We start from the raw sequence: 144179 nt of genomic DNA, 5'->3' as shown, positions 1-144179 counted from the left end.
CGCTACCATATTTGCACAGATTCTGATACGCACTTTTGTTATTGGTCGTTTTGTTTTAGCCTGATCGATTTTGGGAAAGGGAAGATGTAAAAATTGTTTATTTTTACAAACTTTTGAGGAAAATTTTGTGTTATTTTGTAAAGTTAGAAGATCAAAGTGACGGTTATGAATGAGGTTAATAACTTTGCATCGAAAGTTATATGTCGGGCATTGTGAAAAATCTAAACATTTTGCTTTGGACCTCGGAATATCCCTCGGGGCTGCGCCCCTCGGGATATTCCTCGGTTCCAAAGGCAAAATGTTTAGATTTTTCACAATGCCCTCCAAATAACCGAGGCGCAGTTATTAACCTCTAATTAGTGTTATTTTACCTGCGCCTGTGTGACCAACATATCAGAGATTAGTGTTATTTTACCTGCGCCTGGGTGACCAACATATCAGAGATTAGTGTTATTTTACCTGCGCCTGGGTGACCAACATATCAGAGATTAGTGTTGTTTTACCTGCGCCTGGGTGACCAATTAACATATCAGAGATTAGTGTTATTTTACCTGCGCCTGGGTGACCAACATATCAGAGATTAGTGTTATTTTACCTGCGCCTGGGTGACCAACATATCAGAGATTAGTGTTATTTTACCTGCGCCTGGGTGACCAACATATCAGAGATTAGTGTTATTTTACCTGCGCCTGGGTGACCAACATATCAGAGATTAGTGTTATTTTACCTGCGCCTGGGTGACCAACATATCAGAGATTAGTGTTATTTTACCTGCGCCTGGGTGACCAACATATCAGAGATTAGTGTTATTTTACCTGCGCCTGGGTGACCAACATATCAGAGATTAGTGTTGTTTTACCTGCGCCTGGGTGACCAACATATCAGAGATTAGTGTTGTTTTACTTGCGCCTGGGTGACCAACATATCAGAGATTAGTGTTGTTTTACCTGCGCCTGGGTGACCAACACATCACAGATTAGTGTTATTTTACCTGCCTCTAGGATCTAGAAGGTGACCATTGACATTATTAGAGATTAGTGATGTTTTACCTGAGCCTGGGGCCCAACATATCAGAGATTATAGTGTTGTTTTACCTGAGCCTGGGCGACCAACATATTAGAGATTACAGTGTTGTTTTAGAAATTTACAATGATCGTACTTCTCCAATCATTGTAGATATTCCTAACGAAGTCTCGAAAAAAGTGAACCTGTGAGACTCGTTAACCATAATATCTTCCGTTCACCGAACGAACCGATAAACACGAAAAATTATTTTACACCAAACACAAAAAAATATTTTAAACTTCACCGCAAAACGAACAAAGATTTCTTACTTCACCTTAACACGGAAAAACAAGAGCGGTAACCGCACCATAGCTGAACCATGCCCGATTGGAGCAACTCTAAATTTGACCTCACCTTTGACCTCAGATGCCGCGGATTGTTTTCCCCAGTTACAGCCCCATCAGAGGAACATTAAATTTGACCTGACCTTTGACCTTACATGACCTTGGCGGTTTCGTACTACCCAAGTATCAGGGATCATTTTCTCCAAGTTACAGCCCAATCGGAGCAACTTTAAATTTGACCTGACCTTTGACTTCAGATGACCTTTGCCGTTTCATACTCCCCAAGTGCCGGGGATTGTTTTCCCAGAGTTACAGCCCCATCGGAGCAGCTTTAACATTTGACCTTTGACCTTGGATGACCTCAGATGCTGTTTCATGATCCCCTTATGATCAAGGATTATTTGTACCAAGTTTTAGCTCAATCGGACATATTTCAAAATGTTGGTTATATAGCATATTTACCTTGAAGCTAAGCTTATTGTGTGTATGTATGTATTGATTTTCATAAATGCATCATGGGAAGGAATAACATTTGACCACCAAACCCCCACCGCACAAGTATTCACCATTATTGCGCAATCAGCCGCAACTATATAGCATTTATCACATACCCTTAGTGTGTATTTTCATAAATGCATCACGGGACGCCGTAATTTCCTGTGATCTAAATACTAACCACAAAATGGGCTATACACCAATCCGACTTCGCCATTACTGCGGTGTCCCCGATGTAAAACTGCGGTGTCCCGAGGTCGGGGGTTCCACCTTCCACCCATTATTTATTGCGTGCTACACAGAATTGTATCCAGGAATTGTACACAACAGTGATATTCAATACACGATCATAAGTATTGAATTACGAATTAAATCTCCCGCTCTGGTACATCTGTGTTACCGTCAATAGAGGGCCAAATACAGTAAACGCTTCTCGGATTGGTGTATACACCAATCCGAGAAGCGTTTACTGTATTTGGCCCTCTATTGACGGCAACACAGATGTACCAGAGCGGGAGATTTAATTCGTAATTCAATACTCATGATTGTGTATTGAATAGCACTGTTGTGTACAATTCCCGGGTACAATTCTGTATAGCACACAATAAATAATGGATAGAACCCCCGACCTCGGGACACCGCAGTTTTACATCGGGGACACCGCAGTAATGGCGAAGTCGGATAGGTGTATAGTGGGCGATCTTAGATACGTCCAGTTTGGTCCATACTGTGGTTAAGATACTGTTTTAATAATACTTTGGGAATTTTCACAATATTTACTTCACTTTCTTGGAAACAATATTATGCTTGTTATCAAAATAGCAGACAAGCTGCCTCCCGGCACAGGCAGTAATTGTTATATCTAAAAGGAAGTTGGCAAACCCGTGATAGAAGCCCAATTGGGCGCCTTCTGATGATTTTAAAGATAAAACGGACCACAACTTTAAAACTATTATGAGTAGAACCCCCTGTGTTTTTGTATTATATTCTTTACTTCTTTCTCTTTCATTTTACACCACTTGGGGGTTCATACAGTAATTGTTACCGTAAAATGGGGTAACTTTGGGCACTTTTCAGAGTTTTTAAACCACTGCTTCCAAACAAAAGCAATTGTATTTCGAATTATCTCTTTTCTATGACATTAGGGTTCCCTTCTACACATTGAAGTTGAAAAAGATTTTTTAATAATTTTGTAAGGGTGCCCTAGGGGTTAAAATAGCCTGACCAAAGTTACCCCGCATTTGGGGTAACTTTGGCCAGAGTATATTACATTCCATGAAGAAAAAAAAATCAAAAAATTGATCTTCGCTGTATATGGACAGGTGTTGTTTTTTGTGACATTTGGGCTCTTACAAAATTAATCAAGCATACATCCTTGCTCACAAATATCGATTTTTATTTTTCTGAAAAAATGTAAAAAATGCTCATTTTGGACAAAATCCTGATTTTTCAGAAATTTCGAGGATATTGGACATGAGCGATTATTATTTCTTTCAAACATATTTCTTAACAAATTGACACCAAATATGACTAAAAACAATATTGCTGTACGAAAATATGACCATTTAAAAAAATATATTTGACCGACCAAAGTTACCCCGCTGACCGAAGTTACCCCATTTTACGGTACCTTGCGTTTGCTTTATAATCGTTCACCCAAACTGAAACTATAATACCAGCTCATTGCTCACCTGCACAGGTAAAACAGACATACCGTACCGTATGTGTGTGTGGATTTAACCAGAGAAGATCTGATGTAACATAGTTGAGCTGTTTTCAATGAGTGTTATCTTGGTTTACTAGCTTTTAATGGGGTTTAAGTCCTGCAAAGGTCGTGGTGAATTCTACTGTAGACATAACTGCACCATGGGATGTCGAAAAACTGACTGGCCGTATCTGAGTGACGAAAATACCAGAGGTATCGGAGGATGTCGAAAAAGACTTAACGCGGCTGTGTACTCAAGACGTTGTTTCTTTCGCAAAATTGAGCTTTTTTGATATTTGTTACTTTGTTATGTTTTTTATAAATACAAGGAAAGAAAATCCGGATTTATAAACTCCAACTGCGCTATTTTATGGATTTTATTTCACTATTTCATTCGTGTTTGCAATTTTAAAAGAGAGAAAACCTTTGTTGTATCAGCGGGGTGACACGCGCGCAACAACGCATCGCGCTGCGTATCGCGCAATTTGTTAACGCACAGATACGCTACGCATACGCGACGCTTATCTGCATGCGTGGCGCATCCTTTGGAAACACTAATTTCAAGTGGTCAAATGGCTCCGTTTTAGCTGATAAAATGTGGGTTTTTCAAGTTCTTTTCCTCGATTTGAATATCAAGTTATGAATGGATTTCGCTCAAACTTCTCAACGGGCTGTGGATTTACCCGATGTTCACATAATATAAGGTAGAAAAACGAAAACTGCCACATTCTCCTGTGAGATTCGATGAAAGGGCAAAATGTGACCACTTTAAACTTTAACGGCCATTATTTCAATGTTCATTTTCTCGGTAAAATGACGATTTAGGTACACGATAACTCAATAAATAGTCTATAAATACAGCATCTATAGGTAAGCAAATATGATCATCGTAAAAAGCATGATCGACTCAAGAAACGGTTTTCTCATTTTTATATTTTGGTCTATTTCCGATTTTAGGCATCATTTTGTGCAAATAGGCGTTTGTGAATTTTAAAAGTTCAATTTGATGCCTTATATGGTCAATATCTCAAAAACTAAGTCCAAGATCCAAAAAAGAAAAAAACCGTTTTTGGAATGAAGCCTCAAGATTGAGCTAAAAACAAAATAAAATATTTTGGAAAGAGTGTTTTTTGTTATGATGTACCTAACAAATATTGCCAAAAACTCACTTTTTGTGATTTTCTTCATAATTGTTGTTTTTACCCCAAATCTGTATTTATATTAAGATTTATTGATGTCTTGCCTTTATAAAAATGTATACTTTTATATGTCTTGCGCGAATAATTACAAAGTTATTGCACTTTTACTACATGCATGTCTGAGAGTACACAGCCACCTTAAAGTAGGCCTATCGGAAAATGTCGAAAAAGTCTATATAATACTACTAGTATTACATTATAAAATTACCAAAAAGTTCAAAAGTGGATTTAAACACCACATGTGTGAAAAAATGAACCCAACCCCGCGCCCGGCCCCCAGCACACTGCCAATTTCAGTTTTGTCGCTTTTGGCAACCTATACTTTTAGCAATACCGTACTGACAGCTCGTCACCCATCAACAAGATTGTATTTTTACGGAGCTATGCCTGGCATGCATTGTCATTGTCGGGCCAAGAAAGCGTTGTAATACCAGACGAAAACAAAATTGCTACATAAAAGTCAATTAATTTACACATTAAGATCGGTAAGTTTCTTCATGTTTCCAATTAGCGCCCTGTGCAAAATCAATGTGAAGTTGTCTGGAGTATTAATTGCATGCATGCAATGCATGCCATCATCATCATGACTTAGTACAAGGAACTTATACGATGTCCTCATTAGTCGGGATTATGCACTTTCAGTTTCTCACGCGTTTGAACGGGAATTGGATTGCGTACTTTTTCGATGTCTAGTGAGCAAATTTCTTCAATATTTTGAGAAAATGATGTCAAATTTTCTATTCTATATTGTTTGATAATAATGTCTTTTGCCAATAGTATGTTTAAAGTTGTAATTTTGTGTTTTTGATCGCAAAGATCGGATATTTTCGTCCCGATTCGAATTCTGAACCCTTCGCAAGGGTGCCGATTTCGCAGAACTTTGACGATAATTTTGCCTTTTGGACACTAAAATGCATTCGATCCTTAATTTTGTTTCAACCGAGTCTTAAATTAGCAAGCACAATAAGGTTGGTACCACTTTTATATACATTGATAACATTTTAAAGATTTTTTTCAAGTTTCTAACCAAGAATCGTTAATGTGTATTTCCCATTGACATCCAAAATGGGAAATACGAGTCTGATGGACATAGGAACGGCGTCCATGAGACTCAGCGAGTCTAGTCCTCATTCACAAACTGATACTATCTGTCCATCGTATAAGCCTCTTACCGTACGATAATGTGGTGAAGGAATATTACACAGTCAAGAATAGGCTCCATCATTTTTTGGTTCTGAACCCTCCCAGTCTCCCAAAACATCAAAACATCAAAATCATTGTACATTTACTTACTTAAGACTGTCCTTTTCATATTGCTCAGACAAAGTAGGGCCAAGCTAAATAGAAATGGTCAAATTTTGGCAAAATATCTCTGTGTAATCCTATGTAAGTCGATTGGTCGAATTATGGAAATTGACCTCAATCAATGACGTCATGGACGTAGATGACCTGAATTCAGAAATATTCGGTTTTTGTAAGTACAAAATATAATATAAAATGTTTTACAATAATTAAAACAAATATAAAAAATATTAGTATTGTATAAATTAATTATTTAGTATTTTTAATGATCAACATTATGACAATATTAAGAAAATTAATAATAATTACATCAATTTTTCCGATATATGTCAGAGGTCAAAGTGTCCCAAAACTGCTCTCAAAAACCGGAAGTTAGAATGGCGATTGGTCTAGTGCCGTAGAGTCATATGGGCACGTATTTTTCACTGAAATTTCTCCGTAAGGCTAATGAAAGTTGATCCCCAGTTTCCCGTTACATAGTTTTTCATGACTGGGTAGGTGACTGTTTCATTATTCATTATTCATTATTTTCAAACTTTCGTTATCGGTGCAAAGTTAATTACGGAATGCTATGTTTTGAGGCCCAAATAAAATAATAAAGTATAGTTAGTAATGACCATGCTTCACTTCAAAACAAATTTTAATTAAGCACATCTTCTTTGGAATCTTCAAATTAACCTATAGGTTGTGCAACATATGAAAGCACCAGAAGTCCATGATAGTCTTTGGAGAACCACTTTTCCATATAAATACACGGTGTCTGTGTGTTCTATTGCACACTACTTTTTACAAACCAAACTTACTCTCCACTAGCACATCTTTGGAAGCAATATTTATACGGAAATTAGTTTGTCTACTTGCACAAACTGGAGGTTGCTGGTAAAAATCATCACAGGGTGCACGTGTTAATAATAAAACAACCATGCAAGAAATTGACAAATAAATCATTTTATTTATAAGTTTATTTTATTAAATACATAAATATTTGTAAGAAAAGCAGAATAAATTTGACTTCAAATTTTGTTTATTTTATTTATTTTGATGTTGTCTATATATAGCGCGCTACATAGTGCACGGTAGAAATGCTTTCATATTTGTTCATACGCTGGTTCCCGCGAACTTGGCTGCCTCTCTTTGTGTTCGGTCTATCCATTTAGTGGTAGGAGAAACTTAGATGCAGGGAATTCCTAGTCTCCAGTAAATGCGCCCTACGATATCGCCATTTTACCAATGTAGTTTAACCCAGCGCTTGTAAAGACTATTCGGGCCGGTCAGGGTCGGCGTAAAAGTGCTTAAAATACGTGTCGGACGTGAAAGATGACATTAAAACTATCCTTTTTTCTTAAAAACTTGAAAATGTGAAATAATGAAATAATGGAAAATAATGAAATATTTGATCGGCATTTTTTTCTGACCGGAGTCGGGTAACGGGAAACTGGGAGTCAACTTTCATTAGCCTAATGAGAATTTGTTTTATTTTGTGAAGTAGCAGGATATATTAATGACTTTCTCTGGAACACCTGTGGACTGTATGTGAGTATGTAAAAAACATCAACCGCCTAGAAATACGCTATGTCAGTAAACTTATTGGCGAGCGGTCCGAATTTTGAGCCATACAAGTTTACGTGGTGAACTAATCATGACTGATTCATTCATTGACTGCAGCAACAATTTGTAGAAGGCAAAATCAAATTTGTTATCAAATCACATCATTTTATATATCAAATTAAAGTCCTTGAGTAAAGAAAGCCGTAACTGAAACCGTTGTGTCATAGCACTTTCCGTAGCAAAGTTACATCTTGTCAAAGGTCGACTTTCATCACAAATATTCAGCCGAAATTTGATGCATCAATTGCAAAGCAAAACAGCATAGCCAATTAGCCATAGTCTCATGAAAGAGCAGCTTTTCTATGTGGAACTGCTATTAAAATCCCTCTAAAATTCCATGTGCGCGTCTCTCATCACAAAAATAAACTATTTGAGTCGATCGAAGTATAGACAACATATTGATGCAGGTTTCCTTGACCTATAGATCTTTTAATTTTCTATGTAAAATTTGTATTGTGTTTTTGGACCATTTAGCTGACTAGCAAATTAATGTGTTAACCAAGGTTTGCCTGTTATACCTACAAATTAAATTTTAAATTTTAAATTGTATAGCAACTACTATACTAAACATTGAACTACTAGAAATTTAAATAGAATAAACACAGTTTTCAACAGAGTACTTGATCCAAACACGATCATCATATATATTTCAAACTAGACTACAACATGACCGTACGGCCTGGCTTTAAATTTGCATGCACCGCTCGTATGCTTCAAGGTCACATGAAATTTTCAGTATTGAAAAAAAAAGCATTATTTCTATTTACAAAACAAGACTTGATCTGAAACAAAAGTTTCAAGTTCTGGATGAACAAGCTCAAGCTGCTTGCGAAAGCTTTGTATATATTGTTTAGGTGATTGCTGATTGTTTCTTTTACCGATTAGGGTCTGCCTCCAAAGTTGTAACTCTGTGTTAAATTTGTGATCGCAAAGATTAAGACATTTTTATCCCTTGAATTCTGCAATTACTCTATGTCAACTTACAAATTCTGCTGTTTTTCATTCCATAGATGTTTGAAAACAACAAGAGTGAATCAACAGTTGAAAAGAAAAGAAAATGGATGCCGAGGAACCAGACATTAAGAATACAGACTATCAGCAAGAAGAGGAGGTTGATAAAGACAGCTTACACTTACATGTACAACCTGGAAGGGAGCTGGTGCAAAAGGAAGAGGCTTCAGAAACCAGTGTTATAAACCAAATGCAAAACTCTCAAATGCTAGGTATAACTCTACCACAGTGCAATCAAGAGGCTTTCATTTTTTGCTTAGATGACTCAATATATGAATGTAAAAATCATGCAAATGTATCCGATAAACCTCTTAAACTGAAAATCTATTCAATGTCCAAAAGTGATGAAACTGATGTATTGGTAGTAATGAACGAAAGATTCTCAGGGACGATTCCTATGGAGTGTACACTATCAGAACCTGAAACAGACACTACTGCAGAGCCGGGTGGAAGTAGCGGAATAAAGTATCCACCAAAGTATCCAGATACTTCCACTCCATCAACTACTTCTGATGAGAAAAAGCAAACATCAAAGGGCAGACATCTCTGTGAACATTGTGGTAAAAATTTCACTAGAAAATTGTCCGTATCACGCCATATCAAAAATGTACACTCTGGGAGCCAGAAACAATATAAATGCCATGTGTGTGATAAAGTGTACAAAGACTACAGCAATTTTCAACAGCATGTAAATGGTAAACACAAAGGTATCTTCAAGTACACTTGTGCAAACTGCGGCAAAGGCTATAATCGATTGATGCAATTCAAAGTCCACATGTCCACACACACAGGCAAGATGCTATTCAAATGTGAAATTTGCTCCGAGGAATTCCTGTGGAAGCATTATCTGACTGTACACATGAGGAAACACAGAGGGGAATTCCCATTTCAATGTGATCAATGCGAGAAAAAGTTTCACAGTAGTTCCAGACTTGTCAATCATAAGCGGACTCATGTGGAGTTCAAAGAACTGATAAAGAAGAAGCAGTGTGTTTTTTGCAATAAAAAGTTTGAAACTAAAAGAGATCTTGATAATCATGAGAGAGTACACACGGGTGCTAAAGCATTCTCTTGTAACCTATGCGAGAGAGCGTACACATCAAAGTCAGCTTTGAAGGAACATTTGAAGACACATGGCGAGAGGGACATTGCTTGTCCAGTATGCGAGAAGACTTTCCACAAGATGTTTGTTTTTAAAGAGCATATGAAAATTCACACACAGGAAATGCCTTTTATGTGTCAGTTTTGTGCCAAAAGATATCGGTATGGTTCAAACTTTAGAGCCCATGAAAAGAACTGCGCCAGGAGACATAATGAAAAAGTGTAAATCGTTATACAGAAGAGTTTAGATGCATATAGCATTATGCGGAGGCTCCCTATTTAATGTTAGCTTTGGGTATTCAATTATTTACTTTATTTTCCACCCGACTTACCTGTGTGAAAAATCAATAAAATAATTAAATTTCCAAAGCCAACATTAAATAGGGTGCCTCAGCCTATGAAGTGGTCTACATCTTTCTTGATTTTAGATACATAATAATTAATATAGGCAAATATAATTAAGTGTCAAATATTTATAAAAAAATATATGCTATTTTTGATCCTAGTTTCAAAAGTATATATTGGAATGTTTTAAAGTATGGTGTCAATTTAAAGCTAGCAGATGTTGGTGGCCTTAAGGGATCAGATAGCAACGTTTGCAGTTTTTTGCACAGTATTTTTTGTGGAACATGAGAACACATCAGACACATCAAATTGCATTCTGAATACGAGGAATGTCCTTCTGTGATAATCAAATAATTTTGACTTTTGAAATTCGCGATATAATACAAATTTATGGCAAATTATTAAAAATTGATATTTTTGACATTTCAAACAGTCCTTGAAGTAAACTTTCTAAATCTAATGATATGTATTTTTAAAAAGTGTATGTACATGTAGCTGGGAGGAAAAGCCATCCATTCGAAAATCTTGACCTTTGTATTGAAGATATACATTTTTTCCCCAAAAGACCTAAAAATTGTAGGTCTTTTCAGGGAAAAAATGTTTATCTTCTTCATGTACAAAAGGTCAAAATTTTCAAATGATGGACAGCTTTTTCATGCAGCTATACATAATACATATCATTAGATTTCCAAAGTTTATTTTGAGGATTGTTAAATATCAAAAATATATTCAGAATGGACTTTGGTGTATCTAATACGTGCTCTCAGGTCCCACAAAAATACTGTGCAAATTGTTTTTTAAAACAATTAATATTGTTATCTGATTCCTAACACAAAAAGTTTCAGGCAGTATCAAAATGATTATTACCCATGTGCATTTTCTGGTGATTATAAACAAGACTGCCATGATCAGAATGCAACTTGAGAGCCACCTAAATTGTAGATTAATATTATAAGGCCAAAAAAAAAAAAAAAAAAAGGTTTGTCTCAAAGCTCACGAGAAATTTTTAAAAACAAATGCGAAATGCAATTTTTTTTTTTTTTTTTATTCCCGACTTTTTTTCATGGTATTTTGAGAAAAAGTCTGATTTTGTCGATTTTTCTGAAAAACTAAAAAAAATTTTTGAAATAAAAAAATTTCCGCATTCTGGTTATTTCTTCAAAAGAGCGAAACGCTTTATATGGAAGAAGCAGGCTTTTTAATACACATAAAAACTGGTTTGTATAACAATCAGGGTTGTATTGTCGCCAGTGTTGGGATTAAGGAAAAATACATGGTTGTCCCATGGACAACCAGATTACAATTTCTGGTCTAAGTTTTTGGTTGTCCGTAGGCCTTACAAAGGTGAGTTTTGGCTACAGATTTATGGTTGTCCGGCGGACAACCGAATCAGTATTTTTGGTTGTCGGCGACTTTTTTGAACGCTGATTGTCGCTATGTTGGGTGGCATTGAGTAGTGGACCCCTGGAGGGCATCATGTATGTGCTATGGGTATGTATGTGCGGGCGGTCAAGGATCCCCTTTTCAGGCTCTCCGGCAGTTCCTTAAGACTCGCATTTGGATCATGCTCCAGTTCTTTGAGCCTCAAACTCAGACAATTGTAGCTCTTTAGCCATAATTTTTTAGCTTCAAAGCTACAGGTCTATGATTTGGCCCAATTTTAGTTCACAAGACTCATTAAAAATGTTGAAATGTCAGTTCATCAAGCCCTTATTTTGCCCCAAATCAGTTCTTAGTGCCCAAAGTTATGTGCACCACGCCGCACACCCCTACCAAAATTTTAGTTGAGGTCGCCCCCCCCACCCGTGTGGAGCCCACCACTCACTTTTTGAGCCCACCACTGAATGAAATATCTATAGGCCTATTATATTATGAAATTAAATATTTTAGGCCTAAAGACTATAATATATACATGTAACATGATGAGAAAATGAAGAAATTTATATGCAGATCTAGGTACAAAATAGTTGTCACATTATATAGAGCAAGGGTAAAATTGAACATCATAGTCCCTTGACTGACTTGTCACATAATGTAAGTTACCAATCAAATGAAATGCTTTTTAGCAGGGACTGTCTTTTTGGAATTTGCAGGAGAGCATTAAATAGCTCCTTCAAGGAGAGCTGTTTACCGCATTTACAATAGAATATAAGGAGAGAATGGTCAAATAAGGAGAGCTAAAATCACTCTCCTATTTTAGATTTAAGGAGAGCAGTAGAGAGTGATTGCTCTCACTCTCATCAAAAGGCAGTCTCTGTTTTAGCACATAGGCAAAAAAAACAAGGGATGTATTATTAATAATCCAGGATTAATAGCGAACAAGTGCTACTTAAAGTAAAGCTTTATAACTGCAGATTGTGTGAATTTGTACCAACTATGATCATTACTTTACATTGAGACCATGCATGTAGATGGAATATTTGTCATGTCACTAAATGTAGAATAATAAAACAAGCATTAAAACAATAAACTGACAAATTGGCTTGGTGTGGTTAGTACATGTAGTAGGCCATGTTGTGTTTATAAAGGAAACAGTGGAAGGTCGTAAGTGATACATAAAACTAGTAGGGGCATAGCCGTAGATCCGGGGCGGGGGGCGGGGGTGGGGGATTTATCCCCCCAATATTTTGCCGGGGGTATGGTCCATACAATCCCCCCCCCCCCCATGTTGACGCCTGGTAATGGGTTTCTGACCAAATTAACCCCATATTTGCCCATTTTAGCCCCAGAAGTGCAAATTTTTGTGCACATTTATTCTACTTTGACACCATATTTCATCAGTTTAGCTTCAAAATAGTAATAAACTTACTCAGTCGCTAAGGTGCTGGATTGACTATACTTGAAGAATTTGTTTACAACTCCATCCCCCCAATGTCAAAAAGAAATCTACGACACTGAGTAGGGGCACTCCCATTTGTGATGCATATATGTAGGATCCCCACTTTTTCAGCATTGCTGTCACCCAAAGACCCCGTTTAGTTATTCGAAACATGCTCTGCTGGGGAGAAGGGGGGGATTTTGATAGTCCCAAGTCCGTGTGGAGCACTTCATTTGTAGGCCTGCCTACGGTCTTTATCTGCGACTGTAACCTTCAACATGGGGTCTTTTTGTGTGAGAAATAGGGGTCTTTCAGGGGAAATGCTAAACGGGTTCTTTCAGGGGCATATTCTAAAGGGCAGATAAACAGGACTGATTTCCACGGTCATTGAAGAAAAATTGCCTTCAGTTATTGTTTGATTTTTTTAGGGGGTATCACGAAGTTGAGGGATCTGGGGGTAAAGGGGTCCACATTTGGGGCCGAGAAAACAAAAATGCGACTAAACCGTGGGTGCTGGAACTCAGTAAAAGGGGGGGGTCATGAATTGTTTTTTCAAAGGGGCTGCGTCACTGGGGATCAAATTATCAGGGTGCACCAACCTGTTTATGTGCACTACATGTTTATAGTTGCCTGTTTGCCCCGGGGTTTGCCCAGAAGCTCCCAGAGACCCCTTATTTTTCATATGAGCTCATATAAAATCTAATTGATTCAGCGTTCGAACCTATCTGAGGCTCTAGATATCATTTCCGATGTGGTGGCGATATTTTGAAGACGGGCTGTATTTAGTAACATTTCCGGTTTTTGACGATCAATTGCCCGAATTTTCTCTAAATTCCGCTTAAAATTGCACCTTTCTTCAACATAAGTTCAGCCTCATATTGTAAACATTGAATACAGGTAAGCCCAAAGAACATTTTGAGCAATAAATATGCCGTTAAGATGCATGCTTTGTAGCATAAAGTAGACCGAATAATCAACAGCTTAGTTAGGCATGTTCACAAAATTTTCAAGTAGGATATTTCACATTGAAATTACTTTGTTTAAAAAGGTGATTATTTAACTTAAAAAATGAGGGGTCAACCATGCCTGTAGGTCAAAAATTAGCGAAGTTATGGGCAAATGTCTGTTTTTAAAAAACTGCACTTTTCTGCGCCCATCATTGACAATGCCTTACACTGACTTACTGTACAAAAAAGCATGTAATGCACCATTTTTTACCACGATGATCCATTTTACACAAAGGCGATTTTATTTTATGAAATCTAACTTTCACTGCATGCTGACTTCTGTATCAAGGATAAAGTACCAGCACTTTTTAGACTACGTCGTCAAGTTTCTGGTGTCCAAATTTCAAATTTTTGTATTTCCCTATGGGGATTACACAGTTAAGCCATTGACTGTGAGCTACTGTGGACACAACTTTTTGGATTGAATGTCGCCCTCTATAATAAGCAATGTGGACATGTCTAGCTTAGTGAGTCCTAGCCCTAGAACTCTGGCCATAGTATCCGTTTTTACTTCCACTAGGGCCAGAGGCACTTACATTGAAAAATTTGTTGGAGATGCTTGAACGATCCAGTACAAAAAATCAATGCTTGATCGAACCAATACAAATGTGTGTCAGGTCACTAATTAACATGATAAAACCCACTTGAGAACACACAATCGCCAGTCATTTCTAAAGACGCATTTATACTCAATCGCTTTTGCAGAAATCTGAATCGCACGCATGATCAGTGTTCTAAATCGCCGTCGATTTGCCTGCTGAGCATGCGATAAATCGCTGTTTTCAAAAGCGACACGTAGGCCTATATTGACACCCTCTGTCGGGTCAAGGATTCAGTCTGATGATGAGCAACCCATGGGTATAAACACAGCTTTACACAATGACTAATTTACATAGGCACAAAAGACCGTGTTCATGTACGTTACTCAGCCAAACATGGCAGAGTAGGTCCCGGATGACGGTACATGTTCCTATCTCCTCAACGTTATACCTTTCCAACAAGGAAAGAGATACGAAAAGCGAACGTCTAGTGAGTCCAGAGAAACTCAGAAAGGCCGTCCGGTTCATCACAGGGAATTACCGCAGAAGATCAAGTGTCACTGCTTTGAGAGCCGACTTGGGTTTTCCAACACTACAGCAACGAAGGTTGGCATCAAGACTGACTCTGTTTTACAAGATCCATAACCAGGAAGTCTCTGTCCAAATACCATGTCACTACATACCACAAGACACACCCTCCATCAAAACCAGAAGGACCGGTTCTTACATTATGCAGACTGTGGCATACTGGCAGACTGTGGCAGACTGGATTGTTGCATGTTCATGAAATACTTTCCATCATTATAAAACTGTAATTTTTACAACAGTTGCTGTGTAAACAGGTACATCCCAATGTCATACTTAATAATTGTATGTATTCAATTCAATTCAATTATTTAACAAAATACCCCTATTGTATTGAGCAATATATTTGGGTTGACCCTCATGCTAGGAATTCATCCTCTTGTGTTCCTAGTATTATAATGGATAATAGTGTCACTAGGATCCACAACATGCTCATCTATCAGGGGCACAGTTCTTTAACCCCAATACATTTGTACATTCATTGAATGACCTTTCAAAATATGGGGATAAAAACTCATACTCTGCAACTTCAGGTCAAATTTTGCACTATGATTGTTTAATTCAGGTTATTGGGCTATGCCATTGGGATGCGGTCATTGTGGTCCATAGTGTGTGGTGGCCTAGATTTATGATAAATAGGATGGAAAGTGGTTGTCAAATCTTAATAGCGTTAGTGACCCTATCACCCTACAGACTTTTTATTCGATGTAAAATATTTGATGTAACATATCTACTGTATTTTTTAAATCTATTCCCATTCTATTTTCAGTATTTAAATGTTTAGGGGCTGTGCAATAATTATGAGCCCCCAGTGTGTGTGTGTGTGTGTGGGGGGGGGGTAAATTTTGAAACGGCTCGCCAAAAAATTGCTTGCCCCCCACTCGGCCCGCCAAAAATTCTTTGCCTCCCCTCCCTTGCACATCCCAATTTACAAACCTAAAATGGTCTTGATAAATGTTGCGAGCAGGAAAATTTGGATATTAAAACGTTTCAGTACCGTGCGTTTTCCTTTAAGTCTTTTAGCACGTTTTATTCAAAAGGCGCCCCATGAATGTGTGTGCAAAAATCGCTTTCCCCCTCTCGGATTGCCAAAATTGCTTCCCCCCCCTTCGCTCGCCAAAAATTTCCCCCTGAATTTTACCCTCACCCAGGGCTCATAATTATTGCACAGCCCCTTAAGTTCTAACGAATGTTTGATGACATAAAAACGATAATATATTTTTACCAGATATTATACATAGGCCTAACATATATCGATTTTACTCAGACATTTGTTGTAGCTTGTTGTCTCGCTTTCCTTCACACCAATTTTTATGAACCTGCAACAATCTGTGGCAATTTGAGCCTGTATGACCCTGACATGACCTTGATAATTTTTGTCCACCATTTATAGGGGTAGTTCTAACCTGACATTACTACCACTAGTATACCAAATGGTATATTTTGATACTAGTCTCATATTCTAACCCAGTCTGCCCCAGTCTGCCAGTCTGCCTCAGTCTGCCAGTCTGCCCCAGTCTGCCAGTCTGCATAATGTAAGAACCGCCAGAAGGACGCATGAGGAGCAGTACAAGATCATCAGAGCAAGAACAGAAGTATACAAGAACAGCTACTTCCCAGCAACCATACCAGTATGGAACAAACTTCCTGCTTCTATAGTGACTTCAACATCAAGCCAAACGTTCAAAACCAAGATCCAGCAGCTGGTTTCCAGTGATCAATCTGAGCTGTACATGGGCTCAGTTGTTCCAGCAGCTGCGTCACTCAACTAGTCCTGCACCAAGTCTTCACTGTATATAATTTTGCACCCTTCGTCGTGAGTTTTGTGATTTATATCATCGTCATCGGTGGTGGGAGTGATTTTGTGATTTTGTCTGTTTTGCACCGGATGTGAAGTTGCACCACTGGGCGTGATACCATGTATGTTCTACCCAGAATTTACGTAGAGGAAGTAGAAGTCCCAATCCATGAATACAAAATTCACTTACAAACATTTTGCATTGGCTGCTTTATAGGGACTGAACCGGTTTAAGGAAATTCAGCTGGTAAGCCGGGAGGGTGAAAGTGCATAGGAACAATCATGACAATGCCGGGAACTACATCACGCTATTGTTCGACCTAGGGCTAGGCTACATCATTTTTAACGCATGCGTGTTCGTCAATACAGCTTTAGTCTTCTCCACCTTCGCAACACGGTCATGGACGTAGTCGTAGTACGAGGAACCCATACCGTACTTAACTTAGCTCTGCTAGTACGGTATGGGAGGATCTGTATGCAGAAAGCTAACGCAATGTAATTTCAATTAGAGCAATTACGAAAACATACAAGGCTCCAGAAGCTTAAATATGTGCATGTTTAAGTTTGTCATAATATTAATTACACGGGTTGCTGTACTTCTTACCATACCTAAACGTTCATGTTTGAAATTGTAATTAATACTCCATTATGAATCCAGAAAAAAAAAAGTTTTCCTGAGCACACAATTCCAATGCAACTTCAACTTTTAGTGCCGTAAATATGAAATATCACATGACCAGGTGTCACGTGGTACATGTCAGCGCTACGTCATTGGCTCTGCTCTGTGGCAAAGCGATGACGCCACAGCGGGGGGGGGTTGTAGTGTTCTTGGACCTTTTTTTTGCAATTTCGGTACGGTACCACCGAAAATACCAGGCCTAAGTGTTACTAAATGATAAATTGGATTACACAGTTAAAGCCTCAAATTCTAATTTTTTTATTCTTTATTCAAAATGTTGAAATGATATAGTAATAACTGCCGGGAAGAGTTGCTGTCCATTTTAAGTTGAAATAACAAGGTAAGTGAAAGAAACCCCACTGGTTATTTTGGCCATTTAACATGCAGTTCTATGGGAGGACATATTATCATAATTTTTTATGGTAATTCTGCCCAGCCGAATTCATTTACCTCTACCAAAAGTAATCGCAAAAGTAGGCGGTTGCGAAATCAGGCGAGATTAGTGGTTCGAGAACTGCCTTGTCTCACCATGCAGCTAGTTTGCTTCCACTCGCTCTCACTCCTCTCTCAAAAGGTTGTCCATGAAAACAAGATTTGTGATTGCTAGGACAATTCGGAGAAGGCACATGCAAAAAATTTGATTTTTTTTTGCATATTTCCAGTGCCCATCCAGAAGCATGATCGAAGTACATGTATTGCAAAAGAATAAGTACCGGTACCGTAAGTTATTATTAAGTATAGGGTATTGCAGGTAATTACACAAAATGATTTAGTACCATACTTAGTGAAAATTTCAAAGTAATATCAGCGTTTAAACCATTGGTTGCTTTTGCCAAGATTTGGCTGTTCCATCTCACTACCTCGGACACAAAGGGGACACATTACCATATTGCACTCAATATCAATGAGGGAAATCACAAAACATGCCATAAAATAAATATACCTCTTGAGTGAGTCTTGATGAAAAAATTCAGATTTTAAAAATTCTTTTTAAAAGAGACAAATTAGTATTATCTGTGCTGAGAATATTGACTTGAAACTTTCTCTTTTGAAACTTTGAAACCCTCGGAGGGTGTCCCCTTTGACATATGTGAGAAGTGGGTAAGTGCAATAGATGGAACAACCCGACCGAGAGAATTGCAGATATCACTATCAGAACCGGGTCCCCCTTCTCTTTTCAAGTAGCTCTGACTTTTAACATGCACAGGGTTTGACTCTTCCTGTACACAGGAACAACGACTTTACCTGGCTTCCGTACCACGGTCAGGATTTAGATTTTGTGCCAGTTTGTGAGAATCAAAAACCATCTGAGTCGCTTCACTTACTGCATGATTCAATGAAAGAAATTGATTCTCGCAACAAATGTTATGAGAATCATTACAAGAATCGATTTGAATCTAGTCTTTGATTCTGAGGCTCTGCACGGGACATCGCACACAACACTACTTATCTTCTAAATCTAAGCAGTGTATGGGGGTGAGAAGAAATTCTACAATTTTATTATGTTAAGGGATCTAAAATGAGCGTTTATATGCGTTTCGACAGTATTTTTTGTGGGACATGAGAGCACCTCAGACCTATCGAATTGCATTCTGAATCTGAAGCATGTCTTTCTGATATCAAATATTTTCATTTTTGAAAATCACAATATAATACAAATTTTATGACAAATTATAAAATTTGATATTTTCAATTTTTGATATATAACAGTCCTCGAAGTAAATTATATAAATCTAATGACATATTCTTAAAGTGTATGTAGCAGGGAGGAAAAGCCGACGGTCAATTGAAAATTTTGACCTTTCATATTGAATATATGGATTTTTCCCCCCAAAAGACCTATTTTTTTTGGTGTTTTGGGAAAAAAATCCATATCTTCAATACTGAAAGGTCAAAATTTTCAATTGATCGTCGGCTTTTCATCCCACCTACATACACTTTAAGTATAAATCATCAGATTTATAAAGTTTACTTCAAGTACTGTTAAATACCAAAAATATCAATTTTTAATCATTTGCCATAAAATGTGTATTACATTGCGAATTTAAAAAATCAAAATTATTTGATATCAGAAAGACATTCTTCAGTATTCAGAATGCAATTCGATATGTCTGATGTGCTCTAATGTCCCACAATAAATACTGTCCAAACGCTCATACCCCAGCCCTTAAGTAACTGAACACAATTGCAGGATTTCCAACCTTTAATACAGGAACATTTTGAGAGAGGAAGAGAATTCTCACCTAAGGCAAGCCCAAGGCTCGAACCCACGCCGAATATATTCTCCTTGGTGACAGCACAACACCTAAACTGATCGGTCATCTCACACCACCCTTGTAACCAAATGTTGCAACGAAGGTCTTAGCCAGCTATATACGGATCATATGTGATAGCTCTAAAACAGATGATTTTAAGGGTATATGAACTTGGGACTAACTCATGACATGTAAAGGCCAAATCAGGACATATTTGAACCCAGTGACCCATCCATGGGTATAGACAAGTTCTTTTATAATTGAGTGTCAAATTTTGGTATAGATTGGACAGGTGGTTTCTGATTTCTGGCTAAGACTCTGGTTGCAACCATACGTACATAAAATGCCATGTTATTTTCTCTTGCGCGTATGCTCAGCCGACAATAAATCAATTTTTATTTAATGCTGGTTTCATACTTTCTGCCGCTTGCCAGTTTTACTGTACCCGGTACCGGCACAGTAGACCAATGTACAAAGTTAATATCTTGCTTATTTTGTACTGTTTTTATATTGTCCACTTTTGTTTGACATTTTACAGTGAAGATGGCTCGAAAGAAAGCTTCACCAAAAAGATCACCAGTGAAGCGGACTCCGCCTGTGAAAAAATCACCAAGAGTGAAAAAGCCGTCTCTAGCAATGAAGAAATCTTCACCTGATGAACAGGAATCGCCAGCGAAGAGCGTCACTCGCATATCCAGCACACCTAAGCAATACAGTACAACTGTCAACATAAAGTGCAAAGTGTGCGCGGATATAGTGGTTATGTACGATTTTATTGAGCACATTCTCTGCCACACAGATATACGTCCCTACAAATGCGGATATTGCGGAACGAGATTGAAGAAGAAAGTGGACTTCACAAAGCATGTGAACCAGCATAAAGGTATTGTATTTGAAGCAGATACAGTGTGTAATATAAACACATTGATCCGAAAAAAGAAGTTGGCTCCTTCTTGTTTGAGTGATCACAAGCAGACCTGGAATTAAGCCGTATCATATGTGACATGATCTGGTCCATGGGGGCCAAAGGAGGCATTTTTCAAAATTGAGTTACTATAATTATTACCTTGCACAAGAGTCATTCCATATCAACTCACCTAATTTTCAGAAAAGGTTGGCTGGTCACCCTCTCAGATTTTCTTTAAAATCACTTATATCATAGACCTATGGGTCAAATGAACACATTTCAAACGGTAGGTCTCAACTCCTTGTCGTTTCTGAGTTATGGCTCGTTGAATATTTGATGTTTTTTGACGCAATTTGCCCACTTCCCATTGAAATACACACAAAATTGTCCAAAATACCAACCCAAATTTTATTATGTGGGAAATGAGCCACCATGATCAAACTCTCACATATCCAAAATACTTCTATGATGTTCCTCTGTACCAGAAATCAAAGTGGTGTCAAGCCATCTTCATGGTTAAATGACTGTTTGGAGATCGCATTGAAATACACAGTTAGGTTCTAATTCCCAGAATGCAAAGTTCATCAATTTACTGTGTATTTCAATGAGAGATTCAAACACTAATTTAACCATGAAGATGGCTTGACACCACTAAGATTTTTGGTACAGAGGAACATCATGCAAGTATTTTGAATTTGTGTGAGTTTGGTTATGGTGGATTATTTCCCACAAGGTCAAATGGGGTCACGAACGGGGAGTCTTTTGGCTGATGAGTCATCTTTGAGCCCCTGGGAAATTTTTATTAAGCCAATGAGTGGTCTACCCTGCTATAGGGGGTCACACCTGAACCTATATTGCCTACTAAAGGCAAAATAGATGATGTCTGACATCTAGGATGAAGAGGAGGGGGTCAAAACAGGAATTTGTCATGTGCGCCAGCGAACATGCATTTTTATGTCTATATCAGCAAATGGGGGTGAGATACATTGTTTATGAGTCCAGAATCTGGTTATTTAGGTCAAAGACACCCTAGATTCCAATTTGTAGCCCTGTAGCTTACCCCTAGAGGAAGATATGAATGTCTAAACTCGGAAGAAAATTAATGTCACGACACGCGTGCCCAAAAAGGGGGGTCTGACCCAATTTTCAATAGGCCGGTTCTCGGAAACGACAAGGAGTAGAGACCTACCGTTTGAAATGTGTTCATTTGGCACATAGGGCTATGATATAAGTGATTTTAAACAAAATCTGAGAGGGTGACCAGCCAACCCATTAGGTGATTTGAGATGGACTGACCCACAAACATTAGGCTTCCATTTTCTGAAAACACCAAAAGTCTAGCATACTTGGTTCTGAAGTTATGAAGGTTTGTGATGTCTATTTTCTTATGTATTTTATCGTTTTTTATTCCTTATTTTTGCTTTTATCTCAATTTCAAATTTGCCGCCTTTGGCCCCCATTATGGACCAGATTGTGTCACATATTGTATTTTGCACCTCAAATATTGCAACCCACTTTAAAATGGGGTGCAAAATTGCAATAGCTTTTTCACCCATTCTGCTGCCACATCAAGCCGCAACTAGCTCAATGTGGAATTTTGCACCTGAAGAAAAATTCTTAATTCCAGGACTGATCACACTTATTTTTAAAGCAGTAAAATCCAGACTAACTTTGTTAGCTGCAACAAGATCCAATATAGTTTACCAAGAAATTGTAGTGGTCGAGAAATTAATGATTGAATGACATTTGTTGCAGTTCAAAAGGTTGCAGCGTATTTTCTGGTTAAAGGACATGTTTCTATGTGTAAGGACTTTACCCAATGCATCTCAAATTAAAGAGACCGATTCAAGTAAGGATTACAATGTAGAAAAACCTAGAATTTGTTTAAATTGTGTTTCTCTTTTGCAACTTGCATACTTATACATGGCACAAATATCTGTTCACTTTTAAAAAACAAAAGCAATATCTTGAAGATACTAAACATTATAATACCAAATAAAGTAATTAATTGATGGAGAATTTAGTACTGTGTATTTTGACACTTCATATGACTTAATTTCCCCACCTCATACCAATTTAAATAAAAAAGAGAGCATTTCAAAAGTGACAACATTTTCATAGACTTTTCTCTCGAAATATACCAATTATAGCACAGTGAGTGACTGTTGATCTGCCACAGTGTAATGCATTATTTGGTAAGTTAGGCATAGTGTCTTTAATGTTACTTTTGTTTCAAGTGTATGGATATTTTCTGTATTCACTGAAATATAATTTTATAATCCAAATACATTTTATTCGACTTTTCTTACATATCAGCCTATGTAAATAAAGTCAAGGTTTCAGAGGAGATGGGAGTGATGAGGACACCCAAGCAACTTATCAAAGATCTCACCAAAGTAGCCACCATTGTTACGCCCAAGAAACCAGCTAGTGCCCCGGACGTCGGTGGAACAAGTAAAGAGGATAATACCGAAACCAATGAGGATTCTTCATCTGAGGTGATGGAAGAAAACGATCCCACTGCATCCAAGAGTACTGGAAAGGAGGAGGATGAGGACGGTGAGGAAGAGGAGGAGGATGGTGGTACCACCAGTCCATCACATGAAGATTCTAACGAAAGCCAAGCATCATCTCAAAACCAAGCTGGACCTATCAAGTGCTCCATGTGCGACAAAACTTTTAAGGAACCAAGCAAGTTTGTGGTGCATGAGTTGATCTGTGAGAAACTGAAGCAAGAGAAGGTGTTAAGCTTGAAGAAATTTGTTTGTTCTTATGAAGGCTGCGGCAAGAAGTATCAGTACGGTCGTCAGTTGGATGATCATGTCCGTACTCATACAGGTGAGAAGATCAGTTATCTGTCCTCTGAAATAATAAAAATGCGGTATCTGCTGGGAGTAAAACCCTGGAAAGCGAGTCCCGCTCAATGATACCCTGGAACAAAACCGTCTGCTTGATACCCGAAGGGCATTATTTATGTAATACCGTATTTTCTTGAATAGTCGCCTACCCAACGCCCCACCAGTTTTTTCAACCAAGATGTTTCCATAATGCTTACATGCTTTCTTGTTTAGTAAGCTCACCAAGGTGCACACATGGTTGCTAATGGCGCCAGCATATACATGTATGCTAAAAGCTGGTGGTAAACCCGAAGTCGCTGTTCCTAAGTTCATAGTTCGTCATTTCAGCATGAGTTTTAAGCTCACCTATTGATTTTAACAGGAATTATCATTCTAAAAATGACCTAATAAATGCCCCCCTTTGGAAAATGCAATGCCCATGGGGGCGACTATTCAAGGAATTACGGTAATATATTTACAAGCCCTGCCCTGGCCCAGTTTGCATGAAAATTTTCCCTGCAAAGTTCAATGGCCCTATGGTGAGTCCTTGGTCCTTGTGGTCCTAGCAGCCACAAAATCCAATTACCAGTACCCAAAAGTATTGAATTAAATTGCTCCAAATTTTTATGTATTTGTCCCGTATCTCAATTACATCAAATTGTCCATTTATACTCGATTTGTAGGGTAGAACTGTTCTACATGTTCTACTAGAACATGTAGCACAAGTGCAAGTTGATGATGATAATAATATTGCCTATGTTTTCCCTGGTTTGATCTGTTTAACGTACTGCACCGCCAAACGGTCAACAATTATATAAGCCGATTTTATCACAATATGTGACATGATCAAGAGAAATGAGTCGGATGTCGCTGATATTGATTTTGAGATATTAGCAACGAAAGTGTTAAATTCTTTTGTTTTATATTGTTTTCAGTGATTCATAAATTGACATAATTTACAAAAGAAAAAGTAGTATCAACATGGGGTTTTCAGTTTCTGAAAGCTCTAAATGTCCTTTTTAAAAACATGTGTAAAACTCATTTTTGCCCAGGTTCAACATGTGACTCATTCCCCTTGATCATGTCACATACATGTTTATTGCATAAAAATATGTAAAATAACCAGCTCTGAAAGTGTGAATTGCTATCTTCAGATGCTATACTAGCATCCTACCATGCCAAATTTGACAGCGTTGTCATGCCATTAGAAAAAAACTGTCAAGTAATAAAAGTATTATCTTTAATTTGATGTCCCAACTTGTCTCTCACTTTGTTATTGGGCTATTCCAGTTGAAATCCTACACCCCTATGGAAGACATGAACTTAATCTCCCACACAGGGGGTGTAGATTTCAAATGGAGTCACCCATTCAGGTAATCCCATTTGAAAAAAATCCACACTCCCTGTGTGGAAGATTATGGTCATGTCTTCCATAGAATTAGAAGGTGTATGAATTTCAACTGGAATATGCCTATTTGTCTATATCAGTCGCACATCCTATGCTTATTCCATCGGCTTCAGCAAATTGCTGTATTTCGGAGGTCGCCGGTTCAAATCCAGCCAGATGCGCTGTTTTATGTTTGGTTTGTTTTATGTGTGCTGGGTGCTCTGGGTAACGATTTAAATTTGTTCATGTTACATATCTGTTGCCATCACAGGAGAGAAACCATTCCAATGTGAGGAGTGTTCCAAAGCCTTCCACACCAAGAGCAGCATGAAGTCGCACATGGAGAGACACAATTCTGCCAAGAGATACCAGTGTACAACATGTAACAAGGTGGTCAAGAAGAGTCATATGCGCTTCCATCAGATGGAGCACGAGGGCAAACAACCTGGATATAGATGTGAATATTGCGGTGCACATTTCAGACTGAAAACAGTGTATACCAGACATCTTAGAGTTCACACAGGTAGGATTTCATTGAAAAAAATTAAAATGTTGGACCATAGAACTAGAAGGAACCAGGACTCCATCGCCATCTGGATACAGGCATGGAGCAAAAATTGGGGATGTTCGGTTTCGATCAGAATGCGCTCGAGTTAATCTTTGTCTTGTAAGAGCGACATATATGATGGGCGCATTTGAAAGATGCATTTGATGCGACCTGCACACGATATTTAGAGGCTTCAGATGAGATGAGAATTGTTTTTGTTTGTCTCCGCGCATCTTCTGTAAGGACCCGAATGTCCCCAATTTTCTACCCATACCGGACAGCGCCATTGTAATAATAATAATAATAATGGAGGGTTCTTATTAGGCGCACAATCTTCAAAAGAACTCGAGGCACACAAACAATAAAGACAAACAAGTTACTTCTGTGAATCCGGAAAAGCATGAAGAAAAGATGAGTTTTAAGTTGCTTCTTGAACTGAGTAAGCGAATGTGTGTTAGTGGTATAGGAAGTTCGAGTTCTCCTTCTGTAATTCTGTGCTTTGGACTCGTGACAGGACAATTATCAAAGCACATGCATTGGGGGAACTGCAGTTGTAAAACATGCATATTGATGTGGCAAGTCAGCTGATAATATTTATATGAATCTAACTTTTATTGGCATTTTTACGATAGTCTCTTGGCCAGACTCCCCTGAATAAACACATTGTGGTGGTTTTGGCACTCTTCCCGTGCAACAAGTCTGGTTTTACCATCCCATGACAGTGCCCATTGTAGACACCTGGTGAAGAAATAAAAGAGTTAAAGGCACATACGCAAGCAACCTTCCATATAAAGTCAGAGCCCAAACAGCTTGAGCTAAAGTACCCTGTAAATACTTGTTAATTCATGTTTCATGTTCTTTATTACAGGAGAGAGGCCATTTTCATGCAAGCACTGCGGCAAGACATTTGCCGATCTGAGCGGTGTGAGCAGCCATGAGAGAATACACACTGGTGAGAGACCATATCAGTGTCAGGTATGCAGCAGAACATTCATGAGAAGTAACCACCTCAAAGATCACATGTCCACTCATAGCAAGGAGCTCAAATTTGTGTAAGTTTTAATTTAACATACATTATAGCAGACTGCTTTAGAGAAGTAGTTTACGAGGGCTGAGCTTTCGGAACTCTAGAGAGTGCCATCTTCAAAGCTCCAAAAGCTCAGCCCTCTGAAAAGGACTTTTCTAGGGAAGATTAAACTTTACTCATGTTTACCGACCTGTAGTACCAAGTAAATTCAAATAGTAGACTGCCTTGCAGTCCCTTTTTGATAAACAATTCACCCCATCCAGCTATGCCTTTCCATGAAACCTAACACATCCCCAGTGACTGCTCTGCCCAGAGGAAAAAAAAAGGACTCTGCTTGCTTTTGATTATGATGTTACCACAGAGGAGTAAGATAAAACAGAAAGTACCACCAGTCAAAGTCCCCATGTATTGTATGCTAACAGTTCTCGATATTCATGAGGGCCGATTGTTCGATCGCGTGCCGTGTCAAACAATCACGCCAGCGCTGCGTGCCTTCAGCGTTAGAGCGCTATGCGTGCTTTCGTGATTACGCAGACCATGAAAATACGCTGTAATTGCGTAGCAGTCTTGCCTGTCGCATTTCATGGAACAGTCGGGCCTCATTATCGGATGAGGGGGAGACTTTGACTGGTGGTACGCGCTCTGTAGTCCTCTGTGGATGTTACCTACTGTAACTTAACACTTGGGCTCAACCTCACCATTCATCTCTAATCTGAGATGAATGTTTAGCCTAACTCTCTCTGCTTTTTGGAGGAGGTTAAGGAAAGAAAGAATGTAGGAAAAGGAAGATGAAGAGAATAGTTGTTTTCTCATGCATGCTCAGTTTTGAACCACAGCCCCACCAGGTGCTTCAACAGAAGACCAGTGACAACACGGCACAAGGGTTTATCTTGCTGGCCAACCTTTTCGTGCTTATACACCAATCCGACTAGGCCATTACTGCGGTGTCCCCGACCCTGCCTGGACGTAAAACTGCGGTGTCCCAAGGTTGGGGGTTCCATCATTTACTTGTTAGTGTGCTACACAGAATTGTACACTACAGTGATTTTCAATACACGATCATGAATTGATTGAACAAATTGAATCTCCCGCACTGGTACAAGTGTGATTCCGTCAATAGAGGGCCAAATACAGTAAATGCTTCTCAGATTGGTGTATATGTGTTTGCATGGTAACGCAAACAGATGGTGCGGGATATTTGGGCTTAAAGAGTGGTAAGGGTTAAGTAAGTAAATTTACATCAACATGAGTTTGGAACCTTTTGGCATAATCAGGCGGCGAGTGGCATGATAGAGCCGGCAACTTGTTAAACCGCCCGGCCGTATGGCATTTTCCATATACTCGGTTAGTTTTTGTGGGGTTCATTATCGAACCCCAACGGTTTTAGCTTGTATTTATGTTATTTATTAACATAGGCCTATTTGTTTTGGATATTTCAAGCGTTTTAAAATTTTAAAATAATCCCATTCAATTCACACCGTTGACGATGAAAATTTACTGAATTTAGAGAATGCACGGTGACCACCACCTGGCAAAATGACCCATTTTCATGCAGAATGCCCCCCCCCCCCCATTTCAAGATGGATTGTCACTACTCAACATGAGTGGTAAATCTGTACCATTAACAAGTAAGCAAGCATGAATATTTATCATATTTGTGACTTATTTTGAATAATGCATTACCAATACCCAATGTACATGCAGCCCATATGGGGAGACCGGTAACACTGAAGATTGCAATCATGGGGTACAGTCAACTAAGTTTCAAAACATAAGCATGCATAGCAGATGCGTTTTTAATAAGGTATCATCATTGGCAGAGGGAGTGCATAAACTGCTCAAATAAAGAAAGTCCGCAGTCATGTATCCTGTCCTACACCAAAACCTGATCTTGTTATGACAATTTGATTAATATGGTCGTGTGCAGAATCTTGTTATCTCCAATTTGCTACCAAATTTGCTACCAAACACTCAGAAGCAAATCAAAACTATGCACACGGTCAAAATTGTTTAGCGGGGTAATGTGGTCAAGCTTACTTGCCCATGATGGGCCCTGTCGACTATCCCAAGTGCGCGCTTTATTCAATTGTTAATTTAAAACGCATGGATTGCTACAGTCTTTACTGCTGAATACTAGCAAGGGCACAATGCGATCGATATGACCTAGCGGTTGTTTCGGGCTATGTCAATGGCCGCGCTCTGCCATTCACCTCTACAGATCCGCGTGGTCTGTTTTTAATTTGCAACTTTTGAAAATGCACCAAATTTCATATACTGGTATCAATCTCTCTGAATTTAGAGTGTTTGGTAGCAAATTTGGTATCAAAATGGAGCTAACAAGATTCTGCACACGACCTTATCAATTAAATTGTCATAACAAGATCAGGTTACATGACTGCGGACTTTCTTAATATGAGCAGTTTAGTTCATTGTATTATCCAAAGTAAATAGTAGTCTCATTTTGACGCGTTTTGGCGCTGCCGCTTGGATAGGTATTTTTTTGCTTCTCGATTTAGTTTTATTCTGATCTCTGTAAGTCTTGTCCATGTACGTCTGCTTTAAGCATATCAAATTGCGAGCGGCCCTGCTGCTCATGGTTTAGAAAAGCAGGGATATGATACACCAGAAAAAATTCCTGATCCCAATTTTCATACTGCTCTCAACAAATACAAATTCTTAATCTGTTATAGGCCTCCTTGGTGATTTTTCTCCCATTTCACTAAGAGAAACGATAAAAGTTCTATAATTCCAGGGTTCAGACTCCTTAATTGACAGTAGTTGATATTTAGAGGGTGTACAAAATTCAAATGGAGCTGCCTAATGTGTTCATTCTATTTGAAATTCATACTCCCCCTGTGGAAGATATTTCCAAAATTGTCCACAGGGGTATAGTGTGGCTTTTAAATGAAATAACCCACTCCAGGGTTAAGACCATAATTGACAGTTATTTCAAACATATTTCATTCTTTACAGATGTAGTGAGTGTGGTGGAAAATTCAAGCACCGAAAGTCGCTGCAGAAACATATGCAAAAGCATAGAGAAAACGCAGAATTCCGTGGTAAACGAAGCAAGTACGACATAGGGGAAAGTATTTTAAAATCGTCTGACGATGATGATAATGATGACACAAGCAACTATGCATTCGATCCTCCCGATCATGACACCGAAGTTACGGTTGCAACATCGGCTATATCAATCAAGACAACAGACCCAAATGCCGAATACGAAGGCTTTGCTCAACCTCAGCAAATTCAACTTTTCAGACTAAAAGATATAAAAATCACGAAAGATGTAAGCGGGAAACCACAGCGCGTAGTCTCCTCAAAACCACGACCATATGTCTGTAAAGTATGTCGCGCGGATTTCACAGAGAATCGCTATTTAAGGCAACACATGAGGATTCACACAGACGAGAAGCCCTTCAGCTGCGAGTTTTGTCCGGAAAAATTTAGGACCTTCAACATGTATAAATGTCATCGCATGGATCATACAGGAGATCGCCCCTTTAAATGTAAACACTGCACGTGGAGTTTTAAGCAGCGATCAGCGCTAATCCATCACGAAAGAAAGCACTCAGGCTTTCGACCCTATAAATGTGAATACTGTGGTAAAGCCCACCGAGATCCACACATTTGCGTAGTCACTATGTCACTCATTCAAGCTCCGTGCCATTTATATGCAAGGAGTGCGGCCAGAAATTTAAGTATGCAAAGACTATGAAGCGTCATTTAAAGTTGAAGCATAACATACACCTGGTTCCTTCTAAAAATGTGATTAAGAAAAAGCCAGAACTTATACCTCCTAACGAGGTGCTTCGAAATGAATCACTTCAAAGTGGGTCACCTCATAATCAGCCACCTCAAAATCAGCCACCCCATGATCAGCCACTTAGTAAAGATCCGCAGCCACCTCATAGTCAGCCACTTCATAATCAGCCACCACCACCTCATAATCAGCCACTTCATAACCAGCCTCTGTCACATCATAATCAGCCGCTTCATAATCAGCCTCCGCCAGCTCATAATCAGCCACTTCATAATCAGCCACAGCAAAGTCATTTACTGCATAATCGGATTCCCCAAAGTCAGCCGCTCTATCATCGGCCACCTCAAAAGCAGATACTTAGAACTGAGTCTGGGTCAAGAATCATAGAACAGTTGTAGAACGATATTCTATGAAATTTTCAATCAGTAATTTTGACTTGCTCCCAATAAATGAGCGTAAAGTTGGGAGTTTTGAGACGTTTCAACTGTTGAGTTGATGATCTTTGCAGGCCTGAAGACGCCTGTATTGGCAGTGGCATGTCCTAACATGTGAATGGTGACAGAATTTTTGTCGCATTTTGTTGGGAATGAAAGTAAGATTTCTGATGCTAAATTATGAGTATGAGCCAATGGAGTCTATATAAATGTAAAATTAATTGGTCAGCACAAAAAGTTGTTAAATGTTGGTAAATTTGGTGATTTTCTTAGAAACTAAGCTGATTTTAGTTATGAAATGCGATATATATATTTGAAGGACTGTCTAATCATTATTTGGGGCTTGACGTGCAGCAGAATATGTGAATCAATATTTTGCATGTCATTTTAAAAGTGAGGTGCAATAGGCATTTTTTCCGGTGCAAAATGCAATGTGATAGGGTAATTTCATGTATCTGGATTGCAGGATGTAAAATGAGTATATGTGACGTGTCATGTCAAAAAGAGACACTTTTGGGCAGGATTGTAAATGGAGAAATAGCCAAAAATCTGACCGGGGGTGATTTTTTTCACAATTTGGGTTTGTTGCAAATTTGTGATGATATTAATGTTAAAAATATTGTCTGATAGTTTCAGACCGGAATATAACTGGCATCTTGTATTTTTTGAGACATTTTTTCAAGGTAATTCCTACTCTCAACATTGTGAATAATATTTTTAAAGGCCGATATCTCAATTTCCAATTTTATAAAACCATAACTTACTAACTCAATATCTTCGCTTAGGAATGTCCAATTTGATTGGGGAAAATGGCGTTGTGGAGCACAATATCTCTATTTAATGTACATTGTATGTAAAAACCTCAAAATTGATAACCTGCCTAAAAGTGTTTCCTTTTGACATGGTAGTATAATCTCACGCCTAGGTAGTTAATCTCACGCAAAAAGCTGGAAAATGAGTAAAATCTCACGCATCGTCATGAATAATTTGTTGCTCCTACCCCCCCCCCTGCTTTTCACATTCTCAAGCGTCAATAATCATGGTACAAAATGAACATTTGAGTCGGCAAATCCCGGTACGCCTCTGTCTCACGCCAAGCAATTCCAAAAAGTTGACAGCCCTGCTCTCAATCATCTTGGAAATGTAAACAAGAGATTGAAGGTACTAAAAAACTTTGTTTGATGGGAAAAAGTGAGAGAGGGGATGAGGCTGTTAATCTATTTATACATCTTTAAACATTGATAAACTATAATTAAATTAAATTTAGTCAACCAGGATGTAAACATACCTTGGAAAAACCAATGTTGTGGTCAGTAACACTGACCTTCAGTTGGGTTGTGATGTTAAACACCTTGATTCCCGGTAACTTCTGGTCGGTGTAACTTCCGGGTAGTGTAACTTCCGGTTGTTTCCGGTTCTCACACGCCTAGGACAGGACAAATACAAATGATGTCATCTTCCAAATGACATCACAAGGTGATGTTATACACCAACCGGACGTTACCGGGAATCAAGGTGTTTTAAACATCACAACCCAGTTTTCCCCCACAACGTTGGTTGCTCCAAGGTATGTTGTTTACATTGTACATTCTGGTTGATGAGATTGAATTTAATCTCTTGTTTAGTTTCAATCAACAGCCTTATCCCCTCCCCTACTTTTTCCTATCAAAATGGGAGTTTTTGGTACAGAGTATTAAAAGAAAGATGTGTAACATTTAAAATCCTAGTGAAATTTTAGACCTGAAATATGTTCGGAATAGATGTTGGGAAGGAAAAAAGTAATAGCCTCATCATCTCCCATTGTGCTTACACACATACTGTTATGGGTCAGTGTGGCCATTGTTAAACATGTTTTTGCTTCTGCAAATACTTAAGATTTTGCTTCTAATATCAAAACCACTAATAAGTGTGATTCGGCAATTCCAAGCAACATCATTCCGCAACGCGAAGCTTGCACATGTATGAATTCTTTTTAAGGGATCTAGAATGAGCGTTTATGGTGTTTCGACAGTATTTTTTGTGGGACATGAGAGCACCTCAGACGTATCGAATTGCATTCGGAATAGGAATAAGAATGTCTTTCTGATATCAAATAATTTTCATTTTTTGAAATTCACGATATAATACAAATTTTATGACAAATTATTAAAATTTCAAATTTTTGATATATAACAGTCCTCGAAATAAATTTTATAAATCTAATGATATATTCTTAAAGTGTATGTAGCTGGGAGGAAAAGCTGACGATCAATTGAGAATTTTGAAAATTTTGACCTTTTATTTTGAAGATATGGATTCCCCCCCCCCCCAGACCTATTTTTTTTGGTGTTTTGGGAAAAAAAATCCATATCTTCAATACGAAAGGTCAAAATTTTCAATTGATAGTCGGCTTTTCATCGCACCTACATACACTTTATATTTATAAAGTTAACTTCAAGTACTGTTAAATATCAAAAATATCAATTTTAATGATTTGCCATAAAATGTGTATTACATTGCTAATTTCAAAAAATCAAAATTATTTGATATCAGAAGGACATTCTTCAGTATTCAGAATGCAATTCGATATGTCTGATGTGCTCTAATGTCCTACAATAAATACTGTCCAAACGTTCATACCCCTTCCCTTAATGCAGCAGCCAATTAGGTAGGTGAATAGAATAATGGAAACTGTTTTGGGTAAGTGAAAGATTAAGGTGGGAGATCTTTTCCAAACGACCCTAATTTGAATATATGCAAACTTCACGTTGCGGAATGATGCTTGGAATTGCCCATTTAACTCAACTTGGGAATCAGATTATTTTTGTACAGACCTCAGTGTGAGGTACAAAACACATATGAACAAATTTGACCATGCGCATGCTCCTTTTTATAATATTATTATATACTAGATTTTGCGGTTCTCGGGTCGGGCGCTTCTCGTGATAGGCCTATTTCTAATTACCCAAACCCGTTACCCATATACCTGCCCTGACTTTTTAACTACTATGAATGCGTCTCTCAATGATCAAGACCCAACTTGACACAACTTAATCAACTCTGTTTGTGCGATGCCCGGGGTGTGATTCTTACTTCGGTAGTTCGGTAGGCCTACCCATAATCTGGAAACCCATCATCTCGCCTCTTCCAAGCCCTGCCCTGTTACCACATTTAGAGAAACCGAAATCAGTATCTGGACGTGGATATAGGCCGTTACTAAAGTAATGAAATAAATCGCGAGAAACGTGAACGCAAAAGCGGTTATAGGCCTTACCACAACGGATAATTTTTATGTTAACCATTCTGGAGGATTCCGGAAATAGTCATGTTCTGCTGAAATAGGCCTATATGCACGTGTTTGGTGTGTGCACGTGTTCGAAATATGTGTTGAAAATAAGGCCTATAATTATTGGTCTGATGAGATGCACCTGTTAGTTACACTGTAATGCTTTTCCGATGCGCGCACTGTACTCCGCAAACACTCCTGTTGATACTCCGCGGACGGACGGACACGCCGTTATTAGTATTAATAGATTTCGCGGTTCTCGGGTTGGGTGGTTCTTGTGACTATCTCTAATTACCCAACACCCGTTACCCATATAGGCCTACTTTCCCTGACCTTTTAAACTACTAATAGGCCTCTGCACGTGTGCCGTTTTGGAATCCGATGAGATGCACCTGCACGATTAACCAGAGGTACGGACGGACGGACACGCCATGATTAGTATTATGATAATGAGGACCACACATGTCAGTATTGAACTTGCTGGTCACTATGTCAGTTGAATGTTGAATTGTATATAATGTAAATTTAATATTAGCTTTGTACATGTATGTTTGAAGTGTACCAAATAAATTGTACTTGTAAATACTGTAATAAACACATCGCAGGAAATAAATCCCTCTCTCAGAATTGTGTCATAACATCGTAAAATAAAACTTTGTACCAATAAAACTTTGTACCAATAAAACTTTGAAATAATTATGACTGTTTAGTGAGTTTTGTGTGAAAATGAAAGATGTCCATGACTTCATGGCTGAATGAGCCCAAATTAAAGACAAAAACTGCCCTTTTCAAAAGTCACAAAGTAGGCCTATGTTTGTTAACCGCAACTATATTGGGACAAGGAATGGGACTGGTCAATTTACAACTCACTGTGCTGAACTCTGCACCAAGAAGGGGGATTTGGTGGTTGAATGATCAAGAATTGATGTTCACTTGGTGAGGATTTTAAACTGCACTCAACCACATGGGTTTTTCCATTAGTAACAAACCATGAATCAACTTTTGTGACAGGCATAGGCCTATACTTTTGAAAAGGGCAGTTTTTTGTCTTCAATTTGGGCTTATTCACTGAACTCATGGACCCGGCTGAACTACTCCCTATTCCAGAAAAATACAGAACTAATTTTTTTGGGATTAAAAAATATTATCCTGTTTTGTCAAATGAAACATAGCTAAATCGTAATCCTTTAGTTAGTCCTAACTAGCACTAAAATTCAAATTTTAATATTTGGCAAATTGTTGTAAATAAAGGGCCAAAAACATGCGCCGGTTTTTAGGGTGTTTTTCACCCTTTTTCGTATGCTGTGACAATCAAGCCCAAAGACTTGTACTAAGACTAATTTAAATGCATTCTAATTGTTTCATTCTTATAACCAACCATTTAATTAAAGTAACACAATATTTTGGCATATATACTCAAGATTTCAAATGCTTAGTAAAATAGTGAACTTTTTCTTTTATCTTCAGTTAGGACTAAATGAATGATTAGGATTGAGCTATCTTTAATTTGGCAGAACTTGATAATATTTTTAAACCCCAAAAAATTAGTGCTGTATTTTTCTGGAATGGGGGAGTAGTAAACAGTCATATAATTATTTCAAAGTTAGTTTTATTGGTACAAAAGGAAACCTTACAATATGACGAAATGTTGAGAGGGGGACAGTGATCGATTTTCGTATATTTTTTGTGTAGCAAAGAATGCTACTCACTTTCAGATTTGAGTAGCAATTCCAAAATTGTGAGTAGCATTTTGCAACATGCTAATCCTGAATGTTCCATTTTCAGTTCAAGTCAGTGGCCAGTGATCGATTTTCGTATATTTTTATGTGTAGCAAAAAATGCTACTCACTTTCAGATTTTAGTAGCAATTACAAAATTGTGAGTAGCATTTTGCTACGCTAATCCAGGTAAATCGAACACTGGAGGGGGACTTATTCTTGTGCTGTATTTATTATTTGAATTCCATATGAAAGGATGTGATAAATATTATATTATGGGTACATGTAGGATTGCTTTTAACAGCTAAAGTTTTAACTTTATTTTCAATATAAGAAGCAAAAGACAAATGTATTTTTGGAAAGGAGATGCTGAAAGGAACATGACTATGATGACTGCATCTTTGGAATTAGGAAAACTCAAAACTGGATTGTTTTCGTCCCAAAGTATAGTATTTGACCATCATCTAGTTTACTTTCTATACTTATAATAAAAAGTATATACATTGTACCAGTATTTATTAATCTATAGACAAAAATCTAGTTTCTACTCTGACCAATTTCAGTCCATTATTCAGAAAAATATGCAAAATTTCCAATTTGGACAAAGATTTTTGACTCAAAATCAAGAAAAACAAAAACAAATTGGTTGAAAATCTAGCTTTTGGACTTAATTTGTTTCCAATTTCAAAGATAGAGTTGAATTCAATAGCGTAACTAGGGTTGGTAGCGCCTGGGGCAAAAAACAAAATTGGCGCCCCTACCCCCACCCGATAATATCTTAGACGCGGGCAGTGGCGTAATAGGGGATGTGGCACCCAGGGCTAAGGATACACAATGCCCCCATCCCAATTCTTGAAACAATTTGGACAAATAAGGCCTACTACTAATTAATTTTGGTTACTAGAAGTTGAATATCGGTCTTAAAATGTTCTTTCAATTGATTCTGTGCTGAAGTGCGCGCACAGCGCACAAACATTTTGACTTATATCGCTTGGAGCCCTGGGTTCAGAATCGATGCTGAAATGGCCAATTTGGCACCCCCCTAAGGGTGGCGCCGGAGGCACGTTGCTCCCTCCCCCACAATATTGGAAACATGGGTTATTATAATCCGAGACTGAACTAAAGAGACTAGTTTACATCTGATGTCACTGTCAATCAAACTCCCCACAACCCTTGATTGGTTAGTACTAGTAGGTGCGTAAAAGAATGGTTGATTTATCCACAGAAAAGGCTATCTGGAATGAGCGTTTCGACAGTATTTTTTGTGGGACATGAGAGCAAATCAGACATTGAATTGCATTTTGAATACGAAGAATGTCTTTCTGATGTCAAATAATTTTCATTTTTTTAAATTCACGATATAATACAAATTTTATGACAAATTATTAAAATTTGATATTTAAAATTTTTTTGATAACAGTCCTCGAAGTACATTTTATAAATCTAATGATATATTCTTAAAGTGTATGCAGCTGGGAGGAAAGGCTGACTTTTGCAAAACATCAAAGTGTTATTTTTCAATAATAGATTTAAACAATGATTTTTTTGGCTGCTTCGACCAACAATACCGTGTCTACAGTCATGTACACTGTATTTACATTTTGGGGCATCCATTGCACAACAACCAACCAGCAAAAGTATATTCACTTCACACGTACAGGAAGACCAGCCACCATGCTAGTAGGTAAATTGACAGACATACTGGCCTCAGCCATAATAGCAGCCTCCCTTGGTCTTTCTCACAAATTCAGATGCTATTCGACCTACAGTAAACGTTCCAGGTGAGCAAATAAAGAGTAGTTTTGAATTTTATTGTCTTATTTTTGTTGATGGCAAATAAATACTTTGAACTAAAAAAACCCCAAAAAACATGTGTAGTGTCATGGTTTTGAAGCTTTTTACCAGGAAAGTTTAGCCTGTGTCATACTCCTCGAGTTTTTTCCCGGACAAATTTGCTTGAGAATTATTTCCACTTTACTAAGGACATATCAAAGCGTGGCCTGTTTTGAATTGTTTTTAAAGTGGGTCTCCGGCAATCATAACATTATGCCTTACATGTTAGAAAAATAATTTTCAACAACTCTTCCTATACCTTTGTACAGGAGCCAACCGTTGTTAAACCGTGATGAACCCACACTTTTACTGAAGCGTATACTGTGACGCAGCGAGACTACAGCGTTCTGGCGAGAGCGCGTAAAATTCGTCATGCCTGGATCCTTTGTGCGTATGCCAGCTTACAAGTTGAATTCAGTATTTTTCAGGTAGCGGCTAAACATTGCCGTTTTATTTTGTAGTTTTATTGCTGATATCAAAAGAGAAATCATCGAAGTTTTTGTAAGGCTGAGTGGCAACGATTAACTGACATTCCTCGTAAAATAATTGTGAATTATACAACATTTAGCTTCTTTTCGTTGTTGAAAGGGATTCAATCATGGTTCACCGTTGTTCATCACCGTTTAACAACTCGCGTCCGGCGCGTCTGCGTGGTTTACTTCGCTCGGGCAGCTAAAGCTGCCCTCGCGAAAGCTGCCCTCAGCTAAAGCTGCCCTCGCGAAGTAAACCACGCAGACGACGCGGCCGCATCGTTGTTAAACGGTGATGAACAACGGTGAAACATGATTGAATCCCTAAATCAAGCATGAATCATGTGGTTTTAAAACAAACTCATATTGCCCATAAAAACGAATATAATCATTCGCCTCTCAACACGCTATATTCAAAATTCCCGAGCTAAAATTGTCCAAGTGCAACGACATAGTAATGGTTATTTGTTGTTAGCCTTTGTTGTATTACTTGGACGTCATTGCACTCAACAATTTCGGCGCCCAGGAATTTTGAATATTGTGTGTTGAGAGACGGATGTTTTTATGGTCATTATTTGTACATATTTACTTTAACATTGAACAATACAAATCAATAGAAAGATCAAAACAAGTTGTGTTTAGGAATAATTAGTTTTATTTTAATGATGCCTCGTTGTGCAAGTATATACTAGTATTCAGAATTCTGAACAATAACCTTAAATGTGATGCGATCAAGCAAAATCAGTCGGAACTCGGAAATACTGATTTTGAGATATAGCCAAACAAAGGATATATTTCCTTTTCTTTCCTGTTGTTTTGGAAACTCTTTAAGGTGGCTGTGTACTCTCAGACATGCATGTAGTAAAAGTGCAATAACTTTGAAATTATTCGCGCAAAACATATAAAAGAATACATTTTTATGAAGGCAAGACATCAATAAATCTTAATATAAATACAGATTTGGGGTAAAACAACAATTTTGAAGAAAATCACAAAAAGTGAGTTTTTGGCAATATTTGTACATCATAACAAAAAACACTCTTTCCAAAATATTTTATTTTGTTTTTAGCTCAATCTTGAGGCTCCATTCCAAAAACGTTTTTTTTATTTTTTTGATATTGGCCTTATTTTGTGAGATATTGACCATATAAGGCATCAAAATGAACTTTTTAAAATTCAAAAACACCTATTTGCACAAAATGATGCCCAAAATCGGAAATAGACCAAAATATAAAAAATGAGAAAACCGTTTCTTGAGTCGATCATGCTTTTTACGATGATCATATTTGCTTACCTATAGATGCTGTATTTATTGAGTTATCGTGTACCTAAATCGTCATTTTACCGAGAAAATGAACATTGAAATAATGGCCGTTGAAGTTTAAAGTGGTCACATTTTGCACTTTCATCGAATCTCACAGGAGAATGCGACAGTTTTCGTTTTTTGTAACTTATATTACGTGACCATCGGGTAAATCCACAGCCCCTTGAGAAGTTTGAGCGAAATCCTTTCATAACTTAATGATATTTAAATCGGGGAAAGAACTTGAAAAACCCACATTTTATCAGCTAAAAGCGGAGCCATTTGACCACTAGGTTTTGTGAAATCAGTGCTTCCGTAGTGTTTCCATAAGATGCGCGCGCATGTAGATAAGCGTCGGCGTATTTGTGCGTTAACAAATTGCGGGATACGCAACGCGATGAGTTGTTGCCCGCGTGTACCTTGCTGGTACCATAAAGATTTTCTTTCCTTTTCAATTTCAAACACGAGTGGAATAGTGAAATAAAATCCTTAAAATATTGCAGTTGGAGTTTACAAATCTGGATTTTCATTCCTTGTATTTATAAAAAACATAACAAGGTACAAACATATCATAAAAACTCAATTTTGAGAAAGAAACAATGGCTAGAGTACACAGCCGCGTTAATTGCTCATATCTTTCGAACTGGTTGTTCAATTTCAAGGGGGTTTTCTGCAAAATGCAGCTTTGTAAATGCTTTTTACTATCCTATACGAAACTGAAAATTAAATATTTCTGAGTTCTGACTGATTTTGCTTGATCGCATCACAAATCGAATCACTATCTTATTTTGGATTCTTGTCACTCTATCCATTGTGAAGAACACATTAATGGTAATACAAAATGAGAAATATATTATTATTTCAAATAAAAGTGAAATGGAGGTGAGAGGAAGGTCAATGAGGCCTGTATGTAATCGGCGACCGTGTGTAAGGGACTGGAAATGGCTTCCAAGTTCCACTCATTGTACCATGCATAATACGTTGTATCAATAGACCCTGATACGAATCCCAGCACAATTACAACTACTGCACTGAAAATTCAGGAACTCAAGGCAAGTAGTTATTGATTTATTGATCAAATATTGGTTTTCCCTCATTTTTGACTGTAACTCCACAACTGTTGTCTGTGCTGAAATAAAATTTCCAGTGCAGTAGTTGTAGTCCTTGCCCTATAATATACATATCTGACTTGTCATCAATGCTCTATAATTTTTGAGAAAAATGCAAAAATAGGCACAAAATTGGGCAGGGGTGTAGTACCCCCTTAATATCAACATAATTTGAGAGTCTTCTTTTTGCTATTTCAGTTTGAAAATAATACATAATTACTACACAAGAAATGTGTCCCGACTATCTATAGTTTCAAACCAGATCTTCTCAAGGGGGTCAATCTGAAACACAGGTCTATATCAGTATAATTCTTATGAAGCATAGGCTATACATGTATAACCAGCATATCAGAATGACATTTATGGTGTGTGTCAGTATAACTTGTATAAGTGGTATGAAATCTAACTATACCATTTTTCACCTTCATGTGGCAGTGATGTCAGTACATATTTCATTGGGCGCAGCTTTTGCTCAAACAGACACTCTTTAAAGGTGAAGCCCTGCTATAGCAGTTCTTCTGGGGTGAACCAAACCTGCCTGGTTATCAAAATAATCAGTGACAAGGTTATTGCTCAATTTGACAGGTGTTAATAGAATGTTTTCATGTTATTGATGTTTTCATGTTATTGCATCAATTAGCACCTGTCAAACTCAGAGTAACCTTAATTGTCACTGCTCTGCTGGGGCTTCCTCTATAAGTTGTGCTCAAAGGGTATTCCAAGTAGTGGGGAATTTCATTTTTTGATGTAAACACTTCATCATCATCTATCTTATCACAAGAGGATGAGAATTTGATTAGCAAAGATAATGTTCTAATCATATCAGGGATTGAGTTTTGAAAATAACAGGCGTGCTATAAATTGCACTTCTGGAAATGTTAAGGCTGGCTGTCAGGTGTGTTATTGCACTTGTTAAGAAGTTAAGGGGGTACTACACCCCTGGCCAATTTTGTGCCTATTTTTGCATTTTTCTCAAAAATTATAGTGCATTGGTGACAGGTAAGATATGTAAATTATACGGGCAAAGACTACAATTACTGCACTGAAAATTCAGCAACTCAAGGCAAGTAGTTATTGATTTATTGATCAAATATTGGTTTTCCCTCATTTTTGACTGTAACTCCACAACTGTTGTCTGTGCTGAAATAAAATTTTCAGTGCAGTAGTTGTAATCCTTGCCCCTATAATATACATAACTTTTGTTACCAGTGTTTTACTAGTTTTTGAGAAAAAATGCAAAAATAGGCACAAAATTGGGCAGGGGTGTAAGTACTATAAGGAATTGAGGATCACACTCTGACAGGCGATTTAAGGTGTGCGACCGCCGATTGCACTAGTGCATTTCAAAACTCAATCCCTATTATATTTGACTGTTTTCTTGTAACAAATTTCCTTATTATTGAAATAAGGTACTTGATGATTGCTCATCTACATTTGTACCAAGATCACCATCAACATACAGTGTATCGTCACTACCCTCACAACTCAATACTATCTGTATACTTTCACCCTCTGTCGGGAAAGCACTACCTGCTGCAATTGCTTCGCATTCTGAATTTAACCCTTCTATAGCGCAAGCAACTTCTATAGCATCTTGCGTGAGCTGATGAGTTTGATCAGAGTCAGTCTGCTCTATTGCACAGATTTCTTGTTGTGTGGACTGACTGTGGTCTGGTCCAGTCTCTAGTACCAATTCTTGTGCCTCTACATTTGCATTGTCCTGTTCTTGGACAGCCTGTATGATTTCAATCTGCTCACAGGTAGTCACAGACACCCCATTTGTGTCTTGCACTGTAGTGTGCAGCTGCGCTACAGTTAGACTTTGATCATTTGCTGGTGATGACAATGATGAACTCAGACTTGCTGCAAGTTGACGGACTGCGGCAGATTCTAACGCTTCTATGATCTCTGGGATTTTCTGGTGTGTCTTCTTGTGAGACTTCAGCTGCTGCCATTGCACAAAACGTTTTGGGCATTGTGTGCATGCAAAGGGCTTCTCTCCTGCAGGTGGAATAAGAATTGAAAACTTGTGTTAAAATAACGATTCATAACAAGTGTTCAATACAGAGTACCGTACCCACAGACTACGTACTACATGTACAGACTGTTCACAAATAGTCAAAGTCTGTGCTTTGTATGCTGTGAATTCTCGCATATTTAAGAGGGCCGGTTGTTCGATCATACATGTCTAACAATCATGTCTTTGCGTTTACGTGATAGTAAAAATATGTGGTACGTGCATAGCAGCTTTGTCTGTCGCCACTTCATTGAACGATCGGCCCTTTAACGGATGATGTTGGGATACCGGATTTGACCTGCTTGCGAATTGTCTGTAGTAGTCTGTGACCGTACCCCAATGAAACAGGACCAAACAGCTGTTATATTGTCAAGCAAACAAGTTCATTTTTTTTTTCAATTTACATTTACTAGGAAGTATTCTGTGCCCTATAACACACACATCAAGTGAACTGGAACTGGTCTTGAACATTGCCCTACTGATATCTGCTAGCCTTACCAATTACAATAAATATCGCACTGGTGATATTACACTAAAACAGCAACCTCTTGGCAATGTATTTTAAGGCTTTACTATAATGAGATAAATAATGAGACACTATAGATAGTGGGTCTTTTAATCTTCATGACTGTAAGAAATATTCAAAGGTTAATTTTCTTTCCAATATGACCAGTAACTGGGGATAGTTTGGGGTTACTTGTTACAATGAATTTTCTAATCAAGCTGGCTAATTTGCAACGCAATTTTATGCTAGATGCATTTGTGTCACATACAATTTTGCGATGTGACAATGGCTAAATTGAATGCTGCCCATGACCTTGATTCCCCCTCGGGCCACAATTCCTGAACTTTTGTTGCTGGTTCCTAACAAATTGAAATCAGGTAAATCATGATTCTCAGCTTGCATGATATGTATTAGGTAATGCAATCAAGTTGTAGATCCATACCAGGGTCATCTAATTGCCCATTCCCGAATGTGTGACTCCATTGAAAATCTACACTCCCTGTGTGGTAGATTTAGGACATGTCTTCCATAGGGGTGTATGGATTTCAACTGGAATAGCCCATTGTATTTCTTACCAGTATGAATTCTTGTGTGGCATGGATTTGGCTATTCCAATTGAAATCCATACACCCCCTATGGAAGATATGGCCTTAATATGTGACACGATCTGGTCCATGGGAGCCAAAGGAGGCATTTTTGAAAATTAAGTTACTGTCATTATTACATTTACAATAGGCTATCATTTACTGAAAGCACCAAAGGTCTACCATACTTGGATCAAAAGTTTTTACATGTCTTGTTTCTTATGTATTTTATTGGGTTTTTTTACTCCATATTTTTACCTTTATCTCAGTTTCAAATTTGCTGCCTTTGGCCCCCATGGACCAGATCGTGTCACATATATCAGGGTCAGAAATTCGGCGAGAATCCGAGAATCCATTCTCGCAAAGATTCTCGTCAACAAACTTGCAAGAATCTAAATGGATTCTCGTAAATATTTCAATTTTATATCATAGAAAGTTATACGGCGAGAATCCATGGATTCTTGCAAAATGCCACTGGGAGAATCCAAAAGGATTCTCGCACTTGGTTGCGAATTTCTGACCCTGTATATGCCCTCTGTGTGAAGAGTAAGGTCATGTCTTCCATAGGGGTGTATGGATTTTCAACTATAATAGCCCAATTCCATTTCTTACCAGTATGAATTCTTGTGTGTTCCTTCAGCCGTCCTGAGGTAGCAAACTGTTTGCCGCAATGATCGCATACCCAGGGTCTGTAGCCAGTGTGAGATCTAAGGTGAACAACCAGAGTCCTCTTCAAAGCAAATGTTTTCTCACAATGAGGGCAAGAAAATGGTCTTTCTCCTGATGAGGGTAGAGAAAAAAAAATTTGTTATAAAGTATCATCGAGATGTTTTCGTCTCAGAGATCTCAAGATATTTTGAGAGGAATTGCTCTAGTTTTGGTAAATGCAGGCGAGAAACATGGGCAGGAGGGGGGTTCTTAGTGGAGAGATGAGGTGCAGGGATGTGCATTTTCAGGCTTTTTGGTAAAATATTTGGTTGCTATTCAGTTTCAGAAAACTGGTCCAGGAGTGTTTTTCAGAACTTTCTCCACACATCTGGCAAAAGAAAGTGAAGTATTCTTCATGGTTTTTTTAAAAACAAAATTTAACATAATTTTGAACAATTGGTAAATTTTTGTGTGTCTTTTTCATTAAATTTAATGCCCATTAATTAGACCAGTCCATATCAAAAGCTCTTCAACAACATTTTTTAAGCTGAAATTATCTCGCTTGACATCATTGTTTATCAACAAAGGCGAGGGACTGGTCTATCGATTTGAATGAACCGCTACACTGTTCAATGGCTTTCTTGTAGATATGAAATGTGGTGGGCAATTTAAAATACATTTGCCCTGAGCAAACTTTGATGCGTATGTACACTGCAGGACAAAGAATAATCGAAATTGCCATAATTTGTGCGCATGCTGCCAGGCAATGACATGTCAAGTGGTCTATACTCCAAACATTAAGTGACATCCAACTGAATACCTGAGTGGAAGAAGGACCCAACTCCATTCTACCAAAATGAGTTTATATTATCTTAAAAGACCTGTACCGTTGCCATTGCAACATTATATCATTTCAAATGTATGTTATAATGTATGTTCATGTACCACTACCCAAGATCCCCTCAATATAAATCAGTCTGTCTTTTAAAACTTTTCTAAATATAAAAAGTGTTGGACTTGGGCCCTTCTTCCACTGAGGTATTCAATTGACTTTCAACCAATGAAATGGATTGATCTTTAAATGCAAATTATGCAACGAGATATGCTGCAGCTCATTGGTCCACTCAGCATAATACTTGCCTGTGTGTGTCCTGTTGTGTTCCTCTAGTTGCCTTCTAATCTGGAATCCTTTGCCACAATGTTCACATATGTGAGGAAACTTTGCATCATGTTGGCGTTTATGCGTGGCAAAAGTTGTCGCTAATCTGAACCGCTTTCCGCAGTCTTTGCACTCGTACAGCGTTTCCCCCGTGTGGACTCTTTCGTGGTTCTTCTCATGTTGGCGAGTTTTGAAACGTTTCGAACAAAACCGGCACTGGTAAGGTCTTTCGTTTGTGTGAGTTCTTTCGTGTTCAACACACTGCGACTGACCTTTAAACTGACGCTCGCAGAACTGGCATTGGTGGATTTGTTGTGGTTTTCCGCAATACTTTCTATGAACGGATAAATTTCCCGACATTTTGAATGTTTTTCCGCACTTGTCGCAAGAATGAGGACGATTGTCGTTATGTAATACCATATGCAGAACGTAATTATTGACCTTTTTGAAACTTTTATTGCAAATATTACATTTGTGTTTTCTCTCGATTTCACTTTCATCCTTGGGACCTATAGTCTCCTGATGACTCCAGTCATGTTCCTCCTTGACATGCTTCTTCAGAACCTTTGAAGCGTGAAACGTTTTCATGCACACTTTACATTTATCGGCTTTTGTCCATTGTGTCGTTTGGAATGCTTTTCGAATGCATCTTGACTACAAAACCTCTTCCTACAGTCACCACACTGATATCTCTTTTCCACCTTATTCTTCTTTGCCTTTTTATTCTTACTCAGCTCGGATTCTGGTCCCAATGCATCTTCAGTTTTAATTTCCTCCCCACAGATATTGCTCTCTCCATCATCTTCTGCATCATTTGTTGGTGTTTCATTCTCACAGTCCTCCTGTCTGAGCCTGTCACTAGTCCTTTGTAAGAATGTGTCCACATCTTGACCGCTCTCAAGGAGTCTCTTTAATGCCAAGATCTGCCTCAGTTTGCTCTGGTTTAGTTCTGGGGTGCAGTCACTGGATCCGCATGAACACTGATGTGGAGGAGTAAGGATATACACTGGTCTTCCACCTGTTAAATGAGATATGACACAATATTTATATTAATTCTCTCCAGGCAGGTGTCGACTGTAGACGACAAGTTTCAAAATTGTTTTAAAATGCAGCAATCTCAGAATTGTAAACTTTCATGACCATATTTGGAATCAGCATGAAAAATACATTAAAATGAGAACAAACAATCCTAGTATTGGTTCAGTGATACCTCTTGATATTTTGAGAAAATATCTCAAAACTTTGATTCTTTATGTTGAAGCCTGTATGGCTACAAATGTAGCATGCCGAGCATTAAGAGACATTAGTAGGCATGAGTTCATAAAAATACAACCAGCATTTCAAGCACAGAATTTAAACAACTCTTCCATGGTTTGCATCCTACAAAATAGTTTTTATCTTTCTTTGCCTTTTCTTGTTCCACACATCAAGTTGGTATCAGAGATGAGATAATGGGGGTCATAATGGGAAGTGCGGTGGCCTAGTGGTTAGGGCGCGAGCTTCATAATCTAAAGGTTGCGGGTTCGAGCCCCACAACAGCCAGTGTGTTGTGTCCTTGCAAGAAAGCTTAATTCCCAATTGCTTCTCTCAACCCAGGTGTAAAATGGGGAGCTGCTGGGAGTAATTACAATCTAAGTCGCTGAGAGTATACCTGCGCATCAGTTGCGGACTTGGTGAAGCGAAAATGATTCTGATGTACATCCTAATGGCAGCAGAATAATTGTTGAAGTGTGCTGATGCTTAGGCGAAGCGCACGTTAAAATTTATGATAATTGAGGCAGGCTGAGATGAAGTCAGATAATAAGATTAAGATTCAAGATAAGAATGACATGAAATGGAAGGTGCAGGAACAATAAAATAAACAAGTTTATAATATGCATTTCTTGACTTCATACCTTCTAGTCAATTCTAATTTATTATATCGGTACTTTAAAGTAACCAACCTGCTTCAGTTCCATCTGGTAGTGAATTCTTAACATTCCCTGCTACTGCAAGACCCGCACCATGAGTTGGGATGATTGGTACTTTTTGAACAAGTTGTTCCAAGGCGTCTTCTCCACTCACAATGTGTTTATTTTGGTCTATGACATACACACTTTGAAGTCCTTCCAAACTTTGCTTTGGATCTTCTATGCCCTCCATTTTCCATTAGCATTTTATAGGCCTATTATTCATAAACAATAACATAAATAATTATGGTACATGTAGTCTAACAGTTTTGGTAGTAAATGAATAGGCCCTAAGTATACTAAAGTTAAAATTTCATACCCTCATAAATAGATGTCAGGTGTGCGAATCAATCATGGACATGTACATTGTATACCTGTACATTAATTATGTATCACTGGTACATTGTACATGTATTTGTGGAAATATTAAAATTATTCAGGGCCTCCCCATTTTTATGATAAGGCGCCTATGTAATAATGAAATAATTAGTTTCCCGTCACCCACCCGCATCATCCTTTCAATTTGACCAAAACCTTTATTTTCATAAAAAAGTCAACTATCTGAAAATTGAAATGGAATCATGGAAATAATCAAAACTGACACTCTCAAAATGTATGACATATCCCCTGCTGATCATAATCAGCAGTTTTTCTTAATTGTAGGGGTAGAGGATGTGGTAATAAATCTAGGAAATTTAAGGATTACCTCATCATGTTTCTAGTGATTGCAAAAATTGCTAATTGTAATTTCTTTTCATTTTAATAAAAACAAATTCAAATCTTTAATCTTAATCTATTGCAAAATGTCTGTAATGATGATCTAAGCATTAATACCTGTTTTGAGATGAGTCTTTCATCAACAATATAGGTATTAAATAGCCATGTATTTCAAATGAAAGTTTTGACAATAATGAGATTTTCAAATATAATGAATACCGTAATGAAATCATGACCTCATATTTCCCTGAAAAAAATGTGACGGGAAACTAATCATTTCATTTCATTAGCCTAATGTTGAATTGACAATTAACTTCAACCTTTGCACAAAGTTTGCAATTTTACACAGAAATGAATGGTCAATTTGTAACAAATTAACAGACAATAAGGGCCATCGCCTTCTTCACCAAATTTTGAGAAAGTTAGCATGATATACCGTTTTCATTCCAATAAGCGCCCAGGGCGCTTTACAGTTCTGTACGGTGCAAAACCTTATTGAGGAGCCAATGGCTCCTAACTTTATCAATTTAGGCGCCCAAATTTTGCTCCCAGGTAAAAAATCTGAGGTGCCAACTGAACAGCCATGTGCGTTGAACGTTCATAGCTGCTGTACTCAATCTACATATTCCCATATTCCCATTGAACGCTACATACTCCATACAGCATGTAGCCTACAGTGTAGGCCTATATATTTTCCAGTAAGTCCCCATTGAGACATGATAAATGCATATATTCATAGCATACATTCATACTCTTGAATGCTACATTACATCCCGGCATTACATACATGTTTTGCATTTGCTGGCGATTAAAAGCTCCAATAGTTGGTCGCCATTGGCGCCAGGGATTGAATATTTAGTCGCCATTAGAAAAAATCTAGTTGCCAATGCGCCTAAAATGGTCGCACCGTACAGCACTGGCGCTTTACACAGTCATTTTGGGTGGGTGCTTATTTTTTACCTGGTTTACCTAATTGTTTTGTAAGGGCCATTTTATTAGAGACAAATTTACCTATTATAAAAGGGTCCCGAGACGTTCTAGTAGCTTTTCTGATGCAGAAAATGTATTGCAAGTTCATACATGTACATACGCGCTATATAACAGCATGCGTCAATGATGCGTGATTGGTAGATAGGCGGGCATAAACAACGTTTATGCCCGGCGTTTCGGTCATATATGCAAGCCGCGTGAGAACTGATGGACGCTCGCGAGTAGGATATTTCGCGCCTATGTTCGCGAGATATTTACGCAAAGCGCGAGTGATGTACGCGATGTTCGCACACGTCCAAGCATGATGGACTGAGCATGTAAACGTTGTCTTACAATTAGCCATTGCATTCAAAATCTAGTCGGATTCGCTGAAACATGACACCTTGTAAAGCAATGGAAGTTGAGAAGTTAACACAGCCGATCACCACAGGCGACTGCATCAAAAATGTTGCTAAAATTACACTTCAGCAAAATTTTAGACTGTCCAAAATAGCCAAATATTGCTCAAAAGATACAGTTGACTCATCGAAATAACTTTCATCCAAATTTCAACATTAACAGAATAAATAACCTCCGGTGCCAAAAATTGCTACGCTCTCCGACCAAAAAACAATGGCAACACACTCTAGCATCGAATGCGTAACTATCGTGTGCAAATTCGAAGCTAGAGTTCTCGAACAAAAAAAAACCAGGCAAAACAGACACCACACGCTCTCTATTTTCAAACAACCAATCACAGAGCCGCTAATCTTTATCACATCAAATGTGGCGCTCTCTATTTTCAAACAACCAATCACAGAGCCGCTAATCTGTACCACGTCCGCAATAAAGTGATATAAACGCTCATCGTGCATACAATCAACCAATCAGTCCATGAGTGGCCAAACGGTTCCTGGTAAGCCGTATACTTCTACTGTACAGTATGCAGTCTACATGTTCTCTATTGACACGGGGCAGTCTTCATTGAACAGCTCTTTCTCAGAGCCAACCAACCTTTAATTTAGCAGATAGGCGATGAACGGCTCTTTTCAGAGCCACCAAAACTTACAAAATCCGCAGATAGGCGAGTTCTGCTTGTTTCTGTAGACAAGGGGCAGTCTTCAGCAAAGGGCTCTTTTCAGAGCCACCAAAACCTTTATATTAGCAGATAGGCGAGATCTGCTAGTTCTCTGTAGACAAGGGGCAGTCTTCAGTGAACGGCTCTTTTCAGAGCCACCAAAATCTTTATATTAGCAGAAAGGCAAAATCTGCTTGTTCTCTGTTGACAAGGGGCAGTCGTCAGTACGAACGACTCTTTTCAGAGTCATCAGTAGACAAGGGGCGGTCTACATGTGACGACATGTCTCATTCTTAGGTACTTTGTCCTGAAGAAGTCAGAGCTACTCCTGACGAAAGCTTGACAGTTCGATCTAAACTTGTCCGACGGCGAACCCGCTAAACTTAAATTCCGGTCGTAAAAGCCTATCCCACAATTTCAAAACAGACACATCATTTATCGGTATAACATTCTGCACATGGTGCTGCCCTATTCATGCTATTTGTTGTGCAGAGCTACTACGGTATGGGGTCCCTGTACAAGCAAACTAGTCTACTACGGTACCAGTCTTCTTAATTCGGTCTTTCAGTTTCAATTTATTACGTTATTTATTGAAATCTTTTTCTTAATTACTGCCACTATTTGGGAAAAAAGGATAGGAGGGCATTATAACTTAATTATATTTTTTCTTAAATATTATAATCATTATACCCATACTATAGCCTATATTTAACAAGTTGATTAGTTCATTACTTAGCTCAAACAAATTAATTTATTTTTTAAGCTTACCAATTACATGTATACCATTCAATCACAAAACATGAATCATGCATTACTGCTCACTGAACAAGCTGAATAACAACCTGGTTCATTCGATAATTTCACTATTTTCTGTTACTCTACTTGATCATGAACGTGCTGCACCATAAAACAAAATTGCACAACAGAGCAGACCTCAGCAGAGCGTTTACGCTGCACACTTTGTTTGTTTATTTTTTTAATCTGTGTAGGTTTCCATAATATTATGTCCCTTCTCAAAGAGCTGCACCGGTATCGACTATCTATGGATGGCCACATGAGACATAATTATATACCTTTGCCTACATTATAGAAATGCCAGGGGGTGCAATAATTATGTGTACCTCGGGGTGATGAATTCTCAAAATCGACTGCCAAAAATCGCTCCCCCCCACCCCTTTGGAGGTGCCAAACTGACCCAGCCTAATGGAGCGCAGCGAAGGTCTGAAAATTTTCTGGCATAATTAGGAATGTGTTCCTGATGGTTTCCTACACCTTTTTAGGGTGTAATTTAAAAACGGTGCCCAAAACATCTGTGTCAAAGATCACTTGTCCCCCCCCCCTCCCTTTCGACCTGCCAAAGTTCGCTTGTCCCCCTTTCTACTGATGCTTGCTCCCCCCTTCTGGCCTGCAAAACGCTTCTCTCTTAAATTGGCCGTTTGAAATATGTCAATCTTTTACAATCAGATGATAGGAATCAATCTAAATAGGCCTAGATTGAAAAATATATTTAGGGAGTGTTCAGAAATACTCTGGTGGGGGCTGGAAAATATGTGGGGGGGTCAAACATTTTTAGGAGTTCTGAATAGGGGGTTAAAAAAGTTTTGGGTGTATGAACAGGGGGGTTAAAAAGTTTTTCGGCACGTAGGGGGGGGGGGGTGTAAAAGTTTTTCGCGCGCTGTGCGTGCAAATGTTCCCATATTAAACCAGATCAAAAGTACATTTGATCCAGTGTTAAAAAAGTCTATAACTTAATTTCGAGGTTTGTGTCAGTTCTTTCTGGTCAGCTCTTTAAATCACTAAAAGCTGCAATATCTTTGCTCTTCTTTAGTGTTGAAAATTTTTATAATGTTTCATGTAGTACAGATTATTAATTTATTATCACTGATATATACAACTCAATCATGTTGCATTACAAATACTAGTAGTACATTTGATCCAGTGTTAAAAAAGTCTGTAACTTAATTTCGAGGTTTGTGTCAGTTCTTTCTAGTCAGCTCTTTAAATCACTAAAAGCTGCAATATCTTTGCTCTTCTTTAGTGTTGAAATTTTTTATGTTTCATGTAGTACAGATTATTAATTTATTATCACTGATATATACAACTAAATCATGTTGCATTATAAATAGGCGGAGGAAGCTTGGAGAACTGGGGTACACGTCCTCCCCCTAATTTTATCCATGGGGACATCCCTTAAAAATCCTTAAAGAAAAAATAAAGCAATAATTGCCATGTGCAACATTTTTTAGCACATCGAAAAGCACCACGTTTTGGGCCCAAATAGAGTAAAATTGCACAATTTTGCACTTCGCAATCACACGAACTTGCCCATCAATTTAATAGCAAAACACACCATTTCGGCAGTAGTGTAGACAGGGGGCGGAAGGGCCCCTGACAAAAAAATGAAAGAGAAAAGTGCCCCTCAGACAAAAAATGAAAGAGAAAATCTGGAGGGCAAAGAAAAGGTGCAAGGAGACCCATTTCCATACAAATTCAACCCGATCATGGGCCAAAATAGTGTAAAATACAAAATGTTTGCACACTGTGTGCGCACATTGTCACAATAAAGGCATTTTCATCCCATCATGGGCGAAATACACAATTTTGTCCCAATAAAGCCTTTTTGAAGCTCAAATACATGTACAGTCTCTCTAAAAAACAAAACCGGTATATGTATTTGCAACTGCAATTTATTTTCTCGTCTGTGCCCCCAAAATTTTATTCACCCCCGACCAAGAAAACTGGCTACGCCCCTGTATTTTGGGCTAAAATAGTCTTGGCGTCGCCGCAACAAAAAGTCCCAGTAAACATAGGCGTAGATCCCGGGGGATGGCCCATTCAATCATCCCCCACGTTGACGCCTGTATGTGTGTTTCTGACCAAATTAAGCTCATATTTGGCCATTTTAGCCCCCGAAGTACAAATTTTTGCACGCTTCGCGCATATGTAATCCACTTTTACATCAAATTTCATTCGCTTCCAAATGGCAAAAATTTTAGAGTGCTACTTTAAAACATTTCCACAATTCCACATATTTTATATCAATGACATGCGTACAATTTCATTGCAGTTGAATACAAATTTTAGTATCATTAATGCCATTTGAATGGTAGTAGAATTGAATTAGTAGAATGGTACATTATGATGGGGGGGAGTCAAAATAGTTTTGAACCTATATGAGGGGGGGTCAAAAAAGTTTTAGGTCCATTAAGAGGGGGGGTCAAAAAAGTTTTGGGTTCGCCGAAGAGGGGGGGTTAAAAAAAATTCGACATGAAAAAAAATTTTCCAGCCCCCCCACCAAAGTATTTCTGAACACTGTATTTAAACCATCATTCGATACAGCACTGTTTCGTACACTCCTCAGTTGAATGAGGAAAATTAAAAAAGTTAAAAGAATGTGCACAGAGCACAGAAATTTAGAGTCACCAGCCCTTAATTATTATTCTATAATCCCCCCTATTTCTGGTGTAAAACAATTATGACCCCTCCTTATTTTAGGCATAAAAAGTCGGAATGAGGCTGTGATCCACACCCATTTAAATCCTTAAGCCAAACCAAGCCCATGGTTTTTGGCTATCGGAAGGGAAAGAAGAAAAGAAAATGGATTTGATTAACCTCTGACCCCTTGCATGCCACCCAGAAGATCACCGGCCTCTAGCCACAGATGTTATGCTGGCCCAGCCAGTGATTCCCTGGGTATATATGACTTAAGCGGTTTGCGTCATCACATCACGTGGAATGCATGCATGAATAGTGGTTTTATAGTGACCTTTAGCGAGCTCTGGTTGGGTTAGGGTTAATAATATACAATTTCGGTATTCTTTTGCCAAATATTATAAAATATTAGCAAATTGTATATTTTGGCCAATTTTCCCAGAAATGGCTAAACTTTAAAAAAAATTATTGCCAGTTTGAACTTGAATTCAGGTAAGTTTTTTCTTTGTTTCCTTGGGTTTCTCTATTCTTCTATATAATTTTATTTTATTTTACTCTACAATGTTTCATAAGACAAAACACTCAACTCAAGCAATAATACATTTCATATACATTAAATACCTTTATTCCATAAGAGTTTTCAGATTTACAGTTGTACTATTTTATTTACCACAGTAAATCCATTCTTGCTTCTTTTTATAAAAGAAAAAAAATGAACTAACAAAGGGGGACAAAATGTTTAAATTTTTGTCACCTATTTGTCACCTACTAATGAAAAAAAAAGTAAAGAATTGTTTTACCTGGACTTGTCTTGAACTATGTGATATAAGACACTACATGTATAATATTCGCTATATCAGAATATTTTTTTTTTAAATCAGATTTTTGCATTTTGTAAAAAAGAATAGGTCTGCTATTATACCCTACAAATAACAGTGTCTTAATGAACCCATTCAAAAATAATCAGATTAACTTGCAAAATTCATTTAAGGAGAACCACCAGTAGTTCTCATGAAAACAAATTACCCAATAATACCTTCTGAAGAGTTTATATGCAAAAACCAATGTGTACGTCCATATCAAAACGATGCACTTGTCGGCTGCTACATGTGTTTCATTTCACATAATAGCTAGGACTAAATACCAGACTCATCTCAAGTGGAGATCACTTCAAATCATCCCCAAGTGACATGGTTAAGGAATGTCTCTCTATTATGTGAAATGAGACACACGTAGCAGCCGACAAGTGCATACTTTTGATATGGATGTACAAATATATCCATTTTCCTCTAACTACTTGCGAACATTATGTTCAAATATTGATCTTGGCATTTTAAGTAGGCTGTCTAATTTACAGCTATCACTGAATGGCACAAGTTGGTAGCCTTATCCAAAACATAACAGAAAAACCTGATCGGGTTTTGCATATGAACTCTTCATTTATAAACCTTTATCAGAAGACATTTTATTTTAATATTTTATTCCAGACCTGGATCACACAGATACCACTGCAATTTCTTCTTTATATGAACAAATTCCAGATTACCATCATAACTGTTCCTCCAAATACGGAGGTTAAGACCTTGGTTTAACATCTGCCATCACAAGCCAATGCTGTTTTTGCCCTTGCTTGTGCCAATGCTCAATCATCAAAAAATGTTAGTCTCAGAGACCCGCACGCATAGGTATGTGAAATTGGATTTGCCAGGTAGCCCTATTCAACGTTTTTTATTTTAAGTTGTCTTTTATTTTATCAACAAATAATTTGGCCTTATTTAGGAATCTGCATTTTTGACCAAATGTTTCAGAGATAAACTTTTTATTTTTTATGGCCTTATTAGGAATCTGCATTATCACTATGAAGAAACCACAAGAAAGCATCGAGCTAAATGAGTCCGATGTTAATCAAAATCAACTGTGCACTGGTATTTAGGTATGGCCCTTTGGCCATCTGTCAAAGGCATTCATACCAAGAGCCAACTCTGGCAGGTGATCACTGCACAATACACTGCCCAGCAAGATTAAAGTAGACCCATGCAAGGAGGGGACAAAATCAAGATACTAGTGATAATACTTTCTCTTCTATATACTTGAATCATATTTAGTAAATAACAGCTAGTCTACAATAGATATGTTGTAATATTAAAATACTAAATTTTGTCCACTCCTAACAAGAATCCATATGCTCGCACTGTGCATATTCGCTGTCGTAGTGCACGTTAGTAACCATTGGTTATTGATCCAAGCCTGAACTCATACACCTGTTCCGAATTTTGATATGCCATAGGATTTGTGTTGTGATCATTTCGATCAGTGGTTCGTAACAAAGAAAGCGTGATCCAGTTGACCTAGCAACGGTCATATTATAACATGCACTAGGACATCGAATTTCCGTCAAGGTATCAAAATTACCCTTCTGCGACAAAGAAAAAAAATCTGTTCTACGGGCAGATGGATTTGCGAAGTAGAGTAAATTGGTCAGGATTTTCTTTTCTGGAAGAGGTTAAAATGACCCCTGCAAAATTACAGAAAGCTTAAAAAAATCGTTTTTTTATATCCCGCATACAAGTATTTTCCGTCAAAATCTGTGCCTTACTGCAGTTAGTCTCGTGAACATCACTGGTAAGACTTATGCACTGACCCATAAGTATGGATAGGCTTGATATATTTACTGTACAATTACTGTCATAAAATGGGAAGATATAAATTTTGCAAGGATGTTGTGTACATTATTATTATTATTAAAGCAACACAAGTACTACCCTGACCCAAATAAGGTACATGGTACCTACCAACCATAAAACCAATATAACCCCGTTTTTGACCAAACTTCTACAAAAAAATGAAAATAAAAAATATAATAACACATTGTGCCTACACTCTTACTTCCTGCATGTATCCTCCACAGCTTTAGGTTCTTGTCCATATTAAAGGTATTTACTTTGAAAATATTATTCATATTGTCTTATATAAAGTCAGTCCAATGAGGTCACAGATCAGGTGACAAATGCTAGCCCTGTAGCACAACCAATGCATATACACTTAAGGATCCCCGGAGAGGGGGTGGGTCACTCGTATATAAAAGTGCTGAGCATGTACATTAACAAGAACAGAATAGTTAGAATTGAAGACCAAATTAAAAAGACTAGTTTGCATCTGACGTCAGGGCAAAGACGTGATGTGATTGGTTGCTGACCTGCGCAGTACAGCATTTTTGGTCTGGTTGTCAGGACGACAGATGCAAACTATTACCAGCAATGGAGCGTAGCAGTTTTATATTCGAGAGACCATTCCGGGTAAAAGACCTGCTCTGTACCTTTCAGATATATTCATAATTTAGATGAATGACACTGTACAATTTTAAATACTGGTTATATACGCTGTACAACCTGCAAGTTTATTTTTGTATTTGGATGATTCCAGAACAGACTGTTCTTTATCCAAACACAACATAAATAGGGGAACTAATTAAAATACTCAAGTCAGAATTAAATCTCAACCAATAAATTCATTGAATGAACAAAGCACTTGTTACAATGTAATGTACAGTTGATAATCTTAACTATATTACATATAAACTGAGCTCAAAAAGAAACTTAATATAATTTTTCACAAGTTCATATCTTGAAATCCTGTCCATCAAATTGAACCAAATTTACACACAGGTTTGCTTTAATACTCTACTCTTGACACATGTCAGTAACCAAGCAGTTATCCAACTGACACAACAGCAAAATGCACTGACATGGAACAGCTTCCTGGACCACATTCACAGCCAAGCCCTGTTTCATGAAAAAAGTATGAAAAGCAGACAGCAGCACCGTTTTATCATCTGTGCAAGGATCTTGTGTGCATTCTCACAGAATTTTTGTGCTGGGTGCCAAATGTTGGGCTGTGAAAGTGGAGGAAGTCCAGGAAGCTGTTCCATGTCAGTGCATTTTGCTGTTGTGTCAGTTGGACAACTGCTTGGTTACTGACATGTGTTTTGAGTAGAGTATTAAGGTAATCCTGTGTGCAATTTTGGTTCATTTTGATTGACAGTATTTTGAGATATGACCTTGTGATTCACAAGTTGTAAAAAATTATAAGTTTCTTTTTGAGCTCAGTGTATGTGACCCAATCTGATCCACTGAGGCCAAAGTCGGACATTTTGAAATTAAGTTACTACCATTACTAATTTGCTCAGTACCTACAATTACTGATGTTGAATCCCCAGGTCTCTTGAATACTTGGTTGCAAAGTTGTGAACCTTTTATATGTACATTTCTTATGTATTTTCTCCTCACCTTTTGCCTATATCTCAGTTTCATTATTGCCGACTTTAGCCTGATTGGACCAGATCTGGTCACATATTGATTCAGCTAAATCAGATCCAAATCAGGCCAATGGGCATATTTATTGATGAGGGCAATTGTAAAATTGAGATCCAGAAAAAAATCGATAGCAAAAAAATAAAATAAAAATACATATGAAAATTATTGCCATTGTAAAAGCTCACAGCTTTGCAACCATGTATATGTTAGTAGTTTAAATATTTTAGCAATAGTACATTTGATTGACTATGCAAGTTGGTATAGACCATATTCAATAAACCAACAGGAACGACATAGCATTGAAATGTCAGCCATGTTAGCGGACATTTCTAAGATGACAGAGGGACAGGTCTCCAGTTTGATTCCACAACCATTCTTACTATAGATGAGTTGACCTCAATGTTTATCAACAAAGGCAAAGGACTGGTATATCGATATGCTTGAGCGAGCTGCCTACAACCACCATACTGTTAAATAGCCTTATTGTGATGTGGCGGGAGTTTTAAAAGCACAGACCCTGATCAAAATATGATGCGCACGCATACTGCCAGGCAAAACACAATGGAAATTGTAATGATGCGTGTGCATACTGCCAGGCAATGACGTCAGAAGTCAACTCATCTATATCACCTGGTTTATTGTATTATCATACGAATTGCCTCATTGAGGCCTCCTGGAAGACATTATTTATTTAAATGAAAATGAGGTTGTCAAGTATACAGGAGAAACTGTTGCACGGTGACACAGGTTGTGTCGTTTACAATATACTGGCCCATACCTATTCACCACTGCACAGCATTCCCCAGCCAAGCTGCTGCTTGCTACAGCTTACTGCAGTCACAATTCTCAAGCTCCCATTGCATGAAGGATTCCTCAGCCAAGCTGGGGAAAGCTGTGCACTGGTATTAAGGTATGGGCCCAAAGTGGCATGAACATTTGAGGTGTTAAAATAAGAAATTCAAAATTGACTCCCTGGGCCTGTTTGGATCAGATTTTGTCACATTGGGCTATTCCAGTTGAAATCCACACTACCCCTGTCACAGGGATTTGTGAAAGATTTAGGAAATATCTTTCACAGGGGGAGTATGTTTTTCAAACGTAATTGGTCAGAGTTAATCATTTTGAAACTCATACTCCCCCTGTAATATGGCTCTGCCTATATCTTCTACAACTGGAGTAAGTATTTTGAATGGAAGTTACCCAATTGTGTATATTCAAAATTGATACTCCCTCTGTGGCAGACTTTAGCAAAAAGCATCCACAGGGGTAGTGTGAATTTTAAATGGATCAGCCCATTTCTTCATATTTACTGGAATACATGGCTGAGAAAGTCAGTAAAGTACGACCAGGTTTCAATGCAATACTTGAACATGCCAAAAGACCCAAAGCTTGGATTCAGACTTTTTGTTGTCACACCTTTTGTGGCGAGATGGAGTATCAGTACAGCATGTAACAAATATAAGGTTCTTTGTGTTGCAACTTGAGTTGCACATGGTCATACATAAAATTTAAATCCCTACATAGATACAAAATACTGAATACATAAATCTGGTACAGAAGAACACCACCCACAAGTTGCACTTTATTCTGTGAATTTATTCCCCAAATAGTAAGCTAGAGTGCAAGACGGGTGAGTGATGTACATGCACCAGCTTCTAAAGTTGCGCCAAAGCAGCAATCATGGGAAGAGCAAGCATTTGGATAAACAAACAAATTAAGCAGGATACATTTTTGTCTTCAATAAACTCTAAAATATGGATAAGGTGAAGAGCCTCTAATAAGCGGAAGAAGGTTCAAGTTCTGATGGAATTTGGCCAAAAAGACCAAACTGAGTGCATTGTAAAGTAAAGTCATGATTACCGTATTGTTTGTAATAAACGCTCCCCCTCTAATAAACGCCCCCTTCCAATTTTTCTGTGAAAAATTGACAAAACTGCAAACATTTCCATGCCATATCGTGTAGGTAAGCTTAAAATTTGCATCGGTCATGTCAGTCACAATCGCAAAATTGAATGGACAAAACCTATTAAGACTCAACTCCCATCCATTTCATTGCCTAATTATAGTAGAATTTCACTAATTCCATGCACTTACAGGTGTAATTTTGTTGTATTTCCCACGAAAATATCATTTTCCTTGGGCGCCGCCATCATGTATAGTCGTAAATCCCTCCTTTTAATAGGAGCACCATCGGGAAATTGAACAAGATTTTTAAGTTTTTTCACAGACAATTCACTTCCAATAAACGCCCCCTTTTGGAAAATGCAACGCCCCCGGGGCGTTTATTACAAACAATACGGTAATTTGATTATCAATGAATTGCCACTATCATCAAATGTTCTTGACATCACTTCTTGTTTACTTTGGCCCAGCCCTGACTTAAATGAGATGAGAATGATGATGTATCTGGGCTATCAGACCATGTTTAGTATGACAAGAGTATGATGAGGGTGATGGGTAGGCGGTAGGTGTGAAATGTGTTCTCGAGCTTAAACCGTGGTTAGTATAGGACAAGGTATGAGGGTGACGGGTAGGCGGTATGTATGAAATGTGTTCTCAAACTTTAACTTCAAATTGCATTGAAAGCTGAACCCTATCAACAACTCTATACCCAGCCATTCATATGAACAAATACACAATGAGTACAGAAACTTGCAACCCCCTATCCAACAATATACACTGTACAAATATCCCAATTTTGGTCAAATAATGGCAAGTTTATGTCAAATAAAAATACCAAATGAAAAAGAAAAATAATTGTAATATATACAGCTATGGTGACGTGTTGTACTCAGGTATGCAACTGGAGCACTATTTCAGCTACAGCAGTAATGTCCTCCGGGTGGTTCATCTTTGATACCGGAACCTGCAGAAGTATAGAAATAGAGAGGACAAGTGTCACCGTCTGTCAACTTGATTTTATGTTTGTTTGTTGGTCTTCCATGGTGATGTGATCTGATGCACAATTTTCTACCAGGAAAGCAGATTGAAGTTTTTTGAGTATGGGGCTGAATATACTAAAGGCCTATGAAATTTTCACCACTACATATTTCTTAGCACGTATGAAGCAATTAATTTCAGTGCTATATGCATTCAAATGAAAATTAAAAAAAAAAGTTTTGAATCATATTCGGAAGTTTGCCAACTGGAATTTTGGAAAATCACCAAAGGAGCAGTATCATATTGCGGTATCATATATTGTACAGCATTGCACGTTTCTTGCACACTGTGATTTGCATAATTTAAATGGCTGGATATAAAAGCGATTCAAACTAACTCCCCATGCATGTACGATTAGTGGACTACATGAAATTGTTAGTAATAGGTTGACATGCATTTGGCTCACCTTTCCACCAATAGAAGACTTGTGCAACTTAACACTTCCTGCATACAACCCATAAATGGGTATATTCCCTTCCCTGTTCACTTTTCCCCGATGCCCCCCTCCCCCCTAAAATTTCCTGGTGCCGCCACTGCAGCCATCTTAGATGAGCAGTAAAGGTGAGGAATGAGGAATAATCGTTTGAAATGTTTATGAAGTAATTTTATATTAATTAAAAAGACTAGTTTGCGTCTGACATCAGGGCAAATGCGCATCGTAATTGGTTGCGGACCTGCATAGTACAGGTACAGCTTTTTTGGTCTGGTTGAGAGGACATCATATACAAACTAATCTTTTTAATTTGGTCTTGAATTATAGTGTATATTTTCTCTCACTCGCATATCCAAGATGGCTGCCATGGACTTGCCCCAGTGCCCCACTAGTGCATAAATTTATGAAAGAGTGTATTTTCTGTTACTTGTTTTATACCCTTTCATATTTGCCGCAGAACTGACGATGTAACAGTATAACCACCATAGCAATAGGTTTTCATCAATTTTTGAACAGATTGCCCTGCACAACAAGCAGTTTGCACTTATCACCTATGTATGTCTGCAATCATATATTGAATTTACAATACCACTCTTTTCAAAGATACTAATCTTACAGGGGCAAGTGATCAGCATGATATGAATATTCTATAGAATTACGATCCAGGTCGTTATCCCTGTTCTACCGTGTGAACGTACTAGTGCAGTGCGATATATTCAAAAATTGTGACCCATCACATCGAAACAGACCACTTCGCAGCTAGCTTCATTGGCAGATAACAATGAAAGAAGATGAAAAAATATAAAGAAAATAAAAAGAATTCTGAGCTTGTTTTGCCTCAAAAAAGCATTTTTACTGTATCTGATTTCAACAAGTAAGGTGTCATTTCAAGCTAAAAATCAGTAGTTTATCCTAGTGTTTAAATATCCATTTTCATTTATGCCGCAAGGTGGTCTGTTTCGATGTGATGGGTCACAATTGTTTAAACCTATTTCTATGGTAGTTAATCCTGTTACATATAACTTCTACGACGAATAACCCAACATTTAAACATTTTCTGGCAAGCTTTTCTGCTCTTCAAAAATGTTTTCAAATATGAGCAAAGAACCTCTATTAACTTGAGTTACAAATACACAATATGTCCAATTCTTAAAATTTTCTGACAGGAATGTACAATAAAAGGAGTACAAAATAAAAATGATCAACACTACTGTTTCAAGGATGGCCTGAAGGCATACGTTTGGCAGATAAAATTTCTTACAGTATTTAACATTTTAATTAGAAAGTGAATCTGAATTGTTCCTTTTAAACAAAGGTCATTTTCCAAAAATTAGAACGCATAACATGAAATTAGTCTTTGTTCAAGTCTTCAGGTTTGGCCACGTTTACAGTACCATACAATTATTAAGAGTTACAAGTTTTTCTCTTCCTCATTTTAAAATCTTTTATATTATTAACATTAAAAATGGCAAGTATACAATTTTGAACAGCACCAGTGGCCAAACACTATCACCTGGTTAGGTTACAATGATAGTACCTGTATTGTGGCTGTGCCATCGCTATTCACCTCTTCATTATGGTGGGCTTCAATAACCTGTGGGAGATTAAAATAAGAAAAATGTATCATGGTATACAACTTTGAACAGCACCAGTGGCCAAATATTTCTCCTTAATGTTTGTCACCCGAGATGCAGAAGATTAGAGATGATTTGGAACCTTGGGCCTATATAGTATATTATATACCTCATACATGTAGATTTCCATCATCTAATTGGTTTAAAGTGGGGGCGTTGTTTTATCTATGCCCTGTATTTGAGAGAATTTCATCAAAATGAACTATGCCCGGTCATGGAAATAAACTATGTGCGTCCTGATCAAACTCTACGCAATCGCAACATCCACATACATCCATTTAACAAGCGTAATGGGTGTTGACAATCAGTCCGTGTAAGAGATGGCTATTACTTCCAGGCAAAGTTGGCTGGGTCGCAACTTTTTTTAACCCGCAGACAACAACATTGCATTGGTACTGGTACAATAACATGGAAAGTAAACAGTGAGTAAATACAAGAAGAAACGTCAATCCACCTATTCATGCAAGCGGTACAGCTTCCAGATGGACTGACATTGTACAAACAGTATGCCTCACAGTGGGGGTAGGAGCGGAGGCATTCAAAATATTTGGACGAAATGACAGATGAAATTGTTATTAGACCAGACTTTTAATTAGATGATATGGTTATTGGACGTAATGATTATTAGACCAACTGGTTATAGGCTTAAATGGTTATTAGACTAAGTGGTTATTACATCATGATCATATGGTTATTAGACATAATGGTCACTGGACCAAATGATATTAGACCAAGTAAAAATTAGACTGAATGGTGATTAAACTTTAATGGAGATTGGACTATGTGTAGATGATTATTAGACTATGTGGTTTATTAGCCTTTCTGGTAATAGACCAAATGGAGTTAGACCAAGTGATGATTAGACGGAATGACATTAGACCATATCTGACCATGAAATACACGCACCTGTATAGCATAGTTGTTCCATCATGAGTGTTAAGAGTCTGTATGGCTGTGGTGTGGGGTTCATTTCCCTGTATTGCATTGGGCCTTTTTAAGTTTTCAGTTTCTGTATTGTTCAGAAACTAAAGATCAAGACATTAGAGTTAACAATGCTAGAAAGCGGGAGAATCTTACCGTAGACTAAATATTCTGAATAGAATTAGCCTATCCGTTACGTAATAGTTGGATATCAAATTGTAATCTATAGTCCATTTGGCTTTTTCGAGACCGCAGCGTCCGCGAGTGATAAACAAATGATCCAAGGCAGTGTATCTGTAGTGCGTGATGCGGCGTGAAGTGACTGCGCCCTAGAGATACACCACTTTTCGTCCCGCGTGTATCACACATGGACATATCCGTCTCGAGGAAGCCAAATGGACTTTTAAGTGAGTGACAGACATGTGCTCTCATTTAATCCTATGTGTGACAATTCATCATCCCATGATATTCATCTTTTATCATCCGTCAATATTATTGTACTGGTCTACATTATTCACACACCAATAATCCCTAGTGTCTTTTGAAACAAGTACACACACAAGTAAAGTAAAATTGTACACTCTACTTGCAACTTCTCGAATGCTAAACAGCAAAAGTTATGATCTTTGTCTACTTTGATCTCCAGCCTTCCAACCTTGAAGATCTGATGTCAGTCAGTTACACAAAAAACTCAAAGGAAAACCAAGAGCACATTTTTGGTTTGTTACAAAGAAGTGGGACAATTAGTACTGACTACTTCCAACAAGAGCTCATCCACAACAATGGGAAACCACCTGACCAAAACCATAACCAGACACTTGAAAAAGGCCCCTTGATAATATCTGCTGGGGTTTCTCCTTGTTGATGGTGTGAGGCTTTTATGTCCGCTAGTCCTTAGGGCTGCTAGTCTTTTGCTCAGTCTTAAGGTTCACTAGTCCAAAAGTTTGCTAGCACCCTATTTATTTTTTCAGACTACCGCACCTTATTTTCGGTCTAGCGAAGCCTATTTTCGGACTCGCAGGTGTGAGTCACCATCACAACATCACCAAGGTGTGTTGGTGAGGAGGACCTAATATGTGACCGTCCACCACAAATGAGCTCAGAAGTCGGCCCTTCATCAAATTGAGATTTTCACAGATTTGGAAAGATCATACATGGACCTGAAGCTTTAAAATGACACGTCAAACAACTTTATATGATATCCTGAAATGAACTGATCGTTTCTTCAAAATTTACCTTACAATAGAGTGCAACACTGAGAAAACTGCACTTAAAAGATATCAAAATTCCATTATTTCTGTTGAAACCAGCTCCATTAATGTAAATTTTTAATTATTTTTAGATTCTGTACAGGCGTGTAACTTTGCAGTTGTGTAAGAGAAGTAAGAAATATTTCAAATCTGTGAAAGTCTACTTTTTCTCAAAACATGCCATTTTTGATATTTTGCACCATGCAGTAGCTCAAAATCACTTTTTCCGACTTCTGGGCTCATTTGTGGTGGATGGTCACATATAATGTACATTACATCTCCTCTTAATATATTAAAGTGTACCCACCTGTATGGTAGTAGTTCCATCGTGAGGATTCAGAGTCTGTATAGCTGTGGTGTGGGGATCAATTCCCTGTATGGCATTGATAATAGATGTCGGTGTGGTCTGCTGAACCTCTTGTATGTGATGTACATACTGGATGTTAGCGGTTTGCTGATGCAACTCTGATGCGTTGGACACTATGACCTGTGGAAACACAAGTTTTAATCTGACGTTACCACTGGATTCGTAAGGTAATTTCCATTCGAAATATGTGTACTTTTATACACTTTAGATCAACAATTTAGAAGTTAAATGTTTTCCATAATTCCATGGTTCAGACCAGCAAATTGATATTTTTTTCATTGAGAACCCGACATTTTGCATTACAACTCAACTGGACACCATAATTCTTAGATTATTCTTCTATTCCCCTAATATTGACCTAGGAATGAAAAAAATAATCCTCAACCATCTCTAGAGATTAGTAGAGAAGGGACTTGCAATTATGCTATTTACTTCTACCCGCAAGCAGGGCCGGATATACTGTTTTGGAGGATTGGGCCAGGCCACAATTTGGAGGCCTCCAAACTCACTGTGAAAGAGGCATGTGCACTCAAGTGGCCAAATATTCAGTTGATTTACGTATAAGATCAACAATGAAGGCAGAAGCATTAGAGGGAGACAATGATATTTTGTTCTGATTTTACTCGATTATTTGCGTGCGTGCATGAAAATATTTCAATTTCAGGCTATTTTTTTAGCCCCAAATTAAGGTGAATTTTGCTAAAGAGCCAGAGCATGTGAAACACACAAAAATTTGCAATTTTACCTATTTGGGTTCAAAACATGGTGTTTTGGGGCTAAAAAAGAAGATGCACAGGGCAATTTTGCGGGCCCTGGGACATCTGGCCAAATGGTAAATCCGGCCCTTCAAAACCTAACCGACCAGTTGACCAGCATTGCCTTGACAGAACTTTGTATTTTCCTCTCATCAGAGGCTGAAAAAAATGGGTTTTTTCCCTGCAAGCAATCCAGAATTTCCCTCCAGTTTTACCAAATTTCCCTCCAGTATGACATATTTATACCCGCATGCGAAGCATGAACGGGTATATTGCCATTCTATGGTTTCTTCTCCTTCTCCTCCTCCATCAAACACAACATTCTGTCAAGGCTAGCGCTAAAACTACAAGGGCCACAGGGCCCATATGTGGTACACTTATGGGCCCTACCCGTAGATTTATCCTTTGCCCATCTTGGCCCCAGAGGTCAAAGGTCACGGGCCCCAGGGGCCCAAATGTAAAAATACAAAGCATGCTGTTTCTCATCAAATGAAGCATCCTCATGGCCCTGAGTTGGTACACTGATAGCCCCAGGGTACTCTATATATACACGCATACATGAGCCCCATATGTCAAATATTATGGGCCCCAGGGCCCCAAATGTAAAAAAAAAAGGGGCAACAGATTGACAAGGCTAGTGCTAAAACTATAAGGGCCCCAGGGCCCATATGTGATACACTTATGGGCCCTACCCCGTAGATTTATCCTTTGCACATCTTGGCCCCAGAGGTCAAAGGTCACGGGCCCCAGGGGCCCAAATGTAAAAATACAAAGCATGCTGTTTCTCATCAAATGAAGCATCCTCATGGCCCTGAGTTGGTACACTGATAGCCCCAGGGGTACTCTATATATACACGCATACATGAGCCCCATATGTCATATATTATGGGCCCCAGGGACCCAAATGTTAAAAAAAGGGGCAACAGATTGACAAGGCTAGTGCTAAAACTATAAGGGCCCCAGGGCCCATATGTGATACACTTATGGGCCCTACCCGAGATTTATCCTTTGCACATCTTGGCTCCAGAGGTCAAGGTCACGGGCCCCAGGGGCCCAAATGTAAAAATACAAAGCATGCTGTTTCTCATCAAATGAAGCAGCCTCAGGGCCCTGAGTTGGTACACTGATAGCTCCAGGGGTACTCTATATATACAAGTATACATGAGTCCCATTTGTCATACATTATGGGCCCCAGGGCCCCAAATGTTAAAATAAGGGGCAACAGATTAACAAGGCCAGCTATAAAACTACAAGGGCACTAGGGCTCATATGTGGCACATGTATGGGCCCTAAGTTGTAATGTGTCTTCTGCCCATTTTGGCCCCAGATGTTTAAGACTAGGGGCCCCAGAGGCCCAAATGTTAAAACAAAGGGCCGGTCGTTTCTCAGCAAATAAAGTAGCTACAGGGTTTAGATTTGGTACACTAATAGGTCTTCAGCATTATATTGTTATACGTATATATGAACCCCATGTGTCACATAATATGGGCCCCAGGGCCCCAAACTCTAAAACATAGGGCCGGCCGTTACTCCGCAAAGAAAGCAGCTACAATGTCCAGCTTGAGTCTGCTGATAGCACTTGAGAATTATATTTCAACATATGCACATGAGCCCCATAAGTCAAATATTATGGGCCGGGGCCCCAAATGTTAAAGCAAAGGCCCGGCCGTTTTTCATCAAATAAAGCTGCTTCAGAGCTCATAGTTTGTACACAGACTGCACCTGAGAATTATATTGTTTTATGTACATATGAGCCCCATATGTCACATAGTATGGGCCCAGGGCCCCAAACGCTAAAACATAGGGCCAGCCGTTACTCAGTAAATAAAGCAGCTACAGTGCCCAGCTTGAGTCTACTGATAGCACTTGAGAATTATACTTCAACATGTGTACAGCCTCATAAGTCAAATATTATGGGCCAGGGCCCCAAATGTTAAAAAGGGCAGTCCGCTTATCATCAAATAAAGCAGCTTCAGTGCTCGGAGTTTGTACACAGATTGCACCTGCGAATTATATTGTTAATAACACCCACCCCACCCCATTCACAGACAATAGCGTAATTATAATTATATAGATGACAGAAACGTTAAGGCTGTACCAGTTAAATTACATACCCATTGGCTGTTCTATTTAATTTACATACTCCCTCTGAAATGGCCACAAAATAGGCTGTTCTATTTAATTTACATACTCCCTCTGAAATGACTGTTCCATTTAATTTACATACTCCCTCTGGAATAGCTTTCCCTAATCAAATTGCATATTGTGAATTTCAATAGCGTATTAGGCCTATAATAATTATAGATGATGATAATTGGAAATACCATGTGTGAAGCGTTAAGGCTGTTCCATTCAATTTACATACCTTTGGCTGTTCCATTTAATTTACATACTCCCTCTGAAATGATCCCAAAATAGCTGTTCTATTTAATTTACATACTCCCTCTGAAATGGCTGTTCGATTTAATTTACATACTCCCTCTGGAATAGCTTTCTCCTAATCAAATTGCATATTGTGAATTTCAATCTATCAAATTGCATAGCTTCACTGTGAATTAGAGAGACTGACAATAAGTCCTCAGCAAATAAGGACTGTAAGTTTGTGTAAACCGATAACATGCGGGTATAGCCGTATTTGTGTACAAATATATAGCCTTCTAGTTCACTTATGTATTTCTTTATTTTTGGGGCAAAAACCAAAAATTTCCCGGCAATAAGCTTCCTGTATTGCCCACTTTTTCCTGCCATGCCTCTCATCTTGTTTGGGATTCCAGTAAAGCTATTATGAAACACAAGTAATCATTGAAATTCTATAATTGGTTCTAGTACCTGTTGCTCTCCATATGAAGTATTGGAATGCTGCTCCGTCTCCTGGGTACTACCATCCCCATCTGTGTCTTCAGTCTTGGCTATTTTGCCTCCCTTATGCAAAGTTTTCAGATGTAATCTCAAGCCAGACCTGAGGTGAACAGAAAAAGAGTGGGGCGAAAATTGAGCGTGTTTATAGTGAGCCATATGATCTGGTATCTAGTGCATATTAGCGTATAAGTACCGTGAAGTCAATTGTTATTGCAGTATAATCTTTGCATATACAGCCACTATAAACACGCTCATTGTGTCAAGGGGTTAAGGGCTGAGAGTTCAAGCTGAGGCAATTAATGCAGCGTGATTGGCACAGGACTTAACCAGAATTGGCGCAAATCCTTCCATGAAGAAGAAAAAGAGGTTTTCAGTCTAATTTGACCATTTTCTTGAGATGTTTGGCCTAAAATGTCAATAAATGGTCAATTTGGCCCCAAACCAAAATCCTTAGAGGGAACAGTGGTATCATTCAATTTCGCTCCACAAAACATAAGACCAACTTAGCGAATCAATATTTTGATGGGACCCTACTTGATTTATTCAAATGTGCGCTTAATTTACCAACACATACTGACAATTATTTCTTTGTGTGTTTGCTGGGTATGTACACAAGAATGTGATGTACTGTGTCTAAATGTATGATATGCAGACCATAAATTGAAAAAAAAACTTATGAAGGTACCACCGATGCGATGATTTCAGAGAAAGTCTAAGAAGAGCTGTCAGAAAGACATTAAATTTGCAAATGATGGTATTTTGAAAGAGACTTGTATTAAATACAACAACGACAGAGAAATAAAAGGCTGTGTGTGTGAGGCTAAAGTATAAAAGCTGACTTATAAATACCAAACATATGATCTTTAAAAGTCAAATATTGTAATCAATCAATTGCGTTCATGTTTTACAAACATATTGTTGAAATTATGATTCATAATATTTGATACTACAACTCCCAAACCATCCTACTAATTAAAGTAGACTATATAGTTTGTTCGGCATATAGAATGCTGTGCAAGCAGTTGGACACCACACTTATGCTAGCTATGTGTTGCTTAATGAAGGACTCGAGCTATATGTGAATTTACGAAAGCGCAAGTTGGGACTTTATTGACGCCCGCAGTAACAAAAACTGAATAATTGTAACCAATTATAAGCTGAACAACCTACATACATCAGGTGTATCCAAACTCTTCAGTTCTGCCACAATATACCCCAAAATACCAATCTCCAAGAAAGCAGGAAACCACATAGTGCAACCGCATAATAGAGTGTGTGACATCGAATGACAATTTAGAGGTTATTCCTGTGATGTCACATGTCCGCCATCCTGCAGGTAAATGCCTTATTTGGGTGCATTCCGCATTTGATACTTCACAAACAAACACAAAACAGTGTCAACACAGGACAACAGTTGCCTGCACCCTGCGCCTTACATCCAATGCATACATTTGTACCCGCAAGATGGCAAAAGGGAGAATAACCTTTATAAGCAAAACATCTATTTCTTGCACTGACTTCATTGAATATTTTGGCCAACAGTAAAAAATTCAGGTTGATTTTTTTAGTGTTGTCACATACTCCTAATCCTGAATATCTGTTATTTGGAAAGTTTGTATAAATTTTCCAAGACACAGAAACAATCTTCCCAAAACCACAATAGAATAAAGTTTCTGAATTTAATGAAATCTATGAGACCACTCCCTTAATAACACACCCATGCAAGTAACCACAATTCTGAAACCAGAGTCAGTGTAAGAAAGCAAAATGACCATAAGAAGGGTCAGTCAGCCTGTACGCAAAATTAACCACAACTATACAAAACTGCAAGAATGTGTAGGAGACCAAGATGGGGCGTTGTCGCCTACCTACGAGAGAATCGAATACCACATAGCTGACACATGTAAGGTTTCTCTCCCGAATGAATGAGTCAAATGACACGATGTTCCCTCATCCTGCAGCTGTCTCCAAATACCTGATTATGATAATATAAAACAATAGTTCACAATAAGTAACAATGGCCTATTGTCCTTAAATCCCACCCAAAGTTGCCTACCTATGAGAGAATCGATTGCCGCACAACTGACACATGAACGGCTTTTCTCCGCTATGGATCACGCGGTGCTCACGCATCCTACACGCGTTGCCGAAGACCTAAGAATGGAAACAAACAATATAGGTTACATAAGGGCATGCGCTGTTAGACCTTTTGAGAAAGTTGTTTGTGAGTTGCCCATCGCCAGCCCGTGTCAGAACATTATTTTGCAGAAATAACTCATTATTTTGATGCTTTGTTGGTTACCGTTTGAAAGCCTGATATTTGTTACAAAAATAGTGAATAATAACAATGTGTAATGGGAAACTCACAATCAACTATCAAAGGCCATATCTGTGCCATGCCTTCCTAAATAAAAGTACAGTGCTTATCTGCTTTGACAAGTACCAGTATAGGCCTACCTTTTTTACACCAGCTTTCAGAGGACTATGGCAGTGTTTTGCTCTGATAGACGCGAGTGCCCTGTTAATGAGCGGCATATGCAGAGCCTTTGTGTTCCCTTCAAGAAAGATGTTGTTCTGCGCTGACCAACACTTTTACCCGTAAACGGTAGAAATACTGGTTTGTTGTTACGATTGTCAGACGATTGAATCGGCCAATCGGAACCCCACTTCCAAGATTACACTGTGCACGCTCTCAAAATGTGAACAAGTGCCAATAGTCTGTGCCAGAGACTGCAGCAAATGACTGTTGCAAAAACATTCAAAAATACCTACCTACTGTCCCAGTAAAAATGTATTAGAGTTCTAGCAGTTCTACTTTGGCATCAAACTGATTAAATAAATTTGAATGACTTATCCCTCACTTTTTTAAGCAATTTATAAACAATCTAAATTTTTTTACACTGGCGCTGGGATCACTGAATATGTCTACTGTTTGCATTGCAATGGGTTATTCCAGTTGAAATCCATACACCTCACATGGAAGACATGACCTTAATCTTCCACACAGGGAGTGTGAATTTCATGTGGGTTAACTGAATGGGTGATTCCAATTGAAGTCTATACACCCCTGTGTGGGAAATTAAAGGAGTGTTTCGTGATCCTAGCATCCTCTTTTTATGACATTTGTCAGTAGATATCCACGAAAAAAGCTTATTTCCAAAATTTCAGTTGATTCCGATTTTGCGTTTGCGATTTATGCATGATAATGTGTATTACAGTGCTCCATAGACAATGCGTTGTAATTTCCTTCTGGTGCACCAGAACGAAATTCAAATTTCACGATATCTTTGCAAAACGAATTAATCTGCAAGAAATATTTTGTACATAAACATTATGTAGCCAGAGGTTTCCAGTGATATAAAAATCTCCACTTTTTTGAGAAAAGTGGGGGGATGAGGCTGTGGATCACGAAATGCCCCTTTGAGGTCATGACTTCCATAGGGAGTGTATGGATATCAAGTGGAATAGCCCAACGGTCACTTGTCAGGTTAATACATTTTCTTCAGCAAAAATAAACTTCTTTGTGTCATTCTATATAAGTTTATACTCAATTTTAGTTTGACAGCAGGGTTCAGTGAGCTATTTATAGCTACAACAAGTGGTGCCCGACATTGTGGAGTGTACTGTATTTTGAATTTCAGCCACAATTGAATCAATTTTTATATTGACATTGGCTAGAAACCCCACTATATCTATGAATATTAAAAAAATTTCTTTTGTGATACCTTTAAAAAACACAATCATGTATGTAACATGTTTTCAAACCATGCCTAAAAGAGTTAATTGAATGCATAACTAGTTTCTCCAAAAAATGAGACAAAACTCTCATGGGATGCAAGATACTCTACAGTGACTGCATACAAACCTTGTTACATATGTCACAGTACACTGCTCCTACTCCTGTGTGCGTTTTCCTGTGTACACGCAGACCAGACTTGTATCCAAAGGCTTTGCCGCACAGATCGCTTATAAGAATGGTTTTTCGCGGTATGGGCTGGTAAATGCTGAAGCATGTAGCGTTTGTAGAGGAAGGTCTTATCGCAGAATTCACACTTAAAAGGCTTGGGTTTCGTGTCTTCATCACCTAGAGATAGGTATGGATTCATAATGAGAATATAATAAAAATCTGGATCTTCTCAGAGTTTGTCGGTTCATCAGTATGTCCGATTATTCAACGCACTAGTAAAACCATAGAGTACATCACACCAAATCGGATTTCATAAATGAGTTTTCTATTATGGTGTGGATAACGATGGAAGTTAAAGAAAACCATACTTGAGTTGTCACATGGACTAAATTTTAAGGCATATGCACATATAGGTGTGGTATTTGTATTGCCATGTAGAGATACATGTTTGAGCCCTAACAGTTTGAATACAACTGTAAACACTGTTGAACTCATATCTTAGGCCAAGAAAAAAAATGTATGTCTCAGACACCCTCGCCATTGCTATGTGAAATCCAATTCAGCGCTAAGCGCTATGCGTCGATCGTAATTTTTTTTACCCCTATGTTCATTTTTTCAGTATCGTATAGCTATTCAATTTTGTCTTGTGTTTGCAGTTTGGTTGTTGTTTTTTGCCATGATTGTAAAAGAGACTTAAACAAAACTATTCATTGTGTATTACTACGTTTCTGTATTTGAATATCAAAAAGTAAATAAATCTTGGGCCTTGACTATAAAAAAAAATATCGCATATCGCATACCGTAGCTCATATTCTTAATAAAAAAACAACGCATACACTGCAAACCCAGAACGTCTATAATTCAGCAAAACGTCTAGCATTGGAGATTAGATATGAATGGGGTATTAGCCTTTGTTAAACTGATACTGGACAAAATTATGGACACAATTATAGACACATTCATGGACTGCTATATTACCAGCCCAAATGTTTTGTTGTAAACTTTTTCTGAAGATCACTAACTATTATTCAATGTTGATTGTTATACAACTATATGTAAAATTACTGTTCAAATAATACTATCTAAACATACACCATTGAAATCCATGCTTATTGTTTGTTAGCAATTCACTTAACTGGAAAATTGCTTCTTTTCACTGATTTATAAGAGCCCATAATGATACCCATGTTTGCTTCTTATGCCAGAACCACCCATGTGTAAAATGCACCCAATGTTGTTTTGGGCTTAGTGTCTAATATTGGGTCTATTTATCAGACTACATTTGAGGTATACTGCTCAAATAGTGGTCTAAATTTGTGTCTATATTTAGTAGTTAATCCCTCATTGTTACTGCCAAACCAATTCCAGACATTTTGCTGAAATATAGACACTTTGGGTTTGCAGTGATAGCACTTTAGCTTTCTTACCAAATGTGTCTGAGATATACTTTCTTCTTTATTTGGCCTTAGGACACATAGGACTTTCAGCCACTGATATTATGACTTCTAACTAAAATGATAATTGGCCTTCCAGAAAAGTATACACAATTTATTGTTTGTCTTTTTTTCTGTTACCTGTGTGTGTGCGTATATGCATCTCCAAATAGTCTTTCCGTGCAAATGCTTTCTTGCAGTAATCGCAAACGTAACTCTTGATGTCGCTGTGTAGAATCATATGCTGTCGAAGATTCTGAGATCTGGCAAAAGAACAAAACAACAGGTGAAAGAAGATACTAATTATAATGTACACAATGTAGCAACCTTCTCAGTTTCTGAAATCCAAAAAGATTGGTGACATCCTATAAATGAAAGTAGTTTTGGTTCACAGCTCTGTCCCTCACTCCCCATGTGTAATGAAACCAGAAGTGGGTCAATATGGTTGACATCAATGTTTTTTAATAGCAGAGGAGAAACATAATCAACAGTTGTAACCGGAACCCCCTCCCTTCTTTACAAACTTGCCTTGTTCGTTTATAGGTATGGGTTGTTTAAAATGCTGGACCCCTAGATTCGGAGCCCAATAACCCTGCAAAGGAATTTTTAACCACAGGGCTCAAATGGGAACTGAGTGGCTGAAATATGCCCAGGATAGATTCTCATGATAAACTCAGGGTTTGAGCTCCACAGCTCCCCTGGAAATGTCATACCCCTGCGCTGCACTCTCTTTAGTATTAAGGTTTCTACCAGCACCATGGATAGATGAGGACATGATAAAAATTCCACTGTATACCGGTGGAAAGCATAAAACATAAAATATGTGTGCAGTTGCACACTTTGGGCAACTGAAATATGAAATCTCTTACCTTTTAAAGCTCATTTCACAGACAGGACATTTGTGTGGTCTTTCTTCAGAATGACTGGACTCATGACGCTTCAGATCTCCGCTTCTCTTGAAGCACTGGTTGCATTCTCTACACTGGAACGGTCTCTCCTTGGAATGTGTCTTCTCGTGAGCTTTCAGCTCGCTCATGATTGCAAAACTCCAATCACAGTCTGCACATTTAAACGGCCTCTCGCTCAGATGTCTTCGTTTGATGTGACGCTGTAGGCCACGCGGTGTCTGGCAAATGCGCCCGCAGGTGTCGCACGTGAACTCCCCAATCGGCTGGGGACTCAACCAAATGTTCTTGATCCCTTGGAATGGATCTTTATTCTTCTTATTCTTCTTTTCTTTTCTTCTTCTTCTTATCCGAATCTCCATCAGCCTTCTTAGCCTGTCGCTCCAAGACTTCATTCAGGACATCCTTGTCAATGCGTATCACTTGTGACCAGTCGGGTTCACCACTTGGACCAGACTTGGGGATGTAAGCAAATACTGCTGATGCATCACTAGCCATCTTCTCTCCTCCTGCTGCCGCCGCTGCTGGCTTAATGGCTTGTTGAGACTCACTGGCTTGCGCAGCTAAGCGAAATAGCGCAGCAGAAGCGCCACCTGCTTCAGATTGACTGCTTTCCTGTGTCGGAAATGCAGGCATTTGCTTGGATTCACCTTGTCCCTGTAGAATTAATAAGATAAGCAACATGAGAAAAGAAGGAAATCATTATCAGGCAAATAATACTATGTTTTTACAAAAATTGTAAGATGTTTGTGCACTGTGCAGCAAATCCTTAGTCGTTTTTAGTTTGGGCAAAAACAGGCCTTCACCTGAGTGGTTAATGTGATACAGTTCTAGTATCTATTTTTGACATTTTGTCTGAAATAAGCGTAATTTGTTTTATACACATTAAATAAATGATCTCTTCAAAATTCCAAATAAGGAGCTCTGTTATTTTTAAATGCTCTGGATTATACTTTGAGGTGCCCGGCAGTGCGGTAGTAGCGTCTGCGTGACCGTGTTCCTCAAAAATAAAGGACATAAAAAAAAATAAACATTTCAAATGCAGTACAATTGCTCCAAAAATGTACACTGCCTGCACAGTGAAAGCACATTGTGTCCTTCATTATCAGATATTTCAGCACTTGAAATAAAGCACAATAAAGGAAGCTAGAACAATCAATAAATAATGCTGGCAAGATATTTGTACAGGAATTTGAATATGTTAGCATTTTGCAATGTTGATAATTCCAGCTGTTTAAAAAAACTTTTTTTAAAATACAAGCTATTTTATGAATTTTGGTGGGCCAACATATTTTGAGCCCTGCTGTACAGTACATACCTCGACCTGTTGCTGTGAGCTACCACTAGTACTAGCTTGCTGTTGTTGTTGTTGCTGCTGCTGCTGCTGTTGTTGCTGCTGTTGACCAATTTGTTGCATCTGTTGCACTTGGTTATGTTGCTGCATTTGATGTTGATGCTGCTGTTGCTGCTGCTGAGAACCAGCTATTGTAGCTTCTACAAGGGCCTGTGTATAACATGATAATTAATTTAAAGGTCCGTAACCCGATCGACAGCATCATCCCCCCGATTTTTTTCATTGTTGATGAGGTTTTGGTATCACATAATATATACTATTTTTCTCATTACTATCCTGAAATTTGACGCTCCAAGTCGATGTATTTCCGGAGAAATCATGAATCACAGCGGTTTCTACAGGTATACCAGTTTGTAAACAATGGTAAATACTTTGGAATTCTGGGAGGAATTATGAGCGAAATATCAGTCACCGCAAGGCGGTGCGCCAGTATATAGTTATGAAAGCGGCAACGGTGAGCGTGGTGTGCTAAATAGCTCAATTGACTAGCGCGGTTGTTGTTTACCCGACTGGTACCCGGTTCAAAACCCGGTCTCGGAAGGTTTTTTTTCCTCTCCATTTTACCCAAACTTTTTATATTCATTTGAAATGTACATATTGCAAGGGAAATATATTTTGTTTCCTTTTTTTTTTCTGAAGCGTGCACGAAAAAAAAAATTTCCGTTCAATACGGGCCGGGCATTGTACAGCATGTCAGCATTCGTCATTGCCTGCCCAGAATGCAATTCACGTATACCAGGGTATTGGATTGCAAATTTGGCTATTTATTCACATTTACGCTGAAAATGCTCTCGTTTTTTCACAAAGCAGCATAAAGGAGGCGATATTTGATATTATTATGTAATTTTAAAGACAATCCATATCCAAAACCAATAGGGTTACCCCCCTTTAATAATATAATAATAATAAAGACAGATAAGTGCACTTTCATATCCTTGAAAGTACTATTTTAAAAATAAAAGAGGTTCATTTTTATGCAAATCAGAAAACTAATTGGCCATAGGCAACAATATAGAGGTATCATTTACAAAATCATGCATACATGTATTTTGAAAAGTATTGATGCTATTTCTATAATTTTGGTATCATTGTCAAGTGCTTATATATTCAAATCATGAATTGTCAAAAATGCGACTTGTTTTGTCAGAGCGAGTAACAAATTGTGAATCTTGTATCTGAAATACTTTTTAGTTTCTAGTTTCTGATGCAGAAGAGTGGCAGCACTGTATGGGATTCTCTAAATTGTGTAGATCTATTTTGTATTGAGTGAATATTACTCAATGTATCACCAGCTAAAAACTTATTCCAACACTAAAAAGAGCCCGCACATTTAGGTAGTGGCAGGCATGATCAACCATACAATTCAATGAATAACTTTACAATTTTTTGATAGAATTTGGGATACAGACCTGCAGATCACTGTAACCTTGATGAGAATGTCCTCCCTGCGGAGCATTTTGGTGATGGGTCTCTATTACTTGGCCTGTCTCCAAGGAGACGTCAATCGTCATGGGACCATCGTCATCGTTGCCATGATGTGGCCTGCCTTCCATCCGGGCTTCCATCCTGCTCAGTTGGGGTAGCTAGCTGATGGAGGAAAAATTTGAGAACAACTATTAACCATGGGTGTAGCAAGTGCCTCGGAGGCTCATGGACAAGAAACAGTGTGGGGCCCTTTTAGCAGGGCCGTATTTTCCATTGGGCCAGAGGGGCCCCCAAAATTGCCCTGAGCATGTTCCTTTTTGCCCGGCAACACAATGTTTTGACCATAATATGGTAAAATTGCACAATTTTGTGCGCTTCACACATATGAAGAGCTTTGTTTCAAAACCCCTTACATCCACTTTTGGCCAAATTGAGTTATTGGCATAATATTACAGTGTGGGTAAAAATACACATTTTGGTGGTTGTTTGACCTTCATACTACCTTCCCTTCCGGAGTTATCGCATATTTCCAGTTTGGGAAATCTTAGGGAATTTCCGGAAATCTGAACTTAAAATGAATATAGAATTGTTTTGTTTTAAATTTGTTGATGTATAATGGTAGCCTGGAATGTTCTTAACCTATTAAAACCAAAAGGAACTGTTTTTGGGTCACTATGATAAAAAAAAATCATTTTAATTAACAAAAGGTGTAGCTCGAAATACCCAAAAATGCCATTTTCGAATTTAATTAAAAATTCATAATTAAAAAAGTAAATGAGATATTTCAATTTTTCTTTTTTTTTTTCAAAGCATTAGTCAAGTTACATAATGTAGTGCAAACAAATGGGCTCAAATTTGATTGTAAAGGTGGTTTCTAGAAAAGGGGTAAATTTATTTTGTTGCAAAACCCCTTACATCCACAAAAGGTGCGATATAAAATAAATAATAAAATAAATATTATTTATAAATTAGAGAGGAGAGCGTGGCCTAGCGGTTAAGGCATAGGACTGTGAACCCAAGGGTCAAGGGTTCGAATCCCAGGTCCGGCTCTTTGTGTCCTTGAGCAAGACACTTCACTCTACTTGCTTAGTGCTTCGGAGGGCACTTTAAGCTGTCGGTCCCGTGTACATGCATATTTTCTCACATTAACCCTAACCCTACTAAGATGAACAAAACCCAACAACCAGTCAACTTGTTCTGTTTTGTTCCTTTGAGAAGGACATCAACCTTATATGAAATTGTTCTGTTTTGAACTGATCAGAAGTTCACAGTCAAATTGGGTCTGTTCCTTTTTGATAGATTTAGAAGGTTAGCTATAATTGACAATCTAGGTCACTGTTCTTTTTTATTGAGTTTAGTAACTGTCTTGGGTTGGGACCTGTCATGATTTGTTGTGTTCAGTAGATGGCTTGGCAAATTGCCCGAACTGTTCTGATCTATAGATCAAATGGGAACAAATGTCATGTTTGTTTCAATCATAGACCCACTAGGGTCTGGGGAGGGGGGGTGTGGGGGGGTGTGGGCAATACACTGTTTGAAACAATTTATTCCACTTTCTATCATTCCTTCCCTATTAAAAATAAATTCAGTGTGCAAAAAGTAATTGATCTTAGACTATGCTATGTGTCTCTGGTGTTACCCAGGGTGTGTGTTATCACAGATATGTTATTTTCCTTACCCACAAGTTTATGGTATCATTATGCTCTCCATGGCATTGAACTTTATGTGTATCTTTCTCAAAAGTAAGAGGGTTGAATGACAATTTAATTGATCATTGATTATTGAACACTAAAAGGTCATCCAACATGTCTCATTTTTGAGTGCTCAAAGATCACAAAATTCATTGTCCTTTTGAGCATATTTCTAGGTTTTTATTCTTAGCTTTTATCAATACAGATTATTGATATAGATATAGATTTAGATTTAGATATTATTACTGGTGATCATAGCTTGACATTGAACTTCAACCAAACTTCTTATTGCTGGGGAATCAACTGGTGTGAAGAGAAGGAATTTAGAGGACATACCTGGCTTGTTTCAAGGCACTGACCCTGAGTATAACCAACCTAATTCCAAAGAGAGGAGCTGCCAAGATTTTCTAGTGAGCTAGGGACTGCTTAAAAGTAAGTTCAAAATTGAGGTCATGGTCTTTCAGTTGTCAAATTGTATCAAAAAATAGAATGGACTGTGCCATTTTACTTGGGATATTTAAAACAGTTCATGTAAATAATTACATAACATTTAAATAAGTACATGATGTTATCACTGAATTATGACATTTAAAATGAAGTTTCTGGATTATTTTCATGTATTGCAAAATTGTTAGGTATAATTTTGTTGGCTTTCAACTTGTACCTCTTACACAGCATTTCAACTTTTTGTATCTTACCCCGATGTAGTAAATATGACTACCCGTGAAGTCCAGGCACTGCTAGTAGGCCTGCATAAGGATGAAAGGGCTGTGTTGACTGGAGAAGGGAGGAGAAGTACAGTGCAAGAAAGTATGGGAAAGAACAAAGGAAGTAAAAAGATGGATAGCAATGGGGAAGAAGAGAAACCGACTCCATCGGATATCGGTGTTAGTAAGAGCAAAGAGAAGACCAAGAAAAAGACTGAAATGGAGAGTGCTAAGAAAACAAAGAGTAGCCACAAGAAGAAGCGTAGTAAGGATGACATGCCTGATCATGAGACACCACCAGCTAAGAAACAAAAGAGTAGACATAAGAAGAAAGATAAAGATGAGAAGCATGATGAGACTCAAGCCAAGAAGAAGAAACTGCAAGAAATGGGAAAGAATAAAGGAAGTGATAAGATTAAGATAGATACCAGTAGTGAAGAGACGCCTACAAAATGCACTACATCAATAATTGATGAAGTTATTAGGAAGAGCAAAGAGAAGAGAAAGGAGAGTGTACCACCAGCTAAGAAAACAAAGAGTACTGAGAAGCAGCATAAAGACACAAAGAGTGGTGAGAAGCCTAAGGCCAAGAAAGAGAAAAAGAAGATCTTGTCTGATATTGAAGATCTAGAGAAGCCTGGCACCTCTGCCAAGAAAGAGAAAAAGAAGAAAAAGATGTTGTCTGATAGTGAAGATCATGAGAAGCCTGGCACCTCAGAAAAGAAAGAAAAAAAGATGATCTTGAGTGGTAGTGAAGATGATGCTAAGAAGAGAGTAAGTGGCAAGAAAAAGAAAGGAAAGAGGAATATGTCCAAGAGCGATCTGTTCAAACAGCATCAGAGAGATGAAGAATTGCGGGATCTCCAGGAAGCTGTGCGGAGATCGATGGCCGATATGAAGCAGCAACAGAAAGCTTTGAGGAAATTGAGTCGGGAGAGGTTTGGCGTCTCATCCAGCGAAAGCAGTGATGACTACGACACTCCTGACGCACACCTGACAGGGGATGAGAGCGATGAGGTTAGTAATGATGAATATGTTGAATCTGCACCGCACACACCAGTATTTGTTGGGGTAGAGGTTGAAACCTTAAGTAAAAGGAAACCGTTTATCCCAACCTTGGACATATCGACTACTGACGACGAAGGGGATGATGAAGGTGATGATGCTGGAGAAGAGCTGGTGCAGAAGAAGAAAAAGAAGAGGACAAAGAAGAGGGGTCCAAACCCACCTCACCCCCCGGATTCGGATGACGATCCTGAGCCGGGAAGGGCTTATCCACCAGATAGGTTTGGCTGGACCAGGTCAGTGAGCTCCGTGAAGAAGGAGAAATTTGATGGGCGCAGCCATCGGGTCCAATCTTTGACCCCGACACCAACACTGACTGTGATTCGTCCGATCATAGCCCTCTTTTATTTCCTTCAATTTTTTTCTCAGCGGTTGTTTGCTCTTATAACAACATGGACAAATGTAAATCTCAGGGGAGCAGACAAAAAAGAGACAACAGTGGAGGAAATAAAGGCATGGTTCGGCATAAGAGTGTTGATGGGTTTGGTCAGGCTGCCATGTACTGAGCACTACTGGTCTTCGCAGCCTGGGTTCAACAACGAACTTGTGTGCAGGACCATGACCAAGAACAGATTTGACGCAATCAGTCAACACCTTGCTTGCGCAAATCCTGCAGATGACCCAGATCATATCAAAGAAGAGAAACACCGATATCTACACATGCGAGCTCATCCCCTGTACGCTCTGCAAGAGTTGTGGGATTCTGTGGTGAGGCGCTGCCACAGAGAAAATACAACCTCAAGCAGCACCTCGCCATAGATGAAGCTATGATAAAGTACAAGGGGTTTAAGGCGTGCGTCAAGAAATTCTTCCTACCAATGAAGCCTATAAGATCTGGTTTTAAAATCTACGCAATGGCTGAGAGCAACACAGGCTACATGTGCAACTTCCTGGTGCACCAGTACGTTGAAGGGGGTGTGAAGATGAAAGATATCACATTGCAAGTAGCCCAGCCATTCCTAGATCGGTATCACCATATATATACAGACAAACTGTACACCAGCATTCCCCTGGCTAAGGAACTCCTGGCTGAAAGGACATACTTAACTGGAGCCATCAAGACTATCAGCAAAGAATGGCCGGTTGACCTGTCAGGCACCATTGCAAAGAACCCACATGGGTATGAGAAGATAAAGAAGATGCCAAAAACCCCAAGAGGTACCATGTACATAAGACAGAATGCTGATTTAACAGCTGTCCTCTGGAAGGATTCCAGGGTTGTCAGCATTCTGTCTTCTGCACATGATGGCTTCAGAGACAAGAGAACAGATAGAGTAACAAGAAAGGTCAAAGAAGAGGGGTCAAAGGTGGCGAAAGAAGAGGATATACCAGCGCCTACTCAAGTGATAGATTATATCAAGAATATGGGAGGAGTAGATAGAGCGGATCAACTGAGGGCTTACTACTCATGCTCCAGAAAGTCCCAGAAATGGTGGAGAAAGATCTTGTATTTCTTGGTGGACATTGCCCGAGTCAATGCATGGATTTGTTTTAAACATCACTACATGCAAAAGGCTAAGGAGAGTAAGACAGATGAAGAGAGTGACGATCTGCCTACCCTTGTTGACTACGAGGATTGGATTCCTCCAGTGAGGAAAGTGTGGAGAAGAAGACAAAAGGCCCAGAACATTCAGCCTTCACAATGGCACTGGCAGAGGGCTTGATCGGCGGCTACACCAAAGGAAAACCAAGGAAGCACTTGTTGGCTACTACAACACCTGTGCTGAAACAAAATGCACCAGACCATAGGTCTATCCGCATGGACGTAGTTCAGGCAAGGCAGTGCATGTGGTGCAGGAGAGAGGGGATAACAACGCCAAAGGGTTATGCTGTCCAGACAAGATTTGGATGCGAGACTTGTGATGTCTCCCTCTGCCGTGGAAGGTGCTTCATCAGGTACATGTAACTGCTGCCTTGGATCATGTGGTGAAGTGTTGCACTTTGTACAAGTGTTGCACCTCAATGCACATTTACCATTAACAAAAAGTCACATTTACCACATCATAATATGCCTAATGTTTTGAATGCCATGTTTTAAAAACATTACTTCCCACTTTGTTTTCATACAGATTCCACAGCGATGCTGGCTTCGAGGTGGAGGACAGCGCCGAAGAAGACTAATGTGCTCGCTGCGATCTGCTAAGACTAAACCTTACTGATCCGAGGGATTTGCCCGCAACGGACGGGCGAATCTCCAGTGTTTGCGTGCTTGAGCAAAAAGAAAAATGGAAAAAAAAAAAAGTATATACAAGTTGATGAAGAGATGTGAAAAAAAAAAAAAGAAAATGAAAAAAAAAAGTATATACTAGTTGATGAAAGAAAGAGATGTGAAAAAAAAAAAAAATGAAAAAAAAAAATATATATATACTAGTTGATGAAAGAAAGAGATGTGAAAAGAAAAATGAAAAAATGTGTACCCTGGTATACAAGAAAAAAACAAAAAAAAAAAAAAAAAAAAAAAAAAAAAAAAAAAAAAAGAAAGAAAGAAAGAAGAAGGAAGAGAAGAAAAGAAAATGGCTATGATGAAAATCTTGGCAGATATTGTATACTATGAAGCCAATGAGATATTCTGAGCCATCACAAATAACACATCATATGTGTACAAACACCCCTACAAGTAGGCCTACACACATACACCGACACACCCCCATACACATCCCTCACTACACATAACATGTGTATAAACATATAAAAAAAACACATGCATGTACAAACACACATTTTAAACATGTAGGCCTAACACCCCAGCAACACACACACACCCATAGTCATAGTTTTAAAGTCTCCCTAAACTATAGTTTTGTTTATACTTTGGCATAAAAAATTGAACCTTTTTGACAGGTGCAGTTGTTGACAAACAAAACAAGTTTGTTGGGTTTTGTTCAGTTCAGAAGGTAACAACACATAAACCATGCCCTGTTTTATTGGGGGTAGTAGGTTACTGGGCCAATGAACCCTGAACCATTTTGTTAGGTTCAACCGCTACCATATGTTTGTAGTGAGCAAGTCCTTTACAAGAAACCTACTAAAATGAACAAAACAGATTGTACAGTTTTGTTCATCTTGGTGACTTATTAGTTTGCACTTTGTTCAGGGTTGTTCAATGTAGTAGATGTTTACCAAAATGCAGAACCAGGGTTAGGGTTAATGTAGTGTGCATGTTAAAGAACGTCACAGGCTATTCGAAAAGAGCAGGGGATCATCCCGGTCATGTTGACTGTACTTCAAAATACACTCATCTACTCTAGGTTCCAGAGTAAAAAATAAGTACAGCTTGTCTGTACGCAGTGCGACAATACTCATACATTATGAGGGAGGCACTTATAAGGAAGAAGAAATAGGAAGCCTTGAAAATTGTCCCAAACCTATTCTTTTAGTTTCTATTCATCAACACTTTATCCAATCCCAAATTGAATCAAATCGAACAAGTAATACTTGCACAATTAAAAAAAGCTGTTTTTTTTCAAAAAGTCAAAAGTGGATGTAAGGGGTTTTGCAACAAAGCTCTTCATATACTGGCCCTTTGTATAGCAAAATTCACCTTCATTTTGGGCCAAGTAAATGGTCTAGAATTAAAAATGTATTTCACGCGCATATGTCTTAGTAAGTTTGGAACATATGCTTATCTCCCTCTAATATACAGTACTTCTGCCACCACTGTCGATCTTAGGCCCCAAATTTGTAAACCAAGCTTGGCCTCTTCGAGTGCACATGCTTTCCTCACGGTGAGTTTGGGCTTCCAAATTTTGGCCTGGCCCAGGTAAATAAATTCGGCCCTGCCTTTTAGCATCTCCTTAATCAGCGCTTATTTCATTTTTTCTTTTACTCTAAGATTCCAAAAAAATACAGCTAATTCAGTCGGTTCATAATACGATAAGTGCCTCTTGGAGTCAAAATATAGTTTGGGAAAATGTCAACATCCAAAGCCTTTTGGAGATTTTCAAATATTTTTTTTTATTTTTCTTATTTGCTTCCCAAAATTGTTGCGATGAAAAGGCATCATGATAGTTCTTGGTTATCAATTAAACGCATTTTAAACACTTTCTTCAAGCTGGCGGTACAGCTTTGGGGAAATAACAAAAATATTAGGGGCCTCCTGTTCTTATGTGTTGACAAAGGCAAGCCTAAGTTGCAATTGCAATGTTATACAGAAATGATAGTAAATTTATAACAAATTAAGGGATCTAGAACGAGCGTTTAAGGCGTTTCGACAGTATTTTTTGCGGGTCATGAGAGCACCTCAGGTGTATCGAATTGCATTCTGAATACGAAGCATGTCTTTCTGATATCAAATAATTTTCATTTTTGTCACACGTTTTAAACTCGCCAAAAAAAAAGGGTGGAGATGTTACGCTTTTTGGTATCAAGCTGCAGTTAATCTCATAATTATATTTTCATAATTTGACTCAGAAACATTGTATCGTATCTACTGAAGAAGTTATGGGTCTCTCAAAACCTCTTTTTGTTTCGTTTTTGACAAAACGAAACAAGGTTTTGAGAGACCCATAACTTCTTAAGTAGATAAGATGCACTGTTTCTGAGGCCAGATTCTGTTTTTCTTGGTAAAGGTCACCCCAGTTGGTACTTTTCAGCATAATATCTTTTTTGCAAAGTCAAGTGTTCCAAAACGTTACTAATTCAACAACGCAACTTGAGAGAGCAAAATGTGGCCAAATTTTGACAAGCCATATCTCCAAAACCGCTTGGAGTTGAGCATTCATTTTTTTCCATGTGTTCAATATGCTCATAGAGAGAAATGATTTTTAGCAAAATTTGAGTGGATGACCACTGACCAATCAACCCATTTTATTGATGTGGTTGGAATGACATCTAGGCAAACCTAACTGATGTTTTTAAAGCAAAGTCATCGAGTCCCAAAGCCAATATCTCTCAGAAATGTTGTCCAAGAACATATTTTCAACATACCTGAAGTTGATGGTGGGGCAAAATGTCTGACATCGGTTTTCAGGGGGGTAAAAATGTACAAAAAATGTAAAATTGGAGTTTTGCATGGGTAATATCTCAGCTAAAAGTAGGCCTATTGATAATTCTAATAGGCTCAGTATGGGATAAGAGTAGCCTAATGTCCTACCAAAGGGCTCTGACCCCCCGAAGTTGGTCCTGGATGGACGAAGTTGCATTTTGAGGGCCCTATATCTTTTAAAGTAAAGGAGACACACCTTTTCTGATGCCAGATTTGAATTCTACACAAAAAAGTACCGGGGGTAGGGGAGATTGGGGTTAGTTGAAACATTTTTCACAAAATCGTCTTTTTAACGCAAACCGATTACATTCAAGAAACACTAACCATATCAGTATAAACATATACATACATGCTACAAATACAGCCTTAAATTTTATTGGACCTGCTTATGATTATTCATATAATCCAATTTGAAAATTTGAAAAAGTGTTTCAACTAACCCCACCCCTGGGGTAAGTTGAAACATAGGGTGGGGTTAGTTGAAACATGGCTTGTAAAAATTTCAAAATAATTATTATTGTGTTGTTAGGGTTATACTTCCCTTGAAGGCACCCTTTAACATACAATCAGTGTGAAAAAATGAATAAATAAATATGTGGGAGCGCTGGTCAATACTTTGGACACAAGGTGACGAGTGTCACCATGGACAAAAATATGAGAAGCCTAAAATATTATAAAATGTACTTTCTGTGTGCACTTTTTGCTTGTATTATTGCTTTTAACCATATTAAAGCAATATTGAAGAAATGGTAAACATGTTACAAATTTTAAAAGTCAAATTTTTAACCATATTTTTCTATGCGATTTTCACGTTTCAACTAACCCCACCTCAAAAGTTTCAACTAACCCGATGCCTATTTTTACATTTCAAAGTTCATTACACAAAATAAGAAATACAATAAAACTTTTATTTAACATTATTCTGGGACTTACTACTAGTGCTTATGATACTCAAAAAATAATCCCTGAATCTTCAAACAACATGGAGATAACGATCTTTTCTGAGGGGTATAAAAATTAGTCAGCAAGTCAAAAACAGATATTCCTTTCCCAAGCCAACACTGGTGGGGCATCAGTGCTGTTGCTAATTTGGTGGATGACCCTTACTAATACCTATTACTAGGTGCCAGTATTTTACCAAATTAATTTTTTGTGTCAGAAAAAATACAATGTTTCAACTTACCCAGTGTTCCAACTAACCCCAATCTCCCCTACCCCAGGATATATAGTTTCAAAGTTGTTGGGGGTTCCCTTTTAATACATTTATGGACCTCCAAACATCGTATTTCGCGTTGGGACACATTTTTTACACTGACCACCCTAAGTTTCAAATTGATGCCACGGGAAAACGAAATGGAGTATGAAGCTCAAATTTTCAGGATTTTACTTTCTCATCACTATCTACCACCACACAGAAAAAGAAAAAAATTGAAGAGGTGCTGCGGTGCACATCCCTGGAGTTGACATGGAATGGCTCATTTCAAATTGTATTAAATATTTTATAATTATTTAACTTTTATTGCATGCAAACAAAAGTAGCGGGTCAACACTTCCGGGTTACACACATGCGTGTCAGATTGGAGAGAGCTACCGTAACGGGCCGCGTGCAAAACTCAACACTTCCGGGTTACACAGGTGCGTGTCAGCTACGGGCCGTGTGCAAAACTCAATGCTGACTTGAACGTAAACACAATATTATGGGGCGATCAAATGATTCGACGGACTCAGATATCAGGGGGAAAAGGTAAATTGAACTTAGAATAATCATGGTCAAATTAAGTATTGTAAATGAGCACGGGAGTGTAGTTTTGTGCTCAGAGCATAATTATGGTAATACTTAGGGTAATACCCTTTCAACATACAGGTGAAATTTACTCATGGCGATGGCAGCCATTGTTTACAATTGGGGAATTGGTAATCGGTGATCGAATCGGCAGATCAAAGAGGGAATTGATCGGCCAATCGGCCGATTCAGATAGGGACCTGATCGGTCAGACACTAATCATGGCTATAAACGTATTGGTTAGGGTGCATCATACGCCCCCTATGTCAACGGATTTTATTGCTATTTGGTGAAAGTGTGCCACTTGCTAAAATATTAATCCCCACCAAATTTAAATTCAATCCGAAGTCGTCTAGTGGGTCCACCGGGAGCTCAAAGTTTCGACGCGATCTTTACAGCAAATGCCGCGATTTCACATAAGGCAGCCATTTATATTCCCATTACTTTACACAGTGAAATCATGGCTCCCGTATGGAATTTGCATCTATTCATGCTTAAAACAATGGTAATGGAATATTTAATGGTTTCACAACATTTTAAGTAGTTGGCATGGTGTCATGGAATCACTTCTACATTAGAAATTAATAGCTGCCATGTATATTTCCATTACTTTGCACATTAAAATCACGGCTGCCATATGTATTTGTGTCTAATACTAGGCCCTACTGCTTTAAAAGAGTGGCAAATGAAATTTGATGTTATCAAGTGTTGTTCAATAATTAGGCATACTGCTTTAACTAATAGCTGCCTTAGAAGCTAATAGCTGCCATTTACCAACATGTCAATGTCACTACTTTGTCTGCTTTCCATGAGTACTGTATGGCTGTATTTTTTTCTCAAAAGGATCTTACATAATTCTAGGAAAAGTGGGTATTAATAATTCTATAAATAGTACTTCCTCTGGTTGTTTGTTTATGTTTCTGTCAGAGCATGATTTCATGGTCAGAGAGATGACAAGAAACATGCCCCATCTTGTTGACCCTGATGAGAAATACCTTATTCCTTAGTATATAGACCTATAATTGGGATTTTCTTCAGCATCTTCACAAGTTGTTTGTCTTCACTGCAGCTATCAACATCCTGATATCAATGACAATATGGTTGAAAAAAGTTCTGCCAGTGCAGAACAAACCCCAGAGTCATCCAAGACAACTTCTAAATCGTGTACAAGAAAAAGCATTGAAATATTTGGGCTTGGCAAAGGAATCACTACTGCCGATTCAATTATCACAGGATCAAAGCTTCCAACAAGCAGACAGGTTCTACGGTGCTACTTGTATAACCAAAAGCAAGGACTAGCTTCAAAACAAACCAAGTATCAGACTGCAAAGCTTGTTTAAGACGCGGCCGCCGAGTTCTACAACAAAGCTAACATTCCCATGATCATAGAAAAGAATGCATGTAAGAAGATCATACAGCTTGCCGATGAAAACGCAAAGATGCGAGCAATCCCACTTTCGCGGAGAAAAACTCCAGCTACTTGTGCTAAATTGCAGCTTGCTGAAAGCCAACTCGGTAAAACATTTGCAATTTGGCCACAAAATGTTGATGAACTGATTACAATCCCAGAAGACCGCTTGTTCCTGAATTCCATGAGAGGAGATCGATGTGCAACATTTGGCTCCAGTGATACAGTACTTGCAGCAAAAATAAAACATAAAGAAGAACATGCAGCCGCAGAAGCAAAGCGACAAGAAAGAAGTAAACAGCAGATGGATGAACCATCAACTAGTTTTCATTCTCTTCTTAGTTCCAGTGAAGATAGCAATAGTGATGCAGACTCATCTGATAGCGATTCTGAATGTGATACAGAAACTCCAACAGGACACCGTCGTGACTCGAACAGGAACATCAGTCTTCATACCTCATAACATTTTGGCATCACCAAATCTTGTTTCTCTTAGCACACGAATGGGAATAACACCTACACAACAATCTGCTTTTACTGAAGAACTAGTAAGAGAAGTTGGTGGAGATACTTCAAAATTGGCCTTATCCTATGCCACCGCAGACAAATCTAGACGGAGAGTGGTGGGAGACATTGCAAATTCAGCCAAAGAGGCAGGGACTCCGCCAAAGTTTGCATCTCTGCACTGGGACGGAAACTTATGTCATCCATTTCAAACCAAAATGAAAAGGAGGAAAGACTAAGTGTCCTGGTGGGAGATACTAATAATGTGAAACTCCTTGGGGTACCGGCTTACAGGCCTGGTACAGACCGCAAGTCGGGTGACATCATCTCCAAGTTATCTGTCAACTTGCTCCAATCCTGGAATTGTGCTGACAACATAAAAAATTTGGTGTTTGATACTACTGCTTCTAACACAGGCCATATGTCCGCTGCATGCATTGCAATCCAGACTCATCTTGAAAAGCACTCCTATGGTCAGCATGCCGACACCATGTAGGCGAGGTCATGCTGACCCAAATCTTCAAGGATCTCCAAATAGAGACATCCAAATCACCTGAGGTAACCCTCTTTTCCCGATACAAATCCAACTACAACATATTGCCGCAGAATAGCGAGCAGCCACTTGCCCAATTTGACATTACTGAGTTTAGTCAGACACACAGACCTTACTGCGGAAATTCAAAGCTGATGCTGAAATTGTCCTGAGGTCCAAAATGGATCGTGTAAGAGATGATTATAATGAGTTTGTTGAGCTCTCCATGTTCTACCTTGGATTCCAGACTTCCATCACTTTCAAGCGGCCAGGAGCAGTACATAAGGCAAGGTGGATGGCCAAATTATTATATTCAATCAAGATCTCTCTTTTGCAAGATCATATTCGACAACTCCCAAAAGGAACAGTCACAACAAAGCACCAACCCCAAGATTCGCGACTTTGTCACATTCGCAACCATCATATACAGCACATGGTGGTTAACATGTAGCAATGCTGTTGATGCTACCAGTATAACAACTTGAAGTTATACAAGCAGTTGTTGCTGTATTCAGAGGTGAATGCTTGTGTTTCTGCAAGTGCCATCGCAGCAATGGAGCGGCATCTGTGGTATCTCACGGAAGAGATGGTTCCACTAGCACTCTTCAGTGAAAAAGTACCTGGAGTAGAGAAACAAGCTCTAGCCTGTAAGCTCCTGGCAGTCAAACCTGACACAGAAATTATCATCCCAAGTAACCGCTATGGTAAAGGCTTCAAGAAACCTAATTTCCCAACAAACATCACAGAAGCAACAACCCTAGCTGACCTAGCAGGAACGGACTCTTGGTTCACCATGCGCATTTTGCAGCTTGATGATGGCTTCCTTTCAGACAGCGTTGACACTTGGCCTCAATCCCCAGCTTTCCAGACCTCTGTTGCCAATGTCCGTGCCATTAACGTTGTAAACGATGCAGCAGAGCGTGGTGTAAAGCTAAGTTCTGACTTCCTGTCAGCTGCCCGTTCTGAGGAGCATTATCAGGCTATCTTACAGACTGTGGAAGACGACAGAAGAAAGCGGCCAAATCTGCAAGTAAAACGCAAACTGCAACTTTAATGAAACTGCATGGCGACTTGGACAAGGTGAATAGTCTCATTTACAATATATGAGAATAGTAGTATTGTACAACACTTGTCAGTCACTAAAAATTATATGAAGCCATTGCTACTCTGTTAAGCCTAAAAATTCATGCAGGGAGCCATGATTTCACTGTCAAAGTAATGGAAATATACATGTTTGTATAGGGCAGCTATTCATTTCTGATGCAGTAGTAATTGTATAACACTTGTCAATCACTAGAAAATGATGTAAAACCATAAAATATTCCATTACCACACTTTTAAGCATGAATAGAATACAAAATACATACGGGAGCCATGATTTCACTGTGTAAAGTAATGGGAATATAAATGGCTGCCTTATGTGAAATCGCGGCATTTGCTGTAAAGATCGCGTCGAAACTTTGAGCTCCCGGTGGACCCACTAGACGACTTCGGATTGAATTTAAATTTGGTGGGGATTAATATTTTAGCAAGTGGCACACTTTCACCAAATAGCAATAAAATCCGTTGACATAGGGGGCGTATGATGCACCCTAGTATTGGTGATGTCATAAGCTTAACTTTGGTGGACAATAGAAGAACCATTGATTGACAAGGTTACCCCTGCATCCCCTAGCCGCTTGTAAATTAAGGGGACATATCTGACAGTAGGCCTAAAAGCTAACATTTTATGGAAAATAAAATAATCAATTTAATTTCTTGTGCCATGGAAACATGGCTTTAATTTGTAAAAGGAAATCTGGAAAAAATAGTATCATTAATATTATAATGTTATAGATTTATGACGTGTATTTACAATGTTTATATGTCACCGTCCATGAAATGATGAATGTGACTGTCTGCAGTCTTTTGCAAATTGCATGTTTGTTTGTTTAAAACTTATTGATTTACAGCACACCATATTACATGTATTATGATATCACATTAAATTATTATTATATATTACACATGAACATGTAACAAAGGCAACTCTGCCACACCACGACACAATACACGCGTACGATCATCATACACATTTTTTGTACACCTCCAGTACAACTGAGTACAGTCAATGCAATGTTATTTTGTCGCTGGCATGGCCTTGATACACGTTCCTGTGCACTCACAAAATAGCGAATAAAACAATCGCATCTGGAAAAGTGTCATATTTTTCACACAATTTAACTCCAATTAAACACAACAATTGCCATTTTATTTGATGACAAATAGTTTCTATAAGTTACCAGGTAAATCTTCGTGCCACTGGTTTCTTCTTCTGTTATGAATAAGTAGTTGAATTTGGTGCGAATTTGTTGTCTTTTCTCGGTCCCGAAGTCGAAGACCAGACATTTGCACGCAGAAGAGACCCGATGAACGTTGAACTGTTATCACGTGAACAGGAGACGCGTCTACTGTTGCTGAAAATTACCACCCAATATGTAATTTATCTCGCCCAATGTTAACTCGCAAAGCACTGGCTGGTGACGGACACAAAGGACCCTCACGCCCAAAATTGGGCGCTGTATGTAATTATTCGCGACTACATGCACATCCGCTTATCCGAAGGGCGTCGTCTTTTGAGTCTCGCCGAGCCTTCTGGGATTGAGGATACGTATTGGGGATTTTTCGATCCCAGTGTCCACGGCCCCGTACTGGTTAATGTACAATTACGAAAGGGCCCTTGACATTAGCCCTTAAATGTTGAAAATCACATGCTTGAGTTTGATTGTCCATGCAATTTTCAGTGCTTTTCTGATGATCTTCTCCAATTATTAAAAGCAAACTGTACGTACAGTACTAGTGATACTCTCAGTCCGGGCTCTCAGTATAAAGTAGGGTATGCAAATTTATGGCAGATACCAATACTGAATATATTTATTCATCCATTTTTACATGTATAGGCCATATTTAGGCCGTGTAAAATTAATATTTTGGTTCTCGTCCCTCCTCCTCAATTTCTGGGATTTGTCAGATTTTTTTTTTTTAGATTTTTCAATGTTTTTAGGACTTTGGAATGATTTATGAAATCTTCATACATATAAATAAGTTTATTAGAGAACAAGCATCACTTCCATGTCTTTTTTGTGGTACTCTAGGGGTTTATCCTCAGAATCTCACATTTGAAAAAAAAGGGCCTCATCGTTTCCTCGAGCACTGTTGGAGAAGACCGAAAACTACTGACAATGCTAATTTTACATTGGAAAAAAAAAAAAAAAAACACCTCCCTCCCTCATCAATTCATGAAAATCCTCTGGACGAGAACCAAAACATTAATTTTATACGGCCTTATCTATATCTACATATTAAAAACTACTTTTTAATTTTTTTTATTTACTTATTATTTATTTATTTATTTATTTATTTATTTATTTATTTTTTATTTTTTTATTTACTTATTTATTTATTTATTTATTTACTTGTTTATTTACTTGTTTATTTATTTACTTATTTATTTATTTGAATAATTCTATTTATTTATTTATTTATTTATTTATTTACATATTTATTTATTTACTTGTTTATTTATTTACTTATTTATTTATCTATTTATTTATTTATATTATTATTATACAAATGAAATTACCACATCGCAATACAAATTTGTTTCGTATGGATGGTTTGACCCATCCACACTCGTCAGTTGCAATGTGTAAAATGACAAAGAATATGTCTTGAGTTTTGATGCGCGCGCAAGAAGAATTCAAGTAGTATTTGTACATGAAGTTAGACATTCAAATTATTTTAGGAACCCAATTAAAACTTAAAAAATATGTTTACGGTTGGGAAATTTCCATTGCAAATGACCCTTGATGTTAAAAATTTTCAAAATTGCAATTACAAACATAGCAAAACATGGTATAGAATTTAACTTATATCTGTTGACTTACTTTGGAATGGGATTTCACATATATTCCAGCTTTTATGTCATAATTTTCTGAGCTTATGTAAAATAAATTTTTTCTTAGATTTTAACCAAAATGTAATGGAAATGTCAATTTTGTTATCAGAAATCAAAAGGTTTAAGCCTTGAAACATTATTTTACTGGAATTTAAGTTGCTTCTATGCATGATTACAGTAAACAGAAACATATTTAAGTGGTTTGAAATTTTGACCCTAAAAATCAAAAGTTACACCCTTTACTGTGAAAATGACCATATACTACCGTCATTTCAAGTTCCCGTATTTTTATGTTTATTTATTTATTTATTTATTTATTTATTTATTTATTTATTTATTTATTTATTTATTTATTTATTTATTTATTTATTTATTTATTTATTTATTTATTTATTTACTTATTTACTTATTTATTTATTAATAACCTGGGATGACCAATCAATGCACTGGCACTGTTCTCCCTTGGTTCCCGGGCATTATTCATTCATTTATTCATTCATGTTTGTTCTCTCAATTTATTCAACGTTCATTTATTCATTGAATATTCGTTCATTTATTCATTCAATCATTTATTCATTCATTCATTCATTCTTTACATATTTACTAATTTATTTGTTTATTTTGTATTAAGTCATTCACTCTTAAGTTCAATAATTTATATGTATTAAATAACGCAAATTATTCATGGTAGTGTACATAATACTGATCTTGAGTGGTTGATTTTGTTTTTATTTATTTATTTATTTATTTATTTATTTATATATATTTTTAAAGCGTTTAATTTAAAAGGCGCCCAAGAATGTATGCCTAAAATCCCTGCCCCCCCCCCCCTCGGCTCAGTGCCAAAAATTCTCCCCCCCCCCCCAATTTTACCCTCCCCCAGGGCTCATTGAATTATTGCACAGCCCTTACTGGTACTGCATATGCTATAGCGTTAAAACGTGTTAGAAATTATGGGCAGACGGGCAGATAGACTATGCCATAGTCGAATTTTATTTAAAATATGTTATTATTAGTCATGATGAACCCATTTCGTTGAACTCAAAATTATACTGATGTTTATTAAAATTAAAGTATTCAATAGTAAAATGGTCATAAAGAGTTAAAAATATCAGATAATTAGTGACAATAAAAGTAACTAAATGCAACATTACACTTGCAGCATGTCACCATGACTACAATCACAATAAGTATACAAAAAGTCAAAAACAGAATGACATCAATGTGTAGATATTGGAAGAGGTTCAAATCATGAGCAGCAGATCTAAGATGTCCTGCTCCACCATGTCGAACGACGTATTCAGTCCAGACAGCGACTTCATCAGCTGGGTGGTTTGGTTTATCTTTGAAGATGGCCGATAGGTTTGCATGTTGGAACGAAAGCTAAAGATAAACAACAAGGAGAGATAGAGAGTAAACACAAAACACAAAGCAACACTATAGAGTTTTGACTAGACGCTAAATGCTTTTTTAAATTGAACGGGGTGTGAGGTTGTAAATTAACATCAGAGTCAACCAACCATCACTCAAACGAGACATGGGCCGATATAAGTTACCATGAGTATACAACCGAGTTTTGGGATCAAAGGTCACTGATCCCGAACTTGGGTTACCAGTCTCCAGATGAAGGTCAAAATATTATTGTGACCGAAATTTATATTTGAGGTAGGGCCTACGTCTTAATTTTTTGTTGAGATCACAGGCATTACTGCATGGTAGGAAAGCAGTGCAGTGATCAATTCTGAATCGCATCCCAATTCCAAAAAGCGGTGATCTCAGAAGGAATTACAGAGGCATCTGTTTATCATCCATAGTGGCAAAGACCTACAACAGACTACTACTCAACAGAATCCGTCCCTTCATGGATCCTGTACTACGAATGAACCAAAATGGCTTCCGCCCTGGAAGGTCGACAGTGTCACAAATACTGGCCTTGAGAAGAATTATTGAAGAGATAAACAACAACAATCTCCAAGCACCACTGTTGTTCATCGATTTTAAAAAGGCATTTGACACCATCCATCGAAGGAAAATGCTTGACATTCTAAGAGCACATGGAGTACCAGAGAAACTCGTGGCGGCTATTGGAAACACCTATGAGAACACTGTTGACGACATGGCCGACAGCTGAGTCTCAATGATGCCGAAGAGCTACTCCATCTTGTTGAGACTGCAGCACTAAGGGGTGGTGCAATAATTATGTGTACCCTGGGGGGTGAATTATAGGGGGGCAAAGATTTTTGGCAGGCCAAGAGGGGGGGGCAAGCATTTTTGGCAGGTCAAAGGGGCGTCCCGGGGGGGCGTCAAGTGATTTTTGGCAGGTCGAAAGGGGGAGGCAAGCAATTTTTGGCACAGATATTTTGGGCACTGTTTCTATATTACGCCCTAAAAGGCGTAGGAAAACGTTAGGAATACGTTCAAATATGCAAAATTTCCTGCTCGCTGCGCTCGCACTACCGTATATGATAAGACAATTTTAGGTTTTAAATTTGGGTTCCCCAAAATCTTGCATGTGTAAGGGGGGGGGCAAAGATTTTTTGGCACATCAAAAGGGGGTCAAAGGTTTTTGGCATGTCGAAAGGGGGGGGCAAAGATTTTTTTGGCACGTCCAGAGGGGGGGGGGGCAAGCGATTTTTGGCAGACCATTTTGAGAATTCACCCCCGGGGGTACACATAATTATTGCACCACCCCTAAAAGTCGGTCTCAGTATGAACGCCAAGAAAACCAAGGCTATGGTTTGCAATATGGCTGCATCCCCAATCCGAACACTTGATGGAAGCGAGTTTGAAGTAGTTAACGATTTCAAATACCCTGGATCGACATCAGGAAAGCCCAGGCATGGAGGCCGGGGCTGCAACAGCATGAACAAGATATGGAAGAGCAGCCTACCTAGAAATCGTAAAACCAAGCTTTGGCACCACCACAGTCGAAACAGTTCTGATGTATGGTGCAGAAACCTGGACAATTATACAATTATTACATCAAAATTTAGGAAGGCGCTTGATGGTTGTTACACAAGACAACTGAGGAAAGCACTTAATGTTACCTGGCAGTCGCACACCACCAATAAGGACCTGTACGGCAACCTCTCCCCCAATCTCTGAAAGGCTAAAAACAAAAAGGCTGAGATTTGGTGGACACTGTGCCAGAATTGAAACAGAGGCAGCTTCCAGAGTTTTGCTGTGGCAGCCTACGCATGGTAAAAGATCAAGAGGACAACCACGGAAGGACTACATTAAGCAACTAATAGAGGATACTGGACTAGAGAGACAAGACATTAGGAACTGAATTTGAGTCATGCGTGGGGTAAAATGTATGAATTTCTGAACATTGCTCAGTCTAATATTATTATCAAATCTGAAATTGAAGTTTGAGGTGATACGTACCGAGCCACCGGGACAGAACCTAAATACCAATAAGTGTTGATCAGAATTTAAATGCACTTGTAATGTACCAATTTTCAACAGCGTTTTGTACAAAAGTACTTTTGTACGAAACGTCAGTATAATTTTATGTCAATTAAAACATCGTTGAATACCACCAATGTGTTCAATCTACTTTATAATTTTGAATGTGGACGGCCGACGGAGCTTTTGAAACAAATGGCGCCTAAAAGTGGTACATACTCAGAAAATTTGAAAGGCCCTCGACTAAGTGGTAAAAACTTACTCAACTTAACAGCGTGAGTTCAATGGAAAATTACTGTCGAAGTTTAGCAAATATCCCCTCAAACCCCAATAAATTTAATAAAAGCAGAACAATGTTGCCGATAGAGACTGAAATTGTGCCCCAAGCTCAAATGTAGCCTCTTTTCAACCCGCCATTTTAGGCGAATGCACTGCATTATAGCACCATGTCATATTGTAAACTCATCTCTTTCAGTATTTAGTTTGTTTTACAAAGTTACTAGGTTAAATAACTTCTGTTCAGATTATTTATTCTTGTCTTCTTTACCAACGCAGTCAATCATAAGAAATAAATACCAGTTTTGAAAACACACCATAGGATTAAATAGAGCAATTCCGCTTCCCCAACATTTCCTAACAACAGTAACCGAAATGCTAACCTGAGCTTTATTGCTTTTTATTTGAAGCCAATCATCTTGCATTCCATGCAGTACGATTTTACATCTCTCCCACTGCAATACCGTAAACGTTCGCCTAATGGCGCTATGGGCTCCCTTGACATAACTGGAATTTGAGACGCAAACTAAAAGTGCCCTCCTATAAAAAAATCCCACCAGCAAATAAGGGCAGCTCTCTATTTGTACATGAAATTTACCCCCAAAGCAAAGGAGCCTAGGTGCGCCATTAGGCGAACGTTTTTTTTTTTGTTGCTTACTATGCTAATGTTACATTTGTTTTAAAGAAGAAAATTTTATCTAAACTGTTACATTTCAGCACATCACATCCATTATGCGCCCCAGGAATTTTTATTTATTACATAGTTGAAACCTAAACTGAATTATTCTGGTTTCATTTTTCTAGGACAAATCTTCCTTTTAACGCTGACAACAAAACACTTGCAGCATGTCACCATGACTACAATCACAATAAGTATACAAAAAGTCAAAAACAGAATGACATCAATGAGTAGATATTGGAAGAGGTTCAAATCATGAGCAGCAGATCTAAGATGTCCTGCCCCACCATGTCGTACGACGTACTCAGTCCAGAGAGCGACTTCATCAGCTGGGTGGTTTGGTTTATCTTTGAAGATGGTTGATAAGGTTTGCATGTTGGAACGAAAGCTAAAGATAAACAACAAGGAGAGAGTAAACGAATTAAAACACAAAGCAACACTAGAGTTTTGACTAGACGCTAAATACTTTGAACGGGGTGTGACGTTGTAAATTAACTTCAGAATCAACCAACCTTCACTCAAACGAGACATGGGCCGATATAAGTTACCATGAGTATACAATCGAGTTTGAGGATTAAAGGTCACTGATCCCGAACTTGGGTTACCAGTCTCCAGATGAAGGTCAAAATATTATTGTGACCGAAATTTATATTTGAGGTACGTCTTAATTTTGTGTTGAGATCACAAGTTTAAATAATTGAATTATAACTGACATCCGAGAATACATTTTTTAAAACATTGTCATCTCTACGATTATTCGTTATTCGTTTCATAATTGGAATGAATGATTTTAGGATTAACTCTGTGAGATTAATTATGTGGACCCGAGTCTGTCACGAACTTGCACATTTATCGTAGTGGGCTTGGAACCAATGGATTCCCATGGAAAACCATTACGAAGCCTTTTATATCAGGTTATCGCAACAGGTCCATTTCAGGTTCCACGTCCCAACGACAAACTTGATCATGATAATGGAATTTACAAGACACCAAGAGGTCCCAAGACTATACCAAGTCTACGTGTATGTTTAATAGCCGTACTGGACCCGGACGCGTGGTGGGGTGGGGTGGGTTGTTGGGTTGACTGTAGTGGGGGAGGGGGAGAGGTATCTGTTTCTTTGCAATATTTTGTAGCAGTATGCAGTGGTGTACCGTGGCCGCCCCAACCCCAGGGGGGGGGGCTGAAGAAAATTCAATTTGCTGCCCCTTCCTCAACAGCCCGAAAAGGTTGACTTAATTTTTTCTCGGTCGTTTGAAAAAGTGAAGAGCAAAAAAAAAAAAAGTTTTCAGGCGCTAACGCCTTAAAAGCAGCACATTTTTTCACAAATTTTTATGCTTTATCAAATTTTTCCGCCCTTTTGTATTTACTAATTCTTTTTGCCGCCCCTTCGTTTTTGCCGCCCCTGTTTTTGCCGCCCTTCTTCTTCCGCCGCCCCTACATTTTGGCCGCCCCAAAGCCCCCCAAATACGCGCATGGTATGTGCCCGGTAGACTTTCAGATGCCGACTTTCTTGGTGCCTACTTTTTGATGTTTTTGCAACCCATCCAGATTTTCATAAAAAGACCCCAAAATTAGGCCCATTGGTATCAACTGAAAACACATCCATCGATCAATGAAAAGGTACCCAAAATGAACCGTGGCACGGTACAGATACCCCACCTTCAACCAGGAAGACCTACTCCAACAACATACATGTTATGAACCAACGCTCACCTATCGTCATTAAGTACTCGTTGTATGGATTTAACCAACATTTCGCTAGTCACTGTATTGATATCAAGTCTCAAACCAGCTCCTTTACTAGCAAGGCGTTGAGCTACGTCAGCCTGATCATAGAACACTGGAAGACATATTACTGGTACCCCGTGATAAATGGCCTCATATGCGCCATTTACGCCACATTGGTATACTATTAGTCTGGTCTTGGGATGTCCTGTATCAAAATAAATACGTAAATAATTTGTATTGGTACTTAGTTTTCGCCAGCAAAATTCAGCAATCTGAAGGATATCATGACCTAAGAAGATGGCCCAATAGGCTTGACATTACCTTTAAAATTTTGATACAATAAGATAAGGATGCGTATATCACTCAACTATTTAGGCAATCATTCCATTTACCACATTTTCCACCATAAACTTCAGAATTCAGTTTGTCAAAAGTGATCAATTTCAAAAAGTGATCCTAATGTGACCAATTTCAAAAAGTGATCTCAATGACCGGTTAACAGTTAGCCAGGAGGTATAAGACACGTTCACGCGACGTACGAGATTGACGAAACAGCTATAGGCTAAAGCCTGTTAAAAGATGACGTTTATCAGTTATGCATTAAGAAACTGCTTTGACAACACCGAGACTACAGAGCACAGTTGGAATGATTGTTTGTTAACATTTCAAACTTATTCATTGCATTTCTACATGCATTTCTACATGCATACTATTGTAGTACAGGATATCGCATCCGCCAATGACCGTTAAATGCAACATTCGACATCACGTCTCCGTGACCCAAATTTGACAGCAGCGGGACTTAACCTGCTCATGACAAATATCCGATGACTATGAACCAGTAATGTTGTTGTATGGTTACTACAGAGGACATTATCCACATTTTTGTGATGTAAAGTCGATTTTGCCATTGTCGCTACCAGCGCTAAGCGAATCGCACAGGGACGGTTTATAGTATTCAGGTATTCGTCAGTATGAGAAAAGCAAAACGAATTATATGTGTTATGTAATCTTAGCAATCAATCTTAGCAATTATTTCAGTCAACTTAATGAACCAAACGGCAAATCCGATTCAACATCCGGGTTCAACATACTAATCGACATGGGCGTTATATTATTACCTAGTAAGTCATTTTGTGGAATCCATTCCATCATTTTGACATTTGGAGGTGTGACTCTCGGGTTTTTACCCCTTTGCTTCCATATCACACGCTGCGGAAGTCTTGCAAATGCCCTTGCAAACATATCAGCCATATCTTGTTTCACTATGGACACATAACCACCCAATGAAAATATGATAATTCCTTCTTCAGATCCCTGTACGAAAGCTTCCAGTTCCTTAGGAAAGAAAAACGTTTCTTTTTATTATATTTTAAATATTAATCCTGGTCTTACCATTGGGGTAGGAAGGGGTTGGATGGTGGCTACATCACTCTCTTAACAAAAACATTGATTTACCACCTTACCCGGTAGTAGGGTGCTTAATAGAACTTGTAGTGGGATAATCTGAGGGAGAGTGAGTTTCAAACTGATATTCAGAATAGTGATTTTCATTCCTATTGAGCCGAAATTGCAGATGAAAGCGCAACTGTGTTCAATTTTTGGCCTGCTTTGTAACTAGCTAGAATTTCTACATTTTGCGACTGAGCACTCATTTTATGACATAACGCACTATTTTCAAGCATGTTGGTACCTTATTTTGTCACTGGGTAGAGGACACCTGCAACCACAATACATAAGGGGCATTTTCACAATTATTTCCCAACTATGATTGTGTTGAATGTTGTTGTTTCTATTCATCTTCCGACCATGATGATTTACTCTGATCCCAAACATGAGGTCATTTTTTGAAGCTATGGCTATTTTAATAAATGAAGGTTATTGAACTCTACCAGCAGAGATGATACCATTTTGTATTATAGATGTGAGTACTTACCTGATCAAGAGGGTTTGCTGGACCCGTTAAGATCCCACCAACAGGTATGGTATTCGGCATCAATGGTCTGGCAAAATCTAATGTAAAATCAGTATTCATGAAATAAAGCTCCGCCTGACTAAAAGCTTCATAAGTCGACGCGTCTAGTTTGATGTTGTGAATTTCCTTCAGATAATCATAATCTCTGAGTATTTTAAACATAATGAAAAGATGGTCCATACATATTTGAAGAGTATTCATTAGCCGAGTCGTAAATGTCATTTGATGGTCAAAACCCGTTAGAAGAGCGGGAATGTATGAAGGATTGACTGGGTTGTAGATCAACGACAATTGCCATGACGCAGGCAGTGCACACATTATAAAAACATAAGGTTTATCCAGCGCCTGTCCAAGTAGACTTGTTATGGTATATTCGCCAACAATTATATCAAAATTTTCATTTCTTAGTTGATTCAGAAGCTGCGTATCAACTAGTGCAGCACGACACTGATCTCTCAACAGTTTGAAAATCAAAGGTGCTGCTTTTAGTTGACTTTGGATTTGTGAAAAAAAATCCTCACCTGACAGGAAGCTTGAAGTTGTGTTCGACATTACACCTTCCCATTCTTTCATTGTAACCAAAGACTCGTACATGATAAATTTCAAAGGCGGCGATTGCCTATGCCTTGTGTACATATTGTCTACATACACAGTAACATCATGGTCCCGCTGAGCTAATGCTTTAGCTATCCGTTCAACAATATAGTAATGACTTCCAACACCTGGGCCTCCAACAACTAAGATTTTATAACAAACTGTAGATGTTGCACAGTAAATAATTAAATGCATTAAGAAGGAGTAAACACTCAGTAGCCCCATATTTCTGTATTGGCGACCCCTAATACACCATTGATTCTCTTTTGGATGTGAGTAAATCGTCTGTTAGTCAGTTATCATATGGGTTCAAAACCTTTTGTACACCGGATCTCTGATCGGATATGTGCGGCCTTGTAAACATCTCAAAAAAAGTAACTAACCCCCCTTAAATAATGACCACTATTCAAAAACGGATGGTTGTATTACAAATCTGTAAAATGCGTTGGAAGCAGAATCTATTTCGGCACATTTTGACACCTCATTTGTTGCAATTGACTAAATATTGACGCGTACATTTAAATCAATTTAACCCAAGAATTGAAAGTTGCAGTAAATGTTATTGATTTGTATTCAGTATAATGGAAGGAAATCTGCGTAATGATATCTGAGTGTTTTTGTATTGTTGTAACTTACTTGTAAGTGCAACTTTCAAATCTGGACCTTGCTACATTCAATTGACCGGTGCTTTAGTGTTTTTTGGGCTATCGTATCAAATGAGGTGTCAAAATCCGCAGAAATAAATTCTGCTTCCAACGTATTTTACAGATTTGTAATACAATAGCCCGTTTTTGAATAATGGTCATTATTTAAGGGGGGTTAGTTACTTTTTTGAGATGTTTACTTGAAATGGACAAAAAAAAAATATTTATTTAAGAGTCACTAGAAGTAGTACACTAAATTGTGACAATAAAATAAATAAAGTTGTCAAGCCTAATATACACATATAGATTAATTAACACTGAATATTGCACATTGTTTGAAATGAAATATTGGCTTCGAAGGGAGCATAACGTTTGAATAATCAATTATGTCTGATAATGAAGTAAATTTGTATCACCCTGTATACATGGAGGCAAGCATCGCACCCTAAATAGAGTATTAATTTCAGGTGGGCCAACTTGTGAACGTGACCATAGGACATTTGAAGCATGCGGACACAAAGCATCGAGTGTGTCACGTTCATTGTTTAGTTGCGTGTATTTAACATTTTGCTTTGTATGAAGTACTCGTATAATATTTTGCAAGCGATATGAAAGTTTTCATGTATGAATAAGGATTATTGTTTCGAATGGGTACACCACACAGTATTCAGTATGCTTCGATTATATTTATAAATACGTACGTGGCCACCTCCACGCTGCCATAATAGCTCTAGACAGTACGTCTTGAAGTGGCCTACATTTGAATGCAAAGGCGGAACAACATGAGACTACTGTGCAACAAAATTGTCTACCTTGTTCAGCTTTGTGATTATTGTAAAGGTTTTTGTCGTTGAATATTTGTTTCCGTCGTCAAATACTTTCAAAATGTTGCTTTTGATAACATATTACAAATTTCAAATCCCCCCATGTGTAATAATTTTGCTATTCAATTAACACTTAAATTCGATGATATTTTTCGATGATAAAAATCCTCACCTGACAGGAAGCTTGAAGTTGTGTTCGACATTACACCTTCCCATTCTTTCATAGTAACCAAAGACTCGTACATGATAAATTTCAAAGGCGGCGATTGCCTATGCCTTGTGTACATATTGTCTACATACACAGTAACATCATGGTCCCGTTGAGCTAATGCTTTAGCTATCCGTTCAACAATATAGTAATGACTTCCAACACCTGGGCCTCCAACAACTAAGATTTTATAACAGACTGTAGATGTTGCACAATAAATAATTAAATGCATTAAGAAGGAGTAAACACTCAGTAGCCCCATATTTCTGTATTGGCGACCCCCTAATACACCATTGATTCTCTTTTGGATGTGAGTAAATCGTCTGTTAGTCAGTTATCATATGGGTTCAAAACCTTTTGTACACCGGATCTTTGACCGGATATGTACGGCCTTGTAAACATCTCAAAAAAAGTAACTAACCCCCCTTAAATAATGACCACTATTCAAAAACGGATGGTTGTATTACAAATCTGTAAAATGCGTTGGAAGCAGAATCTATTTCGGCACATTTTGACACCTCATTTGTTGCAATTGACTAAATATTGACGCGTACATTTAAATCAATGTAACCCAAGATTTGAAAGTTGCAGTAAATGTTATTGATTTGTATTCAGTATAATGGAAGGAATTCTGTGTAATGATATCTGAGTGTTTTTGTATTGTTGTAACTTACTTGTAAGTGCAACTTTCAAATCTGGACCTTGCTACATTCAATTGACAGGTGCTTTAGTGTTTTTTGGGCTATCGTATCAAATGAGGTGTCAAAATCCGCAGAAATAAATTCTGCTTCCAACGTATTTTACAGATTTGTAATACAATAGCCCGTTTTTGAATAATGGTCATTATGTAAGGGGGGTTAGTTACTTTTTTGAGATTTTTACTTGAAATGGACAGCTTTGTGCGAAAAAAAAAAAATTATTTAAGAGTCACTAGAAGTAGTACACTAAATTGTGACAATTAAAAGTTGTATAAAGCCTAATATACACATATAGATTAATTGACACTGAATATTGCACATTGTTTGGAATGAAATATTGGCTTTGAAGGGAGCATAACGTTTGAATAATTAATTATGTCTGATAATGAAGTAAATTTGTATCACCCTGTATACACGGAGGCAAGCATCGCACCCTAAATAGAGTATTACTTTCAGGTGGGCCAACTTGTGAACGTGACCATAGGACATTTGAAGCATGCGGACACAAAGCATCGAGTGTGTCACGTTCATTGTTTAGTTGCGTGTATTTAACATTTTGCTTTGTATGAAGTACTCGTAAAATATTTTGCAAGCGATATGAAAGTTTTCATGTATGAATAAGGATTATTGTTTCGAATGGGTACACCACACAGTATTCAGTATGCTTCGATTATATTTATAAATACGTACGTGGCCACCTCCACGCTGCCATAATAGCTCTAGACAGTACGTCTTGAAGTGGCCTACATTTGAATGCAAAGGCGGAACAACATGAGACTACTGTGCAACAAAATTGTCTACCTTGTTCAGCTTTGTGATTATTGTAAAGGTTTTCGTCGTTGAATATTTGTTTCCGTCGTCAAATACTTTCAAAATGTTGTTTTTGATAACATATTACAAATTTCAAATCCCCCCATGTGTAATAATTTTGCTATTCAATTAATAATTAAATTCGATGATATTTATCTACAGAGTTCATAGTTCATATCTTTTCTTCCTTTTCTGTATAGTGATCAATGCATAAGGATTTGGTCACGCTTGCTGGTCTTGGTCGTGCCCATGGGTCACGTGCGTATTTATAAATACGTATTTATGAATATAATCATACTGTTAAAAAAGCAGCAAAACGGGGATCGGTGACCATTGGGGATATGATCATTTGGGTGGGATTTTCCCCACTCAGTAAATTCAACTTGCACCATACCATTGCCCAAAAATGCACACCCAGTAAATCATTTTGCCCACAAAAAATTGGGCACTATTATAATAATTACCATAATACTAGTAACACGATGAATCTCTTAAAATCAACTTGCTCTTTGAAATTGATTTTATTTACTTATTTATTTATTCGGAGCAGGAATAAATACCACGCAGTACATGATGGTAGGTGGTGGTGGTGGGTGTATGGGGAGCGGGTGTGTTTAATAGATTTGAAACATTATTTGAAACTTTTCGAGATATAGCGGACACAAGAGGATGACGCTGCACGAAGTGGGTAAAGTCTTTTGAATTTCCCGGGTTTTACCCACATTGAAGACTTCCCTCCTTTTGTATACGCTATACTATATAAGGCTAATAGAGACTTCACTTGTAGGGTATCCTTACAAGTTTTATAGTACATATTGTAAACAAATTAAAGATTTTCTTAAAATGGTCAGAACTGTTTTTAAAATGGTTTTGAACCACTCTTTAAGGGTGTGGTGTTTCTATATTAAACCAAAACAAGATTATTCTGATTTCACTTTTCTAGAAAAAAGTTTCCTTCCAACGGTGACTACAAAACACTTACAACATGTCACCATGACTACAATCACAATAAGTATACAAATAGTCAAAAACAGAATGACATCGATGAGTAGATATTGAAAGAGGTTCAAATCATAAGCAGCAGATCTAAGATGTCCTGCCCCACCATGTCGTACGACGTATTCAGTCCAGAGAGCGACTTCATCAGCTGGGTGGTTTGGTTTATCTTTGAAGATGGTTGATAAGGTTTGCATGTTGGAACGAAAGCTATATGAAAGATAAACAACAAGGAGAGAGTAAACAAATGAAAACATATAGCAATGACATTAATGAAGGTATTCATTGCGGACTAACTAAGTTAGTAAGTAAGTAAGTAAGTAAGTAAGTAAGTAAGTAAGTAAGTAAGTAACTAACTAACTAACTAACTAACTAACTAACTAACTAACTAACTAACTAACTAACTAACTAACTAACTAACTAACTAACTAACTAACTAACTAACTAACTAACTAACTAACTAACTAACTAACTAACTAGTTATAACTTTAAAATGATAAAGATTAATTTATTGTCTAGAGATTAACGTCGACAGACCTTTGGCGGACTCGATACTGTCACGTACTCGCAAATTTGATGATCTGCCATTTCATCTAATACCATTTCGTCTAATACATATTTCGTCTACATCCATTTGGTCCAAACCCATGAGGTCTATATCCACTACGTCCAATTATCATTTGATCTAATAACATTAACCATTAAGGCTACATGCTCTTTTTGGTTGAAATGTTTGGCGGGAAATAATCCCACCAAAACGTTAAAGTAAACTAAATATCATAGTCAGGAAATTAATGATGCATCTGGTAGCTTAGATCATAACTTTCATTATACTTAGTTGCAATTATCCCAGAAAATTCTTGATTTGTTTTTACAGAGTCTTGAATTGTCGATGTTTTTGATCAAAAACATCACTCGGTGTATTTTGAAACTCGAGGCATTAACTCTTCTCAAATTAGCCCCAAATCATAATTTATTATATGCACGTGTAGCAAACACCAATGGGAATAATTGGACGTTGTTTGCGGAGCCTAAATTTGGTTTGATTTTATTTCACAATAATTCTAAGGTGAGAATTTTGACGTGACATTTCCTTTTTGGATTTCCAATTTAAATTCAATGATATGTGATATTTTGAATAAATAAAGAGTACGCTTACCTTTCTGCAACACTTCTCGGTATCATTAAGCATCTGCTGATAACCAACATTTTAGCTGAAAACAGTCCCTTCCTATCATTTTTGAACAAAATACGGTTCAAAAGTGGGTACACTGCGCGTATAAACTGGCACAAAGAGCTAATGAAGAGAGCTATTTACGGTGGGGTATCTATTGTAAGCTATTAGGGTAGGCCTATAGTATATCTTCCATCCCGCAAGTGACAAGATGTGTCAAGCAGGGCGGTATATTCAAACGCTATTGTCTGGATCATTGAGTATCGATTGCGCACGTTTACATTCAACACGGATGTGTGTGGTCCTCCCCAGATTTTGACATGAATTACAAATAACGTCGTGATTGACCCAGCGTTTTCATTTTATTATTACTAAATTAATCGTCGTTTATCACGAGTGCTAAGAGTCGTACCAGTTCAATTCATCAAAATTAATTTGTATTAAATGAAAAACAAACAGACAAGTAGAGTCATATGTCTTTCTATGACCGTATTCCTACCAAAATCTGATTTTCAATACACTAGAAACGTGTTGATATGTACATGTATATCTTTGAAAATCGCCGAATGTTAACCACAGTCACCGTGGCACAGTAGGCATCTTTAGCATTTATAGTGCAATTGGCAGTGGTTCGAACCCCGATGAAAATTTTAGTATTCTTTATTCTTTTTACTAATGCGCTGTGTCGTTTTTCAAACACGCCCCTGAATGAAACTGATGGGCAAGTACCCTTAAGTCTATTATCAAATAAGTCTATAAAACCATTTAGTCAAGTAATCAAACCGGTCTAATAGCAAAAGTGAGGCTGCATGCGCGCAATATTTAAACGGTACTACACCATATTGGAATGGCACATAACTCATACAAACCCATTCCTCACACCAGTGACGCCCAGGTGATACATGATAAGCCTAGTCAGCTATATTATTTATTAACCTTGGAAAGACCGGGAAAAGAAGGACAGATAACCCGGCAAAATGTCACAATTTTTTCGAGTATGTGATGCATCAAAAGGGGGCAATTTTGCGGCAAAATGCTCTTCAAGATAAAGATCAAAATAGACAGAAAAAATAAGAAAAATAATAAGAATTTGGAATGCATTTCACTTGTATAATATGAATGCCTTTTTGTGTGCAAATGAGGTGTCACTTTAAAGCTTGGAAAATGCTTTCAAAATGAAATACTGAACTAAAAATTGACTTTATCCTTTTGATGTGCTGCATCATTTATACGCAACACATACATGCGGTGTGTCTTCTTCATTTTTTGTGGATACATTAATAAACAATAATAAATAATCATAATTATTTTATAGGCCTAATCCAATTTAATAATTTGATACACGTGATCGTCTCATTTACCATGTTTACAGCCCGTAACCAGTAGTAGATTTATCGTAGCGGACGTCGACATCGATTAGTCTTGAATATCGAATCATGTCAGACATCAGATCTTCGCTGATAAATGTGCAAAACATCAGCAGGCCCGAAGACCTTCATGTATATTTTAATAGCCTTAGGGGGATGTCCTTTTCTTCGGAAGGAGGGGGGGGGTCATGAATATGTCGGTGACCGGAGTCAATTTCTTTATGACCCTATCGCGGGGTAATATTTTTATGACCTCCCCTATCTCGAGTCAAAATTTTTATAATTCCGCCTTCCCCTTACGCCTACACATGCTCAAGACAAAGTTATTCTTTGCTGGAACCAAGGCGCGGCGTGCGCAAAAATACTGTAAAAAATTTGAGTCACCGGCCCTTAATAATTCTATAACCCCCCCCCCTCTCCGAAGAAAATTATAGCTCCCTTAACGGGCCGGGTATGTAGCACCTGCACATGTTACGAATCAACACTCACCTCTCATAATTAAGTACTCTCTCTATGGCTTCAACCAATGTTTCGCTGGTCACTGTATTGATATCAAGTCTCATACCAGCTCCTTTACTGGCAAGGCGTTGAGCTACGTCAGATTGATCATGGAACACTGGAAGACATATTACTGGTATCCCATGATAGATGGCCTCGTATGCACCATTTACGCCACAGTGGTATACTATCAGTCTTGTCTTAGGATGTCCTATATAAATGCAATAAACATGTAAATAATAGTTGGCATATAGTTATGTTCATGTTTACTAAATGTCGACACGACATGATGCAACAATCTTTACTAAGATAACATCAGATGACCTCAGTAGCCTTGAAATAACCTTTACAATTTGAAACATGTAAAAGTTTTTAAATACTAAGAGATAAAGATGCGTATTCCAGACAACTATTCATTACGCTTTCAGTCCATATTTTCCAGTGACCTTTGACATCAGTATGTGATCTATCAATTGGACTGACGTATTCGAGTAAGATCAGTTTCACAAATCAACCAACCATATAGGGCTACGTTATCGATTTTTTGTGGTGGAAAGTCGTTTTTGCCACGTTGCTACCCGCTCTCGGCGAATCGCACATAGCACTTTAATGGTTATAGACCGTCGGTTTCTAGTAATCAGGTATTTGTCCGTATGAGGAAATCATGACAAATTATTATATCCATGTTATGCAATAGTAATATATCTTTCAGTCAACCATTACGTTTTGTTACTTGGAGAGATTTGATCATGCCTCACCTCCTTTTTCAACAAAATCGATGGCAATAACTCTCTTAACTCTTGTAGTGAGGTATCAACATTTAACCACATATTACCTCATTCAAACTCACTTCCTTGGAACCAAATACCACACAAGGTCATTTTTATGTAACTGATTGACCCATTTGTATTATATACTGCCTCTAGCTATAATGATATCCTTGTAATCTGGTAAACTCATTGACAAATAGGAACCTCAGGAGGGAATTCAATTTTTGACCAATTCTCTCCAGGTAGTGAAACGTAATGTTAAAAAAACACAACATCAAATCCGATTCCACATATTTAGGAAAACGATGGGTTTCATATTAGTACTTCGTTACCTAGTAAGTCATTTTGTGGAATCCATTCCATCATTTTGACATTTGGAGGTATGACGCTCGGCTTTTTGCCTCTTTGCTTCCATATCACACGCTGCGGCAGTCGTGCAAATGCCCTTGCAAACATATCAGCCATATCTTGTTTCACTATGGATGCATAACTACCTAATGAAAATATGATAATTCCGTCTTCAGATCCCCATACGAAAGAGTCCAGTTCCTTGGAAATGGAAGAAGTTATTTAAGTATTAATCACGATATAGGATGCAATACGAGGCTTATTTTAATGATGCGATAAAACAACACCAATCAGCTTTCTCACTCCATATGAAAGTGTGCAAAATACCAGAAATGTTTCGTTTCATAAGTATGGTCACTGGACACTTTAAATCCCATGCAAATGGTAGGTTATTATTATGTCAAAACCCAACTAAATTCAGTTTTGACGAATACACACTATACATCATTCTATATTGCAGCAAAAGAGGGCACAAATCTAGCGCAGCATTAATTATTCAGAATAATGTTTCGCACAGTGGTTTGTGTATCAATGTGTCTAACAAAACAATACATAATTTTCAAATTTAGACCTTTACAATACCAACAGCTATCACTTACAGACTATATTTTTTAGCTATTTTTAGTTTTTCAAATCTTTTCTTTAACCATTTTCTCATCTTTTTCTGCCTTTTTGAAGGTACTGTTTATTCTATAAACTGTATATTTGTGTGCAAATTGAGGGCGTTATTTACATATACTAACTTTAATTTAGCCTAATAATATAAGTTATTCCATTCATTTCATGATAAAAATTAGTTGGAAAATTTCCTTGCAATATGTTACTCATTTTTATGATATTTCAATATCATTTTACAAGCGTCTACCCCTTGTAGAATGCAAGTAAGATTTAAGATAAATAGCGCCATCAGTGTTCAACTTTGCTTTAAAATGAATACAGTTTACATGCCATCAAACAACCGTGTTCACGAGTAAATACACTTTGTGTAAGTCTGTGTTTTTGTTTCTAGCGCCATCATCCTCTCATTTCAGAATATAGACTTAGTTCTCCAACCTCCAATATGTTTGTAATCCGTCGATAAACCATTGTTAACAATGAAGGTTAGGCGACGAAAAACATTATTCTACGAGCGAGCCTGCTAGGTATAGGTGTAGGTGCTAAGTAGGACCTGTTAAGGGTGGTCTTAACCCTGGAATAATGAAAACTTTCGGGCCTCATAACTGCTAAATTTGTTGACCAACTTTTAGAAATTTGCACCAAAAATAGTCAAAAAATGCTAAATCTTCTAAAAAATCATAAAAAGCTTGATTTTCGCCAAATATTCAAATATTTTTTGTTGAAGTTGGTCAAAAAAAAAAAATTTTGATCTAGTTTTTAAAAATTAATAATAAAAAATGAGGCTCAACAATTTTTACGTTGAATGAACAATATTTGGGGCCCGAACAGTTCCCTTTTGGGGAGGGAATTTTCTCCAAAAATGACCATTTTGGTCCAAATTTGACCTCACAGATTCACCAAATCTTTGCCATTCTAAAAATGTATACTTTTATAATTATTTGTTAGCAGTTATGACAACCAAAAGTTTCCATAATTCCAGGGTTAAGACCACCCTTAAGTAAGTGAAAGGGGGGGGGGGGAGCGAACATATTTTGAACATTTCGGCCAACAAACGACTAGTAAAGACAAATCCTTCAAAACCAAAATCTGGGTTGGTCGGGCCGTAGAAGAACGTTCTTATCGGCGCTTTGAGTGGAAATTATTACCTTATATTATTTTGTTTCATAGGTGTGATTACTTACCGTATCAAGTGGCTTTGCTGGACCTGTTAAGATCCCACCAACAGGTATCGTATTCGTCATCAATGGTCTGGGAAAGTCTAATGTAAAATCAGCATTCATGAAATAAAGCTCTGCTTGACCCAGGGCTTTATAAGTCGACACGTCTGGTTTGATGTTGTGAGTTTCTTTTAGATGATCATAATTGCTGAGGATGCTAAACATGATGAAAAGATGGTCCACACATATCTGGATAGTATTCATTAATCGAGTCGTAAATGTCATATGATGATCAAAACCCGTTCGCACAGTGGGAATGTATGCAGGATTGATTGGGTTGTAAATCATCGAATATTGCCATGACGCAGGCAGTGGACAAGATATAAGAACATAAGGTTTATCAAGCGCCTGTGCAAGTAGACTTGTTGTGGCCAATTCGCCAACAATGATATCAAAGTTTTCCTTCCGTAGTTGATTCAGAAGTTGCTTATCGACTAGTGCGGAATGACAGTGATCTCTCATCAGATTAAAAAACAAAGGTGCGACTTTCAGTTGATTCTGGATTTGTGAGAAAAAACCCTCCCCTGAGAGGTAACCCGAAGTTATGTTCGACAACACACTTTCCCACGTGTTCAATGTAACCAAAGACTCATACATGACAAACTTCAAAGGCGGTGCTTGCCTATGCTTTTGGTACATATTACTTACATATACAGTAACATCATGGTCTCGTTGAGCTAATGCTTTAGCTATCCTTTCCACAATATGGTAATGACTTCCACCACCTACACCCCCGAAAACTAAGATTTTAAAACAAGCTATCGATGTTACACAGTAAAGTATAAACAGCAAGAAAGAGTAAACGCATAATAGCCTCATGTTTGATATATTTGTGACACTGTCACACGCAATGCACCTCTCTTCAATACACTATAGAGCTGAGTAAATCGTTGACAAATTTCCGTCAGTGACTGGGCATTTTTTGAATTTCGATTCATATAAGTTAATGAGGCAAGACACGAGTGCATAACACTGTGTCTTTAACAATAGCACCCGCACAAGTATTATCATAATGGCGTTCTTGTATGCACTTGTACTTAACTTGAACTTGGTTATATAAATCTTACTTTATTTCATACTCCAGTGATTAAATCAAAACGTGATCAATTTGTTATGGATGTAATCAATGTCGTTTGTTATTTATTTATTGCCTGTGGCCCACAGCGACATCACCCCAATATCTTCATGGTAAAAAAGACATGATAGTAGGACGAATCCACTAGTTCTTCAAAAGCCACGCATTACCATTTTGTTCCGTATTGTTTAATACTTGTTTAATGGCCGTGGGACTTAGGCTAATTATAAGAAAATACGATATAGGTGGCTACGCATAACAACGTGAACGACTTCAGAACAACTGAATTTTGGTCAGTTTTTGATTTCAATGTGCAGGCTGGGTTGTCATTGCGCAGGCTGGAGCTTGCCATATTCATTCAACATAACTATTCAAGTGCAAACCCTACAATAGGTTTGTGTATAGACCACTTGACATGTGACGTCATTGCCCGGCAGTATGCGCACGCATTATGGTACTTTCCATTGTTCTTTGCCCTGCAGTGTGCGTGCGCATCGTAGTCTGCTCAGGGCACGTGTATTTTAAATCTCCCACCACATTTCATATAGTACAAGAAAACCATTGAACAGTGAAGTGGTTCGTTCGAGCATATCGAAAGATCAATCCCTCGCCTTTGTTGATAAACAGTAATGTAAAGTGGTCTATAGAAACCGATAATAACGGGATTTCTTCGTCATTGTCTAAGATCATTTTCTAAGATCTATCGTCTGAATATCAATATCAGATAGACCACTCTACGCCATGCAAAACTCGGCTCACCTAGAAAGGACAAGAGCGCGAGCGGTTCAAATCATTTCATTACAACCATGTAGTCTATCGTTCAGGAATGCTAGACAGTGAGACACTGCTCATTTAATTGTCCCCTCAACAATAGGAATTTTATTCTGTTTGGTCGTTACTAACAATTATCCCAAGGTAGTTATCATTGATTAGGAGTGGATTGGAAAGTCAAATCTATAGTGGTGAAGATCACCTGATGTGACAAAACATATTCTCGACGAAACAAAGATTGGAACGCATACGCATATCCATGTATGCGTATGAGTCCATACCCAGCAAACACAAAAACGTTTTAAAAACGTTTTAAATAAGTTATTTTTTGGCTTTTGGTTTAGGTAAAAACGTTTTAATAACATTAAAATGTCGGGTTATATAAAGGTCATGATAACGTTTTTAACGTTTTGTATGAAAACACACTACAACAATATTTTTTAATGTTTTCAAAAAATGTTATTGTAAACTATTTTTGCAAACATTTTTGCCAAATATTGTGTCAATACTTAAATAACATTATGTTAAAATATTTGAACCCAGCAAACACAGAAATGTTCTTAAAATGTTTTTTCAAAACCTTTTAATAACATTTAAATGTCGGGTTATATAAAGGTCATGAAAACTTTTTAAAACGTTATTGAAAATATTTTGGGCAAACATTTTGGGGTTGAAAAATATTTTTCAACCCCAAAATAACATTCTGTTTAGAATGTTTTGTATCAAGTTTTCAAGAATGTTTTTGGAATGTTATTAAAACGTTTTTATACCCTTTATATAACCCGACAATTAAATGTTTTCTGTAAAACATTTTTATTTGCTGAGCAGTAGATTATCAAAAATGTTTTTTAAGGTTATGAAAACGTTTTATACTCTTAATATACCCTTTATATAACCCGACATTTAATCGTTTTCTGACAACCTTTTATAACCTTTTGCGAATGATGTCGAAAACGTTTTGTGTTTGCTGGGTTGCTAATTAGCTGCAAACACAACTGGAGACAAGTCTAAAACTAGGTACAATGCGCAAAAAATGCATTAGAAAATACGTCCAATATCCATCAAAAACACTCCCCAGTTGATATGGTAACGTTATAAAAACGTGTACACGTTTTTTGTTAATGAAAAGAACACCGTTTGTCTTATAGTAGGGCATAATCTCTTTTAGCACCCAATTCCATTCTAATAGCGGTTATTACTTTATTTTTCTGGGGTGTGACCAATGGGGTGTATGTTTGTAGGGGAGTTTTTAATTTTGTTTTTATTCCATGGCTTAAAAAGCATGATAGTTAGTATACATTACTGTGCTAATGATGCTCATACTCCATTAAATATGTTAAAATATATTAGAGCTCCTAAATAAATTGTTTATCCGAAAAATAATTATAACGTTTTGTTTTGTTACTTGTTGATAACATCATTATTGAAGCCTTTGTTTTATAATTCGTACGATATGTTGTAGCATTTTGAGTGTTTCATGGAGACTTTATTTGTAGGGTATCCTAACGATGTTTATAGTAGCCTACTTTACAAAATTTAAGATTTTCTTAAAATGGTCAGAACTATTTTAAAAATGGTTTTGAACCACTCTTTGATTCAGGGTGTGGTGTTTCTATTCTGATTTCACTTTTCTAGACAAAAGTTTCCTTCCAACGGTGACTACTAAACACTTACAACATGTCACCATGACTACAATGACAATAAGTATACATAAAGTCAAAAACAGAGTGACATCAATGAGTAGATATTGGAAGAGGTTCAAATCATGAGCAGCAGATCTAAGATGTCCTGCCCCACCATGTCGAACGACGTACTCAGTCCAGAGAGCGACTTCGTCTGCTGGGTGGTTTGGTTTATCTTTGAAGATGGTTGATAAGGTTTGCATGTTGGAACGAAAGCTAAAGATAAACAACAAGGAGAGAGTAAACGAATTAAAACACAAAGTAACACTAGACGCTAGATACTTTGAAAGGGGGGGTGACGTTGTAAATTAACATCAGAGTCAACCAACTATCACTCAAACGAGACATGGGCCGATATAAGTTACCATGAGTATACAACCGAGTTTTGGGATCAAGAGTCTAAAAGGTCACTGATCCCGAACTTGGATTACCAGTCTCCAGTCTCCAAATATATATTTGAGGTACGTCTTAATTTTGTGTTGAGATCATAAGTTTAAATAATTGAATTATAACTGACATCCGAGAATACGTTTTTTAAAACATTGTCATCTCTACGATTATTTGTTTTATAATTTGAAGGAACGATTTTAAGTTTAACTCTGTAAGATTAATTCTCTGGACCAGAGTCTGCCACACACTTGGACATTTATCGTAGTGGGTATGGATCCAATGTAATCCCATGGAAAACCTTTCGCAGCCTTTTATATCGAACCAGGTTCGCAACAAGTCCGTTTCAGGTTCCACGTCTCAACGACAAACTTTATGATGATAATGAAATTTACAAGACATAAAGAGGTCCCAAGACTATAGCAAGCCTACGTGTATGTTTAATAGCCGCACTGGACCCGGACGCGTGGTTGGGGTTGGGGTTGGGGGGAGTTGACTGTTGTGGGGGAGTGGACAGGTGTCTGTTTCTTCGCAATATTTTGTAGCAGTATGTGCCCGATGCTTTCAGATGCCGATTTTCTCTGTGCATACTTTTTGATGTTTTTGCAACCCATCCAGATTTTCATAAAAATCCCCCCAAAATTAGGCCCATTGGTATCCACTGAAAACACATCCATCAATCGCTGAAAAGGTACCCATTAACCGTGGCACATGTCCCCGTACACCTTCAACCAGGCAGACCCCCCGAACTCGGGTATGTTACACCGTACATGTTATGAATCAACGCTCACCTATCGTCATTAAGTACTCGTTTTATGGATTCAACCAACATTTCGCTAGTCACTGTATTGATATCAAGTCTCAAAGCAGCTCCTTTATTGGCAAGGCGTTGAGCTACGTCAGCCTGATCATAGAACACTGGAAGACATATTACTGGTACCCCGTGATAAATGGCCTCATATGCGCCATTTACGCCACATTGGTATACTATTAGTCTGGTCTTGGGATGTCCTGTAAAAATAAATACGTAAATAATTTGTATTGGTACTTAGTTTTCGCCAGTAAAATTCAGCAATCTGAAGGATATGACCTAAGAAGATGGCCCAATAGGCTTGACATTACATGTAAAATTTTGATACAATAAGATAAGGATGCGTATATCACTCAACTATTTAGGCAATCATTCCATTTAACACATTTTCCACCAATAATTTCAGACTCCAGTTTGTCAAAAAGTGATCAATTTCAAAAAGTGATCCTAATGACCGGTTAACAGTTAACCAGGCGGTATAAGACACGTTCACGCGACATACGAGATGGACGAAACTGTTATAGGCTAAACGCCCGTTAACCCTAACACCAGTAAAAACCACAAAATACCCCGATGAAAAATTCAGCGCATGCATGCATCCCAGGGTCTGCGATGACGCAATCACCCTTGATATGCTCACGGAATTGCTGGCAATAACCCGTGCAGCAACCGGTCCGCGATCGTGTCGTTGGCATGCGGGGGGTCAAAGGTTCGAATCCGGGGGTGCCAAGTCAAAATTCTTCTTCTTCTTGAAAAATTCGGATCTTCTTTGACTTCCGATCTAAAAAAGCATGGGTCAGTGTTAGGGTTAATGACGTTTATCAGTTATGCATTAAAAAACTGCTACTATTTTTAAATTTTGCTTTGACAACACCGAGACTACAGAGCACATTTAGAATGATTGTTTGTTAACATTTCAAACTTATTCATTGCATTTCTACATGCATACTATTGTAATATAAGATATCGCATCTGCCCCTGACCGTTATGCAACATTCGACATCACGTCTCCATGACCCAATTTTGACAGCAGCGGGACCTTACCTGCTCGTGTTCCCATACATAATTCGTCGTAATTACCGCATACAGACAAATGTCCGATGACTATAAACCGGTAATATTGTTGAATAGTTCATACAGAGGACGTTATCCACATTTTTGTGATGTGAAGTGGTCTTGCCATTGTCGCTACCAGCGCTAAGCGAATCGCACAGGGACGGTTTATAGTATTCAGATATTCGTCAGTATGGGAAAATCATAACGAATTATATATGATATCCATGTTTATGTATTGTGTAATCTTAGCAATCAATCTGAGCAATCAATCTTAGCAATCTTTCAGTCAACTTAATGAACCAAACGGCAAATCAGATTCAACATCCGGGTTCAACATACTATGGGTGTTATTACCTAGTAAGTCATTTTGTGGAATCCAATCCATCATTTTGACATTTGGAGGTGTAACTCTCGGCTTTTTACCCCTTTGCTTCCATATCACACGCTGCGACAGTCCTGCAAATGCCCTTGCAAACGTATCAGCCATATCTTGTTTCACTATGGACACATAACCACCCAATGAAAATATGATAATTCCGTCTTCAGATCCCTGTACGAAAGATTCCAGTTCCTTGGGAAAGAAAAAACGTTCTTACATAATATTAATCCTCACCTTACCATTGGGCCCGGGTGGGGGAGAGGTTGAGTGGGGGCTACAGCACTCTTTTAACAAAAGTATTGGCTTACCACCTTACCCGGTAGTAGGGTGGTTAATAAAACTTTTTTTGGGGGGGTAATCTGAGGGATATATTTCAAACTGATATGTAGAATATAATGAAAGACAGAGATAAATTCGCGTCTGACTTCAGGGCAAAAGCGCGCCGTGATTGGTTGACGACCTGCGCATTATAGTGATTTCCATTCATATTGAGCCGAAATTCCGGATGAAAGCACAAGTGTGTTCACTCTTTGGGCCTGCTTTGTAACTAGCAAAAATGTCTACATTTTGCTACAGAACAAACTCATTTTATGATATTATAACGCACTATTATCAAGCATGTTGACATTTTATTTTGGTATCACTGGGTCGAGGACACCTGTATTTATCCTTTTGTATCAGAAATAAAGCGTTTGAAGCTGTTTGATATAGAAACCCACAGGGAGGTTGGTATAAGCCCACCCCTGCAGTAAAGCGCAACTAACCACAATACTTAAGGGGCATTTTCACATTATTATTTCACATCTATGATTGTGTTGAATAGAATGTTGTTGTTCTATTTATCTTCCGACCATCATGATTCACTCGGATCCCAAACATGAGGTCAATTATTGTGGAATCTATGGCTATTTAAATAAATGAAGGTTATTGAACTCCGCCAGCAGAGATGATACCATTTTGTTTCATAGGTGTGAGTCTGGGCCTCATGGAAGAACAGAAGATACCTTAAAATATCCACTGAATGAGTAACCCAGGCAAAATAAGAAATAAAACAAAACAAAACACTAGTACTTACCTGATCAAGAGGCTTTGCTGGACCCGTTAAGATCCCACCAACAGGTATCGTATTCGGCATCAATGGTCTGGCAAAATCTAATGTAAAATCAGTATTCATGAAATAAAGATCTGCCTGACTAAAGGCTTTGTAACTCGACACGTCCGGTTTGATGTTATGAATTTCTTTTAGATGATCATAATTGCTGAGGAAGTTAAACATGATGAAAAGATGGTCCAGACATATTTGAAGAGTATTCATCAGCCGAGTCGTAAATGTCATTTGATGATCAAAACCAGTTAAAACAGCGGGAATGTATGAAGGATTGACTGGGTTGTAGATCATCGAATATTGCCATGACGCAGGCAGTGGACAAGTAATAAAAACATAAGGTTTATCCAGCGCCTGTCCAAGTAGACTTGTTGTGGTCAATTCGCCAATAATGATATCAAAATTTTCCTTTCTTAGTTGATTCAGAAGTTTGGTATCGAGTGCCGAATGACACTGATCTCTCGTCAGTTTAAAAATCAAAGGTCCGGATTTCAGTTGACTCTGGATTTGTGAAAAAAAATCTCCCCCTGAGAGGAAGTTTGAAGTAGCGTTCGACATTACACCTTCCCATTCTTGCATTGTAACCAAAGACTCATACATGACAAACTTCAAAGGTGGTGCTTGCCTATGTCTTGTGTACATATTACTCACATACACAGTTACATCATGGTCTCGTTGAGCTAGTGCCTTAGCTACCCTCTCTACAATATAGTAATGACTTCCAACACCTCCGCCCCCGGCAACTAAGATTTTATAAGAAACAGTAGCTGTTACACAGTAAATAATTAACTGTAGTAAGAAAGAGTAAACACGCAGTAGCCCCATTTTTGCTGTATTGGCGACCCGGCAATACACCATTGATACTTGCTTGGATGGGAGGAAATCGTCGGTTGGGTTTTGCCTACAGGATGACACTGCATTTTGTAGTTGATTTGAACATTCATTCAAAAACGTTAATGTAGCATTATACGGGTTCATAACTATATGTACACTTTAACAATATGTACACTTGTCCTTTGTTGTATTTGAAATGAACTTGAAATGAACTTGGACACCTTTTTGCGAAAAAAATATTTATTTAAAAGTCATAGAGGTAGTACACTAAATTGTGGCAATTAAAATTTAAAAAAATTAAAGTTCGTTTATTGAGATTTATAGAGAAAATTATCTAGACACTCAACATAAACTTATACGCATATAAACTGACACTGAATAATACCTATTGTTTGAACTTAAATTATTGGGATTGAAGGGAGCATATTTTTTTTTGACAAATGAAATTGCAATGCGAAATTTGCAGAATCAGGAGAAACAACAACACCGACAATAATAATAATAATAATAATAATAATAATAATAATAATAATAATAATAATAATAATAATAATAATAATAATAATAATAATAATTTTCAAACAGGTAGCAAGTGTATAACAAAAGTCACACATCATCACATCAACATCAACTTTTAGTAAGAAATTTTTTTGCCATTGCTATTGACACAAGCAGCGTGTTTATAGTGGGAGCATATGTGCGGTACATTGCGGTATAATTTCTATCCGGTCAGAAATCATCCGGAAACTTGCTCACTATAAATACTAGCCGTATTTGTATGTACCGCACATCGATATCTTTCTCAACCGAAGGATATTGGCGCGAGATATTTAATTTGCACCATAAACACACGAGCTCAGGATAAATTGTGTGCTGTATTATCGGAAGCAGCAGCTTCTTCATGGTGCGTAGGATGCGCGCAGGACATTCGGAATGCTTTTCTTTCATTTCATTTCATTTCATTTTTTTTTCACCCCGAGAGTTATCAAAACAGTAGCTGCTTGTTCGCCGCCATCATGATCATACTGCTGAACTGGTCATTGCAAATGTAAGGTAATTTTAATTGATATATATTGTGCGCGGTAACTGTGCCTCACTATAAACAGCAAGCGTTTCGGTATATATATGCAAGGAATATCGTATACGGTATACTCAAAACTCAGTATATTCACTATAAACACGCTGAAGGTGTATCACAAAAGCAGGACGTATTGTGTATGTACCTCAATCAATACAAAATGCAGCTCTGTACATTACACAACTGTACTGTAGCAGAGGGCAAAGTGTCACAAGTTGGGATCCCAAAAAGGCTGGAGGCGCGACATTTTTCTTTAAAAGTTAAAGAGAAATACGCACACCGTTCATATTAGTCTTGTTTTAAAAATGATCGTTCTTTTTAATTTGGCACCCAAACCAGGATAATTGATTTTATGATCAATTAAGCTAAGGAACTTGCAGGTTGCTGGATTGGCGAACGCGGATTGGCGAACATGGCACCATAGAAAGTCTATGGAAAAAGTTAACAACAGTTTGATGACCTAATTTGTTCACTTTTATGTCAAGTTGAAAATTAAGCGAGTGTTAATTAATACTTTGGTGGGGTATAGTTTTCCACACATTTTTTGCTCGAATCTTTTTTGACTCCTCGATTGATTGCAAAACTTTTGTACCCCCTCTTTTGACAGACAAACCTTTAATTGCCCCCCCCCCCCATTACCGTACAACAAACATTATACCAACAAATTTTATTTGTGTTGTTTCCATTGGTGCCGTATTTGTGTCACATGTGAGGGAGGAGATTGTTTCAAACATTCCCGGTGGGACAATTGCCCATGTAATGTAGCACATGGTAATTTTCATTTTACACTAAAGTTTAATTTAGATTTGACAGGGATAAATGAAATAGGGGATTTGAAGTTCATAGATACAGCTGCATAATTTGGATCCGTGGCTATTATGATAGTACAAATGCACGCGAACAGCGCGATAGAATTGGCCATACTGAAGCTTAATTATGACACGATCTGCTCCGATGGGGCCCAACATATAAGGCGGCAAATTTGAAATTGATATAAAGACAAAAATATGGAGTAAAAAACAATAAAATACATTAGAAAATACACATCACAAAACTTCAGAGCTTTAGAACCAAGTATGCTAGACCTTTGGTGTTTTCACTATACATGTATCTAGGTTTATGGTTTGCAAATCGGATTTCTAAATATGTGGCATGTAAAAAAAAGAGTGGGAAGTTAACGATGTTTTTGGCAAGCCGAGTGGTGGGGAGGGGCGTGTGGGGGGGCAAGATTTTGTGTTGGCATGCATTGAGGAGGGCAAGCATGTTTGGCAGGCCATATTGGATTGTGCACAACATTACAAACAAACAAACACACGCACAACCACCCCCCCACACCTTCTTACATGTCCTCTATTTGCCAATCAGCTATAGGACTAGTATGCCCCTGACACATGTGTTTTAGGTGGACATTTTATTTTTGAAAATACCATACATACAAGTGGCATATAAACAATATTTGTATAGCCTCTCTCGAAAACTAGTGCATGTTCTTGCTTGATTAGCATTTTGTGAAACGTTTATTAAACACTTGAATGGGGTTCCCTTGTTATGGACCTTTTTATTTTACATGTAAAGTCTATGGACATGACGTTTGGAGAAGGCTGCAAACGGCGCTATATCCTTATGTGTGGCCATTTTAGGCACCGAAAGGCTCATAAAACAAGAACCCAATGCACTGGGTAACAAATTGCGCATCGAATGCTACTTGAGCAAGTACAAATATAATTAAAATACTTCTGGAGAGGGGTATAACTGTAGACCAAAATAAATTCTTATACCTTGATTACTATGATTAGTGGTTATAAAGCAAAGGTGCAGATGGGAAACACGACGGTGAACTTCAGATGACCCTGTTTAGCTCAGATTTCTAAAGCGACATTCGGTTTTTTTTTATCAGTGGGCGATTTTGATTTTCGTCTCACTTTTCGGCACAGTTCTCAATTTTCAAAAAACTCTCATGCTCCCCGGAAATCAAACGGTGCGCCCCTTACAAATGCCGAAAGTCATTCTGATATTGCAGACGACAAGTCACTGAATACGGGGGGGGGATGTTATTGACATTACATGCTTGACACGAATGCCCAGAATCGTGTTGTTTGCCAGTCATACTGCAGTTACTGTCCGTTTTCCTATACACAATACACAGTGCTCTCACCATTGACGCGTGACTTCTACAAACAGTGTATGTTATAGGTTAAAGACCACTAATTATGTATTACACGGGTTTCAATGGGAAAATGCCTAATTTCGGGTGGAATTTTCTCATATTCAGAACTCTCACAGTTCAATGCCACTAATATCAGGTGAAACTATATGATTTAGATGCCAAATGATCAAAAATTCAACATACGTTGACCTGAGACTTTTCTTGTTTTAACGCACTGAACCGTAAACACCTTAAAATGACAGTGCGCCCTCGAAGCTGATAGTTACAATATGATAGGGCGAATGTTTACTAAAAACCGAAGCCGTGCGTATGAATTTTGGTACTAGTACAACAAAAATGTCATATAATGAGAGAAAATGTACCATTTTGGAGCATCAAACTCTAAAAAGTACTTTGTTGGCTATATAACTTGATCAATTTCAGCGATTTTAATGCAGTCTTTTCGAATGCCATGAAAACAAATAGTTCCTCGTCGTATTTCAATGTATCGCCCAGGCCTATTAGTGGTCTTTAACCTATAGGTATATGGGCATTGCCTAGTTAACATCACTGTGTGAAAAATAACCGGCCAATATTTAAACTATTCTCCAAACTTCTAGCAAATATATTTCTCTAACATGACCTAAAATTACAGCTAGGTTAGATGTTCAGAAGGGGTCGCACTTTCGTAGAATATGAGTGAATTAAAATTAAAATGTCAAGAATTACAATTTGCTTAATGTTTATGATAGTTATGATCTCGAACTAAGCACTTTTATGTACAAGTATAATACCAAACAGTTACCTAAGGCCTTCAATAGTTATTTTGTTGAGCAGAGGAATCACCTCAGGTATCACACAAGAAACGCTGAATATTACAAGATCTGTCTTACAAAAACAGAGTTTGCTAACAAAACAATAAGAACCGCCGGGCCAAGAAAATGGCATTCGATTGACAGATGCGCCAAAACGGCTACATCAGTAAAACTCTTTAGATCCCAAATTAAAACAAACCTTATAGAAATGTACACTTAATACCTCTTAGTTTGGATTTACTTATTTTTATTTTTTTTTTTTTTAAAACAAAAAATCGATTAAAATTAACTGATCTCTTAGCATTTATACTATATTCACAAAATGTCAGCTTTCTTGTGCGATATACGTGAGCAAATGTTATGAAATCCTAATTTGTCTTACACTTATATTATGCATGTTCTTTATTCATCATTTTTTTCCTGCTTAGTTCGCTCTACACGAATGTATGAAAGAGGGTGGGGGTGTTTGTATGTATGTAATTGTATTTTATTAGACAAATTAAGAAACTTAGGCTAAGGTTAAGGGGTGCTTGTTCAGGCCTTTTTGGCCTTCTGAGCATCTCCTCATTCAAATGTGTTGTTTTGCTGTTATTGTATTGTTGTATTTTGAATGAAATAAAGATTGATTGATGATTGATTGATGATTGAGGGCAAAGCATAGCTAGCTCATAGCTAGCCAACTCCCCGTGTTAATTGAAAAGGATGCCACAAAAAACGATACAAGCTACATTTAAACTATTCTATGACATTGTAGAAAATATAGTTTTGTAACATGTCCTAAATTTTTAGCTAATTTAGGTGTTTGGCGAGGGTCGCACTTTTGTGTTTTAGGAAGGATATGTAAACGACAGATAACACCAAAAATATGAAGAAATTATTTCCAAACCGTGTTAAGTCAACAATCATTATGTTGCTCATTTTCAAGAATGCTGGTTAACAAAAAGCAGGCCATTGTCTCATTTCGTGAACAAAGGTCCACATACCATTGTTTCCTTTCGTTTCCTTTATAATCGGTTACCCAACTGAAGCTATAATACCAGCTTTATTGCGATATCGCACATGTAAAACAGACACATGTGCACAACCAGAGAAGATCCGATTTAATCAGTTGAGCTGTTTCAATGAGTGTTATCTTGGTTTAAAAGCTTTTAATGGGGTTTAAGTCCTGCAAAGGTCGAGATGAATTTATCAGTATGATCCATGACTGAAAATAAGCTCTGCAAAAATAAACATTTAAAATAAACCCGAGCCTTGCATATAGACCCAACCAATTATCAGATTAGCTTGCCAGTGATACGAATGAATAGAATACATTATCTTTGTTCCAATCCAATTCTTTTGTTGTATTTCAATATAAAACATGATTACCAAATCACCACTTGTACGCGCCTCATTGGGAGATATTTGACTATTTTAGACGCTCGTTTCATCGCCAATATGAAAAACTTTTTGCTTATAACTTGGCAAATGGTTAGTATATATTTCAATGCAAGACAATTTTACGAGCCACTTACGTCTAGGCGTAAGTGCATATACACCAAACACAAGTCAATTGAAGCCGTACAATTTACCGCGAATTTAGGACCGTAAAATTTAGACTCTTCTTTTGTCTAGATTAGCACCCAACCGCACATCTCAAGGTTTTATGTAAAAAATCTATATAACTTACCAAAACGAAAACTGAAATTCACGAGCTTCAAATTTTCAGTAACTAACGAAAGGCTAGAATAAAAGATTGGCCACACCTGGGAGACTACCACTTCAGAATAACAATGACTTACAAAAACTATTACGGTTACGGAAACAGAAACTGAAAAGATAAAACGACGGTTAGTCTCCACTAAAAATACACCTATCGATATACAAAAATTCCCGTTTACCTTCAATCAGGAAGACCCCCTCCGCTCCCCGAGAATTATGAATAATCACTCACTTGATCAATACAGTGACTAGCGAAACATTGTTTGAAGCCATACAGCGAGTACTTACAGATGAGAAGTGAAATTGGCATTGACACAATAATATTAAAATACAAGACGATAAGGCCACGTATTTCATTCAACTATTTACTAGGCAAATATTAGACTATTTAATTAGTTTTCCGCGGGTGACCTTTGACATCAGCATGCAATTTTTGACACAATACAAATTGTGAGGGTCTCCATATTGCACCGCCTATAATTGTGCAAATTACATGACCCGTGACCTTAGATGACCTGTGACCTTGGGATTTGCAATTTGTAATTATTTCATATGAAGAGATACGCTTCATTTTGGTAATCTTGAGATACGAGGGTCATTCACAAAGTTATACCTCCAACCTCATCTATCAGCTTCTGTAGTCGTTTTATTTTTTCCATGATAAAAACAAATTGTCTTTTCTAGCTTATAAAAACTAGTTTCAATATCTTTTTTCATCGGTTGTAGGCGAAGTAAAATGAAATCAGGATTCAGGGCCACGGAAATGCAGAAAATCTGTACATAAGGAGGACGTAAGTAGACCAATTTAAATTGACCATAAAATGCCACTTATGATGGTCCGGATCAGTGATGAGACCAAATTTGCCCCCCCCCCCCAAACAACAACAACAACAACAAATGGTTTAAAAAGGTTTACATTATATATTATCTGACCCCTCAGCATTTTTGCCCAAATGTGGTACTTCTGCATCGCAGGTCTTCACGCACTACTTATAATAGGTACCCGAGTTCTAAAATAAAAACAAAAACAAAAATTGGGATTTGTCCCCTCCCCTTATAACATATTTTAAGTTATTTCGTTACCTAATAAGTCATTTTGTGGAATCCATTCCATCATTTTGACATTTGGAGGTGTGACTCTCGGCTTTTTGCCCCTTTCCTTCCATATCACACGCTGCGGAAGTCTTGCAAATGCCCTTGCAAACATATCAGCCATATCTTGTTTCACTATGGACGCATAACTACCTAATGAGAATATGATAATAGCGTCTTCAGATCCCTGTACGAACGCTTCCATTCCTTGGGAAAGAAAAGTGTCATAGACGCCAATACGAGACCACGAAACATACTAAATTTATAAAGTTATGATTGTATTAAAAATTTAAAAATTAAATTTTTTTTAAACCGAGCACAAGACATGTAGAGGTATCCAGAATTTAAGAACAATTTCAAAGTTATGATCAGTGGATAGGATTTTTGAAAGCTATTCAAAAGGTACTTATCTATATATATATATCAAATATGCCAAAGTAAATGGTTATTCCAGTCAAACATCCTGAGTTATTTTTATTACTATTTCATTTGTATTAAGGGCTCGGTTTTCACGTTTTTTTGTGGGACCTGAGAACACATAGCTATCGAATTGCATTTTGAATACGAGGAATGTCCTTCTGATATCAAATAATTTAGATTTTTTGAAATTCGCGATATAATATACATTTAATGGCATATGATTAGAAATATAAGTACTTGATATTTAACAGGCTTCGAAGTAAATGATATAAATCCAATGATATGTAATTTAAGGGTATGTAGCTGGGATGAAAAGCCGTCCACCATAATGAACATTTTGACCTTTCGTATTGAAGATATAGATTTTTCCCCAAAACACCAAAACAATGTTGGTCTTTTTGGAACAATGTATATTATTCAATATGAAAGGTTAAATTTTTCAATTGATGGTCGGCTTTTCAACCTAGCTACATATCATTAGATTTACATTTAAAATAGACTTGGTGATTTATTAAAGCATTATTTACAATATTGTTTCATGTAGGCCAGCCGAAGCCGACCTACACTCATCAGAATATGCTAATCACTGGAAACTGATTATGATTCCCCGGTTTCTAGCGCGGAGCGCTCACGCCGCGAAGTGGCGGCGGCGCAAAGCTAGTGCTAGATATTTTAGACAGTTTAATTTTATTTAGACAGTTTTCGCGCTCGCCGTCGCCGCCGCCACTTCGCGGCGTGAGCGCTCCGCGCTAGAAACCGGGGCATCATAATCAGTTTCCAGTGATTAGCATATTCTGATGAGTGTAGGTCGGCTGGCCTGCATGAAACAATATTGTAAATAATGCTTTAATAAATCACCAAGTCTATTTTAAATGTATTCCAGCTCCCTTCTTGGTTGAGCACTTTACTGTGGATGATTTACCTTACTTGGATTTATTTATCATTAGATTTATAAAGTTTACTTCGAGGACTGTTAAATATCAAAAGTATTACAATTATAATAATTTGCCATGAAATTTGTATGCGGCTTATTTCGCGAATTAAGGGTATGTAGCTAGGATGATAGTAATTGCCTAAAGCGGTATGCCATATTATAATAAAAGGCGGCCATTTTGGATTTAGAGGCCATCTTGGATTGGAGAAAACGGACCAAATTAAGTTTTTATTTCTCAGTGGATTCTCAGAAACATAAATAGTGAATAAATCAGCAAAAAAGGAAAGAAATCAATGTCCTTATAGCTGGCAGACCATTTTAGACAAATTGGCGGCCATTTTGGATTTGGCAGCCATCTTGGATTCTAGAAAATGATCCTAATTATGTTTTAAGTGGATTTGACAATCAAAAGTATAAATAATCAGTAAGAAAAATATGACTGCATTTTCGGGACAAATATGGCTTTAAAAAGGGTAAATATTTTGAATTTCAAAATGGCCGCCGAAGACGCATTCGAAAAAAATGGAACCAACTCAGGTTTTGTTCGTAAGGGTATTTAGAAGCTAAAAAGCATTGGTTCCACTAATGTAGCAAATTTTGCACTGGGTTACGTAACACCATGTACTATTAGTTCTCACATATCAACCCAGAAACATCCCCATCCGTAACATTATCTTCAAAAATTTCAAGACTCTCCAATCTGATCCCACCAAGACAGAGACCTTCAAGGATCCTCCGGTCACTGCTTTCAGAAGAGCTCGTAAAATTTCGAACCATCTTGTTAGAGCATCTCACCCCCTCTCCTCAACACTGGACACTACCAGCATCGGCACTTACCGCTACGGCAGACGTCGCTGCAACACTTGCAATTATGTCACCATGGAATCATACCATCAAATTCAGGGTCCCTCCGGACACTTCAACATAACCAACCATTTCACTTGCACTTCTTGTAATCTAGTTTATATCATTATCTGCATCCGTTGTAGCATTCTCTATGTCGGGGAAACCTGCAGAAGACTCGCTGACCGCTTCACTGAACACCTGCGGTCAATCAAATGCAATTTTGATGGTTTTCCTGTTGCGCGGCGTTTTAACCCCCCTTCCACATGTACCATCAACGACATCAAGGTAACCGCTGCCATCAACGCCAGAGGAAACAACAAGGATCGCATCATAACGACGGCGGAATAAATGTAAAGCGCTTTGGTACATGTTCACATGTGAAAGGCGCTGTATAAATACTAACATTTATCATGGCAGAACATAAACTCATTTTCAAGCTCGGCACTGTTCAGCCTGGTGGCTTAAACACCAAATTTGACACTTTTAGCTCATGACTCGTTGTTTTTCATGTATCTGCGGTTCTATATAATTTTGCTTTACTTTATCATGGTTCTGCTGTACTACCTTTTGTAGTTGTAATGATTTTCTCACCTACCACTGTTTTTGTATACAAGTTCTGTCAGGCACAAAGGATGTTTTCTTCTCCTTTTTGCTTGGGTTGTTCTTTCTTTATCTCATTATGTAAGTGTTTTGTCATTACCAATGGGTTTTTTTCTTCCGTTTGTTCATGGCCTCACACATTTCTTGCTTGCTTCTGTAAGGTATCTTTGCATTTGCTCACACTTGTAAACGGGTTAGACCCGAAACGTCGTGTAATTTAATGTATTTTACATTATTATCAGACGGCAGACGCTGTGCCAAACTTTGTATACCCAACTGTCGACCATATAAATAACCAGCGTCACGCAGAACTTCGACGTCTCTCTCTCTCTCTCTCTCTCTCTCTCTCTCTCTCTATATATATATATATATATGAAGAGCTTATTTCCAAACCGTGTTAAGTCCACCCACCTTCAAAATTAAGATTTTGATGAAAATGGGTAGTGAGTAACTAGGGCTATCCAGCAATGTTTGTGTTTTTTTCCAAAATTAGTCAAGTTCCGAAATATTGACAGACAAAGTATCGATTTTTTTCCAAAACGTGTTAAGTCCAATCCAGTTTGGTAGCAAACTGTGTTAAGTCCACGAACACTGCCCTTGTGGGCAGCTTGTAGGCAAGTAGCATGGCATAGGGCTTCCAATAGTTAATCGCCAAAGTTCTGCATGATTGATAACATTTCCTTGCTTTGCGTCTTCGTTCTTGTTTGGTCCTGAGACTAGTTTACCTGAATTTGGTCTGCATAAACATGATAAAAAGTTGTTGTTGTTGTTGTTGTTGTTGTTTTATATCAGTAGGCCTAGTTTGTATGGGATTTCTTAAATATTTGATAGATACCTCCAGAAAAACATGAACAGGGTGGGAATGGGGAGAGGGAGAGGTTGTGATGGTAGAATTAATGTTAAAGGATGGTGGTAGAGTTAGTTTTTGATATTATTATTTTGTATGATTATCAAAATTCAAGGTATTATTTCAAAGTTAAAGGTATAAAAAAACTTAGGACTTAAAAACTTACGACTGTCAATATGAGATTAGGGTGGCAGCATGGGGGAGGGTGAAATTTCAATAATGTGGTAAAACAAGTGGCTATTTCAGGTCATCACTTTTTGTCAGTGAAAATGATGTTTATTCAATTCTGAGAAATGCAATACAACTAAGTTTTGAATTTTGAACTATTTTAAACATCAAATTTTGGTTAAAATGGGCGGGAGGAAGGGGTTCGAAATGCAAGGTGTTTTGTGGCAAAATTGTGTTTTATAGTAGAGAGAATCACATTTTGTATGTTTTTAATAAATTTGTTATCTTTTAAGACTAGTTTGAGAAAAATACGGTTAGTTCTGTGTTACAGATACTATGTTTTGTGTCAAAATGTGTTAAGTCCATGCCAGAAATTGCATTTTGTGTCAAAACGTGTTAAGTCCATGCTATTTTTAAAACAAATTAATTCATTAAAAAAAATCAAAAGTCTCTAGATTTTAACTTTACATGTTTTTATGGTCCTATATATGTCACCTTCACTTCAATGTAATTTTATAGAAATCAAACATTTTTTCATTGCCATAAAGAAAATTCCAGATTTTCTTCAAAGTGAATCTTGTGGACTTAACACGGTTTGGAAATAAGCTCTTCAATATACAGTAAGCCAAAAAATTAAGGTACCAGTTTTGTTCACCTCTGTATATCCTAAATAAAGACAAATATGTCAAAATTAAAACAAGCAGGTAATACCGGAACTCTTTAGCTCTGATTCAAGACCTTATTTGTTGAAATTGGTTGAGAATTAGAGAAACGGTGATCTAAAACCTACCGAAAAGACGAAATAAAAAGTTGCACTTTTGTGTTCTAATCAATGAAAGCATGACGCTAGTTATACGTGCTAGTCAATGGAAGCGCAGCGCTAGTTCTCATGTTCACGAACGCTTTGTGTACAAATCAATTTAATGGGCATTTATTGCAGCAAACTGCAACTTTTACATTGGTATCTTCCTTGGGTTTTGGGATCGCCGTGTCTTTATTTCTTGAACAATTTCAACGAATGAGGTCTTAAATTCGAGCTAAAAGATGCAGCTATTGGCTGCTGGTTCCAATTATGACATTTCTTTCTTTGTTTAGGATATACAGGGGGTAAACGTAACTGGTACCTTAATTTTTTGGCTTACTGTATATATTTATATGGTCGACAGTTGGGTATACAAAGTCGGTGGCAATATAGTGCTAACCCACATTTCTTTTTTGAAGACAAACATAACACAGCTGTAATCATGCCAATAAGTTCATATTGGTGCAAAAATTACACATTATTTTAATAAGTACAATATAATGGTTACTTTAAAAAAAAGTAGTTGTCCAATCTATATGTTTTAACTGCAAGTGATTGTGCACCGAAAAAAGGGTGAGGGTTAAGACTATATTACACCCACCCCTTCAATTACATGTTTGAATTATTTGAAGATTCGTACCATGTCTGGGTAGGGGGTAGGTGTAATCATATATAGAAGCATATGGTTATTTTATCAGTATCTTTGATATAATATAGCATATTTGCATCATCACCAAACATATATGTGATGCTATTGCATTTGTAAAATTGAAACTATGGATACATGGGACATGTATCTTTTTGCCTTATTCTGTACAAACAAACGTAAACAATTAGTATGTTTGGCAAAAAGGTGTTTTTTATTGAGTGTTCTAAAGCCTAATAATTCTTGTTAATTTGGTGCTGATCATACTATAGGCTAGATAGAATCGCTGATTTTTCAAGGCTACCTTTATACATTGCCAAAGAAAATAAAAACATTATCTTATGTCAAAAGGTTATCATTATCAATAAATGCGATATAAATGTAAATAAACCTATGGAGCTTTGTCCTGGAACATAGTGTAACATCTTTATATTTGTCAATTGGAATGTTACACTGTAACAATGATGTATAGCACTTTTAAACATTTCAACGTGTTTATTCATAATATACTTAAATTTAAAAAAAATTGATCGAATAGTTTTGTTACGACGGTAAACCCTTAACGGGTTAGGCCATTTTAAATCGACTTTCGAAAAGTTTTTTGATACATTCATTGATTTCTCAAAAAGTAAAAATCGCAGTTTAACAAATAACGGTTCAAATGAAAGCCATTATTGGGGGCTAATTGTTGTATCACTATGAAAGGCCTGACACCAATATAAACACTTATTTCGGTGACCCAAGTTCATGGTCATTTCTGCTCACGCACTTTTTACAGATGGCCTAGAATTTCATATTTCGGTTTCAGCGATTGCCCGAAAAAGGTGGTATGTTTTTGAAAAGCGTTTCCGCTTGGAATGTAGATAGTTGTTGTTGCTATTACTGTTCGCGATTTTAATTTATGCACTTTTTAGCCGACAATTTTCAATGCATTTTACATAATAGAAATGTCGCTGGCATAAATACCGATATTTTTAACAGTATCGTTTTTTTAAACCAAAATACCATCCAAAAGAGTTCCCAGTACTTTTATGAAACCATAGATACCAAATCGGACTGCAGGTGATGAACAGATTTTGAACTAGAATTAAAAGAACCAGCGTAGGCCTTCTCAAAATGTACTTTTTTAAAATATCGAGTTGTTTAATTTTGGACTGCTTTTTCCTTGTTTTTTATAACAAGAAAATGCTTTACATACCCCAAACTTCTCACATAGTCTTGGCTAAGTGTCCGTTATTCGTTGATATTATTAGAATTAAACGATTTTCATGATTAACTTACTTTTACCGCAATGTTTTCCCTCGCAATGTTCAAATATATCCCCAAAATGGCGTTGCTTTCAGTCTCACATTAATGACAAGGTTATCCCAAGATGTGTGAGAGTTTCTGACACTATATTCACGGGTATTCTATAGCTATTCAAACATATACAAATTTGGCTGGTTTGCGATAAGCTATACCATTTTCACCCTGATGTGGTAGACTGGATCCTTCAGTTTTTCAACAACTACGCACGGTCATCGGGTTGTGCTGTTGGTGAATAAGGCAACGTGACGGATTGTGGGTAAATAAAAGACGCCGTCATTAGAGGCCAGAAGGATTCAGGCTACTGATATGGCAGTGACATCAGCACTGTATGAATTTCATTACACTCCCTAGCGTTCGATCAAAGCGCTGGTGTACACTCGCACGCGCTTAAAGACGCCGCATAGATGCGCGAGCGAAACAGCTGCCACGCTTCAACGCGTTGACGTCACTGCCACATCGGGGTGAAAACTGGTATAGGTCAGGCTTCCTCAAATAGGTTTGTTGAAGCGCCCCCGAAGCGCCACATGAAATAAAAGACTGAAAAGCGCCACTCAATGGCTGCGAAGCAGCTTTCGCGGTGCTTTAGCACGGCCGGGGGAGTCAGAGGGGTGCCCCCCTGTGAAGTTATCGTTGTTGTTTTTTTAAGTTGAGGTGCAAATGACGCCATTTGGTGCAATATTTTGCACTATTTTAGCCTGTCTTTACACGGAGAACATGGGAATTTATTTATTTATTTATTTATTTATTTATTTATTTATTTATTTATTTATTTATTTATTTATTTATTTATTTATTTATTTATTTATTTATTTATCTATCTATTTATTTATTTATTTATTTATTTATTTATTTATTTATTTATTTTAAATCTAAACGGCGCCTCGCGCCACTCGGGAAGCCACGCTATTTGCGGACCCCTGGTATAGGTAATAGATGACTATGAAAACTTTCCGCATACCGAATATGGGTTTAGCCCATATTTAATTGCCTTTAGGCCCTATGATTTATTTTTAGAAAAGAAAGCCTAAGACTGGAGCCTAATCAATTGAGAAGGGAATGGATTTTGTCACAATAATATCAAAATTAATATCGTCCATAACAAGAAGGAATGCATCACGATTTTTTGATATCCAGCTATAGTATTTTAATTGATTTACACTGAACATGAAGCTATAATATCTCTACTATATAGCTTCATGCACTGGACATTTGCAGACCGACCTTCTCCATGTAGCGAGTACCACATTAGATTGTGTTTACAAGAAATATATAATAAGCGCCACTTCCACGAAATGTCCTATATGCCAGCAACTTTGATGATAATATATTATCTACAACATCACACCTGTTTTCAAGAACTCTCTTTTATCTATTCACCTCAAAGAAAGGATTAGAATTATTATAATAGAATCCCTGACCTGATGCAACGCATTTTTAATGAGTTGCTGAGGGACTAGAAATCTTTTATGGTCGAATGAACAACGTATGACCACTACACAGGTCAATGGCCTTATTGTGTTCTGGCGGGTTATTTAAGGGAGGTGTAATGAGCGTGAACCTGGTTTGGATGCAGAGGGAGTGTGCCTGTAACAGACACAGCCACCAGAAAAGGACCAGCTCAGATCGCGCGCCAAATAAGTTTGCAGTCCAGAAATTTCATTTTTTCTCAGCCTTGCAAAAAATAGGCAGAGGTGGGAATCGAACCCGGGACCTCGGTGTTGTAAAACCTACTGCGTTACCACTGAGCCAACTTACAATCAGCTATGAGAAGTTTGATAGTAATCCTTGATATTGCTGAATAGAATAAATCAAGACTGATAGGTCTATTTATCTAATGTACGATGTTATTCAAATTGGCCTATAAACTAGGAATATAATGTGAAATGACTATCAATCGATCAATCAATCAAGTTGTCAAGTTATCAACAATCAATAATAAACCGACGTAGGCCTATCATGGAATATTACTAACTAGGCCTACTAACTAATATACCAAATAAATAAAATAAATAAATAAGTCAGTAAATAAATAAATAGGCATAGGCCTAAATAAATAAATAAATACATAATGCAGAATGCAGTTAGTATTTTAGTTGCAAAATGCCAAACATTCTATTCACACATTCTATTATAATTTTCTGCTATACACGCAAAGGACCTGTGCCTTTAATATGTCCGCGCCTAATCAATAATGAGTCTTTCACCATGCTCACACACCATGTTAAACTATTGTATCCCTGCAAGTATAGTACTGACCAAGTCCTAACACCTCAATGAAATGGATGCTATAACGTACCCAATCAAGCGAACATATCAAGGTCATATCAGGGCGTTATACAAAGAATGGTCAAAGGTCAACGTTTCCAAAGAAGTATAGTAATAGATGTAGACACAAGCTTTCGTGCGGGAAACATAAACACATAGTCGTCAGTCGTGTGGTTTTATGAGATTTGATACGGCGCTGAAGTCTATTGGCTGTCCCAAAATCAGTACCAGACCCGGTTTCCAGACGGCAATGTGTGTGTTGTTACAAGGAATGCAAACTCATTTTATCAATGAGTGAACCACATAGAGGAATACGACATCTATCGTGAGCCAATCTGCATTCTGTTGCCTGCAAAAGCCGACGATCAGGTAAAATTTCTAAAAGCAGCGTGACTAGATATTTGCGTTAATTTCATGATACGTGTAAAACGCATTGAAAACGCCAAATTGCAGTCATAAAATATATAATATTAGTAAATCACCCAATCGAATGTTAACGTAGGTATGTGGAAAAGAACTGCAATAACAATAACAAACTATGTGCCCAAAGAGTTGTCTTTGGCATGTCGCTTTTTTTGAAATATGACCAAAAATATCAAATTTTGGAAAAACGCCCCAAAATTTAAAACAAACACGAACCTTTCAAAATAAATATATATTAGCACTCGGCGGCCCAGTCACTACCTGCCGCTGTGATTTGGGGTAACTCATTGCTTCCCCTCTCCAGATACCGGAACTTCAAGGTCGCTCATACCCCAGCCCTTAAAAGCACGGTCCCTGAATTTTTCCAGACAAGGAACAATAGGAACAAATTGCCTGGCAATGGGGTCACATATAATCCCAGTCTATAGTGTGATCAGAACATTATAGGCAGGTAATCATTATAGTATAATCAGTACGAAAAGTCCAATGCGATTTTTAATGTATTTTAAAAAATTCAAAGAACCACTTTTTAGCGGGAATTTTTGCAAGTTACACAGCTGAAGTTGTTAAATGGTTGAAATACTACAATATTACGGCGTAAACAAGAATATGTTTGTTTGGTCTTTGTTCCTATAGCCACATCCCTTAACACATGCAATGAGACATTGTGTATGATTAAGGTTACTACATGGATTTTTCAAGAAACTGACTATGAGCTACATTATGTACCCGGGATATGTACATGCGTGGCATTTCTTTACATCATCAACCGATGGCTTAACGCCCGGGGGGGCACTCAACACAAATGACCATACGGGTATGCTCCCCGGAAAGACCCCCCCTTTTGGGTTTCACAGCTCCGAAAGACCCCCTATATTTGACCAAAATAAAGCTCCGAAAGACCCTTGATTTTGATAATTTTAGCTCTAAAAAACCCAAAAATTGCTCAGTCCTCATATTTCTTGTTTTTTCAGGCGATTTTCAACCAAAAAGCCAAGAAAGACTCTTGATTTTGACTTTTTGCAGCTCCAAAAGACCCCATTTTACTTGTTCACAGCCCGGTTCGCAGCTCCGAAAGACCCCTTTACCGGTACGCCGTCAGCTCCCAAAGACCCACCACCTCAAAATTCCGGGGAGCATACCCACCAAAATTTTTTGATGTGCCCCCCCCCCCGGGGCTTAACGTCCCCCTCCGAAGGACAGAATTCACTCAAGGTTCGTCTACTCAACTCTAGATGCACCATGAGTAGAGAGGAATTCTTTATGTTTTAGAGTGCTATCCATTTTTTTGCAGTGTATCATGTTTGAATTATTACTAGGCCCTTCACACTTGATTCTGAGTTTGCTGTCACATATGAACAAACCAAGTAACATTTTCATTATTCATTTTTTCCCAATGTTCATTGTTAGTAAAAATGCTTACGTCAAGCTTACATATTGAAAAATTAACGGATAAGGTCACCTAAATTAAAACCTGAGTTTCAAAGCTTCTGAGAATTTTTTTGGTAATTTTTTTTATCATTTGTATATTTTTTCCCAATTTTTTTTATGTGGCAGTACAGGCTTTGGGACAAGCATTTTGTGCAAAAAGTATCCAATATATATTACAAATGTTGGAATAGTAGACAAATAATGCTACAAACTAATTCTTCTCTGTGTTGAAAACTTAATATCAAATTTCACCTTTTTTTATTTTTTTAATTATTTTTGAAGCGGATAACACACATCAGCTTTGAGACTATGTTTTAATTAAGGTGACCTATGTCTGAATTGAAGTTAGTCTGATTTACTCAAGCACACTCCAGCAGGTGTAGTACATGAAACAGATCCAGATTATGATAAGTCCAAAAAACATCAAATCCTGGGGTTTTATTCATGCAAAAACACACCGTTTGATTTTATTTATCATTTTGAATTTAGTTGAAAAATTGCAATAAATTGGAATTTCAAATGCAGACGGGGTGACAGGAAACTCGGCGTCAAGTGTATTTATTATTATTATTATTATTATTATTATTATTATTATTATTATTATTATTATTATTATTATTATTATTATTATTATTATTATTATGCCATATTAATTTAATAGATTGTCGCAAAGCCCTTCCCAAGTTGAAACCCTAATGCGGAATGTGTGTGTTTTGGGTTATTTTTTTACGCACAGATTAAGATGTTTTATTAAGATTTATGACTGTAGCTACTTTTTACATCTGATGATGTCAGAGGTGAGATTTCCGTGTGATATTTAAAAAAACAAAACAAAAAACGGACAAACTATTAAATTAAGATGGCCTTATTATTATTATTGTTATTATTATAATAACTATTAATATTGCAGAGTATTTTGTTTTTATCTAAATATTTTGACTATATCGGACTCGTAATCAACAACAAACAATTCTTGTTCATCTGCAGACATTGAAATACCATATGGATCATATTCCATTCTAGTGATGCAGTCTAGATACTTGTATTCTCCGCCTGTACACACATATCTATACACAGCCTCAGGATAACCCCAGTTGCAAACAAATAGTTCCCCTTGTTTGCTGCAACACACATATGCAGGCTCCCATTCTTGAATACCAGGAGAGGGCTGAATGATACTAGCATTGTGTCCTGATTGATCCATTACTTGCAGGGTATAGTCATCAAATGATATGATAAGCTTATCATCTGGCGTACAGGTTAGGAAGCATGGAGACGATGTTGTTTTGAACTTGGATATCGGAGTCCCATCAGGTTGATGAATGGACACAGTCTTGTGACCATCCCAACCTAATCCTACTATGATTCTACCTGTGGAATCTACAGCAACTGAGTAAGGGCTGGATGGCTTCTTGTTGACATCATATATGAGAGTAGTACTGACTAGGTTACATTGACTGTCATATATGTAGAATTCATTATTACCGCGCTTGCCAGGTATGATGTATTGGTTGCTGGGAGTAATGGAAATGTCATAGATATCAAGAGGAGAGCCTTTGATAGCATGTTTGAAATTACCATTCCGAGAGAAGAACTTACCATTCCTAGAGAACACTGTCACAGGTGAAGAGTCACTGGTCAAAACAATGTCCCCATTAGGGTGAACGGCAATACCTTTTGGATATGGGACCTTTGGAGTAGTTTTGATTTGTCCACATTCTTTCCACTCTTTACCAGTGATTGGCGCGATACTAGGCTGGGTACTTGGCACAGATCGGGAACCTGGAAATAGGTTGAAATTGGGATCTTGTAGTGAGGATTTTGCTGCTGATGATGATTGCAAATGTTTTTCTGTTGCTGATGGTAAGGGCTCTGCTGCTGGTGGTGGTTTCAATGGTGGATGGCTTGCTTGAGTGTGCTGGGTATGCGCGACAGTGATATGCAACCTATCCCAAAGCAACTGCTCCAAAGAAGCCAAATCAATGGAAGTAGGTTGAGGTGGCTTTAGTTTGATCTCACCAAGTTTGCTGTCTACTGGAGTGGGTTGTGCTTGAGTAAGTTGTTGTAGTGATGATGACAATGATGGGTAGAGGGAGATGATATCGGAATCAGAACCAGACTCGATCACATCACTTGCTAGTTCATGTGAACTTCTTAGGCTGGCTAGATCAACCTGGAGCTTTTCCTCGATCTGTTCAATCGTTTCCAAGTTTTCCTCTTTCTTACTGTAGGCATCATGCTTGTAAGCTCTAACTAGATTGTCAACTTTCTGCACATGCTCATTCCGTGCTTCATCTATGGCCTGTATCTTTGCATCTGTGTATCGGTCAAGATTCTGCTTTACCTGCTGTGTTTGTTGAATTGCAGTCGTATATTTATCTTCTACATTCCTAACTTCTCTGGTGATATTTTCCAAGGAACTACTCAATCGCTCTGATGCTTCCTTCAACCGGATGAATAAATGACCTCTATGACTGGGATCAAGAACACAGCAATCTGAGCAGGCAGCGCAGCCACAATTCTCACAGAAGTACTCGCGTTTCTTACCATCATGATTTTCACAATAGTCAGCGCTAGATTTCTTCTGTAGAAGAATAAACATAAAGAAAATAAGTTGAGAGAGGATGCGGACAAGGATAATGATGAGGATGACAATTGCAACAACGATTGTGACACCGATGAGGGAGAAGAAGAAGAAGAAGGGGAAGTGTTTTTTAGATTCGGACTACAGCAGTGTCGGACTGAAGGAGTGTTTTCCAGATTCATTTTCGGACTAGCGGCGTTTCGGACTGGCAGAGTGTATTTTAGATTCGGGCTAGCGGAGTGTCGGACTAGCGGCGTGTCGGACAAACGCCCTATACCCCATAGATCCGGGGTCTGATTCTATCAAGCATATAATACTCTAAAATCTCTAAAACTGCTCAAGTGTCAAATCTAACCTTAATATTTTCTTTGAATAAATTTGATTTCTTTACACATTTTGGCGCTTTTTAATTATATAACGCGCAATCATATTGTTTTTAGCATTATCTTTTAGCGATTAAAACGTCGTTGTTTAATTCTAAAATAAAATAGCACTTTCCACCAAAATTCTGCGAGCTACGTTACACCTTTTTAACACACGTTATTTGAAAGAAGTTAAACAGAAATATCAATATAGTTTGCAGTTTTAGAAAGGAAACATTCGTATGTTTTAAAGAATCACGGTAAAATCTTGATGTTGTGGCATTTTTGGCATAGAAAATGTTTTGAACATTGACATTTTGACCGATCATGTTAAGACTAGTGAGCTACGTTACCAGGATTCCATAGTATTGAGTCAGTGCTTCTTGTGGCTAAGTTTGGTCGAAATCGGGTGAGGGTCTAGAACTAGTAAGTGCTGTGAACTATTGCTAGAAATATTTCGAGGAGCGCCGATCAATGGAATTTGGAAAAAGGGGGCCGTATAGCTGGGACACGTGAGTGCCCCCCCCCCCAGCGCAACCTGAAAGGCGATATCAGACGATTGGCGCCTCAGTGGCTTCTAAGCTAGCTATATGTTGCGTTTGCGGTATCTACAAATAATGTGTGGGTGGGGGTGTGTGTGTTTGTCGCCAACCGAGGACATTGTGTTTTGCTATCTAACCGAGGACGTGTGTATGATGTTTTCATCGCCTAACCGTGGACTAAAATGGCGGATTTGTTTTGTGTATAATACGAAACGGAATTTTAACCATCACCTGCGGACGGTAGTTTTTACACGTGTGGTCCTCGGTTTCAGGCAAATAGCGTTATAAAGCATTTAGCATGCATTTGAGGTTTTTTGCAGCAGTTTGAGATTGCGAACTGTCCTCGGTTGGAAGTAATTAAGTCCGCAGCTTAGGGTGAAAAAGTATGTGTGTGTCCTCGTTTGCCCGCAAACACGTACGCTGGTGGGGGTGTGTGGGGTGTGTGTGGGTGGGGGGGGGGAGGGGTTGGAAGCTATGATGACAATGGAAAATGAGCTCATCAAGGCCCTTACAACCAGGGACGGATCCAGGGAGGGCTCAGTGCCCTGAGGCCCCTAAAATAAAAAATAAAGTTAATTTTGAACACATTATTTGCACAATTTTCTGATTTTCTGGTTCCCTAGAATGGACATCATGATAAAAAAATATAACTTAACCAAATTGATAAAAAACCTGGATCCGCACCTGCTTACAACAATGGGTAAAGTACACAACATACCTGCTTTAATTTATCTACAGTGTCTTGCAAATTTGTCACAAGAAAATGAACAGGAAAACCTTTTATTCCTTCCTCTTCTGGAATCTGGTAAGTCTTTTTGCAGAGAGGACAACTCACAATGCTATTATCATTACTGCAGGATTTGACCCAATTTTCCAAACACTCACAACAGAAAGAATGTTGGCATGGCAAAATTCTCGGATCATGGAAAGGCTCTGAACAGATCATGCACTCTAGAAAATGTCTGCCTATTGTTGATACCAGGGAACTGGCTTCCGACATGTTGCCCCAGCACCTCGCTTATGTGTTATCTTTTTATCAGGGCGTAAGCTACCACGGCTACGAACCTACTAATAGGTTAATAAACTAATTGCAGTAATCCTATTATAATACTTCTTTATAATTTCTTTATGCTTACTTTAGTGAAAAATAAAACAAGAGTGAAGTATTAACTAATCTACATTTCAATTATGAAAATATTCTTGCAAATGTTGAAGATTACAATGGTGGGAATCAGATGAACCTACAGCAATTATAGTATTTAGTTAAATAAGCGATTAGATTGTTTTCTCTAATTAAAAACTTGTTGTGCCACAACAGGCATAATTATGAGTATTAATAGCATGGAATCATATTATACAAATATTGACTTTGACCATAGTATGACAAACACATAACTATAGTTATCACGGCGAAAGAGTAAACACATTTTCTTTTATTAGTATTAGTATTTTTAGGAACGGCTTTAAAGTGAAGGGTAGGCCTACAATAATGATTAGGTGTTTTTCCATATGAACAATATTGGTAGAGAGGATAAAATGGCAATTGATGAATATAAAGCTCCATTCAGTTGTATGTAGCTACAAGTGTCTCTGCAGAAAAAAAACTCCTCCAACACATTTACTAAAATGTGACCTTTTAACTTTGTTAGATGCGTTCGGTTTTATCACTTGT

At 37.8% G+C, this 144179-nt stretch overlaps 8 protein-coding genes across 10 annotated transcripts; 3 read left to right on the top strand and 5 right to left on the bottom strand.

Annotated features, from left to right (window-relative positions):
• The first annotated feature begins 5108 nt into the window (after positions 1 to 5108).
• On the top strand, positions 5109 to 10306 carry LOC140168913 (uncharacterized). Its single transcript, XM_072192232.1, has 2 exons — positions 5109 to 5233; positions 8669 to 10306. The coding sequence occupies exon 2, from the start codon at positions 8716 to 8718 to the stop codon at positions 9994 to 9996; it is 1281 nt and encodes a 426-aa protein (XP_072048333.1). The 5' UTR covers positions 5109 to 5233; positions 8669 to 8715; the 3' UTR covers positions 9997 to 10306.
• Positions 10307 to 13723: 3417 nt separating this feature from the next.
• Positions 13724 to 31532, top strand: LOC140169652 (uncharacterized). Its single transcript, XM_072192938.1, has 6 exons — positions 13724 to 13830; positions 20335 to 20679; positions 23020 to 23541; positions 25199 to 25450; positions 26343 to 26526; positions 29475 to 31532. Exons 2-6 carry the CDS (start codon positions 20340 to 20342, stop codon positions 30220 to 30222), a joined length of 2046 nt encoding a protein of 681 aa, XP_072049039.1. The 5' UTR covers positions 13724 to 13830; positions 20335 to 20339; the 3' UTR covers positions 30223 to 31532.
• A 10148-nt stretch (positions 31533 to 41680) lies between these two features.
• Positions 41681 to 47493, bottom strand: LOC140169651 (uncharacterized). Its single transcript, XM_072192937.1, has 4 exons — positions 47256 to 47493; positions 45294 to 46330; positions 44118 to 44285; positions 41681 to 42400 (listed from the first exon to the last, which is right to left on the bottom strand). The coding sequence occupies exons 2-4, from the start codon at positions 45898 to 45900 to the stop codon at positions 41796 to 41798; spliced, it is 1380 nt and encodes a 459-aa protein (XP_072049038.1). The 5' UTR covers positions 45901 to 46330; positions 47256 to 47493; the 3' UTR covers positions 41681 to 41795.
• A 10234-nt stretch (positions 47494 to 57727) lies between these two features.
• Positions 57728 to 93260, bottom strand: LOC140169650 (uncharacterized). 3 transcript variants are annotated; one of them, XM_072192934.1, is made up of 9 exons: positions 75139 to 75495; positions 74411 to 74532; positions 72795 to 73013; positions 70986 to 71083; positions 68900 to 69029; positions 65256 to 65435; positions 63684 to 63802; positions 62681 to 62737; positions 57728 to 60636 (listed from the first exon to the last, which is right to left on the bottom strand). In XM_072192934.1, exons 3-8 carry the CDS (start codon positions 73008 to 73010, stop codon positions 62707 to 62709), a joined length of 774 nt encoding a protein of 257 aa, XP_072049035.1. In that variant the 5' UTR covers positions 73011 to 73013; positions 74411 to 74532; positions 75139 to 75495; the 3' UTR covers positions 57728 to 60636; positions 62681 to 62706. The 3 variants fall into 3 exon arrangements, with proteins under 3 accessions (XP_072049035.1, XP_072049036.1, XP_072049037.1); XM_072192935.1 differs by lacking the exon at positions 63684 to 63802; XM_072192936.1 differs by lacking the exons at positions 57728 to 60636; positions 62681 to 62737; positions 63684 to 63802; ... (2 more) ...; positions 70986 to 71083; positions 72795 to 73013 and adding exons at positions 76493 to 76678; positions 77938 to 78115; positions 92910 to 93260 and having other exon boundaries at positions 74409 to 74532; positions 75139 to 75831.
• On the top strand, positions 80358 to 83375 carry LOC140170465 (uncharacterized). Its single transcript, XM_072193827.1, is given in 2 exon segments — positions 80358 to 82136; positions 82139 to 83375. Coding segments are annotated over 2 exon segments (2721 nt in total). The 3' UTR covers positions 83081 to 83375.
• A 5027-nt stretch (positions 93261 to 98287) lies between the features above and the next one.
• LOC140169649 (UDP-glucuronosyltransferase 2A1-like) lies at positions 98288 to 103691 on the bottom strand. The gene is made up of 4 exons (XM_072192933.1): positions 102593 to 103691; positions 101778 to 101994; positions 100642 to 100861; positions 98288 to 99315 (listed from the first exon to the last, which is right to left on the bottom strand). Exons 1-4 carry the CDS (start codon positions 103448 to 103450, stop codon positions 99030 to 99032), a joined length of 1581 nt encoding a protein of 526 aa, XP_072049034.1. The 5' UTR covers positions 103451 to 103691; the 3' UTR covers positions 98288 to 99029.
• Positions 103692 to 106273: 2582 nt separating this feature from the next.
• Positions 106274 to 114277, bottom strand: LOC140169648 (UDP-glucuronosyltransferase 2B18-like). The gene is made up of 4 exons (XM_072192931.1): positions 113362 to 114277; positions 111547 to 111763; positions 110436 to 110655; positions 106274 to 107615 (listed from the first exon to the last, which is right to left on the bottom strand). Exons 1-4 carry the CDS (start codon positions 114214 to 114216, stop codon positions 107330 to 107332), a joined length of 1578 nt encoding a protein of 525 aa, XP_072049032.1. The 5' UTR covers positions 114217 to 114277; the 3' UTR covers positions 106274 to 107329.
• A 1855-nt stretch (positions 114278 to 116132) lies between these two features.
• Positions 116133 to 121595, bottom strand: LOC140168912 (UDP-glucuronosyltransferase 2C1-like). Its single transcript, XM_072192231.1, has 4 exons — positions 120634 to 121595; positions 119534 to 119750; positions 118104 to 118323; positions 116133 to 117141 (listed from the first exon to the last, which is right to left on the bottom strand). Exons 1-4 carry the CDS (start codon positions 121519 to 121521, stop codon positions 116856 to 116858), a joined length of 1611 nt encoding a protein of 536 aa, XP_072048332.1. The 5' UTR covers positions 121522 to 121595; the 3' UTR covers positions 116133 to 116855.
• Between the last annotated feature and the right edge of the window lie 22584 nt (positions 121596 to 144179).

Source organism: Amphiura filiformis, chromosome 14, assembly GCF_039555335.1.
Source record: "Amphiura filiformis chromosome 14, Afil_fr2py, whole genome shotgun sequence".
Classification (NCBI taxonomy): domain Eukaryota; kingdom Metazoa; phylum Echinodermata; class Ophiuroidea; order Amphilepidida; family Amphiuridae; genus Amphiura; species Amphiura filiformis.
The sequence above is the reverse complement of the archived record's forward strand: the minus strand, read 5'-3'. Positions and strand labels throughout refer to the sequence as shown.

Coding starts and splice junctions, on each gene's coding strand:
- LOC140168912 (XM_072192231.1), bottom strand. CDS start 121,521: ATGGTGTATTGCCGGGTCGCCAATACAGCAAAAATGGGGCTACTGCGT. Junction 119,751..120,633: donor CAGCAAAGCCTCTTGATCAG/GTAAGTACTAGT, acceptor TTCTTTCCCAAG/GAACTGGAATCTTTCGTACA. Junction 118,324..119,533: donor TCCACAAAATGACTTACTAG/GTAATAACACCC, acceptor TTATTTTTACAG/GACATCCCAAGACCAGACTA.
- LOC140169648 (XM_072192931.1), bottom strand. CDS start 114,216: ATGAGGCTATTATGCGTTTACTCTTTCTTGCTGTTTATACTTTACTGT. Junction 110,656..111,546: donor TCCACAAAATGACTTACTAG/GTAACGAAGTAC, acceptor GCATTTATATAG/GACATCCTAAGACAAGACTG. Junction 107,616..110,435: donor AGAGTACTTAATTATGAGAG/GTGAGTGTTGAT, acceptor TCTTTCATATAG/CTTTCGTTCCAACATGCAAA.
- LOC140169650 (XM_072192934.1), bottom strand. CDS start 73,010: ATGAAGACACGAAACCCAAGCCTTTTAAGTGTGAATTCTGCGATAAGA. Junction 71,084..72,794: donor ACTGTGACATATGTAACAAG/GTTTGTATGCAG, acceptor TTCCATTCTTAG/GTCTTCGGCAACGCGTGTAG. Junction 63,803..65,255: donor ATGGAACTACTACCATACAG/GTGGGTACACTT, acceptor CTTGATCTTTAG/TTTCTGAACAATACAGAAAC.
- LOC140169651 (XM_072192937.1), bottom strand. CDS start 45,900: ATGAAAACGTTTCACGCTTCAAAGGTTCTGAAGAAGCATGTCAAGGAG. Junction 44,286..45,293: donor ACACAACAGGACACACACAG/GCAAGTATTATG, acceptor TACCCTCATCAG/GAGAAAGACCATTTTCTTGC. Junction 42,401..44,117: donor ACACACAAGAATTCATACTG/GTAAGAAATGGA, acceptor TTCCACCTGCAG/GAGAGAAGCCCTTTGCATGC.
- LOC140169649 (XM_072192933.1), bottom strand. CDS start 103,450: ATGGGGCTACTGAGTGTTTACTCCTTCTTAATGCATTTAATTATTTAC. Junction 101,995..102,592: donor CAGCAAACCCTCTTGATCAG/GTAAGTACTCAC, acceptor TTCTTTCCTAAG/GAACTGGAAGCTTTCGTACA. Junction 100,862..101,777: donor TCCACAAAATGACTTACTAG/GTAATAATATAA, acceptor ATTTTGATACAG/GACATCCCAAGACCAGACTA.
- LOC140168913 (XM_072192232.1), top strand. CDS start 8,716: ATGGATGCCGAGGAACCAGACATTAAGAATACAGACTATCAGCAAGAA.
- LOC140169652 (XM_072192938.1), top strand. CDS start 20,340: ATGGCTCGAAAGAAAGCTTCACCAAAAAGATCACCAGTGAAGCGGACT. Junction 20,680..23,019: donor GCATGTGAACCAGCATAAAG/GTATTGTATTTG, acceptor CTTACATATCAG/CCTATGTAAATAAAGTCAAG. Junction 25,451..26,342: donor ACATCTTAGAGTTCACACAG/GTAGGATTTCAT, acceptor TCTTTATTACAG/GAGAGAGGCCATTTTCATGC.